Genomic DNA, 113,029 nt, shown 5'->3' on the forward strand with positions numbered 1-113,029 from the left:
CTCGGTGCCACCTTCCCCTGCCCACCCTGAGCTCGCAGCAACAAGTGCCTGCTCCCGGCCTCCCGCGGCGATGCTGCCTATTCCCAAGCGCCACCTGACGGCACCAGCTCCAAAAGTGGGTCGTTAGACAATATTTATATCGGCACGGCCACAGGAACCAGCCCTGCTCCAGCACCGGGAGGCAGGGATGAGAAACGGGGCCATGAGCTGCAGCCCCTGCCCCGGGGTGGGCAGCCCCAGGCTGTGAGTTTGGTGAATGCACACGCTGCCTCCTCGCTTCTCCAAACCACAGAATTTGTCCCAGGAGCCAGGCAGATCCTGCGAGTCCTGGTTGGGGCACCCCCATGACTCCCAATCCCTTTAAATTCAGTTTGAGAGAGCAGCCCTGCGTTTCTACACGTGAGACCGAATTACGTGGAAATCCTGGGGGCTGCGAGCCACGTGGTGCTGGGGAAGAAGTCACTTTCTTCTACCACCAAACGAGGGATGTTGGAGGGACGTGGCCACATCGGTGCCGTCTCCACCACCCTCTGCATCTGGGCATCACTCAGGGCCCACCAGCCTGGTGCCAGCAGATCCTGCACCCTCCCAGCCAAAAAAGGGCCAGCACCCAGCACAACCAACGCCGGCACATCCCAGAGGCATCCTGCAGCCAGGCCTCTCCTCATCCCCACTCCCCAAACCCACCTAGGACACGAGCACCAGCTGAGAAGGATGCAGCATCGTCTCGGGATGCTTTGAGAGCAAAGTCTGAGGATAGGGACAGCCAAACTCAGCAGACACCCCCACTTCACTGCCTGCCCTCCCTCCACCCCAGGAGCGCCGGGCATCAGACACTTTTCGGGGGGCAGCACCCATTCGGGTGAGCCCCTCTCTGCACCCCAAGCACCCCCACACTGAGCAGGGCAGCACCCAGCTCCCCAAGGACGGTCCTTACCAGCCGGGATCCCCGCTCAGCGCCTGGCACAGGCTCCCAGCACCCCGGCTCCAGCACCCACCAGCCCCGCGGGTGCCACCCGCGCTCGGCACAGGCCGGGACACCCGGCACGAAGGCAGCGGGCAGGAGGGATGGCAGCAGGGGGCTGTGCGCTGCGAGGGGTGGGGAGAGGACGCCGGGGGGGTGGCGGCGGTGGGAAGGGGGATGAATCATGTCGACGGAGCCAGATTTCCATCATTCCCCCTGCTGGAAAATTCAAGTCGGCTCCGAGTTTGCATCCCAAATGCGATTGCGTTCGGCGCCCTGCCTCGGAAGGCACGTACCTGTCTCAGCAGCCGGCCCTGCCGGGCTCAGCGTCCTCGCTGTGTACCTGCCAGCACCAGGCTCGTCCTTCTGTTCACGCTGAGCATCGTGCTTGCTTTGAACGCCGAGGGAGTTCAAAGCTGCGACTTAAGGACTCGGGGAGGGGGGGGTGGAGGTGGACGGACTCACGGCGAGGAGCAGCCATTGGCTCTGCCTGCACGGCTGCTCTGCCAGTGGGCCTGGCTGAATTCGTGTCATCCTTCCCTTCATTTCCCCGGCCCCATCCTTCCCTGCTCAGCACCGGGGAGACCGGGGAGCACCGAGATATTGCTGGGTTATGTACCCCCAGCCACGGGTGCGCTCGGGCAGCTGCAGACGCTGCTGCAGACCCCCCGCTCCCTCCCGTGCCGCGCAGCATATGGCCCGGGGATTTAATTTCCTGGGGCCGGTGCTGCATATGGTGACTGGCAGGCTGTCATCTTTTTGCAGTCCTGCCTACCTGCGCCTTGCCATCCCCGTGCAGGATCGAGCTCGCCAAGCTGAGCTTTGAGTCAGAGGCAATGCGAGAGTCCAGTGGCCGTGCAGGGCTCCCCAGCTCTCCAAACACACATGGAGTGGCTGAGATCCGCTCAGGTCCTGCTGGGAAAGTTTCCTCTGCAACCCTAGCCACTTTTTCTGCAGAACGTGAAACCCCCAATAAATGAGAGATCAGCCCCTCTTTGACAAACCCCTGTGTGATGAGGAGGAGCTGTGCTGTGCCTCTGGGTAGCAGGCACCATCTCCATCTCCACATCCACACTGTGTGCTTGCAGATCGTCCGCAGGTTTGCTCACTCTCCTGTGCTAATTACCGACCTCTCGCAGGAATAGCTTCCACTCCGCAGGCTGTTCAAGCCGAGACTGGATCAGGGATTGTGTGTTTGAGCACAAATGGGCAGCCAGCAGCCTGGCTGCCTCTTCTGCTGGTGGTGACAGCAGGAGCATCGCTGCTTCCACTCTGTCTCGTCTCAGCACGGCCTTACCACATCTGCACGCAGCAGATCACCACGGGGAGCAGCAGCATGGTGCCTGCGGTGGCCAAATGCTGGTGGAGAAGCAGCTCTGCCCTGGTGAGGATGGGTGTGCTTCACCCCTTGAGTCCAGCTCAGCCGTTCCCCTGCAGCATCGCCGTGGCACTGGGGTCTTCTCTCTGGCATTGGGAGGAACAATCCCGATGCGTTTTGCACATAAGGAGCATGGCAAATGGATTTGCCATCTTCATGGATTTTGTTTTTTTTTTTTTTAACAAAAGCGAAGACTACTAAAAATGTAATCACGTTACCCTGCTGCTGTTACAAACAAAGCTGAGTCTCGCTCATGCCTAGCAAATATTGTGAATCATTCACCTTTGTGCAGGGAAAGAGGGGGCCCTTGGGATTGCACAGCCCATCAGGAAATCCTTCTGTTTGGTTCTTCCCTAGAGCTGAGGTTGCAAGGGCATCCTATCAGCTGGGCACTAAGGGCTTTGCTGGGTGTTTGATGCGTGGGGTGAAGATCCTGGCAGCACCTCTGAGCCCGGGACACTGCTTCCAGGACAAAAACTGCTGTGCAAAACCTCACAGAACAGCAAAGCTGCTGACAAAGACATTTTGGACACCACTAAGAGGGGCTGATTGTGTTAACACAGCACTCGGATGAACAGTGTGGTGCATTCCTGCAAAATCACAGCGTAGTGCAGGACATTTCGTACTCCCAGAAGTGATCAGTAGTGTGGTCAGGCTGGGTTTGCTGCTGGACAGGCACTGCCAAGCAACGCATCCCTCGCTGCAGAAGTTTTACAGCCAGGAGAGTTGCAGCTCAGCTGCAGGGAATGTGGAGAAAGCTGTTTCTAAGAGTGATTACATCCTCTAAAATGCACAGATTGAGCCGGATTTCTGTAGCACTTGCTGAGCTCCACCAGGGGCAGAGATGAGGGATGGCTGTCCGCTGTGGAATATTTCAGGGAGATGCAGCTGTCCTGAAACAGAGTTCTTGCGAAAGCCACCTGGTTCCTGTAACAGCATGTGGGGGAAGCACCACCGGGTTTTAAAGTGGTTTTCCCAAGCCTATCCGCTAGCAGGCAGCAGGACAAGAGGCTTTTTATGGGGGAAATGAGACGACACCTGAGAATTGCAAGAGAGGGATCATTTGTCTTAAAGATATTTAACGTGAAGTGCAGCAGTTGTGGCCCAGAGCAAACCTGCAGATGTGTCATCCCCATCCTGTGCAAAATAAATAAATAAATAAATAAATAAACCCAAACCAGCCAAAACTTATGTGTGAAGTTTTCCCACTTTCCCAGCATTTCAGAAGGCATACCTGGCAGGAGCAGGATGGGGATCACAAGGTGCTGGTGCTCACCACCCTGCACTCTGGGCTTTTCCACTCCTTCCTCCCCCCAGCTGCAGATTTTGGGGGAGAAGCAGGGGTGGCGATGCCATCCCCCAGCAGCATGGGGCCGGCAGCAGCGGGCTGAGCTCTGGCACACGCTCGTGTGTCTGCGTGCGCCCACGGGTGGGCTGCGAGCATGGGGGCTGCTCCAATCCCTCCCCAGCTCAGCCTGGGGGGAGCTGGTGGAAGGAGCAACGGGGTGGCAAAGCCTTGGCACTGCAGGTACCAGCTGGGCTCGTGTGGGGGCATCCTGGCATCTCCCAGGCAGTCATTTCTCCAGAGGGCCACGAGGTGGAAGCATTTTCCAAAAACTCCTGCGGTGCCCTGGGAGCGCGGGGCTCCTGCCTCTGCTTTCGGCAGGGGGGGCAGGACGGCAAAGGAGCGGAGAGGGGGGATGTGGGGTGGGGAAAAGACCTGAGAAGGGCTGAGCAGGGACACAGACCACAAGGGCAAGAGCCCCATCTCCTGGGAAGGGCTCCTGCAGCTGCCCATGGTGTTCTTTGCCTGCTGCCATCTCCAAATTGATGGGGATACCCCTGGGGGTCTCACCCATCCCGGCTGCAGGGATCTCCCAAAGCTCGGGGATCTCCCAGCCCAGGGGAAAGAGCCTGGTGTTGTGCAGCTCAGGGCTGGAGGGCAGCATTATGGGGCTGTGCACCATGCCCTGGGTCCCCTGTGCTTGCTCCACGCAGACAGCCTGCCTGGTGCTCACTGTTTGTGCAGCTCCTGAGCCCGGTTAGAGCCCAGACTTCTCTGAGATTTGACCAGGCTCCTCTCTTTCCCCTTCCAAACAGGACAGAGAATGGGATTTATGGCAGCTCTGTGGAACCCCCTTCCTGCCCAGAGGGGGGCCAACAGATATCCAGACTCCAGCTGCTCAGAGCCCCCAGCTCCAACCAGCAGCCTGTGAGCCTCAATCCCTCCTTGACTCCCACCCGAGGAAGGCAGCAGGGACCCATCCCTGCTTTTTAGGGTCTGGAAGCACCCAGGTAACCCAGCCGGGAGCTGGATTTACCTCTTGGCACATGCCTGCCACTGGCTCTGGGTGCTGAGTCACGGCCGCTCAGCTGCGCCTTATCAGCTGGGCGAGCAGGCAGCTGCTCCATCCCCTCTTGGCCCTCCCAGGAGGGCAGAAATCGCTGGCACCAGCCTGCCAGGAGGCTGTCGTGGCACAGCACACACCAGAGGTCCTGTTCCAGCCAGCAGAGCTCAGCCCATCGGCCAGGGTCCAGCACAAAGCAGGCTGCAGAGCCTCGGAGGGTCTCCTTACGGCCATCAGCATGACAGCATGTCATGCTGATGGCCGTAAGGTGCAGCATGACTACTCCTCTCCTGCAGATCCTCAATGCCGAAAATATGTCCCCGCAATGTTTTGTGAGAGATATAAATGGAGAGGATAAAGGAGTCAGCAGCAGGGAAATGGCACTGAGGTCTGCCTCCATCACAGAGGCTCCTGCCCAGAGCTCGGCCACCTGATTCCCATCACCCTTGGGCAAGTCCCTTCACCTCTTCTCTGCTTCTGCCTCTGCGGCCGGGCATTTCCTTATTAGCTGCGTGTGTGGAGGGGTTAAACATAGTAAAAACCCAGCAGGAGGTGATATACACAGACATCCAGTGGGTGCTGCGCTGCTCTGATAGATGCTCCCCCAGCTGGGAGGTGCTCAGCATCCAGATGTTTGGGGGGATGCTACAAGCAGCACCAGCTCTGGGGCAGGATTGCCCACCCGTGGCTGGCTCTGCTGCTCCCCCAGGTCCAGAGCAGCGAATTTGTTCCAGCATCCCCGCCTGTGACAGAGTGAATGTGCAGAGTCCGGCTCGGTATGCAGAAATGCCTTGACATTTAGCCTTCCCTTGCGTTTGTTTAATAAGTAAATAGCTAAAAATAAGTTGGTTATACCCAAGGGGCTTTTGAGAAGCACTAAAAGCAAGAGAGTGAAGGCTGAACGCTGGGTAACAGAACTGGTATTTTCCTCTCACTCTCAGTTCTACATCAAAGTACCTTTATGGGCTTTATTTATTCCTGGCTTGAATCAGCACGAGCACAAGGAGAGTCAGGCTCAGCAGCTGCAAGCACAGACCTCTTCTGTGGTGCTAATTGGTTTAATCTGGGAGACAAGAGCACAGGTTTACCCGGCACAGTCCTGCCTAAGCCCTGTGCCTTGGAAATGACTGCACAGACTGCGTGTCCCCGCGGCTTTCCCTCTGCTGTGGATGCTCAGAGCTCAGCGAGCCGAGGGCAGGATGAGGCTGAGGGCGTGTGTGGTGCTGGGCTGCAGCCTCCCCGTCTGCAGGGCAGGCAGCGTGTGTCAGGAGGGATCAGAGCCAGAAGAAGTCAGCAGGAAAGTTCCTCTGCAGCCTGCCAGGGAAGATGATTTCAGGCTGTGCTTCCAGCAGGTGAGCAGGAGAGGGGACCCAACACGCCGGGAGAGCACTTAGTGCCTGGGGAATGGCAGGGCCAAGGAAATCACAGCTGCAGACAGCTCCGAGGAGGCTCGTGCTGCAGGTTCTCCCCACAGCCTGCCTCGCAGGGGGCTGCATGCACCAGAAAATTGGTGTTTTCCTCCCTGCCAGGTACCCTGGCACCAGTTTAGCCCAGAGCGGAGCTCCTGGGATGCGGGCTGGCCCGCGAGGCTTCGTCTCTCCCCCCCCCAGGAATGTCTCTCTGCCCATCGTGACCTTTGCACGTCTGCAAACACACAGCGCACATGTTTGCTGGGAAGGACGGGGCAAGGTCCTCACCTGCCCTAGCCAGATTTATTTTCGCCCAGAAGAGAGAAAAGCAGCTGGGCACTTTTTGGGGGTGCTGCGGCTGCAGAGCCCTGCCCTGGCAGCTCCCCTCTGATCACAGCACCCTCAGCCCCAAAGATGCTGAAGAGGGAAGGGCTTGGGAAGGAAGAGTTTGGGAAGGAAGGGCTTGGGAAGGAAAGGCTTGGGAAGGAAGAGCTTGCTCTCAGCACGTGGCAGCCGTGGATGCGATTTTCCTCCTTTCAGCTAACCGCTGCCATCTGCTCCAATTCCCCGATTACAGCAGCAGGCGCCGGGGGAGAACATCAGCTCCAGCAGCAGTGACAGACCCGCGGGGGCTGGAGCAGCTCCCAGGCACCACGAGCTCGGCTGGCACATTCGTAGAAGGGGGTTGCACCCACTGCTCCCCCTGCTAAGCCCCCCTGGCCGTGCCCCTACCACTCCTGTCCTCCCCGGGGTGCATTGCTCTGTGCCCCCTCCTGTGCCTGTGTCTGGCACTGAGGGTCAAACCCTCTCTTGGCTCTCTTTTTTGGAAGCCTTCTCGCGTTTATCATCCCTCTCACGCCTGCATCGGTGTTTTGGGAAGCCAGAGCTGGGCTACATCACTCATTTGGGCTGAAAATAGCTAACAGGCTGCGAGGCAAGCAGCAAATCCTGGCGTAGCTTCCTGAGGCTGTCAAAGACAGCAGTGAGGGAGTCCCTTTCTGGTGACACCCAAGCTGTTCTTGCTGAACAGTGCCAGCCCGCTGCTGAGGCTCCTCCTTTTCCATCCATCCCTTGCTCCAGCAGCAGGCTGGGGAGAGCCCATGTAGTTCTCCAGCCAGACCTCCTGCACTGCCTAGGCCAGAGGTTGCACCCTGCTAATGGGGGTCTCAGTGGTTTGGGCTGGAAACCCCCCTGTGATGCTCTGCTCTGAATTGCAGAGTATTTCTTGTATGCCTGGTACCAAGGACTCCCACTTTCTGCTGTCAGGGAAGCGCCGGGTGCTTTGCTGGTGTTCCTGGTGCGCACTGAAGAGGAGAAGCACTTGGTCAGCTCGGTTTGCCGGGCACATCTCCCCGCAGAACTGTGACCCTGGCCCCAAGAGGAAGCGGATTTAAGTCCCTTGGGACACTTACTCATCTCTTCCAGGCAGAGCGGGGACGGGCTGCTCAGCCTGCAGCTCACCCTGCAAACTGCCTCGAAAAGGGAAGCTTGTCAGTGAGTCACTGGGATGGAGATGGATTGTTCCCTAAAAAAAACCCCATAACTTACCTCCTCCCTGGGCTTGCTTCATACAGGGTCATGAGGGACAAGGTCTGCTCCCAGGAGCAAATTCCTCTGGGGCTGGGTTTGGCTGCTTTCAAACTGCAGCAGCTGCCCAGCGCTGGCCCCTGGGCTCCTCTCTGCACAGCTCCAATGCTTCAACCTCCATGAAGCACCCGCCGAGCCCACCTGGAGACCTTCAGGCAGAGCACTTGTGCTCGGTTCCTCCAGGTTCTGTGGCCCTGTGAAGACCGGGAGGCTCTGCAGGACCTGAGTGTGCCGGGTGGTGCCAGCCCAGCACCTTGCCTTGCTGCAGAGCAGGGGGGGCAAACACAACCCTGAGCCAAATGTCGCACCCCAAGGCCAGGCTCACCTCCGATGGCACCCCTGGCAGGGCAGTGGATGCTTTTTCTCTAGAGATCCTTGCTGGGGGAGAGGGTTTTGTATCAGTTGTACTCTCTCTTGTATGTTTTTTTTTTTTTTTTTTTTTTGGCTTTGTCCATCGTGCCGCAGCAGTTGTGCAGCGGGTGCGCTTGCAGCAGGATCCTGGAGGAGATCCTTGGAGCATCTTTTGTACTTTCTCATAATTTGGCAGCTTCTGGTTGCTAAGTGCGTGGATCCCTGTCCTGGATTGGAGGGTTTGTTGTTATGGTGATGCTCCACGGACAAAATTAAGGGGAGCTGCCGGTGGATTCACCCGTTTGCTGTTGGCCTGATGGCTGTGTGGCCAGCTGTGTTTTGGCCAGCCCGGCTTTGTGGACGGTGACTTTATGTTGTGTGCAGCATGCAGCAGGCTGACTTGTGCAGCGATTTACGCTGCCAGCAGCTGCAAGGCAAGCGGTGCTTACAGGGAGCCAGGTCCTGCGTGGGCCAACAGCAGAACAGGGCTCAGCAGGGCTCGGGGTGAGTGTTGTAGGGCACCTGCAGGGTGACCTTGAGGAGCTCCCTTGGCACCGGGAGCAGGCTCTAGGCTGCATTGCAAAGGGACGATGAGCTTGCATCCCATTCTCCTGCAGCCTGTAAAATGGGAATAGCAAAATTCGTTGTGCCTTGCCCATACACGTAGCTGGAGTCCGTGGAGTTGCAGGCACCCAGCAGAGATGGGGTTTGTTGGGGTGGCTGTTGGGGTGACCTGCAGCCCCCGCACCCCTTGCTAACCCCATGCACGGTCACAGGTGCAGACCAAGCCTCATGTTGCAGCAGCAGAAACCTTCCCAAGGACAGCAGTGCTGCAGCCGCCCCCTCGGCACTCGGTCAGAGCAGATCCAGACGCACCAGGCTGGGCACTCAAGCACGGGGCCGTTTGCCCTCTTGCTTTAGCAGCCAGCCTTTAAAGCAAAGCACTCTGCTGCTGAACTGCAGCGCTGGTCTCCGGGCAATGATTTCCACATGCCTGCGTGTGCACAAGGGATTGCTGTCCACAGGCAGGGCAGGCATTGAACACATTTTCTTTCCATGACTCGCTGCCTGCGCTACTATTGAATGTCGGGGCAGCGCGGAGGAGAATTGCCGCCTGGATGCAGCAACTGTAAAATATTCCCCGCAGACCTACGCGCGGCCACTGGCCTTGGAGCAGCACACATGCGTGCCCATGTGAGTGTAGTGGTGGGGAAAACGTGCCTGTGAGCTGCTGGGGATCTGGGGGGATCCACAGCTCAGCCACGGCTCTGCGCGGAGGGGAAGGGAGCTTGGAAGGAGGCAGAAGGAAGCAGGTGAAATCCCCTGGAGCTGGCCTCTGCTTCCTCCGTGAGTCAAGCACGTTCGTGCTGCTATCGTTTTGCCCAGGCTCCAGTCTATGCTGTCGTCTTTAATATACTTCATGCGCTTACTAGGGTTGCCAGGACGTTTCCGTGACAGCGGTGGGCTGTGACAGGGGCTCCAAATTTCTCCCCAGCAAGATAGTGATGCCCAGAGGGCAGGGCACTGTTTGGTGACCATATATATCTTCCTCAGCTGAGTCTTACTGGGTCTGGAGCTTCGTTGTTCGGTGCATTTTTCCATGTTTGTTCCGTTCAGCTCCCTGCTGAGCACATCCAAACGCCTTCCCCTTTTTACAGGACTCGGCCCCCTGGCTTGGAGACCCGGCAGGTGAGCCCCACGCTCTGCAGCCTCTTGGGGTGGGTGGGCAGGGATTGAATTAAATGGGGGCTAACAGCTTACAACAAAAAATGGCATGTCCTTACACTGTTTGCAAGGGATGCTTTGCAGCGTGGTGACAGAGGCCAGGCTGCTCCCTTCCTCTTTGGTGCATCTGGAGGTGCCGTGGCCTCCTAGGTCGAACTAGATGGTTTTGGAGTTTTTTTTTCCAAGCTAAACAATCCTGTGATTATGATTCTCAGCCCTTTGCCATCAAAACTGAACAGCCGCAGGTCTGTCAGCCCCCTGCCCATCCCACAGCTGCCCTGGGCACTCTCCCTCCCCTCTCCCGAAGCCGGGACTGGATGCGGTGTCCCCGCTGGGGCCTCACCGCGAGGGAGAAAGGAGAGGATTTAATGCTTCTGGCTGGGAGCCACGCAGGGAGCATGCCTGGGGCAGGGCGTAGCTCTGCGAGATGAGTGCTGCCTTGGCCCTAGTGCCGTGTTCAGCCCTGCGGTGCTCCCACGGCCCCATCCTCAGGCAGGTTTGCACAGGGACAAGGGGTGACAGCGGTGTCTGGCACCCTCTGCTTGGTCCTGCACGGCTGGGACGTGCTCTCCCCATTGCCCCCAGGCTGTGCCAGCCCCTCGGCTTGCTGTGGTCTCTCCAACATCCCTGCAGCAGCGTCTGCTGAGAGGGAGGGTTCTGGAGAGGAACATCCCTAGCAAACCCCTTGGGTCCGTGATTAAAATGCTGCTCAGGATGCGGCAGCCTTCCCTGCTGCTCCCGAAAAACACCCCCGCCTGCACGCTGCCTGCAAACAGAGGCAGCGGCCCCGCAGCCCAGCCCTGCACCCGCTGTGTTTTATGGGCTGCAGGGGGGGAGGCAGTGCAAATGGGGCCAGTGGCAGGCGGAGCAGAGCCACCAGCCTGGGCTACGCGCATCGCAGCAACTCGGGGTGCAGCATCCGTTTGGATGGAGGCTCCCTGCTCCCTGCTCTCCTTCACACCCCGCTTCTTTCCCCTCCCCAGCACTGTCCACAGCTGGGCCGAGGAGCTGTTTGCAGAGGTGGGAAGCACAGCCCACGTGTCTTTAAGAGGTGCAATTTGTACCCAAAGGGAGAGTGCGAGTCAGCACTCCCTTGGCTGCAGCGGGAGGGTGACACACTAGGAAATGCAAAATGAGGAGAAGGATTTGCTGAGCGAAATCTCCCCCAGCATGAGCTGAAGTGAGCACAGCCATGGACTTACACAAAGTCTTGAAGTTTCCCAGCCAGTCCCACTTTTTTTGTAAAATACCCCTAACTGCAGCGATCCCATTTTCACCCCTGATCTCTGCTGGAACCACACGAGGCTGCGTGATTTCAGCGTGACAGTACAAAAGGGGAAAACAACAACCATGGAGCCTGAAGTAATTTCAGAAAAAAAAAAAAATCAGGAGAAGCAAGCATGCCTGCCTTCTGCTCAGCCATTAAGCTGGCGTGTTTGAAAAATGCCCTGCAGGCTCTGCCTTGCACCCGCACTGCTCCCCACTGCAGAGGCATCCACCGCTGGGTGCCAAGTCCAACAGCAGCGACCTCAGCCCGTGCTGCCCTTCGCAGAGCACACATTAAGGGATGGTTTGCTTTGGGCTATTACTGGTGGACCATCCCCAGCCCCGTTATGCAGTGTAAGTCTTGTTGGTACCATGTTTCTGTGCCTGGGAGCCGAGCTGTGCTCTTATCCCACGTGCTGGCATCCATCAGCCCTTCTGCCATCAAGCCTCACGGCACACGGCTCCAGGAATGGCTCTCAGTTGCCGGCTTTGCCTCTCCGCGTCCTCCTCCCAAAGTCATCCCTGTCGGGGTTACAGCGTTCCCTTCCTCGGCACGGTGACTATTGTGATTTATGGTTATGAGGGACGTCACGCACCGGTGGCAGTCTGCGTGACACAGACGCCCAGCTCGCGCCTCCGCCACTAATTGCGTGTAACGCTCCTGCCCTTTGCACGCTGCCTGGTTCTCTTGCACAGCTGGGCTCTCTGGCCATCTCCGGCCCGGGGGCTTCCTTTCCTTAATTAGCCATTGCTTGTGCTGGGGATCTCCTCTGATTTCTGGTTTAAAATGGACTTGCAGTGCCAGGTGGTCTGATGGGGCTGGAATGGAACAGCAGTTGTTGTGCCACGGGCTGCACCATGCTGGGAACGGCGCAGAAGCGTTGGAGACATCTGCCCCGGGAGCCAGCTCCCCTCCAAAGGGAGGAGAGGGCTGAGGATGTCACCATGGGCATGCCAAGCACGGCCGGACCGCGGGGCTGCAGCAAACGCAGCAAGCGAGCCAGTTTGTGCAGGCGGTGCCCTAAAGGGAGCGTGATGGCCAACGTCACACGGAGCTGCCGCTGACTGTGCAGCCCACATGACCGGGTACACATTGACCAGGGGTGAAGGCAGGGCAGGCTTCCACGCAGAGAGCCTGCACGCTGCACCTCTGGGGCTGCATCCTCTGCTGCTGCTCCCCAGGCCCTGCAGAGGAAAGGATGCGAATCCCCCGGTACAGGTGGGGCCGCAAGGAGTAAGCTGCTCACCCCCTAGCCCAGGGGAAGGTGTCTTGTCCCTGCTGCAAGTCATCGAGCCCCAACTGTGCTTGGGGCAACGTGCCTTGAGCTTGAAGTCCGCTCCTCGGGGGCAGTTCCAGTCCAGAGCCCATTTGTTCAGCCCTGCTGGGCTGAGTCTTGGCTCACGTGCCCCCGGGATGAGCTGGTGCCGGGTATTTTGCCCCCCGCACGGAGCGTTACTAAAGGGTTTAGGTTTTAGCTGGGTGTTGCCATGGGACAGGTTTAAGTGAACAAATAAAAGGGAGTTTTGAGCAGCCTGGAAAGCATCCCGGTCCTCCATGGGGGCTCAGCTCTTACGCTTCTGCAGTGCCATCTGTGCACTTCCCCGCTCCTCCGAGTGTCTCCCAGCAAAGTTGATGGTTCTAATATAGGAAATGAGAGTCAACAAGTCCCCCCGGACTCCCACGTTCAGAAAGGAAAAGGGAAAAAGGAGTTCTGGCAACAGCAGAACTAAATGAGCCCGAATTTGTCTCTTCTGGACAGCCTTCCTTGTGGACTCGCGTTGCCTGGAAGGAGCAGATCCCACATACTTCCTGGGATAGGATTTCTCCCCAGAGACCTTGTGCCTCCTCTCTTCCTCCTCATCAGCTCTGCTCTGGCCCCTGGGTCTCTGCTCCCCGTGCAGATGGATTTTGTCCCTTCCCTGCCTTCCCCAGCCACGTTAAACCTCCTGCGCATCCCTCAGATCGAAGCATAAAACCCATTAATTACAAAAACTCTGCTGACAGACAGGTCGGTCTGCGGAGGGAGGGCGAGGATTAATATAGCTGGGGATATAAGAAATTAATTAGTTCCAGACAGACAACGTTGGCACCTCCAGTCAGCCTGATTTATTTCCACGGCCCGTCTATTTTTGGCAAACGGGGAATGTTTGGCTAAATATAAGGCAATCATAAATAGCTGGCGTGGAAGGTGAGGCTGCCACTGAAGACGGAGCCTCGCTGGAGTGACGGAGGCTGAAATTCCCGGGGCTGCCCTCGGGTGGGGACCACGCAGCCATCCCCCCCCCCCCCCCTCCCCGGATCTCCCCTGCACCGGGCACCGACTTTCGGCGGAGCACCGGCACCTCGGGGCTGCCCCCACCGCCGGGCATCTGCCCCGGGACGAGGAGGAAGAGCCCGGGGGGGTGGAGGGGGGAAATTCCCGGCCCGCAGCATCCCGAGCACGGCCCCGAGCGGGCTCTGTTCGGCCCCGGGTTGCGGCGGGGAGGAGCCAGCACCGGCACCGGCACCGCGCCGGGTCCTGCGGCAGCACCGCTCCGGCTCCGGCACCGCTTCGGCTCCGGCACCACTCCGGTTCCGGCACCGGCATCGGTACCGGCACCTCTCCGGTTCCAGCACCGCCAGCGGGCACCACTCTGGTTCCAGCACCGGCACCGGCACCGCTCCGGCACCGACCCCGCTCCGGATCCCAGCACCGGCCCCGCTCCGGTTCCAGCACCGCCACCGGCACCGCTCAGGCCCCGGCACCGCTCCGGATCCCAGCACCACTCCGGATCCCAGCACCACTCCGGATCCCAGTACCGGCCCCGCTCCGGTTCCAGCCCCACTCCGGCCCCGCTCCTGTTCCCATCCCCGGCCCCGTCTCCGCTCCCAACCCCGGCCCCTCTCCGCTCCCGGTCCCGGTCCCGGTCCCAGCCCCGGCCCCGCTCCCCGCCCGGCCCCGCAGCGCCGCCCCCGCTCGGCCCCGGCCCCGGCGAGGCGGCGGAGGAAGGAGGAAGGAGGCAGCGCTGCCGCGGCCCGGTGAGTGCCGGGGGGAGCCGGGGGCGAGGGGGGGACGACCCCGAGCCGGGCAGCCTGGACTCGGGGGCTGGGGCTCCCTCTTCTGCTTTTGGGGCTGTCGGGGAGGGGACGGCAGAAGTTGGAGATGCGGTGAGGGAGGGTTCAGCTCCGGACCAAGTGCAGCAGGGATTTCCAGCGGGCTGCTCGCTGCTGGAGGAGATCCCCGAGCGCCTTTCGGTGCTGAGCGTGGCTTCGGGAGCCCTACCCGGTGCTTTTCCTTCTCTCAGCTCCTACCAGCGGGTGCTGTTTGCTGGGGGCCCAGCACGGGTTTGGGGGGCGAGGGTGGCCTGGAGGCTGCGAGGGGCGCGGAGCTGGCTCCAGGAGTGTGCAAGTTCGTGGGGCTGCTTGCAGGAGCCACACACTCTGCCCGGTGTGCTCCTTGTGCCCGTCGGTATCAGCCGTGTCCCTCCGAGGTGCCTGTTGCTGAGCCCCCGGGGTGAAGAGCAAGGAGCTCCCCCCAGGCAGGACCACGGGGAGCTGGTGTCCCTGCCCTGCCAGCACCCGTGCCAGTCTGCCTTTAACAAACCAGCTTTTCTCTCTGTGAAAATAAACTGGGAAGAGCCTGCAGGCTGCTGGGTGCGATGGTGGCACGAACTGTGAAAGGAGAAAGCATCGGAGATGGGCCTGGGGCTGCTGGCATGGGGCTATTTGTGCCCATCAACCAAATAAACCGTGCGGGGGGCGTGCTGGGGTTGGAAGAGTTTGAGGGGGGAGCTTTGGATGAGCAGCAGGCAGAGAGCTGGTGCTCCTGGATGAGGTCTGTGAAAGGGCCAGTGCCTTCGGGCAGGGCCTGTGTCCTGCTTTGATTTCCTCCTGGGTGGTAACGGGGCAGCACGTGGCGCTGCGATGTGTGCTAACACAGAGCTGAAATGGGGTAAATGCAAGCACAGCCTTGTCTTCCAGCCTCACGTGGTTGTGGCAGGGCACCTGGGTCACCCCATCCGTGCAGAGGTCGTCAGAGGCAGCTCCTGTGCTCCTGGGAGGGTTCCCCTGATGCAAACGCCAGGCTGTGGTGGCAGTCGGTCAGTTACTGTCATGGGGACACATCAGCAGTGCCTCACTCATGGGTCTCAAAGGATGTTCATAGTCCAGAGCATCCCTTCCTCCAGGAGATATGAGCACGTTGGTGGGACACGACACATCCAAGAGCTAGAAGCAGAAAAGGAAGAGGCAGGGATAGAAGCTGGGAACCTGGCCTTGAAACCCTTTGTGTGTGAGGCATCCAGCTCTCTGTTTGCTCTGATTTTCAGACTCTCTTTGACTGTCATGCCAGAAGATTTCTGTGCCAGTTTTGGTGCCTGTACTGCAGGACCACTTCCTTCTGACGGGAGGGTTTGCAGAGCTCACAGATTTGTTCCCAGGCACCCAGACTTATGCACAGGATCTGAATGAAGATAATTAATAAATCAGCAGTGGAACAACCTCCCCAGCAATGACTGGGAGTTCCTCCTCTCTTGACTGCTTGAAAAAGAGCAGAAATGTTACGGCTGAAGAGCAGCACTCCAGCAATCTGACTGTCCCTGGCCGTGCCATGGATTCTCTCTGACCTTGGACCCGTCGCTGTACCCCCATGTCCGAGTCTCCATCTGTTAACACTTGACCTTGCTTTGTTCTCACAGGTTTGCTCCCTGAGATCTGTAGAGCCTTGGGATGCTGGCAGAGATAGGCATGGAAGCACTAAAATACTCGTTTCAACTCCTGAAGGTCCCTTTCACCAAACAAGCTCCCTTTGTGGTCCCTTGAATGGACCCTTCACGTAGACTTCGCTGGCAAGAGCGTGACAAAGCGCAGCGAGGGTGTCCCATAGCCAGGCATTACAGGTGACCGAAATGCAGCAGATCTGCCCTTTCTCCTGGCTTCCAAAGTAGCTGTTTTAAATCTTTAGCTGCTGCCTTTCGTGTGCACTTACTGCCGCCGTGGCTGTGTCTGTCACAGCTGGGCACGGCTGGGGCACAGCCCTGCAGGTTTGGCCTTCTGCTGCTGGCACTGTAACCCGACAAGATAGATGAAGGCAGCTTCACTTTGCGTATGGGAAAGTGGAGAGACAAATGGCTTGCTCCAGGTGCAGCAAGGAGCCTGTGGCAGTAGGGGAATTGGATTTTGACCTCCCAAGTCCCCAGAATCCCTCCTTTTGCTCTGTCCTATGTGGTGCCCCCCACCACTTGGTGAGACAGAAACCGGTGTATTTACTTCACGTATGTCGTGTGCATTAAGGTATTAATGCTGCAGTTCCCACTGAAACCACCCCCTTGGTCTGGCCTTCTGGAGAGAAATCAATGTTTGGTCATTCCTTGTAAACCCCGAGACATTCCTCTGGCTTCCTTACAGACCTGAGGTTTGGGCCAGGAGCTCTGAGAATCTCCAGAAAACCTGGGCTGTATGTTTGGAGTCACGTCCAAATGATTTTAGGAGTTGCCAGGAAGGTTTATACTCACTAAAGGCCTCCCAGTTTCTCATTCCACGCTCGGGAAAACCGAGGCAAAGCAGCAGCTCCATGGCACTGGCAGCAGGACAGGGACTCCGGGCTCTGGGGACAGCGACAGAGCTCAGAAATGCTCCGAGCCCAGCTTGGAGCGAGTTTCACTCTGGGCAATTAGTAAAACCCCGAGAGGTCAGCTCTGCCCCTGCTTGATGACATGCCCTTGGTTCGCATCCATACAGATAGACAAACAAGAAAAGGTCTCCATTTAAAAGGCCCTTTAACCGCTTTGAGCAAACTCTGCCCAGGCAGGGGTTTGACCTGCTGAATTTGCTTTTCTCCAAATTAACTCACTTCTGCTGTTTGTAGAGGGAAAACTGATAGCAGAAAGCAACCTGTTGATTAATGTAGATGTGAAAGGCTAGATTACAATCGGGTGAACAATTAACTTTGCAGAGTCGATCTGTAATCAGATGAAGCATCTTTTGCTCTCTCTTACCATGCCTAATCAAGGTTTCTTTTCAGGTAGCGTTTTGCCCGCAGCCAGCACTGCTCATCTGCTGCTTGTTTGCTCAGCCACTCACAATCTCAGCTCCTATCTTTGTCTAGCCAGCCTGGCTGAAAAAGAAGCCAGTGCAAAATTGTTTCCAAGCCACAGAGCAGAGCAAGCAAGCCTCCAGAGATGGCTGGGGTTGGCCTGTGCTGCTGACACCACTGCAATATCTCATCTCCTTTGATTCCTTCTTTGCCTCCCTCCTTTCACGTGGCTTGTTTGTGCTCCATCTCCGATCTGAGATCGGTATTCTCTTGCCTTCTGTGTCTCCTTGCTGGGTTTAGGGATGAGCTCCGAGCCACCACAATTAAGGCTCCACTTCTGCAGCCAGGCTTGGTGCTCTGCATTCCCACTGGGAAAAGCCCCCAGGGCTGATCCCTGCTGCACCCCTGACCCTTTTTGCACCTGAGCAGCAGCTGGGCTCCTGCTAAAATTCTCACTCCTGTGCTGAATGCTTAACGACCCACAGCTTTAAGAGCTGCAGGAACACAGGGCACAGAGCAGGAGGCTGCCCCAGGTTTTGGGGTAGTTGGATTTGGGCACTTTTTGCTTGTGATGTCTCTGTGCCACCATCTCCTATTAGGTACTGTCCATATCACACTAGGGGGCTGGGAGGATAAATAACTTGCAGAGTGCTCACCCTGTGGAGCTGAGGGCTGTTTGACCTCTGTTTTCAAAGATTCATGTTCCTTGCTTTTTTTTTGGAAGCAGGTCTCCCAGAGCAGCTCAGGTGGGGGCATTTCAGAGCATCCCTGGCTGCGCACAGACCGCTGCGATCTGTCCCTGGGCCTGTTGCTGACCTGCTGGGAGCCTGGCCCTCTATTGTGCTTCCCTTTTATCTCCCTTTGTGGATTTAAATCAGGAGCATTTGGAAGCAGGGACAGCTTCTCATCGCTGCCTTTTGCACAGCAGTCCTCGGTCTCTGGGGCCAGCGTAATGAAAATAATCCATAACTCCAGCAGCGAATTTCTGGTGCAGTGCCATCGGTGCCTGGTACCGGCCACCTCTGGCAGTGCTGTGGGAACACAGGGCATCATCGGAGCTGTTAGTGCCGGTGATGCACAGCAGAGGAAGTAAACAGGATGGAGCTGTGTGGGATTTGCTGCCCTTTTATTAGTATATGGGAAGGGAAGGTGAAGGTGCACGGCTTCTCTGTACCTGGAAGGAATGTTACTGCTAATGAGGGCACTTTGTGGCCAATTAACGGAGCATTTAATCCAATTATTGTGTTACTCTTCGTTTGCTACACCCATACAACTCACCCTCATGACACCCTTGAGCTGGCACTATCATCTTTGTTTATCAGATGGGGAAACTGAGGCCCGGAGCATATTCCTGGCCCTGGCTCCCAAACCTGAGGTCTAAGCAAGCCTCGAAGATGTGCTGCTTTGTGCTGGGCTGTAGCTGAGCGCTGGGGTCTGGGGAGGTCTCCCAGAGGGACACTGCTGTGACAAGAATTTTATTTCTCTTCTGGGCACCTGTTCAGCCTTTCCTCACAACCTGACATGCAGGGAAATGTTTTATTGCAGAAGGCTTCTGCGTGAACCCGCTCCCCCTCCCTCTCTTTCTTCTCCAACCTCTGCAATGCCTGGCTGATTCCTTTAAAACAACCCCAAATTCCCCAGCTGGGGGCTTTGGAGCAGGGCAGGGGGCTGGGTTTGGCTGGGTTCACAGAGTGCTGCTGTGGGTTTGACGACTTTTAATTGGATTGCTAAATTAGAAAGAGGAGACTGTTGAAGCCGATCAGAAGCACTGCAGCCTCGGAACAAATCAAAATGTGCCTTTTTTGGGAAGCAGAAACACTCCAAGCCTTCTGCTTGTTTCTGCCACTTCTCTATTTTGATTGAAGCAGTTTATTTCCACTCCGTCTAGTTAATTACTTGATAAGCGTTAATAGGCTGGGACCACTTGGGGGCTGTGATTTATGATCCCCACTAGATTTAGCTGCACCCTCCCTCACTGTTGCTCCTCTGTCGTGCCCGCTTCTCCCCGCGCTGCCCACTCTTGGAGCCGTCTCTATTTTTAGTTGCTGAATCTGATGAGGTTTGTGGACGGGAGCCTTAACTCTGCGAACATGCACGCGCATACAAATTCACGTATGGAGGTTTTTTTTTGTTGTTTCTTGTGCTCCAGCACGGAGCACCCCTGGGAGCCTGGTTTTACGCTGCCTAGAGTGGCTTGAATTATCTGGGGGAAAGCTTCTTAGGCTGGCAGCTTATGCAATGAGCCTGTGCTGGAGCAAGTGCTGCTGATCTGTGGGTACCAGGGACATAACTGGGGGTCTACAGTAGCACTTTGGTTCCTCTTTTTGTCTTTCAGACTCTAAATATCTAAAATTGCCCAGAGAAGCTGTGGGTGCCCCATCCCTGGAAGTGTTTAAGGCCAGGCTGGATGGGGCTGGTGGGAGGTGTCCCGAATTGGGTGATCTTTAAGGTCCCTTCCAGCCCAAAGCATTCTGTGATTCTATGAAAATCTGGTTTGAAGGGTGTTGTAGCTGCTCAGGTGACCTCTTTTTACCCAGGAAATGTCCTCCTGCTGCACCTGCCTGTGTCAGTGTGTTAAACTGCTCCATGCCACGCTTAACCAGGCACCCGAGTGCAAGTCAGCGCTGCCCTGCTGAAGTCAGGGGACCCACAGCAGCAAAGGGCGTGGTGATTTTGCCACCAGCTAAGGCTGTGAGCATCGCAAATCCTCTCCAGTTTCATTGTAGGATCTGTGCTGTGATGTGTGCTGTCACCTAGATGGCACGGAGGGCTAGAAGCTACCCGCTCGTTTCTGCAGTGCCAGCAGCGCCGGTGGCCTGGCAGGGAGCGTGCTGCCGAGGCTCAGGCAGGGTCTGCTCCCAGAATGCCAAATCAAGGCAGCCAGGCTCTATAAAGAGCAGAATGAAGAAGAAAATGGTGCTGAGGTAGTGGTCTGGAGGCCGGATCCCGTGCTAGATGTCCTGGATGCTTTTCCTGGCTCTACCCGCTATTTGGGTTTGGGTGAGTTCGGTCCCATCCCATCTCCAAGAGGGGAAAGTGGCCAAATTCACTGCTTGGCTGAGGTATTGGTGAAAGGCTTGGCTGTCCTCAAACAAAGTCATCAGAGGGGTGAGGAACTGCTCCTGTGTTACTTTAGGCATAAAAACCTTTCCAGCATCTGTTCTTCGTGCCTCAGATGGGAGCAGTGATTTAAGAGCAAGGAGAATCTGCTACGGATGTTCCCAAGGGCCGGTCAGCTTGTAATTATTAACTAACTACTGCACAGTAATTGCTGTGCCACAGCCTGCAGGAAGTACGGGCGGTCAGGAACAAGCTGTATCTCACAAATCCCAGCCTGCTCTTATCTGTCCTTTGTATTTTGCCCATCCTGGTGGTATCGGACTTGCAGCCCTGCCCGTCAGGCTCCCAGGAGGGACGTACCCAGCTGGGTACCTCTGCCTGCTCTTTGCTTTCAGTGTTTGCAGCCAGGGGACTGAAGGCCAGTGTTCATCCAGAGCAGGGAGCAGCCGCATCCCGGGCGGAGGCAGCAGGGAGAGCCTCTCCTGCAGGTCTGCCAAGGTCCTGCTTGAAGAAGACCACATCTAGGGGCGAGCTTTGCAGCCCTTGTGATCTGCCTCTACAACGGCAGCATTGATACCGTGTGTTTTGGGAGCGTGGCACTGGCCAGAGGAGGGAAACGAGCAGCCCCGGAGGCTGAAAGCCTCCGTTTGTCCCGGGAGCAGGTTCAGGGCTGCCAGCAGAGCTGCACCGGGGGGACTGCCCATGATGGCACGTGCCCCGAGCAGAGCTGAACATCCTTTGGGGTCCCAGGGGACCCTGCAGAGCCCGTGTCATCCCTCACAGCAGATGGAACAGGGGCAGGACCCATGCAGAGCCCATCAGCTGGCACAGCCCTGGTGTATTTTGCTTTTAGAGGAAGAGCAGGAGCCTGAAACGCTGCCCGGTGCGGAGGAAACCTCTGCAGGGCCAAGTCACACTGCAGGCTTGTGTGGTCGAGGCAAGAAACCCCAAAGGGATGGCTCAGACTGCCCCGATCGGAAGAGCTAAGGGGTTTGTTTTTCCGCCTGTTTGGCTTTTGATGCAAGGCAGAAAACTGCTCTGACGTGGGGTGGAGGTTGGGGAGGATGGGCTGCCGGGGCTGCCGCAGGCTGGATGAAAAGTCCTGCTCAGCACCAAGGGCTGTGGCCGAGGGGACGTGGGGACACAGGGACCAAAGCCACAGCAGCACGGTTTGAGCATTGCATTTACCAGGTGCCTCCAAATTATTTTTCAGCCCTCTGAAGGGGCTCAGAAGGGTTGGGATGGTTTGGAGCACCTGGGCAGCCTCCCAGCACCTGGGTTTTTAGGCAGCAAACTCTATTTGCAGTGTAAATCGGTGTGCGTGAGATGGGATGAAGAGGGGAACCTCACCTGCTTGGGAGCCTGGAGGAGGCAGAACCAGCAGTTCTAATGCTTTTTGGTTGTACCCAGCACCAGCAGCACAACCCTCCCAGCACCATCCATCCTCCTGCTTCAGCAGTAACCCTGAGAGCCCCAGCAGAGAGGAGCTCTCCTGGTTGCTGCCCTGTCCCTAGGGACCTGGGACTGGGGTGTGCTGTGCTGCCCAGAGCCTCCCAGCCCTAGGCTGCAGCTCCACGGGGATGGGAACGCGTTTCCTCTGCGCAGGAGGTGTGGAGAAAAAGGCCCACGTCGGTCGTTTTTAATTCCCTGAAAGCGTGGCACAGTATCTGAGGGAGAAGGTGTGTTTTTATAAATTACCATTAGCAGCGTGTGTTCTATTTAAGTACTTAATCCCTTCCAATCCCTTCCTATTAACGATTAATTGTGCAACTAATCGCACCATGATAGCGGCACTGCGGGCCAGGGGGTTGCGGTGGGCGCAGGCAGCACAGGAGAGGAGAATTGGGTGGGAGGGGGCGGCACGGCTCAGCTGACGGCCTGCCGTGTGAACACCGGCCAAATCTCCTGTCTCTTTGGGTCTCAGGATTATAATCCTTCCTTATCTCGAGCGGTTTCTGTGAGGCACACGGCTTATCGGCTTGTGAGGCAGGAGAGGAGCAGGGCTGAATACAAGTGAGCGAGCTTGGAGCGCTCCTGCCTGATGTAGTCCCTTCTCATCTCCCTTTCTGAGCCTGGAGCCCCCTGGACTCTACCAGCCTGTTGCTGAGCACCACGTGGAGGTGTGGGCATGCTCTGATTTTGGGGGGATACGTCTGAAATCATTTCAGGCCTGCTGGTGTCCTACAAGAGGCCAGGAGGATGCAGGCCACAGTGTCCACTAGCTCCTACCCTTCCCTAGCAGTGCCAAGGACTGGTGAGCCCAGCCGTGTGCTTTCCTGCAGAGATCTCCCTCCCTCCCTCTCTTCCCCTCTGTTTATCTCGTTCTGCACTCTGTTATCTCCCCCAGCTTCCAAGACTCGTGCAGAAATGCCTTGAGTTTGTCAAGGACGACGAAGCTGGGGGAGCCCGAGCCAGCCTGCAATGAGAACTGCAGGGGGGCCGAAAGAGGAGCAGGGAGGGGGCTTGGGAGGGAAGAGATGACATGGGAGGGGAAAACAAGGTTCAGAAAATAGAGATTCTGTTAAAAACCACCAACTGCACTTGCTTTGTCTGCCATTCTCGTGACTGACTCCGCAGCTTTCAGGACGCCAAGCTGGGGCCTGGCTTGGCAGAGCAGACGTTATTTACAGTTTAATACGGAACAAGGTTTATCTAAACAGTGAGCGCTCGCCGAGTTCCCAGATATGCATGAAATGTTGCCCTCCACGGGGAAGTGAGCAGAGGTTCGCAGGCACCGAGGCGTGTTTAATCTGTTTATACATCTGGGAGATCTCCCTCTGGTACCCAGGCAGGTCGGCGTGGGGTTTAGCATGAAAATCTGTGGTGGTGGGGGTTAGCTGCAGCTGGATGGGTTCCTCTGAAGGACAGTGGGGTTCCCTGGAAGGCAGCACCTGGGATGTAGCAGGACAGTCCAGGCTGCTGGCACGTCTCGTCCTGGGCTGCCAGGAGACGTCAGGACATCTGGGGACATGAGGATGAGGAGCAAAGCACGGGGAGCTCGCTGCATCTCGCACCAGCCTCCTGCCTTTCTGCTCTCCTGGCTCTTCCACTGGAAGCTGGTGGAGGGGACGAGGGCGTTACTGAGAAGGGTTGAGGCTGTTACTAAGAAGGGTTTTGGGGTCTGGGCACAACCTGGTTGGCAACCCCCAGACCTCAGGCACGTGGAGCTGCCCATCTCCTGGCGACTGCTGTGCTCAGATCCCATCTGGAGCTGCACCATCTGAGGACCAGGTTCATTTGCTTGCGCCGGTTGTTCCCTGAGACATTTGCTACTGTGAAAATCTGTTTGTTTCTGCGTTATTCCTTCCCTGCGTGTGGCCCAGACAATGTCTGGTTTTCGCTGCGCTGCCCAGCCCCTGGCTCTTTGCAAAGTGGTTCATGCGCAGAAAGAAGGCGCCCGGCGTTCTTGCAGCTGTATCAGCACTGAGATCTGGGAAGCCACGGGAGGAGAGGAGGAGAGGAAGGGACACTCGGCTCCCCTCAGAGCCCAGAGAGAAGCTGCCAGCTTCAGGTTGGGCTGGGGGCACGGGGGAGCCCAGCACCCAGGCAGAGCTCTTGCAGAGTCCGGTGCCTCGTAACCCATCTCACTGGGATCCCCAGCAGCCACCTGCAGGTTTGGGGGGCTGCTTAACACCCCCCTTGCTGCTTCAGAGGGCTGCTCAACTCCCCCCCCCCCAGCCCTACAGTGCTGCCCCCGGCTGGGGCTCAGCACCGCTGCGGGAGCCCTGGTAAGAAGGGGCTGAAAGGGCTCACAGCATCGCTGCTCCCATCCTGGAGGAGATGGGGATGCCAGGAGTAATTACAGCCCGTGCTGTGCTTTGAAATCCTCCGATTCCTCAAGCGTTGGCTCCTTGTGCTCCTACCTGTGTGGCTGCGTCTCCGAGCAAGAAACGCACAGGCACACGTGCGCAGAGCCCTCCGAGGATGGGTGCACAACTGGTTTAAGATTAAATACCAGATTAGCGCAATCCTTGGCAGGGAAGCAGACTTGCAGTGTTTGCTCGCTACCTTGCTATCATGTGACTGTTCCGGAGCTTTAAATAAAACAGATTTGAAGCCCTGCTGCAAGGAGTTTTATGTGCCTAATGCAAGGCGGTGAGACCGCAGCTGCGGGGCGCAGGGCTGGGGAGAACCCCCCAGCAGCTGGTGCCGGGTCGGGGAGCAGTAGGCCAGGAACACCGGCTCCTTTCATTCATTTCTTTTCCTGTTGCTGCAGAAAGATCCGTCCACGTGTGCCGTGGGGCTGCTTTATTAGCGGGGTTGGCTCCAAGGAGCTCGTGGGTCTGAGCTCACAGTGGGAGGAAGGCGCCTTAATCCCCCACGGAGCCGTTTGCGGAGTCTCTGCAGCTCCTCCCCGTGCCAGGCTGGGTGCACGAGGTGGTGTTTTACCTCCCGGGGGGCTGAGTGGCACAGACCCAGGTATCTGCAGTGGGTGGGGAACACGAGGGGCAGAGGGAGGGTTTGGAAGTGAGGTTCGTGGCAGCAGAGCAGGGCAAGCTGGACTCCGTGCGCTTTTATCTCCTCTCCTCGAAAACGCATGGAGAAGAGCGGAGCTACTCATTGCTCTGAGTGCTTGTGGTGGTGCTCCTTACAAACGTTGGGCTTCTGGCTTTGATAAAACTATTTTCTCTGGAAAATGAGGTCATGCCAAGACCCTTTGATGCCACACTGCCCCTGGTAAAGCTTTTTGTGGGAGTCTGGCCCTTGTTTCTCCTCTCCACCTTTTTGGTGCGTGCTGTTTGCTGTCCCCCTCCGTTTCCTCCGACGTAGTTGCGTGGAATTTGAGAAATGCGGCATCGGGTGTACAGGATGTAATTTGTTTCCTTAAATACCCTCCCAGGAATGCCTTCAGCAGAGGACTGGGCAGGGCTGTGCGATCCCCCAGTGTGGCTTTTGGAGCAGGGACAGCGTGGCACCAGCCGTGGTGGTCATGGCCATGGGCAGCAGGTCCAAGCCCCTGCCTCTGGCTTCCCTCAGCCTTTGCTGGTGGCCTTCCTTGCAGCCCTGTGCCAGGAAGAGAGGGCTTGGTAGATGAAAGTAGGGGTAAAGTTGGAGTATTTTCTGGTAGGGAGATGGCTGCTCCTGTTACCGCAGCAGGAAAGCAACTCCTGGCTTTCCGTGAGCTCACCTGCGTGGCAGTTGCAGAGCAGCGTACGAGCTCGCAGCCTGGGGAGCTCTGTGTGGGCTGGGGAGGGAATGAAAGCTCCAATTACAAAAAGACAAGGAAAGAAAACAGCAATTAAGAAGCCGGCAGACTCTGCGTACCCCGTGCTGGGTGTGGGTGGCAGCGTGGTGCGGCTTCCTCCAGCGGCACAGAGCCGCAGGTGTGCTGGGGGGAGGCTCGGAGGGGCTTGGTGCTCCTGCACCAGGGATCCCCTCCTGCATGGATCCTCCTCCCACCTGTCAATAAAGGCAGGGCAGGTGCTGACAGCCTGAGCCGCAGGTTAAACCACTGCTGGAGAGAAAAGAAGGGGCTTTGTGCTGCTGACAGCGAATTTCGTTGGCAGCTGGAAGCTGGCACCCCCCTGCGCTGGCTCTCTGAGCTGCCTGGGACCTCTGACTGCCATGGGGGGGACAGCGTTTGGTTGGTGCTTTGGGAGCATTCAGTGGGCTTGGTGGACACTTTCTTGTCTGCGCTTGTATATTTGGAAGCCTTCCAGCATTTTGGGACGTGATGCTGGGAGAGGGCAGCACAGAACCCCGGATCTCAAGGGGCTCTTGAGGTGCCGGCGGGCGTCCCAGCGAGTTCCTGGTGGCACAGCAGGAAGAGCCAACCTGCCTGGGGTGCAGTCTGGGTGCTGTTAGTTGACTGTCAGCCAGTAACCAGCTGAGTGTCATAAAAGGCAAGAACCAAGCTGGCTTTTGCTGCGAGTGTTCCTCTCCGGTAATTACTTGTGCTGCTCTCCCAGCAGCTGCTCGCCACGGCGTGATGCTTGGCAGGGACGCGCCTGCTGGGCAGGAAAAGGGTGAGAGGAGAACGTGGTTCATGGAAAAGGGGTGACAGTAGCTAAATGTCTTGCAGCAGATCAGCAGCACCTCCAGGAACACACCCGAGCTGTAAAGCGCTGCTGCCCTGGCTTTTTGCCTCCAGACAGCTCATTACAGCCCAGGTCTCCTGGCCGTGGTGTGGCACCGTGGGGCAGTGCTGCCATCGTGGTGAGTGCTGCCAGTGGGACGTGTGCCCTGCATGCCCAGCTGACAGCAAATTCAACCTCAGTAACTTCAGTAGCTCCTGCTGCAAGATGAGCATCAGAGGGAGCATCCCCTGGAGCCCAACGCAGCCCTGGCTGGCTCTGAGACAGAGAAAGTCGTGCGGTTGTGCCGAGACTCGTGCATCTACTGCTAGTCCTGAGGGTCTGCTCTGCAGCTGGAGCCAAGCAGCAGCAGCACTTCATCTGCTGGAGCACGGGATGGGCTGACGGACACCGGGCTGCTCATCCCCTGGAGACAGTGATGGTACCAGAGGGATGCTGGCACGGGCACCTTCGGGTGGCTCTGTGTGGCTCCCAGGCAGCAACAAGGCAGGCATTGAGGTCCTGCTGCAGTGGGCGAGCTGCTTGCTATCAGCCTATTGTTGATGCAGCCGAACACTGGACACTTCTCTCAGGTTGTCCTCTGCCAAGGAATAAGCACCCAGTGTTCGTGGCTGCCGGAATAATGAGGGTCATTTTAGTGCCCTCCTGGGCGCTGCCCTGATCTCATCACGGGCCGGGGAGGGAAGAGCCAAGGGAGAGCTGCCGGCTGCACCACGCAGGGCTGCGGGCACGGCAGGAGGCAGAACAACCCTCCTTTGTGCGCTCGTGTTACTGGGCTCATTGTCAGCACTGAGACAACCGGGAGCGGAGCCGCGTCAAGCAGAGCGGCGGCGATTTCTGCTCCCAGCCGTGCATCAGGCACCGGTTATAGGTTATAGGTTCTAGAAAGGCTGGGGCTGCGGGAAGCTGTCTGTAGCGTTCACCTTCCCAGGATGGCTTTGTGTTTTGGGGCTCAGGGCTGTATGTGCTCCATGTGGCTGGAGTTTCACCTGGGCTGTTGTTTCCTCTCCAACAATGTCCTTTGGCACCAAGGGAAGCTGCTGCGGAGAGGAGGGTGGAAGCCCTCCGTGCGCCCCACAAACCAGGCTGTGAGCGTCCTGTGACCAAGGAGGAGGCAAAGAAATGAGAAGGGAGGCAGGATGCATCGTCATTCCCCACTTACAGCTGGGGAAGGCGAGGCATGCGGAGACAGCTGGGGTGGGAGCCAGCCTCGAGCGCTTGCTGCGGGGTCATTTTTCCTCCCAAGGCTTCCCTTGATCAGTAGATGTGAGGAGAGAGGGCAGCGAACTCCTGGCTGCTGTAATCACCTTCCTGGCGCACTGCATTTGTTGTAATCATGGGAGCCAGTACAGGAGAGAGAAAAATTGTGACACGAGGGTGGATGGACTCCCTGGAGGCCCAAGGTTTCCTTTCCAATCATGCCCAGCGCAGTCTCTGCCTTGGGATGATGGGCTTGCCGTTTGCTACAGGGCTCCCGTAGATTAATAGGAATTGATTGCACTCCCTCCCCTGCAGGACCACGACCTCCTGGCGGGGGCTTTGTTTCCTGCGTGGCAGGGAAATGTCAGGGCCCCCGCGTAGCAGAGCTCAGCAACAGGAGGCAAATGTGCAGGAGGAGAGCTGGCCTCGCTCTCTCCCCTCACCTCTCCCCTTTTTGGTTGTCATCGCTGCAAAGAGCCACACGGGAAAAGGTCCAGGTGGTGGCTGTGGGGTGGGCTGCCTGTCCCAGGGGCTCCCAGGATGCGGCCCCCTCTCTGCAGGGCTGCGCTGGTTCTCAGAGCAGCTCTGGCCACCCAAACCGATGTTCCTTGGTGCTTGGGCTGTGCTCTGCTCCGTGGCATCCCTCCCAGGGAGGGAGCGGCTGGGAGCTCGTTACCCCAGGGAGGAATTTGTGCCGACAGCTGAGCAGCCGGGGAGACCTTGCTGTGGTGGTCAGGGGCTGGTATCCTTCCCTGCCCCTCTGCCCTCGCCCCGCTGGGATTCCCAGCTGCTGCAGCAAATTCGGCATCGCCCCGATGTCTGCTGGAGTTGTCCCCGAGGCCAGCTGCGGTTTCTGCCTGACTCCCAGCCTTGAATCTCTCCCTGTTCCCTTCAGCACTCCTCCAAGGACCTGGCTTTGGCCCTGTAAGGCCATGAGAGCAGAGGAGGAGGAGGAGGTGTCCCACGGAGGAGCCGCTCTTGCACCGCTTCTCCCTGCCCTCCCTCTGCTCTGGGGCTCGTGCCAGGAGCAAAGTGGGTTCGGCTCCTGCTGCTCCACAGAGAGGGCTCAAGGGCTGCTCCACTGAGCTCTTGGTCGCTCCGACTTCGTGCTCCAGGCCTTGGATGTGAGCAGGGGCACGTATTCAGCTGGTGCCACGGCGCGGTGTTTGCTCGGCCCTCTCGCCACACGCAGCGCTGCACGATAGCCGTGTTTGCAGAGCAAATAGGGCTCCACCAGCAGAATTCCCCATCTCCCCGATACTCCCGGGAGCAGCGAATCCACGCTACCCAATAGCTAGGGGCAGGGGCTGGAACTGCTGAATGGGGCTGTTCATTTTGCCTTGTAAACACAACCGGTAATCTCGGGGGTTTGAAAAAAGCAGACGATTCCCTCCAAGCCTTCCACCTTTTCAGCTGGGAAACGAGGGCAGGAGTTTGTTAAAAACGGCAACAATAAAAAAAAAAAAAAAAAAAAAAAAAAAAAAAAAAAAGAAAGAAAAAAGAGAGAGAGAGACTTATTTGTGAGTAGCAGTAAAGTGGTTGTGGCTTGAAAGCCCTGCTTCCGAGCCTCTGCAATGCGCTGCAGGAGGAAGGGGAGAGCTCCACATGCTGAAGATGGTTTGTCTGTGCTGAAAATACCTGCCCCTTGGCTTCCCAGCGGAGAGCCAGGGGGGTTTGCTGTGCAAATGCAGGAGATTCGTGGGGAGAGTCGCAGCCCGAGTGCCTGTGGGAATAGCTCACCAAAAACCAGCAAGCAGTCGGTGCTAGAGCAGTGAAGGTGGCTCTGAACGCGGCGTTTAAGGAGTTGTTAACATCTCATCTCGAGCATGTGATTAGCTTCCCTGGCGGGACTCGGCTTTGGGCTCTTTGAAGTGTTTTAGCCAAGTATTTACTATCTGACTGTCTTACAGTAAATGCAGATCATTCACGCGGCTGGCTTTAATCCCCGGTTCTTGGCCAAAGTCCAGGCTGAGTGATTTCATTTCTGCCTGTCGGTGCCTAAATTCCTCGTTGCCATTTTAGATCGCTTCTCCCCTGCGTGCCCCGCTGCGCCACGTCGTGTTTCGGCATGTCGGCTGCCTTCCTCCATCCCCAAGGTGCCTCTGGCCAGGGGCCGTCCTCATTCCCGGGGAGCCTGGAGAGCCTCGGGGCTGTAAAACGAGTGATCTCATCGCCCTGCTTACCAAGTGTCACTTTCGCAGCAAGCCACTAAGTGCCCCTGCTTCCTTTAGTGCCCTGCTGCTAAAATTCAGGGCACAAAGGCAACCGCGAGCAACAATTCCTTGCAAATCCGTGCCGTGGGAGCAGGCTGCACGGCTCCCTTTAGCTGTGAAGGGGATGCCCTCTCCCAAAACCTTCTCCTAAAGCAACGCAGCCGCAGGTTACCCCCTCCCCAGGGGGGGACAGAGCCCCTTGCACCCCATGGGGTGCTCCTGCCCGTGCGGTGTGCGTGCACCCAGGCAGGACGTGGGATGCCACCGCTGCTGGAGGGGGGCCGAATCCCAGCCGTGGGGCACCTGCATCCGAGCGGCCCTGTGGTGACAGAGCAAACTCCTCTCCGGCAGGCGTGGAAGGCTAAGAATAGAATGAACCCATAAAATCCACCTGACAAATGCCTCGACGTGAACCCCATCGGCAGATGCCAAGCAGGTCCAGGGCTGCCTGGAAAGAACAGCCCCAATTAGACGGAGCCGTAAAGATAACGAGCGCGGGGCAGGCTCGCGCAGAGCAGCAGAGGTAGCTGCCGCTCCCGGTGCTATTTTTGCCCCCACCCCACTTCCTCTCCAAGGAGGTTTATATTTAGCAGCCTGGAGCTAAACGATGGCAGGGAGGGGAAGGATTCAGAGCAATCTGGAGCACAAATTTGTCAGTGCTAAGGTGCTTGCCTTCTAGCTATTCGCGCTGCTAAGAGGGAGGAGATGGAAAGACCCCTTGCGCTCTTTCCCCTGTTTTATTCCATGCATCTTCCCCAGTCCTGGTCTCTAGGGCCCTTCTGGAGGTTGTGGGGTTCCCTAGAGGGCGAAGCTCATGCCCAGCACCTTTCCTGACCTTCTGGTCCCCCCTTGCAGCTTGTTCTGACCATCCTGTGCCCCTCCTGCCAGGGCAGCGCTTTGTCCCCATCACAGTGGGGTGACCGCTGCCATCGGGCACGGCGGGCGTGCTAGGGGGGTGCAGCAGCCCCTAGTCCCAGGAGGGTGCCCCTGCTGAAGGAAGGGGCTGCAGAACCCAAAGCTGCCCTGGTGGCTGTGTGTGAGGTGTAGGGGAGGTGGCAGCGGGGTGAGCAGCGCCCTTGCATGCGCCTGTGCAAGGGTGGCTCAGGGTGCTGCCAGCCTGCAGTTCGTGAGCTCAGCCTTCAGCAGAGGTGTGAGGAAACTTGTGGATGCTCTCATTTGGAAAGAATAATCATTGGGACCAGCTGGAGGTTAATGTGGGGAGTTTGTTTTGTTTGTTTGTTTGAGCCTGTGGTGTAGCTGCTGGGAGCAGCACGGATTCCCCCTGCTCCCTGCCTGGTAACTGGGGGCTGTAACAGCACAGGAGCATCTGCACCTTGTCCAGTTCCTTTGTCACCAGTGGCATTTCCACTCACCGGCAGTGCTCAAGGGTAAAACTTGCCCAGTTTGCAAGGTGAGGAGCTGGATCAGAGCCCTGGGCTCAGCAAGCGGTCTCCAAAGGTTTGCCTTCCCTTCAGGAGGAGCAAGGCTGCTCGGAGGCTTTATTGTTGGCCATGAGAAAAGCACCAGCGCGGAGACTTTGCTAATGCAGCATTCATTAGCGTCAGCATCTTGCTGTCAAAGCCTGCTCCTGTAGAGCTGAGAAAAACATTTAAATGTCTGAGGCCCGGAGTGGATGCGTCTGGCATCCTCCTTGCTCACTTTGCAACTCAAAGCAGCCTCAGGCCTCTCTTCCCACCCCCAGCCAAATACCCCCGCATATGCAAGCACTGAGGGCCTTCAGCTTTAGGGTTTTGCATCCTTGAGGCTGGGAGGTGAGCGGGGTGCTCGAGGGGAGCGGGTCCCCAGCGTTCAGGTGCATCCCACGGATAATCCCAAGGATTTTCGGGGGATTGCGCCCGCCGCAGGAGGCCGTGCCTCGCAGCCGAGCGTGGCAGCCACGCCAGCCGTGTTTATGTTGCTGACGGTAATCTTTTAAGCCTTCAGATGCAGGCATGTCAGCCCAAGTGTTCCCGTCGCCCTGGCGACACGATGCATTGGCTGGGGATGCTGCGGCTGAGCGCATCCGTCTGGAATGCGACCGCGGCTTCGGGCTCCTGGCCCGGAGGGGGCTGGGGGCTGCTGGGCTCACAGGGGGTGGGGTGCGGGAAGGAGCCCCCCTTCGGGTAGCTCTGGGTGCCCGTTGGGCCCCCAGGGGTGATTTCTCAATTAAAATTCCCCCTCGGGCTGCTGGGTGAGGAGAGCAGCGTTAAAAGAGTGCGGTGCAGTCAAATGGAAACACCCTGGGAAATGGGTTGGGGTCTGCGAGGGCTGGTTGGGGGCGAGACCGATGTCAGCACCTCTGGGGAGCAATGGCCATTTGCCAGGTCTGTGCTTGGCAGGAGGAACAAGTCCTGAACGTGCTGGTGCCACGGAGGGCAAGGTGGAGATGCCCAGAGCCCCCTCAGCCCGCTCGTGGGGCTGCTCAGGCACAGCACGCTTCGCCATGTGTCCCTTGAGGGTTTCCTTTGTTTAAGGGGTTTATTGCTCTAATCAGATCTCCAGCTAAGGAGATTCCAGCGCCTGTACCGGATCTGAGTCAAGGAAGAGCTTGTGAGCAAGCCGAGCTCGGAGCACCTCCCCGGGCAGGGACCCCCCTGCTGGTCCTGGCTGCCCCCAGCACCCTGCTGCTGGCTCGGGGGGGGGTTGTGCAAGGACAGAGCAGGGAGATGAGACCTGGGAAGGTGCCTTTTCTCTCGCTGCTTATTCTTTTTTCCTGCTTTCCTTCTGCTTTTGCCGCGTTTTTCCCCGTTCCAGGCATTCCTGGAGTTTCCAAGCACGCTCTTAAGGCATGCCCCGCGCTGACAGCCGTGACTCAGTGTCCACAGCTCTGCCCTGGGCTCATCTCTGAAAATTAGCTCAGAAAAAGCCCCGTGCACCTCCTGACCGCAGGCAGCTCCTGGTGACACGAGGTTCCTGATTCCCCTGGTGGCTCCGGCGCAGAGGATGCCCGGGGATCCCAGTGGGGGCACGCAGCTCTGGGTGCTGCCGTCCCCAATGCCTGGGGGGGCTGCGGGTCTGTCCCCCCCCCCAGCACCCCGCAGCCAGCTCCGTCCCCTTCCCCGCAGGGCTCTGCCGTCCCTCAGGGCACGAGGTAAAATGAACAAGATGAAAAACTTCAAGCGGAGGTTCTCGCTCTCGGTCCCTCGGACGGAGACCATCGAGGAGTCGCTGACGGAGTTCACGGAGCAGTTCAACCAGCTCAACAACCAGAGGAACGAAGGTAGGGAGCCCCCGGCCCCCGCCGCGTGGAAAGCCGCTGCCCCTTTGTCTGCACTCCTCTCCCCATCCAGGATTAGCAGCACCTGGTTATTAAACCTGATCTGTGGAGAGATTTCTGCCTGCACAGGGCGAGCCTCGAGGAGGGACAGGTATTTGCACAGCGCCCAGAGGAATGACACCCCTGTGGTTAAGGTGGAAGAGCGTGAAAGCGTTGGGATCTCCTCCTGCCCACCCCAAAGTGACCCCACTGCTGCCGGCACCCGCTGCCACCAAATCCTGAGACCTCGCTGCCTGTCCACAGGGCTCCTGGGGTGCACCTGGGGCTCGCTGAGCTTCCTCCTAGCCCCACAGCCTTCTCCTTTGGGGTGCAGGAGATGCTGAGGGCTGGGAGCCCGGCGGTGCTCGGCCCTTCCCCGAGCGGTGCTGGGGCAGGCTGGGCTGGCTCCTGCGGGCACAGCATGGGAGAGGCTGCTGCCTCCCAGCAAAAAACAGCTCTGTCTGGGCCAGCCCATTCATGTGCTGCTGCCCTGGGCTCCGCTCGGGTCACGTCCACATTTTATTTTATTTTTTTTATTTTTTTTTCCCCTCGCCCTGCAGCCACAATTGCTAGCAACTTGTGCTGCAAGCAGGGGCCGAGGCCGTGATGTAATTGCCTGGCACTCGCGGCTGGCCCAGCAGGGAGGGCTCGTCTCTGCCAGCGAGCCTGCTTCAGAAGGCAAGATGCAGAAACCTGATGCAGAGCTGCCTTTCCTCATCCCTGCCCCTCCTGGCACCCCTCGTGCCCCTCCAGATACCCCAGGCACCCTCAGCATCACCCCTCCGCAGCCTCCTTCCCTGCTCCTCATGCACGCACGCCGCCCCTCACACCCTAGCAAGCAGCCGGGGCTATAATTAGACTTGAGCCCTTAATTAGATGCGCAGAAGCCGTGAGGATAAAAACGGTGCGGGGCTAAGAAAGCGCCGGGCGCTGACAGCTGCTGCTGCTGCTGCCTCCCTCGGGGCACCTCGGCTCTGGGATGGCTGAGCCCGGGCTCGTTATCTCCACCGTGCCAGCTGAGGCTGTCGGGGAGGCGATTTCCCCATCCTGCTGCTGTAACCCCTGAGTTTCCCGGGGGTGTAAACAGCCCCCAGGGGTCACCCCCACGGCACCCTCAGTCCCACTGCTGTGGGTGTTTTTGGAGAGCCCCGGTAACCACGTCTGTCTGAGGCATCTCCTGGCTGTTTTGTGCCCCCCTCCTCGTGGCCGGGGGGGGGCTGGTGGGGATGCTTTGGTTGTGTAGGGGAGCAGGATCACTTCGGGGGTGCTGGAGGGGATGAGAACGGGGTTTATGTGCAAGCTGCTCCTCTGGGGGGTTTGCTTGGGGGGCTTGGAGCTCGTGGGAGCTGCCTGGGCTGGAGGGGGGCACATGAAGGGCGCTGCTCACAGCAGGCATCAGCCCCTTGGGGAGTCCTTTGCAGGTTTTATTTCCCCCCCCAGCATCAGAAGTCACAGGTTATCAGCACTCAGGGGTCACAGAGTCACGGAGGACAAGGCGAGGACACCACCAGGGTCTGCGGTGGGGTCCCCAACCCTGTTCTCCCCAGCCTCCAGTTCCCACGACCTCACTGCCGGTTAGGAAGCCGATAAAAGGGGGTCCGAGAGAAGCAGAGCCAGCAAATGGAAAAGCAAACAAACAGCTTTCCGGCACGGGCACATCCCGTCGTGGGCAATGTCACCTTGGCAGAGTGCAGAGGGAAGGGGTGCTGGGCTCAGAGCTCTGGTATCCCACTGGGACCTCCTGCGTGCCCCAACCCCATTGTGCCTCTGCTCTGGGCCCCACCACAGCCTCTGCTTGGGTGGAGGAAAGGTTTTGGGTTATGGAGAGCCCAGGCTGGGCCCTGGGCAGTGTCTGAACCTCAACAAGAGCCGGCACCATCTCTGCATCAACCTCACCGTGGCTGCTCCAGCTCCCCTGGAGGCTGAAGGCAGGGGGATTTGGCTTCCCTCCTGCCCTTCCCCAGGCACTCTCTGTGCTCCGGATCTGCAGAGGCGTTGGGCCTGGCTTTGATAAGGGCTGGTGGTGCTCAGCAGCAGCTCGTGCCCGTGCCCAGAGCTGTTTTGCCCCAGAACAGCCACGGCCTGGTCTGTGCTCTGAGGCCAAAAAAGGGCTGCGGAGCCGGCATGACTCCCAGCTCAAATGGCATAAATCAGAGCCAAAATTTGGCCTCTGGAGCGCACGGCCACAAAGAAGTGAGGATGAGGGGGAGGAAGGAGGATGAATAAGCCCAGATCTGCCTCAAGAGCGCAACAGAGCTTTGAAAAGGGTTCACACTTAGCAAAGTAATTAAAAGTTATAAGTCAGGGAAGGAGTGAAGGGGTTCTGGCCCCTTTCCTTGGGAGATCAAAGCTTGTTTTGGCAGAGACAGTGTTTAAATATATTTATTAAAAAAAAAAAAAGGCAGGAGGCTCGTCAAAGGCAGCCGCCGTGTCTGCGGTCTCGCTTTAATTTGCTTTGATATCCCATGCAGCCTCATTATTCGCAGGGTGCCAGGGCTCACTGCAAGCCACGTGAAACACCGAGCAGAACCAGACAGGCCCTCGGTTTGCTGGCCCACGGCCCCGCATCCCCTCCCGTGAGCACCCGGAGAGGTCCTGGGCACCCAGGGCAACCTGTGGGACCCGGGGTCAGGGAAACTTTTAGGGCTGGGCTGGCACATCCAGCCTGCCCCTGGCCCCAGGGCACCATTCTCCTCATCTCCACGAGTCCTGGGTGTAGTTTTAGGTGTTGTTTTCATCTTCTGGTAGTTTTCAGGTTTTTTTTTTTTGTGTGTCCTGTTGCCCTGCACATGCACTGGGAGGCCGGTTTGTTATTCTGCCTTTGGGTTTTGCCTCGGATGCTTTTGTGGATGAAGAGCTGGTGGGCTGCTGGTTCGGACAGACCTTGCACCTTTTGGGGACAGGCTGCATCTTTTAGCAGGACTTTGGGCCTGAGGAACCAGCACAAATTCTCCCAAACTATCTTTTAAAGTGGGATTAGTTGAACTCTGTTTGGTCAGACGTTAAGTGGCCTTTGGTTTTCTTTCAGATAATTTGCTTAGGAGGCGAACAAGTTCAAAAGCTTTGATCCAGTTTAATTGATCCACGCTAATTCTGTACCCGTGCTTAATTCAGGGTAGGTTTCCTAGCTGCTCCTGCGCAGGCAGATGGCCAGAAAGGGACAGGGACTGGAGCCCCGCAGCAGTGTCTCTGTGCCTCCTTGCCCACCGCTACAAAACCTCCTGGCACGGTTTCAGGTGCTGGGGGGTCCCCTGGCATGGGCTGCACCCCACCCATGGGTGCGGGCTGTTTGTAGAGGGCACCCCGCATCCCTCAGCTCGCAGGTCCCCTTCTTCCCCGTGCCCGTGGCAGGAAACCACATCTTTTCCCGGGTCACTTGCCTGCCACCTCTCATCCGTCAGATGAGCAGCATGCGGCCAGGTCCCGGCCCTCCCTCGCCCGTCCTCAGCAGTGAGATCATCGCTGGCTGCCCGAGCACGCCGCAATCGGCCGCCCAAATCTGTGCTAGGCATAGCGGGAGGGATGCTCTGTGCAGCCTACAGAAAGCTGCCTTCTCCATCCCAGTATGCCCAGTTAGAGCTGCCTTTTCCATCCCAGAGCTCCCAGTTCTGCCTTCTCCATCCCAGTACACCCAGTTGGTGTTGCCTCCCCATGAATCAGGGAACTCGCTTCCTACCAGCTGGCCGTTAATTACTGAGTGAGGAGCTTTGAGTGCAAGCCTCAAACCGGAGGCCAGAGGGAGCTCAGTGGCTTATTTTGTTCCGATTTCTTGCTCCTTTCAGGGTTTCTTGGGCTTGATGAGGCTTCACACCCGGAGTCCCTAGAGGAGAGTGATTTTTCTGAGTTGGTTTGGTTTTCAAGAGGGCTTTTGTGTTTCTCAGGGTGATGGCACATCTCGCTAAGTGTTTTGTTTTGCAATAAACAACCGCCAGATCCAGAGCCGTGGTCAGGCACCTAGATGTCCCTATAGCACGTTGTGTTTTGTCTAAGGTGACGTTAGTGAGGATAAGGCTGGGAAGCTGAGATGAATGCTGGCCCATGCACCAGGAGCCTGTAGCAAGCAGCAGGTATTGCCTCTGGGTGTGGAGACAGCAAAGGATTTTCCTGCGGCCCTGGAGCATCTCTGGATCTCCCTGCCCTGCTCCCTTTTCTTCAAGACAAGGGCTGTTGTGGTACTTCTGCCACTCCAGCAGCTCTCTGTCCTTTCTCTTTGTCCTCAGACCTGGCTCAAGGGCACCTGCAGCTGGAGCACCTGGGCAGGGACTTCCGAGCCGACACGGCCCCCATCTCCCCCTCCGAGGTGGAAGGCCAGTCCCCGATGGCCGTGCGCTACCGCAACAACAACCAGCGCCGCTTCTCCATGGAGGCAAGTGCTGCTGGGGGGCAGGAGGGATGGGGGCAGCTCTGGCTGTCACCTGCCTGCTGGCTGGAAGGGCCAGTGCTCGATTTGTGGGGATCTGGTGGGCTCAGAGCCCTGATGCCCTTGCTCAGCATGTCCATGGTACTGGACAAAGCCCCAAGCGCATCCCCATGCACACACCTTCCCTCTTCCCCTGACCAAGGGTCCCACAGGTGTCCCTATTTCTTTGCCATTGATATCAGCTCTGGATAGAGGGTGCTGCCCCTTGGAAGTCTCTTTTGTCAGGTGCTTTCATCACCTACTCTCTTGCCCCTCTCTGCAGGATGTCAGCAAGCGCCTCTCCCTGCCCATGGACATCCGCCTGCCCCCCGAGTTCTTGCAGAAGCTGCAGATGGAGAGCCCGGAGTTCCCCAAACCCCTCAGCAGGATGTCCCGGCGGGCTTCCCTCGTAAGTCTCCGTGTGCAGAGCAAGCAGTGCTGGCACAGCACCTTGCTTTGTGCATGCAGCACCCACCCTGTGCACATCCCCCTGTGCAAGCTCCCTTGCACCGACACACACACACACCGCAAATCCCTCTCTGCGCACTCCCAGCAATACGTTCCCACGTAACCCATGCACATTTGCCCCTGTGCATATGCACGCACTCATCCTTTCCTCGTGCCACCCCTACACGTGCAAATCCAGGCGCTGCTGTGCAGATCCCCAGGCCCGTGCATTCCTTCACCCAGCTCTGCGCACACCTGGCGCCCTTCCAGGGGGAGGAGGTGGAAACCTCCTGCAGTGCCACGAACGCTGGAGCCTCTGCTGGTTGAAATGCAAATGCTGATAAATAATGAATTAGCCTTTGCATTCATGCTGGCATTTCAGTTTCTTTTTCTGCAGAGCATCAGCATACGTAGGCACAAAAACCTGGTGTCCTGTTGGCAAACGTGCAAGCACGCGTCCAGTGGCGAGGTGTTGGCAGGTGTCTTCTGATCCGGTGTGCCTGTCGTGGGGAGGGAGGAGAGAATGGCAGGGGTTGTTATTTAAGCTTCAGGAGCTAGGATCTGCCCTGGGCTTTGGGCCTGTAGTGCTGGGAGCCATCCCCTGCCTTGGCACGTGAACGACCCGGACTAACCGAGGGGTCTGTGTGCCCGCAGAGAAGTGCAGAGTGAGGGGTCTGCTGGGAGCGAAACCTGAAGCCCTTGCCTTGCGGTGGTTGCCCTTTCTTTCACTGGGTACAGGAGAGCAGGTCCCAGCAATACATTAACGAGTCGCTGTTCCAAACGGGGAAATGTCCCTTTCACACTCGATTTGAGGAGCAGAGAAGTGAGAGGAGTTGCAGTACAGGGCAGCACGTAGGAAAGCACTCAAGAAAAGGTCTGGGTGCTGGCGGCAGGATCCCACCGGGCTTCTCCAACAGAAAGGGCATCGTCAGCTCCTTACGATCTGTGGAGGTGTTCTGATGGATCTCATGCTCGCCTGCACCACTTCTGCAGGACACAAATCCACATCGTGAAGGCACCTGCCTTGATCAATCTGCCCCCAAATCAATCATGACCCCACGGCCTTGGAGACTCATCCTTCCCTGGATGAGATCCCTCCCAGGGATGTTTTCCTTTCTCTCTTACAGTCGGATATCGGCTTCGGGAAGCTGGAGACCTATGTTAAACTGGACAAACTGGGAGAGGTAAGGAGATGCTGAACCCTCCCCAAGGTTTTAAGTTAGGTTAAAAGGACTGCAGAAGGGCAGAATGGAGCCAAATATCTTTAATACCTAGCACTGTTTAGACCAAGTCTTGCTGTGGACTTGAGCCCTTTAGCTTCAAATTACCCTTCCTACAAATGGTACAGGCTATATCACCATCGTGCCACCCCAATAAATGGCCCGTGTGCCCTCCATTTCCTCCCTCTCCCCCAGGGCACTTACGCCACCGTCTTCAAGGGGCGCAGCAAGCTGACAGAAAACCTCGTTGCGCTGAAGGAGATCCGCCTGGAGCACGAGGAAGGGGCGCCTTGCACGGCCATCCGGGAAGGTGAGGGCGTGGGGGGCTCTCCCTCGTCACAGCCCTGGTGAACAGTGCTGGGTCCCGGGCTGGCTCCGTGCGGGCGGACTCGGGGACGTCCCACCGGCATGGTGCTCTGGTCCTGCTGCCCCAAACCCACCTCTTCTTCCCCCAGTGTCGCTGCTGAAGAACCTCAAGCACGCCAACATCGTCACCCTGCACGACATCATCCACACGGAGCGCTCCCTCACCCTCGTCTTCGAGTACCTGGTGGGTCCCGGCGGGCGCTGCGCTCCTGCGGGCGGGTAGCGGGGCGCAGGGGATGGAGAGGCCGATGGGTGCTTCTCGTTGCAGGACAACGACCTCAAACAGTACCTCGATAACTGCGGGAACCTGATGAATGTGCACAACGTGAAGGTGAGCCAGGCCTGGATGTCTCCTCAAGGTGTCTCCAGCTTCCAGGGGTCTTCCCCGGCCACAAGGCTGGGAGTCGCTCGGCCTCTCGGTGCCTGTGCCCCCAGGGCTGAGCGCCAACCCCTTCTGCCCCCGCAGATCTTCATGTTCCAGCTGCTGCGGGGCCTGGCCTACTGCCACGGGAGGAAGATCCTGCACCGAGACCTCAAGCCCCAGAACCTGCTCATCAACGAGAGGGGAGAGCTCAAGCTGGCTGACTTCGGTCGGTGGGCAGGGGAGAGGCAGAGGCCGGGTGGTCTCCAGCAGCAGCTTGGAGCAGGGAGGGATGGGGGGGACCCTCATGAGCAGCTCAGGGCCCCCACGCGATGCTGCGTGTGCTCCTGAAGCTGGCTCTGCCTGGCTGCTGCTTTCTACCTGGCAGAGTTCGAGGCGTCTCTGGGGAAAACGTGGCCCCGCAGGAAGGTGCCGCTCCCTCAATGCCCACCCCTCTTGTCCTCAGGGCTGGCCAGAGCCAAGTCGGTGCCCACCAAAACCTACTCCAACGAGGTGGTCACACTGTGGTACCGGCCCCCTGACGTCCTGCTGGGCTCCACGGAGTACTCCACGCCCATCGACATGTGGTGAGCCACGGCTGCCAGCCAAGGGTCCCCAGGGGCTCCGAGCCCCCAGCCGGGTGTTCCCATCCCGCTGGTGGTGCGGTGCCGCACGTGCCCACGGCGTTGGGTGTCCCAAAGGGTGGTGGGCTCTCCTTGAGTGTTCTGCATCCCCTGGGGCTCCTCGCTGTCCCTGTCAGAGCTGATTTCCCCCCCCCAGCAGCCCCAGCCCTCGTTATGGGGCATCCTTGGGGCTTCTCTCTCCCTAACGCCACCGCTCCTGCTGCGCTTTAGGGGTGTTGGCTGCATCCACTACGAGATGGTCACCGGCCGGCCGATGTTCCCCGGCTCCACGGTGAAGGAAGAGCTGCACTTGATCTTCAGGCTGCTGGGTGAGTCTGCTGCTCTCTCCCAAACGCCCACTTGAGGGCAGCGGCTGACTGCGCCAGCGGGGCCGGGGCGCAGCCTCGGCCGCCCGGGGGAGCTGGCACGGCGCTGCCGGCCGGGGGCTGCCACAGTTCTTGACCCCACAGCCGGTGAGCACGACAGGTTCCCCTCTTTCCCCCTCCCAGGAACCCCAACGGAAGACACGTGGCCGGGAATAACATCCAACGAGGAGTTTAAGGCTTACAACTTCACGCAGTACCGAGCCCAGCCGCTCATAAATCACGCCCCAAGGTACCTCCCGCAGCACCCGCGCGGAGGGCACGGTGGGGTTGCATGGGATGTAAACGGGAGCTGGGGATGCTGCTGTCAGCTCCTCGATGTGCTGCTGGCAGCAGCCGAATGCAGCCACGTGCTGGAGGTGCCAGCTGCCCCGTGTCCCCTGCAGGGACTCTGACAACGTGTCCTGGGCGCAGTAATGCTCCACTTTTTTTTTCTTCCTTTCCTCAGGCTGGAATCAGAAGGCATTGACTTGCTGATGAACCTCCTTCTGGTAAGTGTTAGAGAGGCCCAGGTGGCTGGCGAGGGGTTCTGGTGGAGCAAAGTGCTCCAGCTGCCCTCGTGCTGATTTCGGAGCCAGGCAGGAGAGGGGCTGCGAGTGCAGAACGAGCCCTGCCCGTACAGCAGCAGCCTGGTGGATGCTGTCCCAAACCACTTCCCATCAGGGTGCTGAGCCAGCCTTCGCCCGCTGTCCTCTGGCACACAAACCAGATAGGTGTGATGTGGGCAGTGCACTCCCATGGTCACACCGTGTGTGGTGTCCCTTGTGCCCGTGCCAGTGGCACTGGTGACCCTCTGCGTGCCCCAGTGGTGTGCACAGCGCTTGGACGCACCGGCACCCAGGCAGCACATCAACCTGCTTAGGTGCACACCTCGCACGGGTGTGTGCACAGCGTATGGTGCACACCCTACCAAATGCCATTTTGCACGCCTGGTGTGAATGTAACCCCCTGTTCTCTGGGGCTTTCTGCAGTACGAAGCCAAGAGCCGGATTTCAGCGGAGGCAGCCCTGAGGCACCCTTACTTCAAGAGCCTGGGCGAGAGGGTGCACCTCCTGCCCGACAGTAAGTGCGCACTGCCCTCGGCCCCGGGGGACGTGGAGCAAGGTGGCTGCGGCGCCTGAGCTGGTGGTTTGCAGCCCGAGGTGGTTGTTTGCAGCCTGGGGGCTGTGGTTGGCAGCCTGGGGACTGCGGTTTGCAGCCTGAGGGTGGTGGTTTGCAGCCAGGGCTTTTCGGTTGCCACTCGCCTTTTCTTGCGCAGAGGAGCCGAGCGCTGCTGCAGCAGGGTGGGGTGGGAGCCTGGGGGCTGCGAGAACAAGAAATGTTTTGGGGCAGGGTGACTTAGAGCAGGGGTGAGCCCAAGAGGAAGGCTCTGTGGAGGCGCGGCGCTGCGCTGCCATCCCTCCTGCTCCCCCCATCCCATCAGCTGGCCGGACTTACCCCTCTCTCTCTGCCCCCTCTGCCCAGATGTCTCCATCTTCTCCCTGAAGGAGATCCAGCTTCAGAAGGACCCTGGCTACCGAGGCTCAGCCTTTCAGCAGTCAGGTAGGTCTGGGAAAATGGCACTGACTCCACTCCTGGATGGCACCACAGGCCGTGCTGGCACCGGGGTTACTCCCAGTGGGTACCCACGTAAGAGAAAACCAAACCTGCTCCCTGCTTTAGTCTACAAGTTACCTCTGAGGCATCCTCACTCATCACCTGTTGGTACCAAAGTCACCCCTGGGTGCTCCTGGGGCGCAGCTCCCTCCTCTTCACAGCCTTAGGCTCAGAACCCACGGAGCACCGCAGGGCTCGGTGCCCCCCGAGCACCGCTCACGTCTGACCTGTCTGACCCTCGTCTCTCTGTCTTCCTCAGCCCGAGGGAAGAACAGGCGGCAGAGCATATTTTAAACCCGGACCTCGTGTTCCCCTTGTCACCATGGAGATCAGAGCACTGAGAAAGGAGACAGCAACACGCTCCCACCCGCCCCACCGCAGCACTGCCGACCCCAGCAGGACGATGCTGATGAAGCGCCCTTGGCCGCAGGCTCTCCCCGCCTGCCCCCACAGCCCACAGCAGCCGCTGTTGGTGGACTCGGGGCCTTTTCCCCCCCTTGTTCTCACGTTGCCCCTGTCGGATGCGAGCTGCCACCCTCCCTGCGGGTGCTGCAGTGAGCAGCTGCCCTGGCATTGCCCAGGATCGTGCCCTGCCCCAGGGGAGCCGCTCACTGCCTGCGGGGCTGAGCTGGGCACAGGGAGGTTTGGTGAGCAGAGGGTGGTGTCTGCAAAGCTGCATCGTGTTCGGCCCAGGCAGGCATTTGTGAAGATGTACCTTTGCTCAGACAACCTGCTCTGCATCCCCGGGCACCAGAGAGACTGCAGCTGAAGCCCGAGCCTCGGAGCCCCCTCCTCCTGCGCCCTTGCCTCTGCCTGCGCAACCCCTTCCTCGCTGCCCATCTTCGGTACCTGGATCCTGGCAAGGGGGGAGCAGCTGGAGCAGAGGGGCTTCCACCGGCATCCCCCTGTCCTTGCCACCACCGCATTCCCCAGTTTGGCCACCAGGACGGGACCCCATCCCCAGTGCCGTCTCAGGAGCGCGTCTGCCCCCGTGCCAGCGCAGAGCCCCGCGGCGGAGCCGAGCCATGCAGCCTCGCCGCACCCAAGCGTTGCGCACACCCACCGCAGTGCTTTTCTACCCGGAGGAAGGGGGAGAGGTGCCAAACCTCCCACAGCTCAGCTGTGGGGACCAGAAATAGACCCGGGGAGAAGCAAATCATCCCTCGAACCTTCTTGCCTGGCCTCGCCGTGCGTAGCCAGCACCACCTCGCAGCAGCCCTGGCTCAGGCGGCCGCCGCGGGACCGAGGTGCGTGTGGAGATGTGAGCGCGCTCGGCTGGCCGAGGGCTGCTCCTGGTGCCAAACGGAGCACAGCAGGAGCCTGCCAAACCCAGCCCGAGCGAGGGAGCCCTGCTGCACCTCTCCCTGCAGCCTGCCACCAGCCTGAAATGTCTTCAGGTGTGCGAGCACTGCAGGAAGTCTCCTCTGTTTAATATCCACGTCCCCTTTGTGGCTCTCCCGGATGACCGTTCCTCCCACCCATGGGTCCTGCAGCCCTTGGACACGGCTGGGACTCTCTGGTGGGTGCTGTGACTGGTGCTGGGCCCGGCAGGACGTGCCCATGTCCAAACCTGCCACCCTGCCAGGGAGGGCAGTGCTCTGGGGACGCTGACTGCCGCACGCCGCTGCTTCCCCACCGAGCTCTCGGAGCTCTCTTTCCTTTCCACTCTGCCATGCGTGCGGGATTTCTTCTGTGATCCTCTGCGAATGCAAAGCGTGAGGATAAAGGAGGAGACCCCGGGGCTTCCGGAGGCGCCTCCTCCCCGTGCCAGTGCTCGCTGCGACACCCCCTGCGCTCCCCCCATCAGACCAAAGCTGTTAAGTCGGGTTTGTCCTAGACAAGCATCCAGACGTCTGCATTGTTTGAGGTTTGCCCATCCCTGCTCGGTTCCCTTCTCGGTATGTCCAGCATACAGCAGGCTGAATAGTTCATTAATTGTTTCCATTTGATAGGGAAGAGCATGAATAGCCATCAGCCACCAGTGACGCATTTCGCCCTGATGTGAGGGCAGGGCTTTGCCTGGTTTCCTACACCCTGCTCCTGCTGCAAGGGGCTCGTCGGTAGCGAGGCTCGCAGAGGGAAATGTTGGCTGGAAGAGGTCCCAACTCTCACGCTGTCACCTTTTCTTTCATGAAGGCATTTATGTGGAAGTTTCCTCTGCATGGAAGGGATCCGTGGTGCAGAATTGCCAGCTCCTGCCCCAAAATTGGCCGCTCAGCTGGCGGCCAGCTCACGGACACCACGTCCCCAGTGCCCCTGCCTGCGGGTGCTGGTGCGCCCAGGTCCCTGAGCACAATCAGAGCTAGGGAGAAGCAGCCCTCTCCTCCTGCTCTCGGGAACCCCATTCAAGATGTGCTTGACCTGTCTTCAGGCAGTTTTCTTGCCTGCAAGCTGAGCCCCTGGGAAATGGGTCCCAGCAGCGCGCTCCCCATAGGACAGGCATCTCGCCGAGTGGCAAGGTCACCCAGGGCAGCAGCTGGAGGGAAAGGTTGGGAAAAGCCCAGCACTGACCGTAGACAGGGCTGCCTTATCTGGGATCAGATAACGAAGACAAAGGGCCTTCTAGCTGCTGTTTATCCTTTCACAGCCTTTGCCTTTCCTCCTACAAATCCTCCCCAGAGGAGCTCTTTGTGTGGAGGCGCTGTTATTTATTAGCCCCGCGCGCGCTGCTAGCAGCCCAAATTTCAGATAACCCCTTTTGTCCCGCTGCCTTCAGAGGGTATTTCGTTCCCATTCAGGAGGACGATAGCGTGCGTAAATATTTGGTGCCCCGCCGAGCAAGGTTTGAGTTATGAGCGCCCGCCGCTGCCCTGCCCGCACGTGGCGGCCGCTGCGTGATGCCCACGCTCCTGCCATGTGCTACCCACTGCCAGGCAGCCAAATCCCCTCCAGGAGAGGGGTCGCAGTCCCCCCAAGGGCAGAGGGGGTCCGGCTGGGTTTATGAGGCCGGAGAGCCCCTAGGGTCCCAGGGGGGGACCTGCAGTGCTCGCCCCCTCCTGCCGCAGCTCCCCGCGGGCAGCCCTTCCCTGCGCTGGGAGCGCCAGGCGGCTCCGGAGATGGATGTTTAAAGTAGCGCTGATGAAAATGCTGGGAATGTCTGTGGCTCGCTGGAATTTTTGTCATTTTGTGGGTTCTCCCGGCCGCCGCTTTGCAGAGTAGCTGGCACCCGTCGCCGATTGGGAGTTTTGACAAAAGGAAGCTGTTGTTTTGTCTTCCAGACATTTTTTTCCTTGCTTTTTTTTTTTTTTTTTTTTTTTACCAGTTATTGTGGAAAATGGAGTTTTGGCTGCGCTCTCGGGAAAGAGCCTGTTATTGCATCTCTCCAGCTGATAGCTGGTTAAAGGAACATAAGTAATGTGCAAAGCAAGGTCCATGTTACAGGGCAGCAATAAAGCTCCCGGCGGCGCGGCTGCATGTCACTCTCCACACACACGCTCACGCCTTTCCTGGCCCTGCCCTTTGCAGATCTATAGCAAGATTTTAAATAACAAACCTGCATTGTATCGTGGAGGCTAAGAACAAAATAAGGGAATTTTTTCCTCTCCCTTACACACGATGAAAAAAAAAATAAAAATAACAAGGCCATTTTCCCAAGCTTCTCACGTTTTTTTTTCTTTGATTTTTTTTTTTTTTTCCCATGGCTTATCTTCGGTCGGGAGCTGGGCTGGCGTAAAGCAGGAGCCCAGAGCTCCCAGGGGCTGGAAGGGCACAGGCAGGTGGGAGAATGGCACTGGGCACGAAAGCTGTGACGCCTGCTTTTTGCTCTCCTCATCGCCTGCCTTCGTCCTCTGCACCGCGCTTGTCCTCCCGCAGGAGAAGTCGACCCAAGTGGCCAGGATCCGCGTACTGTGAATGTTCTCTGGTGTGATTCATCTGCAGAATACCGATAATATATTTAACTCGTGTTGTACAAACAAAAGATGCGTTTTAAAAGAAGTGATTTTAAAGATTTATTCCAAAAGAAGCAATGATTTTTTTTTTTATATATATAGAAAGTTTTTTCTGGAATAAATGGAGAGGTGAAAAAAGAAAAAAAAAGAATAAAGGACTGTATCCATCTATCAATCTTGTGTCTGAACATTTTCTACAAAGACCTCGATTTTTGTATTTCAGACGTGACATAGACTATTTTGTGATGTGCTCATTTTCTTGCTAAGGCTTCTATTACGGTTGTATTGTGAATGCTCCAAAGCCAAGCTTGAAAAATAAACTTTATTGAGTACAGGGGAGTTTTGTACGGGATATAATTTTTCTCTTTCTCTCTCTCTCTCTTTTTTTTTTTTAGGGGAAGGGTCTGCTTTGGTTTTGGGATTCAGCTGGGTGACCCCAATGCCTGGGGCACACATGGGTGGCAGGGGAGCTGCAGCCAAACGGCCCGGGCTGGTGCTGAGTTAACCCCAAAGGAGTTTCCCTCTATGTGACCTTTGCAGGAAGCTGAAATGCGGCACCATAGGAACTTGTGCGCAATAAGAAATGTTTCTGTTGTCCCTTATGTGGATCCTAATGCCCTAGACAAATATTGCCTAGACAAATAAGTTAATCAAATAAACCACGGGGCAGCTGTGCCCAGCCCATGGCTGCAAAGTGACTCAAGGGCAGAACCAAGGAAGGGACAAGGGAGACCTGTTTCCCACTGTTCTGGCAGCTAAAAATCCCCAAGATCAGGGCTACCCAGCACGAAAATCCCTGTGGGTATCTGCAGTAAGGAAGCTCCAGCCACCGAGGTCAGAGAGATGGGAGAGCCAGGGATGGAGCACGGGGGGGACCTGTGGGATTTTTGGGGCCAGGCCCATGGTGTGAGCCCACAGACGATGTGCAGTGGGACTGGGGAAGGGACAATGCCCCCTTTTCCCCTGAGCTGCACCTCGGGTCAGTGCCCAGCCCTCCTGACTCACACTCAGGCTGCAGCGTGGGCAGGTCCCGGTGGCAAGCTGTTTGCCAAACCAGCTCCTCCCTCGGCTCGTTCCCGAGTCCCGTGGTGCCAGCTCGGGGGGAATGCGGCCGAGCAGCCACAACCACATCCTCGGCACGGCGGGGCCGGATGCGCCCAGCTGCCCCAACAGCCGGCACCGCTCCTGCCCACAGCTCCTCATCCCTTAGGGCATCCTTGTGCCTCATCAGGGCGCATGCTCCGCGGCGCTCGCTGGCAGCTCCCCAGGTCTCGTGGCATGCCTGACCACGGGAACGTGACCCTGGTGCTCGCAGGGAGGTTGGCTGCATGTCCTTAGGGTGCAGGTGCGTTCCAGGAGGCCTGCGTGTCACCAGGTCGCAGCCTGCCCGCCCTCCTCTGCAGCAGTTTAGGCGCAGTGATGGAGGAAGCGCGTCGATCGCAGCCGAATTGGGGTGGGCGTGTGGGATTGGTACAGGCAGGTGAGCGCTTCCTCCCTGCTGCCACTTGTAGTACCTGATCGGTAACAGCTGGGCCGAGATCTCAGGATAATGCTTGACCTAAAAGTGGAGCCAGGCTGCCAGGCTCTCCAGCTCCCCCAGCGTGTGGTGAAACTCCTGACCCTGACACACACGAGGTGAGCACCTCCGGGTGTGCTGCCCTTCCAGCCGGATTGCTGAGCATCTGACACCGCAGCCAAGGACAACTCAGCCCATCCTACGGACAGTCTGTGCTGCAGTGCAAGAAGCATCCCGTCTCTCCCCAGTAGCGTTCAGTGACTCAAGGTGTTCCCCAGAACGTCCCAAGAGAAGTGGTGCTGGCACCACAACAGCAAATCTGGACAAAATCGGGCTTCTGGGTTGCTGCTCAGGCAGAGCAAAGCAGGACCGATGGTGGTAAAGAAGCAGTTGCTCCATCGGCGGAAAAATCTGTGCCGTGCCTCTTGCTGCCCCAGGAAGAGCGTGTGAGCGCACAGGAAGCAGAAGGAAGGTGTTTCTCCAACGCCGCTGGGATCCGTGGAGCAGTGCCTGGCAGTGACGCTGCTGTCCGTAGGCATGCGGCTCCGCTATTTGCTCATTCATGATTTCACTTTGCAGTTTGCAGCAAGCAGAGAAATGTGGGTGTTTAACTCACTGCAAGTACAACATTGACTTCAGTTTGGAAAACAGCCTAAAGAGCCTCCTCACGAAGCTAATTCTGGTGTTGCATACACTCAGAGTCCTGTGGCTCGCATTTTTATGAGCTACCACCGAGGAGCTGGGTTTCAGTATGTGGAGCCAGAAAGATCTGTGTGTTCTTCTGCTGAGTAACCCACCTACGCTTCGGTTTTTATTTGCAAGCATATCTTGCATGATTTGTGTTATCCCTGATGAAACGGCCTGATATTCCTGGAAGCCAGCGCACCGGCGTTTACGCCACTGCTTAGCAAAGCGGGGTCAGGTGCCGTCGCTGGGACAGGGGCCGTGCTAGCATTTGTAGCCTCTGGCACTCAGATGTTGCCTTTTCATCAAGCTGGGGGTGCCGGGAATTTGCCAAGGCGGGGAGAGCGTTGCTCAGCCATTTCATAGCTGGGGAAGGCGAGGCCCAGCGAGCTGATGCTATCAAGTGATGGTGAGATAGCCGTGAAAACTGGGAGGACAGCGCATGTTGCCTGCCTGCCTGGCTGCTGCTGCTGCTGTAAGGCTGCTCCGTGCTGAAGATGTAGTGCGTCTGGCCAGCCATAATAGATTGGCCTCCTTGCCTGCCATCTGGCATCGCTAAAATAAAGTTTTACCAAGTTCAGAGTGGCCCAGATCAGGTCACCGTCAGCAGGAGAGATGTGGTCACGTCAGGTTTTGTAAAACCTGCGTGTTCCCAAGCTCTCCCAGGGGACTTGCAGGGTATGTGTAAAACGTGTGATGATTTATAGTACTGTGGGCTTCAAAGAAAGGCTGGAGCTTGGCCCCCTCTGCCCAGACACACCTGGAGCTGACCAGAACAGAGCCAAGGGGCGATGAGGAGCTGCAGGGAGCAGCTGCAGCCCTTTTTGGGGGCTTGGTACCTGGTGTGAGGAAGAGAAGGATCTGCTGCATCGTGCAAGGAACCCCAGCTCCATGTACTGGAGCCCTTACCAACACTACCCTGCCTCCCCCGGGGGCTTTTATCCCCACAGATGGATGGAGAAAGAGAAACCAAAGAGGTTCACAGTGAGTGGCTTTTGCTTGGGGCCCTGTGCACCAAGCACCATCCTGCTGTGGGTACTGCTAAGGAGATGGTTATCACCTAATGACAAAACCCTCTTTCCGGCCCTGCCATTGACTCACTCGGTGTCTGTCAGCAAATGCCTTCGTTCCTTTCTGGCCCCGTTTCCCTGTGAGTGAAGCAGGATAACAACACTGCCCCATGCCTCCAGGCAGCTGAGCTTGATTGCTCCCTGGTTTCAGGTGCTGGAGCCACACGTCTCCCTTCAGGGCACCCACCTGCCCCCTGCCACTGCCCACAGTTTGTTCATTTGTTTGCTGTGCTGGTGGGAGAGGGCCTGATCCTGCCCTCCTTACGCCAGGAAGGCTCCTGCGGATGCCATGGATGGGGAAGAATTAGGACTCGGATGCAATTTGGATTAGCTAAACATTAAGCTATGTCCAGGTGGAAGGCAGCACCCAGGGCCCTGGAGCAGCATTCCTGAGGTCAGGGGATGGGGGAGCAACGAGGGGGGTCCCCAGCTCGGGGTGGCACCGAAGGGGCTCAGGGCTGCAGCCAGCCCTCTGCCCTGGCTCGGCTCCAGCGATTCCGGTTTGCCTGGAAAGAGCATTCTAAAAATGGCCAGTCTTCCCCTAAAAGTAGGTGAAATATTTATAAACCCAGCCTCTAGAGGAGACCTTTTGCGTAAGCATCAGCCGCTCCGGCTTCCAAACGCACGCGCTCCCCAAAAGCCAGCTCGCTTGGAGAAGGGGCCGGGGCGACTCGGATCGCGCTGGCCGCGGTGACAAGAGGGTGGCCGAGGGACAGAGGGTGGCAGGGGGACAGCGGGTGGCAGCTCCGGGGGCCGGGACCTGGGCTGAGCGCCGAGGGATGCTCTGAGACGCGGCCACCGGGGGGCTCCGGGGGGACCCCGCTGCGCGCTGCTCGCCCGCGGGAGGCTCCGCCCGGCCCCGGGAGGAGGAGGAGGAGGACGAGGAGGAGGAAGGAGGAGGAGGAGGAGGAGGAGAGGGAGGAGAGGGAGGAGGCGGCGCCCGGCGGGGCTCGGCGGGCTCCGGAGGCACAGCCGCGAAGGAGGAGCGGGGCCGGGCGGCGCTGGAGCCGCATCGCCGCGGGCCGCCCCGCGCCGCCGCCCCCCAGGATGTGGTGGGACGAGCGGGTGTCGGCGAGGTTCCGCAGGAACCTGCAGCCCACCCTCACCTACTGGAGCGTCTTCTTCAGCTTCGGCCTCTGCATCGCCTTCCTGGGGCCCACGCTGCTGGACCTGCGCTGCCAGACGCAGAGCTCGCTCTCGCAGATCACCTGGGTCTTCTTCTCGCAGCAGTTCTGCCTCCTGCTCGGCAGCTGCCTCGGAGGGGTCTTCAAGAGGACGTAAGGAGCCGGGAGCCCCCCCCCTCCCCTCCGCAGCAGCCCCGGGCTGGGGGCGGCCAGCGCCGGGCCCCCCGCGCCCGTCCCCAGGGCTTGCACGGCTCAGCCGGAGCGCGGAGCCTGGTGGCCCCCCTGGAAAATGGTGCTGGGTGCCGGGTGCTGGGTGCCGAGGGGCAGCTGGGGGCATGGGAGGGAGGGAGGGGACCAAGGGAGGGCCGGGGGTGTGGGCTGGGGGCTGCTCGGGGTCCTGCTTGCCCACCCGTTCCCTGCCACCCGCTGCCCGTGCCCCCGAGCTCGGGACAGGGGCAGCCGCGGCGTGAAGTTACAGTGAGAACTTCCTGGAGGATGTTTCCCTTACCCGAATCGCTTATCACAAAGATAACATCGAGGGCCTGTTTTAATAACCCCGGGTCGGGAGCTGAGGCACTGCCAGCCCCCTGGCTGCGGGGGCACAGCGCGATGCCAGGGGACGAGGGCAGCAGCGGGCAGCAGCGAGGTGCAGCCAAGCAGGGACTCACGCCGAGCTTCTGCCCAGGATGTGTTTAACATAAGTAATGTGCAAGGCTCAACCCTGAAGGGTGCCAAACTGGCACTAGGTCGGAGGCTTGATGACAGCTCCGCGCTCCGGAGGCTTGGCTGGTTATTTACCTTGCCGCTCATTCTCCGGGCAGTGGTGTAACGTTTCACCTCCACGTGTGTCTCCAGACACACGTCACCTGGATAAATTTAACACGTATAGAAAAGAATCTCACACGAGCCCTTCGCTTCTGTCAAAAGCCCGTTTAAGAATGGCTGAGTTAGGTGGCATCAGAGCACCTGTGAAGTCACCATCGTGGTGCGGGAGCTGTCCCAGCCGCCGTGCCCAGGCAGAGCCCAGAGGCTTTGTGGAGCAGCCTGGGCTGTGCTCCTGTGGGCTGTGCTAGGAGAGGAGCACGATGTGGGGGAACGGGGACGGTGTGTGGGGACCTCGCCCTGGGTCTGACACAGACCTGAGGCTGCCGGGTCGGCAGGCAGCGCTCCGTCAGCCCCGCTCTGCTTCGAGAGTGTTTGAAGCAGCGGCGGAGGAAAAGGCGGAATTGTTTCCTGTCATCAGCTTCCTACCCAAAACCTCCTGCCCCTGGCCAGCACCTCGTAAAAACCCGCTTGAGGTTTCGTGGTTGGAGGCTCCTGAACTTTTAACTCTGCAGCAGCGAGTTGGGGAGGACAGCACGCGCGCTGCTCGCTGGGGCTGCGCACCAGGACGCGCTCGGGGCTCCTTGAGCAAGGGGCTTTGCCATGCCCACGAGCCCTGGCGAGCAGCAGTAGTGCTGCCGGGCAGGAGGGCGTTTTGGGTGCTTGTGGCTTGTGAACGTACCGGGTTACTCCGAGCAGTGCAGTGGTTTGATGCGTGGGTTTGGACAAGCATGTTACGTGTGCAGGCTCTGAGCTCCGCTCTCCTTCCCGTGCTGCCCTGCCGCACGCTCCTGCTCCACGGGCTGGAGGACTGAGCGATCCCGGGGCAGGCAGGAGCACTGGGGTGGGCTTTGCTGGCTGGGAGAGGGTCCCAGAGCCTCACCTGGCAGCAGTGCAGCTGAGCCATGGTCTGGCTACAATTAATTTCCTCATGTTGAGGGACAGAGGCTTGCTTTTGGTTAAAATCCTGTTGGTCTGAGCCCTCTGCTCTGAACGACGAACGTGTGCGAGAAAGCAGCGTTGTGGCTGGGTTTAGTGGCAGAAGGGGGCAGGTGGCACCTGAATGAGGCTCTGGTTCCTCTCCACAGAGAAGCTGCTGAACACAGGGTCGTGGTCTCTGCTCTCCTGGCCCTGCTGGAGTCCTGGAGCGCTGCGAGGACAGAGCGTAACGATGGCACCGTTCCCTCCGCAACTCGCTGCGAGCTGGGATTGCCAGGACCAGCTCCAAAACTCCCTCTCCTGCTAGATTTCAAAGAAGAAAGTTTGTCATCATGAGCAGTGTACAGACGTAGCTGTTGCTTCCAGTGCTTGCAGTGGGGCCTTGGCTGTGCCCTGCGGCCCCTTGGCTGGCCGGGGAGCATGGAGCAGCCTCCCGCCTCGCTGCCGTGCACGTCGGGCAGCTCGGGCTCACAGCATGGGCTCTGCTCTCTGCTAGGTTGTGCCTGGGGAATCGCTGGGCTCTAACTGCAGCTCTGGCTCAGAAGAATTCAACTTTTTTTGTGAGGTACAGTGAAATTGTTCTCTCACATAGGTGGGAATAAGGTTTGGGGGTCCTGGTAGAGGTGCCGTGACCAACACAGCCTTGGGAGCAGCTGATGCTCTTCATGAGGAGCTCTGTGCACCCACGGGTGAAGAACACCGAAGGCTTTTCTCTCCTGGCCTTCACCTTTTCCTTTTCAATCTGTTTTTACTGGGTTTCATGCTTGCGTTGTAAAGCTAAAGCTGTGCTTGCTCTGTGCTGCTGTGCCGCACGTGCTTGGGACAGAAGCAGCAGGTAACAGAGCACCTGTACCCCAGCTGGCTTTTTGTCATGCTGAAACTGCCTTTGTGAAAACTGAGCGTTTTTTGCTCTTGCTCCCAGTGTCAGGTCAGCCTGAGCTGACCCCGCTGGCACGAGCAGAGGAGAGGAGGGGGCTGGCGTGCCTGTTGCTGCGTTGGGGCCTTGTGCAGGCTCTGCCTGAAGTCGTGATCCCCACCAGGACCAGGAGGGTTGTGAGATGGGACCCTCTGACCCTTCTTTCTCTCCCCTGAACCCCGGGTGCCCGCTCACACCGCAGAGCGTCCTCTGGGAGCAGTGGCCCCGTCCCCTCCCTGCCCTTCAGACGCCCGTCCTCTGGAGGTTTCTGCTCAGACACGTGGATGGTGCGTGCAGGACGGTTCTCATGGGGGAGGAGAGCAAAGCCTTTTGTTGCTGGGAGAGCACGGAGCATGGTGGCAAGCACGGGCTCCTCGGGGGAGGCTCCTCCACCCCGGCCAGTGCTTCCTGATGGAGACCAGGGTACCTGAAGGCAGGAGTGGGATAATCCATGCCCTCTTCTTCCTCCGTGTCCTCACCTTGTCCTCTTAGGGCTTTGGGGTTTTAATGATCGGTTTTGCCAAATGGAATTAACCTGACTATCGTTTTTCTTCGTGATGTGAGGGACTTAGAAAATGCTTCCTGAGGTAGGGAGAAACATCCTGCAAGTTGGAGAGCGCCCACTGCGATAGGAGATGTGAGCTGGGGCTCGTGTATGCTGCAAGGGGGAAAGAGGGCGAGCTTTGCTGGCAGTGGTGGAGCGTGGTGCTACATCCCCTGCAGCAGGTCAGCCCGAACCTGCTGGTGCCAGGCTGCAGATCTTCCCCCAAGGGTTGTGATGGAGCCGGGATGTGCGCTGGGTGCTCCAGGAACCCAAGAGGTCAGAAGGAACATGAAGCCCCACTTTCGCAGCCTGTATTTGGACTGAAAATCAAGATTAAGCGAGCTTTTGCCCATGGCACCCGAGGACACGGGGACTGGTTCGTGATGGGCAGGGCAGCCATGGCACTGCATTAACGTCAGGGTGTCTCATGAAGCCCTCTGGAAGGGCACGTTGGCTTCACATCAGCAAGGCACGGGGTTCAGACTTGCTCTGAAAAGTTGCTCCCGAAGAGGTTTGTCTCTGACGGCATCCCCAGCTGGCTGCATGGTGCCTCCACAGGTGCTGGGCAGTGTCCCTCGAGTACCCCTGGGCGATGTGGCATGAGAAGAGGGCAATTCCTTGGTCTCAGCACTGATGCCAGAGCAGGAGAGGGGGGCTGTGTGCTGCCCTGGGCTGTGAGCTGCTGCTGTCTGGGGACAGGCACGATGCTGTGATTAACGTCGTACGGCTGCAGGCAGGAATTTCTGCTCTTTGGGGACCCGCGAGGTTGTCTGTGCAGTGCTTTTTAAGAATGGATTATTTGCAATTAATGTTTAACTCCAGTAATGAACGTGCTCCCTTAGCCAGGCAAACGCAGTGCTGAGGCTGCCTTGCTGGGGCTGCAGAAGAGAGGAGGCGTTTGGGGAGGTCTCGGTGCGCGTTCCTCCATCACTCCCAGCCTCAGATTCACCAGCTGCTGGTACCTCTGCTGCTCGTCCTCCTGCTGTACCCTGTGGAGTGCTGCCTCCTCTCTCCAGGCTCGAAGCTGCTTCTCACTCACGTGCTCGCTGTTTTTTTCCTGCCTTGGCTGTGCACACCTCGCTTTGCTCCCTCCCTCCCCCAGAAATCCCCTGCTGGATCCCCGTGTTGCTGCCCGAGGAAGATGGGGAGTCACAGCTTTACAAAACGTTGGCTTGCCCAGCGTGGTCTCACTGACGGGTGGATGAGGTTGGGCTGGGTGAGGTGGGCTCACCGAGCCTCCGGCACCACCCAGCTTGTGCCACCAGGCCTGAGGATAAGGGACAACTGCTCTTGGACTGTTTTCCTCCTGACACTGCTGAAGTGCAGGACGTAGGAAGGCAGATTACTGAGAGTTTGCAGGTGAATGAGGGCCACGCAGAAGAACGGGTGTGATGTGTCTGAGGCTGAGCCGTCCTGGATGAGCAGCCAGGGCAGAAGGACGGGCATCGTGGTGCCCAGCTGGCTCTCGTGGCAGCTCTGCCTTGTGCCTCCCCCATGCCTTCTCCTGCCTCTTTGGGCAGAGTGTGAAGTGGCTGCAGCAAGCAGATGGCCTGGGGGAGCGAGCTGGGGGCGTTTCACCTGCTGCAGACCCCAGCTGCTCGTTAGCAGCTCCTGGCAGGGAGCTGCCGGGCACTGCACGGGGCTTGGGGCAGGGCGTGGGAGCCCGAGCTGGGAGGGACGAGCTATTTACTCGCTGCTGTGACTCTGGAGTCCCATCTTTCTGCTAGCCTCAGTCGTTCCAGTGCTTCGCTGTCTGGTCCCCGTTTCCTTCCTTCCTTCCTGCCTTTGGACTTGGCAGCTCCGGAGCAGCGCGGTGCCAGCCTGGGCGCCGTTCTCTGGCTGGCGCTGGGCTCGCGGTGCAATGCACCAGCTTCCCACACCGTGCCCGTCCCCGGGGCTTCTCCCGTGGCACGAGCGGGACAGAAAGCAGCTGCCTGCAGAGGGAACGGCCGCGGTCCTGAGCTCGGCTGTGGTCCTGAGCTCTGCCCTGCTGTGCTGGGGGACGGGCGATGCTGCCAGAGCAGAGCGCAGGGCGCAGCAGGCGAATGGTGGATCCATGCCGTTAACAAGGGAAGGTTCTTGGGTCGTCTGCCTTGAAATGTGCAGAAAAGGTTTGAAGGGAAGGTTGCTCCGCTTGAAAGCTGCCCAGAGGATCTGCCTCTGGGGGGCATCGCGCTCCAGGCAGGAGATGCCGTGCCCTGGGCTGGTTACGGCTGGATGTGGGGGCACAGAGGAGCCGGGCATCCCCCTGCCAGCCTGTGGGGACATCACCTGAGAATGGCTTTGCCACCAACTGATTGGGGCTGAAAACCCAAGGCGGTGCTGTGTTGTGGATGCTCCTCAAGGCACTAATTCTGTCCTGTCCCCGTTCCCTCCCTCAGGTTGGCTCAGTCGCTGTTTGCGCTCTTTGCCTCGTCCCTCGCCATCTCCCTGGTCTTCGCCATCATCCCCCTGTGCCACAATGTGGTGGTCCTGGCTGTGGTCATGGCCGTGGCGGGCCTGGCCATGGGCTGCATCGACACCATCTCCAACATGCAGCTGGTGAAGATCTATCAGAAGGACTCGGCCATCTTCCTGCAGGTGAGCATGGAGCCTGCGTCCCCCCCTGGCTGTGCTTCCTCCCCCGAGGAAGAGGAGAGAGGAGCTCGGCCAGGCTCTGCACAGAGGGCCGTAGCCACCAGCTCTACTTGCGTGCCTCACCTCTTGCAGGCCCTTCATTTCTTCGTGGGTTTTGGAGCGCTGCTGAGCCCGCTGATCGCTGACCCCTTCCTCTCGGACACCAACTGCATCCTCTCGAACGCCACGGCCAACGCCTCCAGCAACCTCCCTCACATCCGCAAGTCGCTGGTCCCGCACCACCCGGGCAACCTGTCCCACTACGACCTGCCGATGAAAGGCATGGTGGTCACCCGCGTGTCCTACGCCTTCTGGATCATGGCCCTCATCAACGTGAGTGCTGCGGGGGCTGTTGGTGTGCCGGTGGTTGGGGGTTCCCGTTGGGTGGTGCCAGCGATGGAGGAGGCGAGCGGGTGGTTGTGCTGGTCAGCGGGTGCCTTGTCTGCTCTCGTTGGAAGCTGCTTGTACCTCCAGCATCCGCGTATCCAGGAGTTAAAGCAGCTCGCGATGCTCAGAGCCACAAAATCTTCCCATTGTCAGCCTGGGGTCGGGGCTGGTGGTGTGAGGAAGGCACGGCAGGAGGGCGATTCGCAGCCTCTGTATTTGTAGGAAAATGCCCACCAAAGGACGGGGTTACTGGGGCAGTGGCTCCCCTGGTGGCAGCAGCAGCCCTGTGAGCGTGCGTTCAATTGCCCGTGTCGATCTGGAGAGATAAGGGCAGCGGGTGCTGGTGCAGCCCCGAGTGCTGCTGGTGGTGCCTGGATTGATGCTGAGGGTGTAGAAATCCAGAGCGCCCAGCTGGGTTTCTGTGTACACGGTGCCATGTTTAGTGCAATTCCTTCATGTTTCTTTTTTTTTCCCCAAACAACTACAAGGACAGTTTTTAGAGGAAGGCACAGTGGCTGCTCGCTGCCCCCAGCTGTGCAGGTTTGCATTTTGGCAGAAGGGTGATGGCTAAAGATGTGCTCTCCCCACTCCAGGCTGGCGAGCAGCCCTGGATCCTCCACTGCTTCATCAGTGCTAGGCAAAGGGCACAGGTTCTGTCTGCTCGTGGTCTGCCCGTTAGGTGACAAACTAAAACCCCAGTGCACCTATTCCAGCGGTGCTCATCGCTGACGTGAGCAGAGCAGTCAGCCCAAATACCTGGGCAGGTGCTGAAATGAGTTCCTCTGCAGAAGTACCGAGGACGATGTTCTCTGCCTAGGAGAAGGCTGTTGTAATTACCTCTGACTCTGTGTCTGCCATGGGAAATGTGCTTTTAATTACACCAGAGCATTATCTATTTTGCCAGTCTATCTTGGGCAAGCTAATTTAGTTTCAAAGGCAGCGCTTAATATCTGCCTTGAATGCAGCTCACATCCGACACCCGGAGCACTGACAGGAGGGCGGTCATCAGAGCCTGTTCCCACCACTGGCCCCTGGACATTTTGCTGCTGTTGCTGCCCGTGGGAGCAGGATAAGACCCCAGGCTGAGTCCCTCTGCACCCAGCAGCTGGTGTGGGCAGGCCACGAGCTGGGTTTGAGCATCACTGCAAGCTCAAGTGCTGTCGGTGCGGGTTGTGTGCGCACGCAGCGAGCAGGACCCCTGGGGAGGCAGCGGGAGGCAACAGGATGCTGCTGGGCTCCTGAGGATTAGGTAATGAAGACAAGGGGAGCTGGGGAGTCAGACACGCGTTGTGCACACAGCTCCGGTGTGTCTCCTTACCAAGCAGAGCCGTTATTGTCTTCTCCAAAGCCTCGCAGAGGGAGCTGCCTCGATTCCTTATTTAAACGGGGTAACCCAGCCCGCTGGCTGGAGGTAGTGTAGGCAGCTGCGCTCCAGAACCGACCCTTTAAGGTGTAAATGTCAGAGAAAGGAGACGGAACTGAAAACCCCGGGGAAGGGGATGAAATGAGTAAGCTGTAGAAATGGAAACCAGAACCAGCGACTTTTTTTTTTTTTTTTAATGGTCAAAACCCCAATTCCGTGCCAGTTCTGAGGGCTGCGTGTATTCTGACAGGACAGCTGAAATGATTCATTTTGATTTCTTGCTTTGTTTAAAGTTGAAATGTCTCAATTTGGCTTTGGCATGAACACAAAGTGTAAAGCCGATGGAATAGTTGGTTCAGTGTTCTTGAAGCAAAATGTTTTTGCTTTGGTAGAATTAAATGGTTCAGCATTATCAAAATGAAGTGCTTGGATGACTCACAGCCAAAATTTTTCATTCTAAGAGAAAATTTTGGCTTTTTATCTAGATTTGGAACAAAAACACATTTTAAAATTCAGTTTCCCACAGAACGGAAATTTCATCATCCTGCCCGTTCCAAGGGGCTGGAAATCAGGAAAATGTTCCTCCGAGAGGGACGTGTTTGTCCGGAAGGTGGTTTCCCAGGGGAAGTGCAGGGCGCTCCATTGTGCTTAGGTTGCTTAAAAGTAGCTTGGACACGACGGCAGGGAACAACCCCATGCTCCTGGTGGGGGGGGGAAGACTGAAATAGAAACTGGAGGGCAGGAGCCTGGAGTTATACTCACACTTAACGAGTTGTTGCATCACGCAGTTGTGTTTATAATGACAGTTAAAAACTGCACGGGGCCGGGGGTGACGTCCCCAGCAGGTCAGAGCTGGGGCTGGAGAGGTGGCTACGGGCAGTGGGGCTCTCCCTGGGCATTTTGCCTTCCACCCCGTGCAGGCTCCCAGCTCGATTTTCCCTCTGTGAACTGGGTTCATCCTCGCTGCTCCACCTCCAGCTGGTGCACATGGAGCTGCAGGAGCTGGTGGTGTGGAAGGGACGGTCCTCGAGCTGTCCTGGGGCACGGGGTAGGCTGCACCTGCGGTGTGGCTCTGTTCCTTTGCCGGTTGAAGTGTGCCCTGGCAGGGCTCCGCTGTTTGCCTCTGTTTGCTCCTCTCCACCTGCCTGTGGAACAAGCAAAGTGCTTTTGCGGACGCCCCGTCCCCTGCGCGCACCCTGGATTGATGGCTGGGCTCTCCTGCGGGGCTGCTGGTCACGGGTGACCGTCCCCAGCTGCCCTGCCAGCAGGCTGACGTGTGGGACACAGCCCTGGCTCGGGATGGGGCCCTGGAAACCTGCTTGCTCCCGAGCTTTGCTTTCCTTTCCTTTCTTCCCTGAGCTCGCTTTGGTGTGGTGGTGGGCGAGGGCTGCGCTTGATGGCAAGTGAGAGTCCAGGTTTGGGGCATTTCCTACCAGGAACAGCCAGCGCTGGTGAGCCATCAGCAACCAGTTCGTGTCTTGATGGAGCTGGGACTTGTGCACCCAAGGCACTGCCAGCTTTGAGGTGGTACTGCCTGGATAAAGACGAAGGGGACCTGCTTATTTTGGGGTTGCAGGAGCAGGGCCGTGTCCGTGGTCCCACTGGGAACCACCATGGCCCTTTACATAGGCACTGAGCGCTCCTTAAGTGCCCGGAGCTGTTATCTATCTGGCCAGTCCCTCTGTGTGGTGTGTTTTGTTTTGTTTTGTTTTGTTTTTTGCAAAATCTGCAGTTTAGAAGAATAAAAATCTGGTCCTGACCTCCGGAAGGATTAGAACTATCAAGCAAATGCGTTTTTCTTCCATGGGACCGAACTAACTGTTCCTATTCCCATTGTTCCCAGAACAATGAAGTCCTCATAAATGAATTCATGCAAGAGAGGCGGGTGTGGGGGGGAATTCTCCATACATTTAAATAGTGCCACGAGCCAACAAAAGGCAGGAAATTTGGAGCTAGAGCTCACACTTGCTCACAGACATGTAGAAAACAAGAGCTCAATGGCTGGAGAGTGAGCTGTCACTTAGGATTTCCTGGCTTTCTCCCCCAGTGTGTTGCAGAATAAACACTGCTTGGTTGCAGCAGGAGGAGGAGAAGGGAGGGCTGGCCAGGGGCAGACCCAGCTTCATTTACTTCCCTCTATTTTCTCTCCCCCTCCTCCTAAAAATAAAAAAAGATCCAAGTCCCTCTGGGCTTGCAGGCACCATCAAGTCGTGGGTGTGTGCAGGATGCAGGCTCGTCCCTGGGCACGAGGCAGTGAGGGAGCGTGGTGCTGCGGGGTCCTGATGCTGCTGTGCGATGGATCCAGGGGGCAGGTGCAAGCCTGAGGTCCCCCTCTTTTGTCCCCACGTGTGCAGCACTGGGCAGAAAGCCCTGACTGCAGGGAAAGGTGCTGGTGGGGCCCAGCACCCGTGCAGCGGGGACCCTGGTGTGTGGGTGACTCTCAGGCAGCTGTGGCCAAGAGGGCAGGGGATGGAGGAGCAGCGTGGTTGCTCTTGGTCCCAGGTCACTCAGCAGAGGCTGTGCTGAGGGGTTTGTTTGGGGCTGCTTGGCTGCAGCAGGGCCGTGCCTGTTGGCCTGCGAATCACGAGCTCGTCTCTTACGAGATGCTGAGCAACCCCTGCTAATGGCTGGACAAAGCAGGTCGTGGAGCAGCTTGTGCATTCCTCACAAAGCGTTTCAGCCAAAGGCCTCCCGTTCAAACTGCTCTGCTCTCCACAAGGAAAAAAAAAAAAAAAAAAGCTACTTTATTATTATTCTTTTTGCAGAAGTAGACGCATGCTTGGAAACCAGAACGTTTTGGTTTCAAAGGGTTGGTACAGGCTTCAGGAGGTGTGTATCGGGTGCCTTCTGGTCCAGTGCTCCTGTCCCCCAACCCAGGTGAATGGTCCCAGCCCTACCAGGGCCCACGCACCCAGATTGTCTGGATTGAGAATCTCCTCAGATTGGTGCCTTTCTTTTTTTTTTTTTAGTGTGTTTCACTAACAAGCCTCAGTCCTTCCTGCAGTGGCTCCTTACCCCTTTGCCAGCTTCTGCCCTTGCCCTGAGGTCAGGGCAGCATGAGGTTGCTCTCAGAGGGAGATTAACTCACCAATATCCATTGTAGGTGCTGAATCCAGCTTCCTAAAAGTCCCTTGTGAGTAGGAAACTGGCCTGTGCTCTGTGTGGGATGTGTGCAGTGCTTACCTGCCCCTCTCTGCTCCTCCTCCACAGCTGCCAGTCCCCATCGCGGTGTTCTTCTTGCTCTACAAAGAGCGGATGGTGCCGTGCTTCAACAGCAGCAGCCATCCGCTGCTGTCAGCAGACGAGCTGGCGATGGAAACACGACCTACAGTGAAGGACGATCTCGCTACCTCTGTGCAGAGACCCCACGCAGCAGGAGGTGAGCTGGAGGCACCTCTCTTTAACGGGTCTGGGGGATGGGTGGTGAGCTGGGGGGAAAAAAAAAGAAAAAAGATGAATTTCAGAATGTCTCCATTGAGTTTAACAAGTGAGCTTAATTGCTATTGTCTAAGGAGAAAACTTTCCAAAACATACAAGTGAGTGTAATCCAAAAGTACCCAAACAATCCTGTTTGGTGCCCAATTGCCCTCAGATTTGTTGGGACCGTAACCCCTGACCAGAGGTTAGTATGCTGTCACTGGGATGCCAGGCTGCTTTCCTGCAAGCTCCCCGAAATTAATCCTGGGCTCTCAAGGTTTTTTTAAGCACACGTGAAAGTCGTGCCCCTTTGTTTCCTTCTGGTTTGCAGTCAGGTTTTGAGCTGGCTCCTCTGACGGTTCAGAATAAAAGTGGCGATCGTTCTGCAGAAAGCTGATTTTTTTTTTTTAATAGATCTGAAAGGAATAAGGATAGTGCCCTTTTTTGAGGCGAAAAGTTAAATTCCAGCAATAGTTTGAACTTGTGACTACACCCCGTTTTGTGGACAATAGTAGCATTGTTCTTTGCTACCCAAGAGAAACATATCAAAGTCAATTCTCCAGCTAGTGAATCTCGGAAGTAATCACGTTTTAGGGCTATGAGAGGAGCGTTGTTACAGAAGAGATGGCTTTACCTTAACAATTAAATTTTAGGGAAAACTTGAAGGCAGATGCAGTTAGAGATGTGGTGAGGTGCTGCAGAGAATGATTCGTAACTGTGCCTAGCGGTGTGGGTTCTCTGGTGTCTAGTAAGGCTGTGTTCATCTAATAGCATTTCCCTTAGCTGAAACACTGAGGGCTTCTTTCCTCAGCCCAGCTGCCCGTTTTCATACAACCCACTGGAGCCTCATGGTCATCAAATCTCCATCCTTCTCTTAAACGCCTTTGGGATGAATCCTTAGAGAAGCTGGGAGGCTATTTGGCTGACTACTGTGATCTTTGGCAGGCACGTCTGTGCTGGCAAAATCCCTCCTTCCCCATAGAAGCAGTGAGAATTTCATCTTTGCCTGTGCAGGAACAATCATCTCACCTGCTCCGGGCTCCGAGCGCAGTTAGGTTAAGGCTGGTGCTTTGCACTCCCTGCAGTGTGATGAGGTGGTGTGGCAGGGGCCAGTCGGCCGTGCCTGGGGTCCCGGTCCCCAGCAGGCTCGAGCACATTCTTGTTCTGCTGTCGACTCAGAGGAAGCGACACCAGCTTGTGTGTTTATCACCCTCTTTCCCAGAGCTGGCTTGTTTGGTTGAATATTGTTTAGCTGAAGAATGTGAGCTGTCCTGGGCAGGGCTCGTCCGTGTGGCTGTGAGGGACGCTGAACACGAGTGCTGGGGCTGAATGGGCTTGTTTCTTTTGACTGTACGAGTGGGGCCAGCAAAGTGGAGCTCAGGAATGGGAAGAAGAGCCTAAGCAGCTCCTGAGAGATAAGCAGCAAGTATCTTGGAGAGCTAGGATCCCGGTCTGTGGATAGCAGCCTCAAAGCATGTCTTCCTTCTGAAGTTTTCTAGGTAGGTACAGAAAGCCGTGCTGGCAGAGGTCAGCAGTGTTCCACGTTGTTCACAGTCCTCTCCGCGTCTCTGTCCTGCAGCCGAGCGCAAAACAAATCCCCATTGCGGGCTGGCAACCACCCAGCCCCAGGGGGACGTTCCAGCTAAGTTTGCTTTGCATTGTTTTTCACCAGGTCATGATGACTTATTTAGCTGCTGCCAAAGCAAAAACTTCAGAGGGGCTTCTTACACCTACTTCGCAGTCCACATCACTGGGGCTCTTGTTCTCTTCATGACTGATGGGATTGTGGTGAGTTCAGCTGATAGAGGGCTCTTGTCTGACCAAAGCTACATGGCTTTCTTCCTTCCAAATCACTTAAAACAGCCCAAACCCAGAGACAACCACATGTCCCTCGTGTGCAGCAGGCCGGACCTGAGGGTCTGCCTGTGCAGCAGTCTGGCTCCCAGGGTAGCTCATTAAAAGCTAATCAGTCTGGCTGATACCTGCCCTGCTTCTTGGGAGGGTTGTGTGATTTCTCTAAGGCTCTACGGTGCTGCAGCTGGATTGCTACTGCTGCTAACCTAGCCAGTTTAGAGCTGGAGGTGTGGCGTTGTCTGCTTGTGAGCAGTGGAGGTCTCTTCTCATTTCAGCCAGGGCGCAAGCACAGCTTTGTTTTATGTCACAAGAAACGGTGGTTCTTTGTTTGACGGGTCTCCTGAGCCCACAAAATCCAAGAGGAGAGCATGCATGGGGTCCCTGTAGCGGCCTGACGGCATGTCCCTCACCAGCACAGGCACAGCGGGTTTGCTGTACGTAGCACTTCTGTCCAGAGGAGGAAGACTCACTCTTGGCTGGCTGTTCCTTTTCTTTCAACAGTTTTGTCTCAGTCCACTCAGGGTAAAAACGCTGCTGGGTCTCACTAAGGTGTGAAACAGGAGTGGGGTTACACGAAGCAGCTGTCAGACGCTGGAACTTTCTAGGGCCTCCATCTTCAAGGCTGACTGAGTCTGGGTTCTTATGAGGAGAGGTATTAGGAACGTGCAGGTCCAAGACAGCCTTTAGGGAAGAAAGCATCTGTATAGATAAGAGCTTAGTAAGTATTTTACCTAGCTGTTAAGTCTTGCCCTTTTAGGAGCGCTTAAGCCCTGTGTTCTCCTCCTGGTGGAAGCTTGTCTCCAGCTGCCAGCTCTTAGGAACGAGGTTCATTGAGGTTCGATAGCAAATCCATAGGTGGGCTCCTGCACGGTCACAAGCGTGAATACTTGAGGGACAGGATGAAGCTGCAAAGCCTGTAAATCACCACGTCGATGTGACATGCTGTTTTGTTTTTCCCACAGGGAGAGTACTCGGGCTTCATTTACAGCTATGCGGTGGAAGAGCCTCTCTCTGTGGTCCATAAAGTGGCTGGCTACTTGCCCAGCCTCTTCTGGGGATTCATCACACTGGGCAGACTCATTTCTATTCCCGTGTCCTACCGAATGAAGCCAGCGACTATGGTCTTCATCAATGTGGTAAGGCTATTTTTACCATGCCTCTGCTCTGCTTGCCTCCAAGGTGCTCCTTTTGGTTTTGGTGTGCAGAGCTGCAGCGATTCTCAGGGCATACCTCGGCCAGATTTGCACCGGGCAGTCTGCCTAGCACACATGAGCTGCGTTAATCTTCCTCTGCAACACTCTCTGTGTTTGCAGCTGATAGATATAGGAGGTAGCTAGGACTTATAACTTGATTGTACTGCTTTTTCATGAGCTTGCTCCTCAGTTAATCTAATGCCAGATTTCTGAGAGCACCTAGTAAAGTGTCTGCCAACTTTATTTACTTTGCACATTATCTTCTCTGGCATCTACACGGAAATTAATGCTTGTGTTAGCCATGGGAAAGGGAAGGAAGTAAATCTACTAGTTCAGTAAATTCTCTGCTTAGACTGTAGCAGCTATGAAATAAATCAAGTTAATGTTAGTTTGCTTAAATTAAAATATATTCGTTTGAAAAAAGGGGAAGGAAGCCTGTAAAGAATATATAACAAAGATGTATAGAAGGATATGATAGACGACAGCGCAGGAGCTGGTTCCATTTCCCCATCATGTTATTGATTTTTTTTGTTTGTTTTTTAAAAAAAGATGGCAATTAATTTACAATTTATTTAAACCAGAATTTATTTTCATAGCAAGTCTTACATTAATATTGTGAGGTGGTGAGAGAAGAGGGGTGACAGTACACGTGGGGATGTTTTGAAGGCTAAGGTCTGTTGCAGACAGGCCACAGGTGAGGAAGCTTGCTTGGCACCTTGTTGCTGGTCACTTTAAAACCGAATTTTAGATACCAATGTCTGCAGCCAAATGAATTGCAATTATTTTAAAAATGAGTATAATTCCTTCCTATTTCAGAACACAGTCACTAGTTGCATGGGAGCAGGGAAAGCTCAGCCCCAGCAGCTCTAGATCAGATAGCTGGTGTGAGCAGTCCTATGTATCTGCTTAATTACTTCTCTTAATTGCATGACTGCACTATTAAACCCAAGGACAGGATTTAGTTTTTTAGCAGCTGCTCATATTTGCAGAGAGAAGAGCATCCAACCCTTAACAGAAGCCTTCTCACTTCCCTTTAAAGGCAGCAGTAGTAGTATCATCCAAGGACAAAAATTGGCTTGACTAACACTTGATGCTGTGCTTGCTGGTAAGTGCTGCTCTGTGTAGTACGACAGAGCAGCTCTTGGCAGTCGTTCCAGCATTATAGCAAACTGCAGTTGGAATTCATTTTCTTTACAATCCAAATTGCTCTTGTGTATATGTGCACACACCGCTAATTAGGGCCTGAACGATTAAGAAACATAACTTGAGTTGGTATTGCAGAGCTCCCTCTGCTGACTCTTTGCCATGGCTAACTGCATCTTGGATGTTTTTGCCATTACTTGTACACTAAAGCAAGCCAGAAGCGAGGGCAAGTTTGTTTAAATTTATTTGGCTTTTTGGCTCTGCTTGTGAGGGGTAGGGTTGTGAACAGTTATTGAGAGCAAGCAAATGCTTTAGCCTGCTGAGTAAGACTTATTAATGATTGAAACATATTTATATAATGGAGGTAGCAGTGCTGTTGTATTTAAAGCCAAAGTATTTTTCAAAACATGATCTCAACTCTCTACCTAATGAAGTCAAGACAGATAAATTACATATATTCATTTTAAGTCCCATTAGAAAAAGAACCAAATTCTGCACTGTAAAGATAGATGGATTTTAATTTGACTTGTTTCTTCAGTTTTTTTAGACTGTGAAAATGTAGTTGATGTTGTATTTTGCTGGGGAAAAAAAGAGAAAAGCTAGAGTTACTGTAACTCAGCATTTACCTTCCTGCTGACTCTCTGCGTTTGTTGTCCACAGGTTGGAGTCCTGATAACCTTCCTCCTGCTCCTGATTTTCTCCTACAGTGTTGTCTTCTTGTTTGTGGGAACAGCATCTCTGGGTCTGTTTCTCAGCAGCACTTTCCCCAGCATGCTTGCCTACACTGAGGACATCCTGCAGTACAAAGGTAAGCAGGGATTTGGGCACGCCTGACAGACTCTGAAAGTAGGCAGGTGTTCAAGGCTAGAGCTCAGACACCATCACACCTAGCAAATCCCCTTCCTTCTTCAGGGATGCTTAGGAGGACTGGAAGAAAGATCTGCTACTAAATACAATTTTCATTCAAGCTTGTAATCGGAAAACCTGACTGCACAAATCCCAGATTCACTGTACTAATAACTTCTACAGGCAGGGATCCAGACTGGTGCTTAGTTTCCTGCAGCTTTAGAGCTCTCAGGGACTGACAAGGGTTTCTGTTCTGACAGCATCATCCAGGTTATCAGTGAACTGAAAATCCTGGTTTGGCCAGCTTTTATAGGAGGTCTCTGCCAACCTTAGTCTCTGGGACAGCGATACAGAAAAATGAGTTCTTTTTCAGCAAGAAGCAGCAGCACCTCTGCTGACAGAGACAAGTTACAGAACAGGAGATGGTTTTTGCCTTAAACTTTTACCTTTCTGTACTACCCACATTTTAGAAGAGTGATTCTCAACATTAGATGGAAACATCCATCGAGTGTTTGTAAATCTTGCACAGAGAGGTCCGTGAAGGAGCAGTTTAAAGAAGTTACCAGCCTGGTCCTGGTGGCTGAATCATCTGTTCTCTGGCAGTATCTCTCGCACTGTTTCTTTGCAGGCTGTGCCACGACTGTGCTAGTGACTGGAGCTGGAATTGGAGAGATGGTACTGCAGTTACTGGTGGGATCGGTAAGTGTTGGCAAAGGAAAAAGACAGGGCATGCCAAAAACTGAGTGGAACTTTTAAATAGAAACCTTCGTCTCAGTTTTGGACAGTAGCTGTGGGGAAAAGCACTGGTTTACATTTGAGGTATCGAAAAGTAAAGCTCTCACTAATTGCTAATTAGGTATTTGAGTGCTACGATGACACGTCTGTTCCTTTTTCTTTTTTCCCCTCCAATTGCAGATTATACATGACCAGGGCAGCTACAGTTTCCTGGTCTGTGGAATGATCTTTGGAGGCTTGGCCTTTACCTTCTACGCTTTCCTCTTGTTTTTCCACAGGATGTACCCCAAGCCCCCGTCAGGTAAGAAAGCGCCAGCGCTAAGCCCTGCTTTATAATGAGAGGAAGAGTGGCATATGCATCAATACATAACCAGGGTGCAGCACTTCAGCAAAATGCAAGGAAATGTTTATTTTACTGCTGCTTCCTGCCCCTTCTTCCTGCTTTGACTTGCCCACAAAGCCTTGGCAGCCACAGCTCAGAATTTGCTTTCTTTTCTGTTGGAGAAGCAAGGGAAAAAACTAGGAATGGTCTGTGGATATCACAGAGGAAGCTTAAACCAAATCGGCTGCCAGCTGTACTAGCACTGCATACTGTGGCTGAGCTAGCAGGAGTAAGCCCTGCTAGCACAGGCTGCACAGGCTTCCCAAGGCTGTTTCTTGGCTAAAACCCAGGGAACGATTGGGTCTGCCCTCCAAAACAGCTGTCAGGCTCTTGAGAAAAGCCTCACCGATGAAAGATTTTTCTTACCTGTTGTGCCAGTCTATGCACACTCTCTTCCTTTTCAAGCACCTTTTACAGAAGGGGCACTGTGTGACAGGCGAGTAACTTGTTCAGGTTACTGGAGATTGAGGCCTTTCTTCTGTGACCAGCAAAGCAAAAAGCTAGTGGGGTGGGTGATAGAAGAGCAACATCCAGGCAGAGAACTCATGCACGTTCACTTAAATGTCTGTCTAATGTCAATTTTGCAGATATGGATGCTGCCTCACCTGACAAACCAGCAGTAATGGATGACACTGGACAGTATCAGCGCTAAAGAAGTGGCCGTGCCCTAGACAAGCAATAAAACAGCACACAATTAAGCAGTACTATTAAGGATGATTTCACACTTAATGACTAAATCACGCAAGTTTTCTGCAATCAAAAGCACATTAGTTTGGGTAAGTCAGAATCAAGGAAACGTCCTAAAACACCATGGGAAGCTAAGCACAAGTTGCCCGTACCACATGTACCAAAAAGACTGTAAACATCAGACTTACCCTGTACCTGAAAGGCTACAGCAGTAGGGGAGGGATGATGGAGAACAATTAGTCCTGCAAATGAGCTTTCCTTACCGATTCAGGATGAAAGGTGGAGGCGAACAATTTGTTCCGTATGTAAGACTTTGAAATTCTTCTGGCTTAAGTCATTGACCTCGACAGGTTTTTTTCTTTTTTTTTCGGTCTGTAAAGTACAGGAACCCTTACAATTTACAGCACAATACTGGTTTTGAACTATTTTTTGGTGCAACACAGGAGTGTATGTGATCTCCGTGAATACTTCCAAATGGGAAAAATTATGCTATTGGTAGAACCCACCAAGTGCACAGTGGTAGCAGGCTCTATCTATATTTGCACAGTTGATTCTTGTATATTACACAGTGTCAGATGTTCACGAAGACAGTGTCTTATTCAGCATGCTAGGGCCTCTTGATTATTAAAATCATTAGCTTTCTTTTTTAGAGACAAGAATGAGTTGTGATGTTTTGTTTTGCTTTAAGTCATTATGTTAGCTGCTACAGTTGCAGTGTCTTTTAGGGCAGTTTTATTTTTAGCTTCCAGTTGAAGCTTAAACAGAGGTATTTTGGAGCCAGCCTCCAGCTGCTTAATCTGTGCAATACTTATTATAACAGGACAGGTGCCTTCTGTAAGGTACTCTTATAACCCACGCATGGCCTATTACAAGCTACGAAGAAAGGACTGGCTTTAGAATGTAAAGCTACGTGCATCTATTTCTTCAGTGAGTGATTGGACATGTACTTTTTGCTTTAACTGCTGTATGTGGATGTACATATGTACGTGTGTATATAAAGCAGTGTTTAATTAAAGGTGATTGATTGCTAGATTCTCAGCACGACTGGACTCAGGTAACTTAAGCCCTTTGTGGCCAAGACTATCAGCTACTCTATTCAACAGTTCCGACTCTCAAATTCAGATTGAATCTAACAGCTGGTAAATAGAATTTCTGTTTTCCCAAGCAGTAGCCCTTACCTTCCCTAAAATCTCTTCACATGTGGCTTCTGTAGAAATCCTCTCAGAGTGTAGTCTTGTTGAGCTGCTGCTGTATACATAAACCTGAATGTGCTCTAAGTCAAAGCACGAAGAAGGATAAACACAGTTGAAGTTGGGGCTTAACTCATCCCTACCCTCCAGGAGCCCTCCTGCCTCACATCCAGTGCAGCGCATGCTGTAATTCTTCTCTAGAGCCACAGGATGCCACTGTTACGCTCCTGGAGACAGCTGGGATGAAATGTAAGTGGTGTACTGCAAAACCCAATCACAGCAAAAATAAATAAATAAATCTGGTATTAATAGAGACCCTCCCACTATGACAGCATTCTCTCCATGTCTGTACAGAGGAAATGAGCATGAAACAATAAACTGAGGGAGTTTATTTAGAAAGACATCTATGCTGATTACATTTATATCATAACAGGTGCTGTCAGCTATTTAAAAAAAAAAACAAAACACGTTTTATGATGTCCTTGTAGACAGACAATACCTAGCAAAATGCAATTTCCAGAACAGTATTTCTTTTGATAGAAGTGTACTTGATAATTCAGATTTCCACTTTGCTGGAAATGGAGAGGATATGGAAAGGAGCTACTCACTGAGGGGAATGGTACCTGCTCTGGCACAAAAACTGCATGGCACCACAAAGCCAGCAGCAGCGCCGTCTCTGTCTCCATTCGAGCAAGATGGGAGGAAGCCTGTGCTTCTGTCAACAAGACAGGTTAGCTCGAGGTCTGATGAACTCCCTCACTATCACAGAGCAAGCTGCCCTGCAGCTGCCACTTTCAATTTCCTCCACTGAAAGAAACAGTCAAAAGATCAGGAACTTTGTTAAAAATATTTATTTAAAAAAATACAATTGTTTTGCATGTCTGGTTGCACATAACTATTAACATATGATTGACTTGAATAATTTGCTACAATGCTTTTTTAAAGCCAGCTTGCATTATACAAAGCAAATCCCTCTGTCAGTTCTTACATAAAATAGTTTTCTTTAACTATTCCCACCCCATTTTTAAAAAAAGATTGCAATACATTGATTTATTTATTTTTTTGCACAAAAATTGAAGCAATAGAAAAGTCACCTGATTTCTCAGGAAAGACCTTCATTATGTTTGAATAAAAACTGCCAATATGCCACTCTCAAAAAGTAGTATTAGTTACTTTGAAGTGTCAATACAGTGCACGTCCTCCAAAGTAAGTTTTGCATCACAGAACTTTGCCCTCCAAATTCTATAGTCAAACCTGAAATGTGTTCAAATAACTGCATATCTGCGATAATCAAGTTGATCGGAGTTTTTTTTCAATATGATATCAACATGCTGAAGGTCTTCCTAATATGTTATCTTGGAAGGTTAAATAAAAGCAAATTTAGTAACACTGAACAATTACTGAAAACTTTGGCTATTTATGTACTTGCATTACATACCAGCATTTTTTTTAAAACACAATGGCATTAAGATACTCTTATAAGTTTTTTTTTTCTTTTTTTTTTTTTCTTTTCAAAGAAAAGTTCAACTGAGAAGCTACTCTCTCACAGGCAAGTTTACCCAACTGTAAGAAGAGCACCAAAGCGGTGTAAGATTACAGTTGGCTCTAAAAGTCCATGTCTAGAGTAAGTCTCCACTGTAGGAAGCCAGCAGATGTTTGCTATAACACAACTTGCTTTGTCTCTCGACTCGGTACTATATATGCATATTAAATGCAATTCTGTTCTGGAAAGAGTAACTGAAAATGTTATTTGCTGACTTCAATACCATTTTTACTTAAAGTAAAATCAAATCAATTTCAGAGTTAACGAGTTAACTTACATGATTGTCTCCATAGCCTGCCCCAAGCAGAAAAGTCAGAGCTGCTGTAGTATCGAGAATACTGCAGACGTCATCTTGCTGATTTACAGAGAATCCAGATTAACCTAAAAACTCACTTGAGGAGTAACACTAAAGGCATCAGAAAATCACTTTCCAAAACAGATGTGCACTTTAAACAGAACGACAACTGTCACATATCACCACAGCTGATTGGGTTGCTGAAATTCGCAAAAATTTAGCTCAACCTTCCCTCCCTGGCTCTCTCTGAGCCACGGACAAAAAGCTGCAAGGACCAGATTCTCAGCTGGTGTACGTTAGAGCAGTTCTGATGAAGCCAAGGCATCTTTCCCAATTTACAAGCTGCTGGCATACGACTCAAATCTGCCATCAGCTCACCCAGCGGTTCTCACATTCTCAAGACAAAGTCTTGTGCTGGTGAACTGCCCCTGCTCAGAGCCACTTCAGTCTCAGATTAATTCCAGCTGTCCTAACATACATTAGAGGAGACGACCACTATCTTTACCATACATGTCATTTAAATTTTCCCGTTTATGCATCTCTATTATTAAGAATATACTTCTCAGCTATAAAAACAGAGGGGTTTGGGAGAGATAAGCATTAAATGTGCTACTGTACTTATCACAAAACACTGTGACGTACATAAGGCCATCTGGTAACACTGCAACAGAATACAAACAAGATTTTCAAAGGGAGTTTTAGAATACATTTTTTCTTTTTAAACTACAATGAATAATCTCAACCCTGTTCACAGAGAATTAACGTTAAAACTAGTACATCATATATATAAAACTCTGTGCAACTGAACAACAGCAGAACAAAAAGTCAACACAATTCTATAAAGCAATTTCAAAGCCTGAAGATTTAAGACATGCTAGCCAAAAAAAACCACAATGCATCTCAAGGAGCCTAGAGCAAACCCAGGTATTGTAAACCCCCCCCCCCAGCACACAGCACACACTAGGAACCATGCAGAAGCCATCCTCGAAGCCTTCCTGTGTTAAAAAAAAATAGAGAAAGAAGGAAAACAAAACAAAACAGCTTCCAGTTATTAGTACAGCAGTGTTGCATGTACTGCCCAAGGACCGAAACGGGCTCCAAACACAGCTTTCCAACCTCTTGGACTGCACTGCTTACAGTTCTTTCGGTGTCTCCACTAAAAGACCCCCGTTTTCCAAAGGTTGCTAATTATACTGTAATCCTCTCACCCTGCCAAAATCCCTACTTTGAGATGAAAACCTTCTGCAATGCATGGTCTCAACAGAGAAGTGTTTTAGGGGAAAAAAAAGCCCGAATTGTCATTCCATGAATATAAAATTATTCAAAGATACAGTTAAGACACTTTTATAGAAGACGTGGCATACAGCAATGTCAAAGATGCATTTAAAAATAACCTTTGGCAAATACTTAGCCCACACCATGGTAAAATTGATTTGAGTTCTTAAGAAAAAAAAAAAAAAAAAAAAAAAAGGAAAAGAAAGAAAAAGCCCTCAAAAGCCTCAACAGCATGTGCAAAACATTTAAAAGTGGCAACTGCATAGTGCAGTATTTGCTCTGAGTGTACACTGTAAGCATCGTTGTCACTAATCTGAAAGCCAGATCACACAACCAACACACATCCTCTGGGGCAGTGACTGTGTGCACATGTACATTCAGAAGATGAGAGCTATTCCAGTCTCAGTTAACGCACGCAGAAAGCAAGTCTTCAGCTGTAGAAGTATGCTTTTTAATCAGATGCCTGGAATAGCTCCACAAAGTCTTCACCAACATTCTTTGGAAGGGGAGGGTAAACAGAAATCAATTCTAGTCAGTTCTACAGTTTTCTATAGAATAATTTATACGAAGCTGACATCTCGCTATCTGAAAAGGGAAATACATTAGCTTACACATCCAAGCAGAAATATTGGGCCCTGCCCAGTTCTCTTACCTTACAGGTCACTTGATTTTTATTTTTTTTAAAAAAGTATGCTTATGGTCAGAAAAGCTGCATCCTCCAAAAAGAATCAACTTCCTGCAGTGAACATATCCTCCCTTAATTTTGTTTGCTCTTTGTACAAAAGCAAGGATAACATTCCCCAGTCCAAACTCTGCCAGACACCCAAAACCAACGCTCAGCCTTTCTGCTTTAGGCGGTACCAAGACAGGCAGAAGGTCTGATGATGATACTCAACACAAAGTAGAAATATGGCAGCACTGCCATTCCTGTGGCTTTGTAGTTCCTGTATTACATCCTTATGACTAAAAGCGGGCTACAGAGAAAAGATTTGGTTCTATTTTCAGTAATATTTCTGTCCAGAACCAGCTCTATAAAGGGGTCCTACAGAGTCAATGCGATTCGCTCCGACTACATGGAATGCCATGTTCACAGATGTCAATCCTAGAAAGTCTATTGCAGTAATAGCCCTGAAGAATTGTGTAAAAACAACTGTCGCTGCATTTCATCTTTTCATCTTCACCTGACAGCCTCTGATTTCAGGAGATCAACTCCAGGATGTCACGTATTAACCACCACTTCTAGATGGCAATAGCCAAAGGCTTCCACATTACGCAGATTTCCTAACGCTGTTCAGACTAAACAGCAGCCATTGCCAATTACTGTTTAATTAAATTCAAATCAAACCATAAAAATTCCTGTTTAGGCAAGACATACTATACCTCATTAAAGCACCCCAAATAGCTTCTAAGCAACACGATTACAATTTTCATGTACTTTCAACTTAGCTGCTGAGCGTGAGATCCCGTGGTGCTCGGGCTGTCTGCCTGCAATACCATGCTCTGTCATTTTTAAGACAAAATAAACTCTCCAGACCTAGGACCCGAGAGGCCAGAAGGTAGGTAATATTTCTTACACAGGAGAACTAAGGAACAAAACAGAACAAAATCGTTATGGACACCCAAAACTCAAACATCAAGTTTTAAAATACCTGTCAAATTTGACAATGTTCCTTAACTACTGATGTAGTTTATTTCATAGCTGACAATACCAAGATAGCCTCTTGATACAACACTGAGATGTGTCTTGTAAACAAATATGCATTAAAAATGGAAGAGGTTAAATTGTATAGTAAAAGTTGAGTACATACAAAAAACGCTATAAAACAGTAGCAAAAAGTAACTAAAAGATAAATGAATAAACCATGGGTAGCCAACAGATCGTCAGCACTGTAGGTTCCAAACTCAGCACTAGAATAATGCTACTGAAGTGGACCAGAACTCTGCTTGTGCTCACCTGAGAAACTGCATCGATGCGCTAGGCTAGCTCTTTTATCCGGTCTCGACCTGCAGAAGCTCTCGCATGGAAGTTGAAGTCATGAGGGAATCTGACATGAAACAGGTCTGCACGTTGAAAAGCTTGTGAAGGAAGATATGCACATAAGCAGCCTTCACTGCGGTTAAAATGAACACCATGAAAACCAAGAAGAATTTATTTGCTGGATATCTGAGGTTTGAAAACATATTAGAGGGAGAAACTACCCCAAACAAACTACTGAATAGCCGAAGCCTTTCGTATTTTAATTCCCACTCCATTACACCAAAGATGCATGGGATACCGAAGTCTTAGGACACTCTACATAAATACAACAAATTCTCCAATTTGAGGAATTTCATCACTTCCTGACCTATTGCAAAACGCAATGTGAATGTGCCAAAGACAGTGCATAGGAATTACATTCAGCTGTCACTGCTGAAGACCAATCAATTTCTGAAACAAGGTTCTAGACTTAAGCTGCTAAGAAAAAAACCTTTCTTCCATCGCCCTCATTGCTAGGATCACATTCTCTGAAAATGGGTAAGACAGAACAGGGACGGTTCTCTAACTGTAGGCTGGTATTAAGACGTTTCTGCTTTCCACGGATTGTCTCTGCTAGCAGCACACGTTGCTAGTGGCATCCCGACGGTTCAGGATCTCAACAAAAGACAGACGTAGCACAGACAGCACCAGCAGTGCAAGCTTTGCAACTCTGCAGTACTATTATACAGCAGCAACGACATTTAAAAGAGATTTCCAGAAGTGAGACAGATGTTCAGCTTCCATGCTCATCCAGTCTAATTCTACCACCACCTATGAATTAACCACTGCAAATACTACCAAGCATTCAACGATACCACAGGTACTTCAGCAACATGAATTGTAACGTAATAAAATGTTTCTGTAATGCTGCACTATTTTAAAAACCAACACGGCACTATACCCATACTACAGACTGCTAACATGGTAATTAAAAAGAGAGCCTATATTAACCCCCACCTTCCCTCCACTAAAACCAAGTGGCAAACTGCCCCCGCAGTGAGCCAGCAGAGTACCAGCAGTTTACACAACCAAGCTCCGAGGACACTGTGCTGTCAGGAATGTGATCCAAAAAAGCTGGCAGTTATACACTTATTAGTCAATGTCCGTTTAATGAGGCAGCATATATACAAGACACTATTATCTTAAATGACCTGAAAGTTTTAACGGGGAAAACACGAGCAAACTCCTCTCCCACCTCACCTAGTCTTGCTTTTCCGACTGCCTCCTGAGGTTATAATCCTACGTGGGACCTTTATTTTCCAAGGCAGGTGCCCAAGCAAAAGCAGTCACCTTCTCATGTCACCCGTCAGGAAGTTGGACTTCACCGGCTCGAAGCCAACACGTTCAGCCTGTGTTTCACACTCTCTGAAGAAGGCATTCCTGAAGGTGAACGCGTATTTCAGCGACCAGCTGTGGCAGTGCAAGCTTGTGCAGCTACTTGGAGAAGAGCACGAAACCAGGCCAAGCAAAACTGACAAGCTACATTAGCATTTGGTTCTCCTGCATACCTATGCTGAAAGTGATACAGTTTACAGGAAAATAAGTGCACGTGTGCACATACACAACTTTTAAACAAAAACTTGGCTTTTCTCCATAGGGGACAAGGAAAGGGAAGCAATTAAATTGCAAGTCTTTAGTGCTCATTAGTTATTTTTAAACTCTAATCCTAGTCGGCAATGTTGCTCTCAAATCCACACACACAGTGGGCATAAAATTGGCCAACCTAAAACAACCATTAAAAGTGCTGCTATTTATATATAGCTATATATATATTCTAGAGCAAACTCATAAGCGATCATGCAAACCAGAAAATTCCACATGCCTGCTCTTAACTATGATTTGCAGGTTTCTTTCTGCATTTAAAAAACAAAACAAAACAAAAAAAAGTCAATATTGCACATTGTCATTTTAAGAGCCACTGGCACAGGAACTTGATCCTGCATCTGCTGCTGTGTAAAACGCGAAGCAGTGTCGTGCCTCTGACGTGACGGCCGGGAAGACAGTTCGCTACGTGAGCTCGCGCCCCGCTATCTGCACCCCAAGATAGGCACACTCCTTTCTCCCACCTCCCACCAGGCAGAGGACTTTCTGGAGGAACAATGCCCAAAAAGCAACTCCATTACACCCACCCATGGCTAGGGTGCCCTACCGGGAACATACGAAGTGGTTTACATCATTTCAATGCTAGAATATACAGAGAGAAAAATCACTGCAGTAAATTAAGTCTCGGGTATTGTCATACGTATGCTTTAAAGTGAATTCAGAGTCCACAAAAGTGGCAAAAGGAAAACTCTGGGAAGGCAGAGCTCAGCATTCACCCAGCAGACAGGTGCACTAGAGCAGGAAGCACGCTGCCAGCTCCTCTTGCTGTACAGGTAACTCTTTCTCTGCTCATCAAAACCTCAGAGACGGGCAGTGAGGATACCGAAGGAAAGAGACGGTCTCCATCTGTTTTCTAGTGGGTATTTTATCCTTACGTCACCAACTCACCACGCGTATGCGAGTAGCAAACCGAAGTTGCTGCCTGACAGCAGAGACCCGAAGTGGAAGGGCCCAGAGCTCGGTGCCAGCAGACCAAGACATCCAACCTCTGAGGGGCCGTGCGAGGGGAGTCCCGCTTCTGTCATTCCTCAGTTCTCTTAAAAGGCCTCCTGAGGTTTAAAAATCTAATTACAAATTTCATTTCGTCAGTGTTTCGAATGGCTCTGGAAACTGATCCTGTATTCATCCACACACACGGCCACCAAGGAAAGAAAAGCAAGCACAAATTTACAGTAAGGTTGATACGCCACGGTACCTCCCTCAACCAGCTGTACGCACTAAGCCTAACGTTTTGGGGGGTCTGAGTGCTTCCTCGTATAAAAAAAAAAAAAGCAATAGATGTAAAGCAAAACTCGAGATAAGAGCTGGGAGAAGGGGAACTTCTCCACTTCACCTGTGGGAAAAGAGCAGTAACGGTAACGCTCAGACGTTAGTGTTCCCACCCACGGCTTGGGTCTGAAAATCCCGCATCAGGCAGCAACCTCACGGAACAGATACACCCTCAAACCTCACGGGAATCCATCACGCTGCTAAGCTAGCAGCGAGATTACAGGCTTCAGAACAGGTCTCTGGCACAAGAAATGTTTGGACTTCAGCATTCAAACTTTCTGAGAACTGAAAGGAACGAATCCCACCATTTGTCTGTCCCCAGGCCTTGCCTCCTCACCGAAGGGAGGGCCAGGAAGCATCCGGAAGGCAGCCAGACCACTTCTCCGAGAGGCTGGGCTGTCTGTGTACAATGCCATTCACAAATTGTTCATATCTGAGTAACACAATCATCGAGTATTCCTTGAAAATTTCTCCCTGCAAAGAGACAAGACGTTTGTACAGCAGATAAGACGCGGGCTGTTTTGTTGCTGCAGAAGTTATCAGGCCCCAAGGCAAAGCCGAGTGCGCACACACCCCTTTCCCGAGCATTTCCTGGAATGCCAGCTTCGATCGCAGTTAGATTTCTTCTTGCCAAGCACAGGAAGCAGAAGAACAGAGGTTTTCCAAGAGTCACAGAGAAAAGACTTCTCTGATACCGTTTACTGCCATCACTGCAGACTCAGTTACTGCATCACCAACTGAAACTCCCTTTAACCATGGTGAAGTCTTCCAAACCAAGGAGGGAAGAGAAGAGACCGGAGCTTCAGCTCCTATTAAGGCGTTTGCATATACATTCCCAATCTGGGTCTTCAAAAAACAGGAATTTTGCAAAAAAGGCATTTTATCTGGGAATGGCAAAAACTATGACTTGATAATCTCTGTGGAATTATAAATTGCTCGTTTAAAAAACATGGTTAAATATAAGTGTCATATCTTTCCCTTGCTTGCCAATACGTCCTTTCCATGAGTTCATGTGCTATGTCTTCTGCAGATCAGGGGAAAATGGGCCAGGGGTAGAGGGTCCATCCAGTCCAGACAGAGTAAATGGGCCATGACTGTTCAGCACTGATGGAAACTGAGAGACAAAACAAAAATGAGTAAGGAAGAGGCTATTTTAACCTACTGTTCCTCTCCTATCTCTGCATATAGAAGCTCCCCCAGGAACAAACTAACAAAACCTCGCAAATAATCTTCTTTCTTCCCCAAGTAATTGACTTTTAACATGCTCCTGCAGCACAGATCGCTGGATTTGTGCAACTGCAACCAGCGTCAGCAGACAGCCCCAGTCTGCAGCCTCTGCGCTGAGCACTGCCTATCTCCTAAACTAATAAGGTCACAAGACAGGGACTTCGTAGAGGTTGTTGAGAAACCACGTCCTACATTGTTCCTCAATTAATTACCAGCTATTTATAGAGGAAAAGGTCCAACGCATTTTCAGACCTAGCTGTTTATTGCCTATTCTAACAGTACACATAAGGTACTTCCTTCATCTCCATGGAGATGACAGATATAAACCCAAAAGACAAGCACTTAAATTTCACCCCCTGCCTAAGCAGACTCAGGCAACAGATAGAGGTGCTCCAATTCCTAAGTGGAACGTGGAGGAAAATCAAAGGTAATTACAGCTAAAGATTTCATTTTCTTAATTTAGAGGGCATTTTTTAAAATTTATTATATAAAAAAAAAATATTTACCAAAAACAATGAAGCTGAGAATTTCCAAACAATAAAAGATAGCAGAATAATACAGAGCGTACAGAAAATGTGCTACATACTGCCAGAGATCACACACAGAGCCTCCCTTCTTACCAGTGCTGAGATTTAATTAATGTCCTTCAAAGGAAGAGGCTGTTAACAAACTATTAAAAGAGCCACGAGAGAATAGCAAAATTCCATTTCCAGGAAACTCTTAACCCGTGAAATTATGAGGAGGCAAGTTTTACAGGAAAGGCAGACTTAAAAAGCATAATTTAACTACAGCAGACTGCTATTAATTTAGACCATTTCTGAAACAACAACATTTACAATATACTTAAACAAAACAGGGTAAACATCCACTAAGATTAAACTTGCTCTCAAAAGCTAACATGGGAATAGAAACCAAAGATGTCCATTTTGTTTCCACTGGCTACAAAATCATTCCTTGAATTCAAGGAAACTGTCAAGCGACTTTTTAGTACTTAAAACTTGGAATAACTAAGCAGCCAAAGTATGAACTACTCCCTGAAATGCTCACTTGCCTTATTAAGCAGCAAGTATCACTGCCCAAACTTGCCATCGGATTTTTGGGGTAACAGATCCCCGCAGGTCTGCTGAAGAAGGTGGCTTTGGTTAAGCGTAGGTCAAGCAGAGAGACTGAACTTACCTGAAAGAGTGTGTTAGCACCTTGCAACCTTGCAGGACTGAGAGGAGCAACCGGGCTTAGGGTACTCCAGAAATGGATACTGGAGAGCAAGGGACTTGGGGTCAGCAAGATGGGAGTCTGCAAAACACATGGAGACAAGTTGGTTGTTTGAAACCTGCACTGAGTAATAGATAGCAGATGGAAAGCTCGCCACAATAATGAGCTCCTACAGCTGCGGAGGGCTGGATCCAAATTTCAGAAACTCCCCTTCTCTCCTTCCGCTTCCTCCCACCTTCTCCTCCTCCTCCCTTCAAACCCCACAACAGCAGCAGTCATCGGCTCTCCCTCCCCTTTCTTAGCAATTGGCCCTCTTCTCCCAGCAGCTGCCAAATCCTGCGCGCAGCAAATTGGCCTCTCCTGCAATTCAGTACACAGCACCTGCAAGGACTTGGGAAAACTCAGCCCATGAATTTAATGTGAGCAGGCTGCGAGCGTACACATGGTCTGGGTGACACCGGTGATGTAAGCCACAACAAAAGAAATTCACATCCAGCTTCTGAATGCTCTGGATGTTGCAGGTTCACCAGCCAAGCACTTCGAGGGGCGCCAGAAGAGCAGCTACGCTTGATTTCCCCCCCCCTGCCTTCAGCCAGTTCAGTTTTCTATCAGCGGTTTCCCTGCAGTTTCACTCAATTTATTACAGGAAGGAGATTAAATATATACAGAACAATATAACAGCAGAGTTGGATTCGGTTCTCTTCCAAATTTTCCAGGAGGAATGAAAGCTTTCCTTTCCCACTCAGTGGTAACAGCCAAATTCTGCAGCCATTCTTGTCACCGTTAACTCCTATCACTCTGGTCTGAACTTAAAGGCTGCTGAATCAAGTGAAAGCACTCGGCTAAACAAACACCTCAGTGGTTAGCTTTTTTTAAGCATTTTCAAAATCAGCCTGAAGGGCAGGGTTTAGGGTTTTTGAAATGATTCAGTGTCACTTTGGGAAGATTTACAAAGGATCTTACAGGTGCTGGGCTTTGCCTTCCCCATGCTAACGCTGTACAGATGTGTTTAGCTGGCTTGCTACTTGGACACACTTTGGAGTGGAAGATAATGGAGATTATGAATAAAATTTCTGTTTTATAAGAAAATGGAAGTAATGTCATGGGTTTCAGAGCTCCCAAACACCATCTACAGGCTTTTAACATTTCATTTGCCCTCCTTTATTGTTTAAAAATATAACCACTACTCTTTAAACAAAAACCAAAAAAAAAAAAGGAAAAAAAAAGAGGTGGTGGGGGTAATTAAGTTACCTGAGAGAAAAGTGCTGGAGTAAGAGAAGCAGTGGGGAGAGAAGGGCTCAGTATTCCCAACGGACTTGGATCACTGCCTGTAATGACGAGAGTAGGAGCCAACTCCAGCCCTTTGGGTTTTTTAGATCTGGAGAGATGATTGGCAAATTCCTTCTCCAGCACAGATGAATCCTGCTCTTTGGGCTCTGGGGATTGATGCTGAAGGCTCTGAGCCTGCTCCAGCTGCTGCGAAGCCACCGACTCTATGTCCGTGTCAATGTCCAGGTCAGGATTAGAGCTCAGGGGGGGCGACGGGGGCGTGGAAGGAACTTGCAGAGTGGGAGACACCGAGGATACGGGCGGAGTTGGGGTGAAGCTGGTGGTTAAGTTTGGCAAAGGTGCTGGAGCTTCAGGGACAGTTAACTTGGGTAGGACGAGAGTCTCCAAGGTCTGGAGAGTTTCTTCTGATCCCATGGAGAGGGAAGATGCAGCCGAAGGGGCAGAAGCGGTGGAAGTGGCAGAGACCGTTGAAGTGGTAGCGACCAGGGGGACAGAGGACGGCTTTTTGGAGGGCATGGTTACAAACTTGATGACAGACGGTGTCGGATCCTGAGCGGGTTTCTTCTCTGTCAGTTTCTCGGCTGGATTCTCAATCTTGATGGACCTGAAGAGTTTTACACTGGAAGAGTTCAGGGAGTTCAGCGTGAAAGAGGAGTACAAGCCTGAGTGGATATAGTCATTGCGGCTGGAGGACTTAGCACATGACTGAGACTTCTCCTTCCCACAGTTTTCCACATCCTTTGGAGCACTGCTAACTTCCGCAAAACCAGTCATTTCAGGGTCTCCTTCTATACGGCCCACGACAAGTGGATCCATATTTAAAATCTCCGGATAAGAAACAAACTTGTATACAAACTTCTTACCGTTCACTTTTTTAATGATATTCTGTGGGTAAGAAGATACAGATTTTTAGCCCTTCAGATTAATTTTCTTGCTACAAACATTGCCTAAAATAGACCAAGGAATTAAATAGTTGGTAGTCTTTCATTGAAGATTGTTTCTATTTATTTTAAAATACAGGCTGCATTCTTGCAATTTGGTTATCCCACCAAAGCATCACTTCCCGAGCTCACGGACAGAACGCTAGAGCAGGTGAACTTAACCCGACTTTAAATGTACTAACAGCAGCCTTAAAACTGCAGAGCAATTCAGTTTACGATATTTTCAAAGATCAGCTAGGACACAAAAGATAGCCAATACCCCCATCAAAGTTAAGATCATTGGTATGTGTACAGTAAGTGTCATCTATCAAACCACAACACCCTTATTCTTAATAAGATGATAATAAAAGAAAGAAGTTGGACTGGTCAGCAGAACGTAGGCTTATCAGCTTTTTCAATAGCCAAAGTGTCATTCATCAACCATGGTTTGTTCCCAACTGCAATGCCACACACAATTAGGGCCAAAGATTATTCTTATTTATTGAACAATTGTTATTACTGAAATCTCTTGGCATAAAGTCAGATTAAGGAAACCGTGTTACCCAATCATAAGGGACAAGCAACAAACCATATCCTACAAACTGACAGGTTCCTCAGGAACTGTTTTGGTGTTTCAATCCCGGACACCCACACAGTAGCAGTTGTGGGATAAATGGCTTATCGAAAGGTTACTGAAATGAAGATCACAATCCCACACCGCGGTTCTACTTCAGCTTTTTGACACTACACGTGCACTAATGAAAGGCTACTGCAAGTTCTTAGAAGACATTAGCTAAATAAGAGAAGCACCTTCCTCTCCTGGAATAAACTCAATATCCTCCTTAGGGGTGCCATTTCTGAACATAAGGAGGAAAAGAAAAAGACTCTGGGCTGCCACACAGGAAATCCTTATTTTGATAGCTCCTTCATAGAGACAATTACAGAAAAGGTCTCAAGGTAGTGCAATATTCACCATCTAGACCATCATTATTCCGTTGCTTAAATTGGAGTGTTGAGGATTTTAACACGTGCAAGGACACGTATTTTTGGAGAGGGGTTGGAAAGGAGAACATGATTCAAAGAAAGATTCATATTAGCAAAGGCATAAATCAAAGACGGTAACATTTTGCACAAATGGATCTAGAACCTTGTAACATAACCACGGGGAGGAACCAGGTATGAGGATAAACAAAAGGCAAAAAAAGCACGTCTAAACACAAACTAGTGCACCTCACTTAAGTCTGGGAGACAGAAGTGACACCTATCCCCTTGAAGAGAATGAAAAAGGAAACAAAGCTCATTAGGCGGGTAAGATGGATAAGGATTTCAGGTGGATTTATGGACTTTGTTACCTTCACATAGTAGTATCTGAGAGCACGGCTGAGTTTATCATAGTTCATACTGGGCTTGTTCTTGCGGATTCCCCAGAGTCTGGCCACCTCCTCTGCCTGCAGCAGTTTGAACTCCCCGTCGTTGGAGGTCCAAGAGATGATATTCTTGTTCTGAGGCTCTTGCAGGAGTTGGAGGAGGAACTGCCACAGGGTGATAGCACTGTCCATAGCAGTAAGCTGAAATTCAGAAAGGCAGATAAGAGGCAAGAGATTAGGACCGGTGCGTTTTCTGCATCTCCCTAGAAGGGGGTAAGGGTGCAGAGATGTTATTTCCAAAGGCAGCAAGAGTAAAAATTATTAGTCACCAGTCGTGAAAGATGTTCCCTGCAGAACAGAGAGGCTGAGAGCCAACTGCTATCGTCTCCTCCCACATGTCAGTCCTTTTCACATGGGTTATATTTAGCCTCATTTAACTAAATCAGGTCACTTTGGGTAAGTTGCAATGAGTCATTATCCAAAAAAAAGAAAAAAAACACGCCAAAAAACCCACAGTTTCTAAGTTGTTCCATGTTCACCCATTCTGACTTGTACTGCTTTATATATATATTAAAAAAAAAAAGCTCAGGTGCTCTCAGGTAAAATCAAACACCCACACTCACCTCCTCCGTTTCTTGCCTGCACCCACCTCCAGCCTCCAGGTCCTTAACAAGGCAGAGGGTGGATCAACTGCTTAAGCTAGCAGAGGATGCCACTGTGCAGCACAACTCTATTTTCCCTCATTTGTATTGCCGCTGCCCCTCCCAATCGACCCCCGGTCTCCTCTCAAACCTCCTTTCTTTCCCAAATTTCATCCCCGTGTTTTACAAGGAAGTAAGCTAAAAAAAAAAGTAAATGAAACGGTTTCAGACGCTGCCTTGGCTTTTCTCTTGATTCCTCTCGTGTCTTACCTACGTCAGTCTTCTAGGCTGAGACTTTCTAGCACTAGCCAGTTGCTTCACCCACTGCCAGCACGGTTTTCCCACACTGAGCAGTGGCTGGATAAAGCCATCGGGGGCAGACGAGGCGGCAGAGATGCCATCCTTCCCTGACCATATCTGACCGCGTGGAGCAGCACTTCCACAGACGTTCTGGAGCAGAACACAAATAACCCCTCCTGCACAGAGGAAGCATTAGGATAAGCTCCGCTGCGAATTAACAGATCAAATTATATTCGTGCGGTGTCCCACACGGATTCCCTTTAGTCCAGAACCGATTCGAGAACGGATTCCTTCTGGCAGAATGGCAGAGCGGTGGAGGTTGGAGGGAGCTCTGCGGATCAGCTGCCCCAAGCTCCCCGCTCGGGCAGGGTCTCCAAAGCCCCGTACCCAGGATTGTGTCTGGGTGGCTCGTGAATATCCCCAGGGGACACTCCCCAGGCTCTCCGGGCAGCCCGTGCCAGCCCTCGCCACGCTCCCAGCGAGGCAGGTGTTCCTCACACAGATGGCTTCACCTTCTTCCACTGCAACAACAAGAAACCCAGCCACCGTGCACCGAGAGCCTTCACGGTGAATTGTAGGGATGGTGTTTTGCTGTGTGTAACTGCTCCGTTCCCCCCGACAAATCTCAGTAAAAAAAACCCTATAGAGCAGAGGGTTTCTCCAGGGGGAGCCTGCAGCGCCCAGACCCCAGGCTCAGCACCAGCATCGTGCCCAGCCCTGCAAGCAGCACCCACGCATCCGTGGGGCTGGGTTTAAGATCCAGGCGGGACTGGCAGCCAGTTCATCTGTTACCAAGGGTTTTTATTCCAGCCTCCTCACTGCCCAGCACTCACCCAGCCCTATATAAGGAAGAGAACCGGCTTCGTGTCAGAGCCTCCCGACTCACTCAGCCCTGTAAAAGGATTCCTGCTGACAGCTCACACAGGACTCTGCATTCTTATTTAAATAAGGTGCCCTAGGGCAGGTGGTTTTTTGGGCAGAGCCCATCTCAGTGAGCCTATTTTTAAGACTACCTGCCTCGTGGCACGCTTGCACGACTCCAGAGGGATGTTACATTGATCAAGCCAGCTAAATTGCTGCAATTACACGCACAATCTCAAAATGAAGGACACCCACACCACCTTGTTATGCTGGCCTAAGGTGCTTTCCTCGTTAATTACCGCACGCGTACAACTCCACGCTTGCCCAAATTAATTGCTGAGTGCTCTAAGAAAACATCAGCTGCTGAGCCCGGTGCTTTGAGACTTCCCGCAGCGCGCTGGGGAGCCGAAAGGTCCGGCCCTCTGGGGCAGGGAACCCAATTCAATCCTCTCCAGGGCTTCGACTTACGTTCACCAGGAACCTTGAATCTCGTTTAATATCTGCCTGCTGGCACAGCACCACGAGCAGAGCCTCGTTACCCTGTCAGGATGATGCACACGCCCGGCTGTTGTGCAGGCACAAGGACTTGGTTCCACCGTTCTGCAGAGCTGTCAATGCCCGCGCTAAGTGCTAACAGCGAAGGAGCAGGCAAATGAAGTTGAGTGATTATTCCCACGCTACATTTATCCGCAGCAGCTCCAAAGCCCGTACCAGCACTGCACCAGCTAGCGTTGCCTGATGCAACGGGAGGTAATCACACAGAAATTAGATTAGCAGCAGAATTTCAGAGCAGCAGAGGCTTTTCTTCGCCTAAAAACCTGCGTGGATTTCATCCCCCAATTTAAATGCCGTAATCCCACCAGTGTGCTTCCCTTCAGGAAGAAGTACTTCGCTGCTGTCATCTCAAAGCTCACCAAGTGCTGTCAAATGATTGCTAGGCGAAGGCTGGTTTGGGATAAGGATACATGGTCCTGAGCAAATTGTATGTGCACAGCACCGAGTTCAGCACCACGGCCTGTGCCTGGAGTGACTGAAATGATAGAAGATAAAGGATTTAAATAAATCACTTTTCACGGTGACATGTTACATTGTTCTACGGAGCACTGACCAAAATAACAATGTGCATGCTCTCTGCAGAGCTTACGGTCCCAACCACCGCCCCTTTCTGGCTGGCAGAATCCTTTCCCAGGCAGGGCCACAGTATTTGCATGGTCATCAGCTAAGTTTCTAGCGACGTTTCTGGCATCTACAGGCTTTAGTATTGTCTTGATTCCTCCTCTTGCTTATAGGATATGCTGCATGTGGCCATCGCCCTCTACTTCATCCAGTCTCCATCATAATGGGGCAGTTTTTCTGACTCCCCAGCTGCCAGGGAACACACACACAGAGCAGCGTGGTGCTGGCAACAGGCAGGTTGTATTGCAGCCGAGAAGCATGAACATCCCTCTTATTAAATATTTATTGTGCACGTGTACAGGAACCAACAGAGGTACCTCGACGTCACTGGGAGCTTTTCCTGACAAGTAAATCCAGCAGAGACGGCCAGCAAATAGCCCTCCCTGCTGGTTAAATCAATGGGCTCGCTGGTAGGACTTGCCCCTTCCGTGTCCAGGAGTAAGCTGCAACTGGCAGAGAGTGGCACATGTACAGGAGACAACGCTGCGCGACGAATAAAGGCTCCTCTCATTTGGCTTTATTGCACTTACTTTGATACCGCCTAAGATCACATCAAAGAACTGTTGCTTCTTTAAGAAAAAACAGGATTAGGGAAAAAAAATAATCACACAAAATGTAAAAATAAAACCAGTAGAGCAGAGCTGAGCACAGTCGCTTTGTCTGATTTATGAAAACCCAGGTACTGTGTTAAGAAGTTCTTCCTTCTCCAGCAGCGGGGGCAGACGGCGGCCATCCTGTCCCTTCCATGAACCCTGACCCCACAGCCCTGAGGCCTCCTGAGCGGTGCCAGCGCCCCGTCTGACCCCAGCTCTGCACATCTCCAGCTGCCAAGCCCAGCTTCTGTCCATACCCCGGCCCTTTTTAGGGCCACGTGCTCAAAACTGTCCCCCTCCTTCTGCCCCAAGAGGGGCAGGAATTTGGTGGAACCTCTCATCCTTTTTATTCAGCAAACCCCACACCCCAGAAACATTACGGGCCCGTTGATTTTGGGAACTAAAAGGCACAGGGATGAGGACAGGAACCCATCAGCCCACCCGTATCCACGCTAACAATGGCAAGACGTTGCTTCGTGCGTGATTTGTACGTCACGTTTCAGCCCCTTCCACATCTACGGCTCCTCTCATCAAAAGGCATCCATCTCCCAGCACAGCTCCCTGTCAGCGCAACAAGCCTCCTCGTTTGATTGCTTCTTCTTCGAGATGAATACACCAATAATTACAAGCACACCACGGCACGCTGCCTCTCTGCTGAAGGTTATTTTCCTTGTGAGAGTCCACGGAGAAAGAAAAAGGTCTCGTTTGAGAAGACAATGAGGGAATTAGGCAGCGAGGCAACGGCGCTGTTTATGACAACAGCCTTCCCACTCCTGCACCAGTTGAGTACGAGGAAAAAATAGTTGCTAGAGGCAGAGGGCAGTTAGACTTTGTAACGAGCATGCTAAAATAGAGCACTATTATTGTCTTGAGATCTTCTCTGCCGCCTACGGCTGACCCTTGCAGCACACCGAGTAGCTGACGGGGTTTGGCTGCAGTTTGCTGAGTGCAGGCTGCAGACCTGAGTGTGCTCGGGTGGCTGCAGCCTCTCGGAGGTTGCTGCAGCTCCGTCTGAGCCCTGCCTTCACAACAGCTTCACGTTTACAGGAGCCAGGCCACGAGATAGGCATCTTCTCGAGCGCTTTCTCACCCATCTCCGCCACAAGCCGCCCCGCGCGCTCCCTGTGATCACAGAGCCTCCAGGCTCTGCCTCGCCGGGGGGAAGGAGGGCGTGCGAGCGCGGCGTGGCACAGCTTAGGAAGCGGCACACGATTTTACCACGGCCAGCAGCTGTACTCAGCGCTGCAAAACAAACCAAAGGGTTCAGTGCCCCCAGCTTTTGGGGGGGAGAAGGGCACTCGATGAGCCCCAGTAGGCAGCAGCCAGCCGGGACGGGGAAGGTTGAAGGGGCAGCGGCGGAGGGGCTGTGCCCCAGCCCCCCCCCCCCTTTCAACGCCTGCTGGCAGATTTCCTGTGCTTTGACTCAACACCGAGAGCAGCTCAGTAATCCCGCGCCTCGGTTTGTTCCCTTATCAGCATCTGCAGGCTGATGACTTTTCCAGATGGGCTGATTACAGCAGGCAGCTCCACAGCCCTGCCAGAATCCCCCTTCTTTCCCCCCGAAGCCGAGGCTGGTGCAAAGGAGAGGGGAAGAAAAAGTGTCACGGGGAAGAAAAAGTGTCCTTACGAGGACAAAAATCCCTCCCAGGCATGTCAGGGGCACACTCCTAGCTGTCCAGGCACTGACACAGAAGGGACACCTCACAAGCTGACTGCGAGCAGCACAAAGCAGAAGACACGGCGTGACGGTGCCACAGAGGATGCTGAAGACAGCCCGAACCCAATCAGCACCACCAACGTGCACAGCACCAAAACCCACCAGGAGAGAACAAAACCTCTCCCCAAACGCTTCTGTTTAATAAATAAAGTCAAACAGCAATGATAATTTCAGGATGGTCTCAGGGTCCTCGTGTTTAGTGGTGCAAATCAGCCGTGCAGCGGGCCAGCAGGTGAGCAAACGAAATCCTTACACAATCCCAGGGAGCCGGGCTCGCTGTGCACACACCACACGGGCACCCTGCTCCTGGACACCAAACCCGAGCCGTTAGCCAGGCTTTGCTGGACAAAACCCTCCCCATGGTGTTTTGTTTTTTTTTTTTTTTAATAGCTGAAGATGGCCATGGTGCGTGAACAGAAGGAATCTGTAGACAACGAGCCCTGTTGTGTTGTGCAATATTCCTGCGGAGACGAGGCTTGAGACGGTTGTTCCAGGAAATTAAAAAAAAAAAAAAAAAAAAAAAAAAGGCAACAGTTTAGATTAAAGGAGGTTTTTGGAGGTCACAGGCCCAAGGCCTGGTTCACAACAGGGTTAACATCAAAGGACCATCAGGCTGTTGTTCAGCGTCTCTGGCCAGCCAACAAAGCAAGCCTAAAGCTGCCCTATTCCCTCTGTTCCTTTTATTTTACTAACGGGACGAGGAGTGGGAACAGCACTAATGAACTCCGCAATTAAGTGGTCATCAGCACACAATCAAGCAACAATTTCATTAGCCCAGCACTCCAAACGTCCCTGCACCAACACACCTCTCATAAAATACTCTCAAGCCCCTGGGAAGGTGAATCACCTGAGCTATTCGTGTCAGGGTTTTACCGATTTTGACTCCTTTTAGGATCCTGCTGCCCAACATGGGTGAAACCTACCGGCCAAAAATCTGCCTCTTTGGAGTGCTAGGAGCGGGACACAGCCTGCTCCTGGGACACACGGAGCAGTGTAAGGACACCCGAACTACTGCTGCTTGCTTGCTTCCTTCCTGAAGACAGGTGAACTACCTGTTAAGGGACTGCTGTGCGTGTAAATCCAAGTTCCCATTTGCAAGGAATTAAATCAGAGAGGCAGATTTTCCCATCTGCAGCACCATCATTAAGGTTTCCAAACCCTGGTAGCTTTCCAAGAGGCACTCAAACTGTACCTTCTCCAGTAAATAACAAAATCAGGTAAATAAGATAAAAAAAAATCCCAGCCCTCAGTAAATTCTAGCCTTCCCCTTGGCCCTGGCATTCACGGCGCTGTTGTTTCCCAGGCAGTCAGGAAAATCAGCTCGTTCTGAAGGAGAAGCCGTGGTTATCAGGGCAGGAAGCTCCTTGGAAGGAAACGCTGGAGGATGTCCTTATGATAAGAGCTGCTCCACAGTTTTCATTGCCTAATCCCTCTCCAAGTCTGACAGGCATATTTACTTTAAACAAACGCTGCAATAAATTCTCCGCTCTTGGCTCGAAAATCAAGCTGCGAGTTTATACGAAATTGAGGTATTAGCAAATATTTTGGGGTTTAGGAGCAGTTTGTTTCATCTTTTTAACTCCTGTCTGAGAAAGAAGCACTTTGTGTCCCGAGTTAGCATTTTCCAGCCTTCCCCACCTTTCGGTAGCATGGGAACGGTCGGGGAAAAAAAAAAAAGAATGGCAAACTTCAAAGACACTCCATTTTTTATCCGGCACTTGGTTTGTTTCTAACGCTGATGTGACTGCCTCTAATAAGCCATGAAGTAATTGTATGAGAGCTCCTCTTTCGGTGGATTACACTTTGCTTTTCCTCCTCCTCTGCCATCGCAGAGGCTGCAGGGAGCGTTTACCAGCAGCAGATGGAACCGGCTGAGGGTAAAAGCATCCACAGCGAGGAACAAGAGGCCGTGTCCCTGCACTGCCAGCCCCGAGCAACAGGCTCGGCGTTTCACATCGATCCTAACCTCGTTACGGAAAGGAAGCCTCGTTCGAGCTGGAAAAGGTTCCCTCGAATAATGTTTATGAGACACGCAGCCGGGTTGCCATGACGATGGAACAACTCCTCTCCGCAAACAGGCGCTAAAGCCCCTAAAAATAAACAGGCCGGGCGAAAGCACGGAGGCGCAGCTCCGCCGGGAAGGCTGCGCCTGGCGCAGGGAGCGCGCTCGCCCTGCGGACGAGGAGGAGAAAGCGAAGAGAAAGCAACGCCAGGGACTGCACCCCGCGGGCACCCGGCACGGCTCGCCCACGGGGTTCCTGCTGCCTCGTCCCGGAGCCACTGCTGAAAAATAAAAACCACCAGGGTCTGAACAACGCCGGGTTCCCCCTCTGCGAGGGGAAGCAGGGGGATTGCTGGCAGCAGGCCCGGCCGGCAGGTGAGGTTGTGTAACAGGCAGGTAGGAGCTGAGCCGAGCCCAGCTGCCTGCGTGCGTGCAGCCGGCGCCCATTTGCATGCCTTCCCCACGGGTTCCCCCCTCTTGATGTGGGGAAGGCGCCCACCCACCCCGCAAAGAAGCGCACGAGAGGCGCTCCAGAAAATCAGGGACGAAATCACAGAAGGCAGGGAGAAGAAGAAAGAAAACAAAACAAAACAAAACAAAACAAAACAACAAAAAAAAAAACAACAAAACCCAACCGAGGGCGCGATCGCTGCCTCCTGCTCCCCACTCAGCCAAGAAACGGGGACAGGGGGAAAAGAGGGGGCTGGGGGGGCACCTGAGGGACCCCCCCCATGCCCCACGGAGCAAACCGGGGCCGTTTCCCCGTTCCCCGGTTAACGGTGAGCGGAGGGGGGCCAGGACAGCCCCCAGGGCCTCCTTCACCCCCCAAAACCAAGCCCCCACCCGTGGGTGCCCCCCAGGACCCCCTTTTACCCCCAGCCCCCCCTCACGACCCCCCCAACCCCCTCAGAGCCCCCCTCACGACCCCCTCCCGGCACTGACCGAGCCCCCCCGGTGCCCCCCATCCCCCCCTCATCCCCCCCTCATCCCCCCCTCATTCCCCCCTCATTCCCCCCAACCCCCTCAGGGCCTCCCCCGGCTCCTCTCAGCGCCCCCCCCCCCTCGCTCCCCGCTCACCGAGGAGGAGCCCCGCCGGTCCCCGGGCGTCGCGGTGCTCCCCTGGCGGCGGGCAGAAGGTGGGAACGGGTCCCCCCGCCGCCCTTCATGGCCGGGCCGGGCTCCAGGCCCCCATGGCGGGCGGCCGGGGGTGAAGGGAAAGGGGGGGGGGGGCTCGGGGCGGCGGCGCTGAGGCGGCGCTGAGGCGGGGAGCGGCGGGCGCGTTACATGGCGGCCCCCAGCCTCCGCGGCCGCCGTACGCCACGCTTCCGCCCACGGCCCCCCAAGGGACGCGTGGGGCGGCCAATCGGCGAGCAGAGCGGGGGAGAGGATAGCCAATGGGAGGGAAGGTGCACGCCCACCCGGCCGCAAAGGATGCTGGGGGGTGTAGTCCGCGGGGTGCAGCCATGTGCCCGAGGCCCGGCTCTCGGCCCGGCCCACGCTGTTGGGGGCTGTGGGACGCGGGGGGGGGGCATAGGGGGGGAGGAGGTGGGGGGGAGAGGATCCTGAGGGGAAAAGCCAAGAGGGACAGGAAAAGGGGAGTGAGAAGTGAAAGTGAAGTGAAACAAGAAGGGGAAAATGAAGCGAAGTGAAGTGAAGCGAAGCGAAGCAGAGCAAGGAGGGAAAGCGAAGTGGAGCGAGGAGGGAAAGTGGAGCGGGATCCCCTGAGGGGGGGTTCCCAGCATTTCGGGTGCTCCTTTCGGAGCCGGGTTGGGGCAGCCCGGCCACCCCTCACCCTCAGCACCACGCCAGGTTTTTGGGGGATTTGTATCTCAATGAAGCCGGTAGAGAAAGAATAAAAAAGTCAGTGGTTTCCAAGGGATAACACAGAACTGCATTTGCCTCAACAAAAAGCATCCGGGCGTCGCTTGAGCAGGGGACGAGCCAACCTTTGTACCCTTCAGACGGCAGCGCAGACATCCCTCCCTCCAAATCCCTGCAGAGAGCTCCCTGCTTCTGCCTCTGCTTGTGGACAAACCCGCACCCAGATGGTTCTTCTTGGGGGAAAGGCACAGCCCTGTGCTGGGGCAGGGCAATGGGGGCACCAGGCCATGGTCAAGAAGCCCTCCCTCCTCACAGAAGGCTCCCAGCTTGGGCCGATGCTTCTCTATCCCTGCATCTTTTCCACATCTCAAGGGGCACTGCCTCAGCCTGCAGCAGCACGCAAACAGGCAATCTGGGTCCTGAGATATGTACTAAAACCAGGCTCCACGCCAGTTTGAGAGCAGTTATTTTGCAGTTATTCTCCAGTTGTTTTCCCATCGGATCAGGCGTGAGGAGCAGCAGGTGAAGGGCCAAGCAGGCAGCGTGCTCCCCGCTTTGCTCTGATGCACAGCCACCCGTCTTTGCCTCGCCCTAAGATTCCCATCCACTGGCAGGGAAAAATAAAAAACACAAAGAACTAAGCAGCGCTTCACTGTCGAACACCGCACATGCCAAAACATGCAGCCTTGGGTTTTCTAGACACATGCCGGTGAGAGGTTAGATGTGTTAGCACAAAGTCTCCTGTGCACGTTTCAACTAGTTGCCTTCCTACAAACTTGACTCCCGCTCGAGACGTGGGTACAGGCCAAAGCACTGCTCAGCCAGGTACGTTTTTGTTTGGGAAGTACCACCATTCCCAAGCACATGAGAAAGTGTAACTGAGATCACTGCTAAGCCCGAACAGCTCCAGCTACAATTAATGCTGATTCTATGAAGACAAATTCTGTATTTTTACCAGCTCATCTCCTTGAGCTGGTCCCATTTCACATAGGCAAATGACTTCCACCAAGTGACTGGAGATTTATACTCAAGAGCAAGATGGGAAACACAAACACAACCTTGACTTTTGACACAACACAAACTTGACTTTTTGATGGGAGAAGGGGGCTCTGTATGTGTTTTCTGGGGTCCTCTTAAAATTTGGCTCAGTGTTCCACTTAGGGTATCGTTTAGGGCTGTTTAGAAAGAGCGAAGACAAAAGTTTCCAGTTGCATGTGCAGTTACATAAATGCTCACCAGGGGGGTTCACATGTACTCAAAGGCTTCCGTTGAGAGCATGTTTTGATGGGAGAGTGTCGCCGTATGCATTTTTTAGGGTTCCACCTGGGGTTCATCTCAGTGTTCCGGTTAGGGTTACGTTTAGGGTTGTTTGGAAAGAGCAAAGACACAGTATGGGAGCTCAGTTTGGAAGCCTGTGGAATCTGCTAGACACAGAAATAGCTAGTAGAAAAATGCAAGATAAGGTAGAAGACAAGTAGCACAAGGTTGAAGAAGAAGTAACAATCGAGGAGTTGAGAAAACAACCAGCACGAGCAGTCTGCATGACAACAAATCAATGAGCAGAATAAGAGCGTGATAGTCGTGTGAACACTACTAGTATGAGCACCAATGAGTGAGCTCTCCTGGTAGCATAACTGGCCCGTGCAGAGATGCTAAGGGTATAAATACAAGAATGTATACTCAATAAATGCTTCAGTTGCACACCAACCTGGAGTCGTGTGATAAATTCCCTTCAAATGGTGATCCTGACGTGATGGGTGATTCGGGACGAGCAATGCAGGCATAGCGTCCGCAGGGAACCCCGCTGAATGAATTGAGCTGACAGCAGGACTGCAGGCAGCTTCCACCCCAGGACCACACCTAACCCCAGGTGGGCAACGGGCAGAAGTATGGGGGCGAAGCTATCGGCTGAGGAGAAGGCGATAGTGAAACTGTTGAGCAAACTCTTAGAGAAAAGAGGGATAAAGTATGATCCATATAAACTGAAACTACTGCTAAAGTTTTTTGCAAAAAAAAAACGGCGCCCCGTCGACTGTATCAGTGGTATTTGATGTAGGCAGAAACAAGCCCTAGCCCGTTTCCTCCACCTTTGTCACCATCGGTGCCCCTGATAGGGGATGTTTCTATGCCCCCCATCTCTCCCCAAAGCGATACCTCTCGATCAAGTAAAGATTTTGACTCTTGCAACTGTTGGGATGATATATGCCGAGAGGCATTGAGAGATGGGGACCCGATAGGCACAGCCTTTCCAGTAACAGTACGGAATAATGGGCCAAATGAGCATAATGCTTTTAAGTGGAACTTGATAAAGGAACTGAGAAAAACAGTCACGACCTACGTGTTGCATGCACCTTTCACCCAATCATTATGAGAAAATGTGACGACAGGTCAGTTGCTGGTTCCGTATGATTGTCGCCAAATAGCCACTCTGATCCTCACCCCGACTCAAAAACTGTTATGGGAACAGAAATGGAGAGAGCTGTGTGAGACAGCGGCACTGCAGAATTTAGGAAGAACATGAGGCGACCCTCATGGGTGCAGGGCTTCCTCAGCTTATGGGGACGGAGCTGTTAACAGACCCACGATGACAAGCTCGGCTCAACGATGCCATCTTGCGCCAGTCAGCCCAACCAGCATTACAAACCCTGCTGAAACTGCCAGAAGCAAAAAGGAGCCAGCCTTCTTTCACCAGCATACGACAAGGAGTCAATGAACCCTATATGCAATTTATAGACAGACGGAGGGATTCGCTGGACAAGCAAATAGATAATCATGAAGCTAAAGAAGCTCTCATGTTGAAACTGGCGATTGAAAATGCTAACACAGATTGTAAAAAGATTCTGCAATCCATGCCTGATGGGACATCCTTGGTACAAATGATAGAGGCTTGCAATCGCCTGGGGTCTGTTGAACACCATACGAGTATGAGCGAGCTTGCCTGGTAGCATAACTGGCACGTGCAGAGATGCTAAGGGTATAAACGCAAGAATACTCAATAAATGCTTCAGTTGCACACCAGCCTGGCGTTGTGTGATAAATTCCCTTCAACACAGAGTCTGGTTGCATTTGGAGTTGTGTAAAGGCTCCCCTGGGGAGATCAGGTGTACTCAAAGGCTTCCATTGGGAGCATTTTTGGGGTTACGGTTAGGGTTAGCGTTAGGATTAGGGGTTAGCATTAGGGTTAGTGTTAGGGTTAGCGCTAGGATTAGGTTTAGGGTTAGGTTTAGGGTTAGGTTTAGGGTTAGGTTCAGGGTTAGGGTTAGCCTGGGCTGCCCCAGGGGCTCTCGTGCCACCAGCATCAGCCTTGATTTCTCATCCAGGGCTGAAATACCCGCGGCTCCATCCTCTGCTACCTGTCCGTCCCATGTCTCCTGCAGCTGGGGACCCACCTTTGTCCTGACAATATAAGAAAAGAACCTAAAAACCTTGCATTTCTTTTTGTTTGTTTGTTTTTTCCCTCCAGATCCAAGCATTGGTGGCTTCCAGCCACAGCGAGCTGGATCCCCTGGCACCACCAGCTGTGCTCCGGGTGCTCCCATGGCCACGTGGGTGCAGCGAGTCCGAGGGGACTGGGGGTGCCTGCAGGGCACCCTGACATCCTGAGGCCATAAAACAGCTCACAGGGCAGCTTTTGGGAGCAGGCAGGCCCACGGACTGCACCTTCTCTGCATTGCTGCCCTCTGCCTGCACCAGCACACCCTCTGCGAGCCGGGAGAGCAAAGCTGCTGCTGCCAGCACGGGGCTCGGCTCCTGCAGGGACTCGGGGACCTCTTTTGGGAGCAGGTCGCTGCGTTTCAGGGCACCACCAGCCCGGCTCGGGTGCTGGCACCCCGGTGCCAAAGTGCCGGATCGAGGACTGGAATTTAGGGAGTTGGTTTTTCTTGCATGTGCTCCTTTATCTCGCTTGGTCTGGGCTGTCTGGATGCAGGTCCTGCCTGTAGGATGTGCCCTACAAGACGGGAGTGTCTCGGTGGGATTTGGGGCACGGAGGGGAGCCTCCTGGGCTCCAGATTGTGCCCAGAACCTCTGGGCCTGGCCCTGGGCACTGCTGCCAAGAGCCTGGCTCCGTCCCCTCGTCCCCTCCCTGCAGGAACGTGCAGGCCTTGGGGAGCTGCCCCTGAGCCTCCTCTTCTCCAGGCTGAGCAGCTCCAGCTCTCTGAGTCATTTTTTTGAGCAAAGATGCTCCTCCAGCACCTTCGTGGCCTTTCAGTGGGCTCCCTCCTGTGCCCATGTCCCTGCTGTACTGGGGAGCCCAGAACTGGACCCAGCACCCCAGGTGCAGCCTCACCAGTGCTGACCTCCCCACACCCTAAAAGAGAACAAGAAAACAGCATGGAAAGGTGCGGAAAACACGGCTTTTTAGTTAAAAATAAATAAATAAATCCAACAAACCCTGGCTTTAAGGTTCGACCGAGAAAAGAGGAAGAGGCCACTGGGGTGAGCTGTGCAAACATCTGCGTGGAGGAGAGGTGCCTCCTGGCCAGCAGGAGCAGCTGGGAGCTGGAGGATCCCTGCTTTTGGCTCAGCTTCACCCCACGGCACCGCACTTTGGGATGAGCCCAGCTCAGGGCCAGGACAACGCGACAGAGGCGGCGTCTGCTGGACTCGCTGCGCCCATTTCTGCACCGCACGTTGGCTGCCGGGAGGATATTTTTAACTGCCCCTGGTTTACTCTCTCCTCTCGTAGCTGTTATCACAGGCTGGGAGAGGATCTGTGAGCTCTTTGTGAAAAGCTCGCTGCCGATCCCAGGCCAGATAAAGCCGTGGAAAGCCGGTGCTGCTCCCCCCCGAGCCCAGCGGCGCGTGGGCGCGGGGCCGTCTCGCAGCAAAAAATGGAAGTGACTGCTTTCTAACCGCTTCCTTTCTTTCTGGGTCTCTCTCTCCCTCCTGCCCCTCCTGACAAGTTCGTTTCCTGTTATTGATAACGGCCCCAGCACCCAGAGAGAGGTCACCACGCTCCGTGCCCTCCCCCAGCAACAGAAACCCACAGCCCAGGGCAGGAGGAGCAGCGAGGGGAGCAGCCCCCGGCAGGGCTCGTGCCGAGGTCCCCGAGGGGTGCAAGTGGCCAGATCTGAACTTTCCTGGAATTTTAGGTTGCTCTGTGCCTTCCTGCAAGGGGCACTGCTTTGTCCCATGTGCTCTGGGGATGGAGAGTCATGTTTTGTTGGTGTTTTTTTTTTTTCTTGCTTTGGGAGTTTTCTTCCTTCCCACGCACCTCGCGGTGTTTTGCAGGCTGCTGCTGTGGGCCAGAGCCTCCCGAGGAGATGTGTGGGCACCGCGGCCTCGGGCAAGCTGCTGTTGGTTGCCTCTGGGCCAAGTCTCAATGGGGGAAACTGAGGCACGGGAAGGCTGCCAGGCCACCTCTCCAAAATCACTGGGAGGCAACGGGAGGAGCGCAGCCCGAGCTCGTGCACCAGGCACAAGCCCAAGGACACGGGGATGAGCACGGTGCTGCTGCAAGCGCTGGGGCTGGGCCCCCCCTGAGTCCCCCCCACCTTGTGGCTCTGTGTTTTGGGTGACCGAGCAGCCCCGTGGCTCTTGCTGTGCCCCTCTGGGTGTTGCTGTGTAAGGAGCTGACGTCTCAGCACCTCGGGGACCTGGCCCCCCAGGCTGGCTGGGATCCCCTCTGCCCTCACCACAACCCCCTGTGCATAAAGCTAAAAAGAGCGGTGAGAGCTCGGGGAGGGGAATAAAGCACGCTGCTGTGAGGCTCCTTCACACCAGGAGGGCACCTTCCTGGGGGCTGCTCCTGTGCCCACGCAGCCCCCAGTGGCACCGGCTCTGGGTCTGCTGGGGCTCGCGGTCCGCCAGCTTTGCCTCTGCCTGCATGAGCTGGAGCCAAGCTCAGCTCGTTCGTGAGAGATGTAGGACAGCAGCTAACTCCACAAACAGAAAGTGGCTCTGCTCAGCAGTCATTCAGAGAAAAAACCCGGCTAGGCAATCAATCCAGGTGACAAACCATCTTCCTTCTCCTTGAGGAGACGCAGCAGGCAGGGGCTGGCAAGTCCAGCAGCAGATGCCTTGAAAAAAAACAAAAAACAAAAAACAACAACAACAAAAAAAAACGGAGCAGCAACGGCTGAAGTGCTTCCAGCAGGAGCCGGGCAGCGGCAGGAGCAAACTCTGCACCGGCTGGCAGCGGAGCAAGGTCGTGTCCGCGCTTCCAGTCCTCCATCCCCGGGAGCAGCTCCCTGGCGGGGGGATGCTGAGGGTCCCGGGCAGGGTTTGAGGCAGCTCCGTGCCCCCCAGCCCCACCGGCAGCGAGAGGTTGGCACGCCGCGGTGCTGGGTGCCCGGGGCTGTCCTTGGGAATGCGCTCAGGCAGAGGGAGCTGGAGCAGAGGGATTTTTTTTTTTTTTTTTTTTTTTTTTCTCCAGGAAAAGCGAGCTGCAGAGGTGCTTTGGTCGGCTGCCGGGTGCTGGCCGTCCCCGGGGCAGGGGGTACGTGATGCTGAGCCCCCCGATGCTGGGCTCCGAGCGGGCTGTTTGCAGCTCCCGTGCTGGCGCTGCGGGGTGCTGGGGCTGATCGCGCAGCCCTTCTCCTCGCCCCCGCTGGGAGCTGATCAGCCGCTGCTCTCGGAGTCTGCTCCCAGGAGGCCGCTTCACCTTCAAGCCCTGTTTAGCCCTGTTTAGGCGGCGAAGGAGGTGGGCAAATTTCCAGAGCCCTGCAGGACATCCTGAGCTCCCCGCAGCGTCAGCAGGAGCAGGACCAGCCCTGCCCGGGCTCTGTACCCGAAGATGCTGGAGGCGCGGTGAGATGAGCCCCCGGTGCGGTAGGGCAGCGCTGGGGGGGGGCACCAGATGAATTTTGGTGCTGGTGCTGTGCCTGCTCAGGTGGTTTTGGGGTCACGCTGCTGCTTGGGGTGTGGGAGGAGAGGTGCTGGGGTGTGCGGGTCGGGGTGGGGAGGCTGGGGGAGGTTTGTGCTGGGGTTTGGAGGGCAGGAAGGGGAGCGAGGACTGGCTGGGCTCTTTGGGGGAGAACGACCCCCAGCCCGAAGCTGGGAGCTGCTCTTTTTATGGTGGATGAGGATGGGGCCAGAGGATGCTCAGGGTGCAAAATGACCCCATGGGAGCGGAGTTTGAACATGCAAGTGAAGTCAGCAAGTGCCACTCAGGGATAAATCTGGGCATCCCTTCCCGAAGCGCCAGCTCTGGAGATCTCCCATTTCCTGCTGGGCGTGCTGAAAATAAAACCACTGCCATACAGCCCCTTGGAGGTCTGCCACGGACCTCTCCCTTCCCTAACCCCCAGCTCATGACCGAAATCCTTTGGCACGGGTGTGCACAGACAGGGGACACGCAGGGTCCCATGCCTGGCACGCTGAGCACCCCGGACCCCTTGGGTCTGCACCTCCATCACCGGTCCCCATCACTGGTCCCCATCTCCTGTCCTCCATCAGCAGTCCCAGGGAAGAAGCAGGATGGGCTCCCCATCACCAGATGGGAAGCAGCAGGGCTGTGACCCTGTGTTGCCCCCCCCCAGACCCATTTCCTTCGGCACCGCTCCCTCTCGGCCCCTTGCCAGCTTTGCCCTCTGGGGACATCGCTTCCTGCAGTGGAGGAGGCTGTGCTGCCTCCCCGTCCTACCCTGAGCAAACAGACCCTGGGCCGGGGTCTTCCTCCATCCCAGAGTCCCTCGTCCCTCGACACCAGCCCCCAGAAACCCCCTTTTGAGGGTCCCGGTGGCCGTCCCATGCTCCATACCCGCATGCCCTGTGCGTAGCTGGGGGTGCAAGGTGGGGCGAGCACAGCTAAAAGGAACGTGCGGCCCTTCACTTGCACTTCCAGCACTGCTCCTGCCTCATTTTCCACCAGCATCTTTTATTTTCTGCTCTGGGTCTCCACGGGGCCACGGACACCCGTGCTCTGTGTCCCCCCACTTGTCCTGTCTCAGCCTGCCGGTGCTCCAGCAGAGGGGAGAACGTGGCTGGACACCCCCTGGGTTGTGGGGTCCCTTCGTGCACCACCAGCTGCTCCGTGCAAGGGGCTGGGAGGTGCACATTTTTCTGCCCCTGGGTTTCTGGGACTTGGCACATCCCTGCACCACCTGGAGGCACAGGACGTGCCTTGGGATCTCCATTTCGAAATCCTTTAAAATTACGACCTTTTATCACACGGGGCCACAGATCCTCCTGCCCATCATTGGCAGCAGTCAGGGAGCCAAATCTTCGTGGCTGTATTCCCATACAGCGTGTGGGGTCAAGCGCTGCCCGAACCCAGGTGCTGGGAACCTCAAAACTAGATTTCCTGGGGCAAGGAGGGATCGCTAAAACTGACAGCACACGGGGAGTTCTTGGCCTCCACAGCAGATTCTTTCCACACCACTTGTTTTTGGATAAGGATGCATTTTGGTGAAAGGCTCCTGTCCCCTTTTGGGAAGAAGGTTTAAAATCCGGGGGGGATTTGGGGGCCAGGGAAAGGCAGGAGGGGCAGCCCCAGGGGTTTGCCTTTTGGCTGCCTCCCCAGGGACCCCTTGAGCTCAAAGGCACCTTGATGGCAGGGGTGTTAGCCACACTCAGGGGGCAGATACAGTCCTGACAGCCTTCCTAGGAAGGAATCCTCTGCCTGATAGGTCAGGGAAGAACTCTGTTTCCTCTGGTCCCTACTGAAGGCGTGCTTGTGCAGCCTCCTGTTCATACTGAGCTGTGGGTCGTCTTAGGAAAGCTTCTTAGTCGAAAGACAGAGGGTAGGAGGGAAAGGCAGTGCTGGAGCTTGTCTGGTGATGGTGGGGCCATCTCTGAACCCCTCCAGCCAGGTTCCTGCATCCCACACGGGGCAGGGAGCGACTCCTCGGGCCTGACACAGGGTCCAGCCCCGGCCTGCTGGGCTCCTGGGTCCTGCTCACAAGACCCTTGGTGGCCCTGTCTGCAGGGCAGGCTGTGCTGCTGGCCAGGCAAGCGGCGAAGGCATTTGGGCCACCGTGCCCGGAGCAATTGGTTGGGAGCAGCGGGGGCCGCTGCAGCGGGGTGGGGGCAGAAGAGGAAGGAAACGGGCCGAGCAGCGCCTGTGCGCGAGGCCTGGGCCACGACAAACAGGAAGAGTGGCAGGGCTGCGGCGGGAGGCAGCGAGCGCCTGAGGGCATCGCAGGAAGGATGTGCAGCGGCCCGAGGGCAGGCAGAGCTGTCCTACCTGAGCCCGACCCTCCCGGGACCTGCCTGCCCCCCTTCCCTGCACCCTGCTGGGGTGGTCCCAGCTGTAGGGGGGTGAGGGTGGCACCCCCGGGTGGGTCCTGGCCACGTCACCCCACGGCTGGGCACGGCGGGTGCGAGGTGCTGCGCCCTGGCTGGGAAGGGCAGCGGGTGAGGGGATGCAGGCAGTGTGGCACGGGTGGGGGACCCGTCCTCGGTCTCCACGGGGTGGCACGTGGCAGTGCCACCATGCCACGGGAAGCCACGCTCAAAACACTGCCAGCATCCCCGTCCCCATGGCCAGGCTCCCACCCGTCTCTCCGTGTCCCCGCAGCCGGCCCAGGCCGTGGCCGGGCGCAGAGGGCACCACGCACCCCACGGGCCCTGGCGGAGACACCCCTGGGTGCACCCCAGGATCTTTTTTGGGGGGGAAAGACTGCACCCACGGGCACACGACGGGGGTTCGCCGGTGGGGAGCGGGGCTGGGGCTGCAGGCAGCCCGGCGGAGCCGAGCTGCGGCGATGTGGCCGGTATGTGTGTGGGCGGCAGGCAGGGTGGGGGAGAAGGAGGGAGAGGAAGCGGCAGAGGCAGCAGCTCCTTTGATAAGCAGCTTCCTGAACACTTTCAAACCCTGGTGTTAGACCGACACACGCGGCACCCGCGGCCCTGTGCCGGCCCGGACGGAGCCCATGCCTCGGGGCAGCAGGTAGGCAGCCCCCGGCCCGCGGGCACAGTGCCGATGGTCCCGTGCCACCCTTCGGAGAGGGGACCCCCACGGGCAGCTCCAGGCCCTGGTGACTACGTGCCCTGGGCATGTGCTCGCCCGCAGGCAGAGCAGGTGCCCGGGGCAGGGTTGGGATGCTGGTGGGGAGGTGGGGATGCTCTCCGTGCAGGTGCAGGGAGCCGAGGCTCTTCCCAAGGTCCTGCTGCGTGCCAGGGGCTTGCTGAGGCATCTCCCTGGTGTTTTGTGGCTGGTGTGCAAGGGGCGGTGTTGGGGTCGCAGCCTGCTGCTCCCGGCACCGGGGGAAAATGCAGAATCTGCTGGGATCAGCCCGTGGTGCCTCGGTTCCCGGGGAGCTCCTGCCCTGCCCAAACGGGGAGCACCCCCACAGCACGGGGCATGGGGACGGTGCATGTGGCGGTGGTGGCACTGCCACCATGTGAACGCTCATCCCTCCAGGCCAGGAATGCTGCTGGGCAGCGGGGAGTCCCGGGGAACAGCTCCTGCCCCGGCCACATTCCCAAAATTCACGGCCGTGGCCACGCTGTGGTCCTCCCTGACTTTGTACACCCGCTGGGACCCCGGGGTCTGGCTCTGCGCAATGACCCTTGTGAGCTGCTGGGGTATTTGGGACCCAGCTCTGTGCCCACTGCTCTGACCCTGCAGCATCCCCCGTCCCGTTGGGGACATCTCCCCTCACAGGGGAAGCCGGGGATGGCACGAGGACCTCTGCCCGCTGCTGCCCGGCCGTGACCCAACATCACCCAAATCTCCCTGCCCGGGGCTGGTGCTGGTGGAGCCCCGGCGCCCTCCTCCAGCCAGGCCACCCCAAAGCCTCTTGCTCAACCACCCGGATAAAACAGTTTCCTCTTGACAGCAGCTGAGCCCTGCGGGATGGAGGAGGCTGTCCCGGGGCCATTCCCTCCCTCAGCAGAGCAGCGAGGCTGCGCAGGGAGCCTGGCCCTGCACCCTGCGTCTCCGAGCACCCTCACCCTGCCTCCTGCTGCTCGACATCCCCTGGGGGCTTCTACCCCTCGAGGGCAGCCCGGGATCCCCCAGCCCTTCCCCATCTCACTGTGGTCCCCAGCTCTCCTGCCTCCTCGCTGTGTCCCCAGGGCAAAACAGATGTTCTGGGGAGGTGCAAGCTCCTTGGGGATGTGGACGGTGACCTGGGCTCCCCCAGAACCAGCCCATGCTGTGCAGCACAGAGCGTGGGCGTCCTCCTCTCGGTGCAAGCAGACATCAGCTTGTGCCATGCCCGGGCTCATCAGTGGGCACCTGCAGAGCCCGCAGTGACCGTGCCAGGAGCTGTCCCCACGCCACCCGCCTGTCCCCAGGGGTGCTGGCAGCGGGACCCACGGTTCCAGGGCAGCTGAGCACCCAAACCCCATCCCTTGCTCGGGCACAGCCCCATTCTGGACACCCCACCGAGGGGTTTGGCAGCCTCGCTGCATCCCTCTCACCCGCCTTGTGTTCTCCAGCCACTTCTCCTCTGATGGCTCCTTGACCCTTCGGCAGCTGAGGGCCGCCCGCCGCCACCCGCCGTGCTTCGGGCCGAGGGCTCTGTGGCTGCCGCAGCATGGTACAGACCTGCTCGGTGTGCTCCGGAGCTCATAAGGGCAGCCTGACCCCACGGGCAGCCAGGGGGGACATGGAGAGGACGGAGAAACCCAGCCCGTCCGCTAAGAAGCACGTGAGGCTCCAGGAGAGGTGAGCACGGCCGGGCGGGATGTGCCAAAAATGCCCCAAACCCCAACCCCGCACTGGGGCTCCCCAAAACCCCCATTGCCTGTGCCGGGGGGGGTCAGCCGGGGACCCTTTGCCTCTCAGGAGGGGCTCCAACGTGTCGCTGATGCTGGACATGAGCTCGCTGGGCAGCGTGGAGCCCATCCAGCCCGTCTGCACGCCGCGGGACATCACGCTGCAGTTCCTGCGGACGTCCAGCCGTGTGCTGAGCAAGGAGGAGCTGCAGCAGCGTGCCCAGAGCCTGGCCCAGCTCCAGGAGGAGTTTTCGGTGAGATATCCCCAGCCCCTCAACCTCCTCGCACGGGGATGCTCGCGCTTTGGGGACTGGTGGGGTTTGGGAGCTTTCCCATGGGAGATGAAGGCTCCGAGCCCGGCAGCACCAGGGGCAGGGGATGTGGGAGGACAGGGTGGGGGGGACACGGTGCCAAGCTCTTCTCCCTGTCTGTGAGGTGTCCCACCACAGCTGGGGTGAGGACGGGGCTCATCCCAGCAGCTGGGGTCTCTGGTGGTGCCAACAGGTCCCTGGTCAGCGTCCCGTTGCCTGTGGGGCCAGCCCCGCCACGCCGAGGGGACGCAAGCAGCATCGAGAGGGTTTTCCTCAAAATTGTTCTCCCTCCCTGCAGAAAATCCCACCCAACTTCGTCAGTCCGGAGGAGCTGGAGATCCCTGGACATGCCTCCAAGGACAGATACAAAACCATCCTCCCCAGTACGTGCTCCCCCGTGCCCCACATCCACCCAGGTGCCCTGAGCAGGGGGCTCGTGGCTGCGCTCCCGGGTGGCCCCGGTGGCCCTGCTGTGCTTGTGCCCACCTCGGCTGTGCTGCAGGGGTCTGTGCCGTGCTGGGGGACGGTTTTTGGGGATGCTTTGGGGTGTGCAGCACAAGACAGCCCAGCCTGGGCTGCTCCCTGATGCCGTGGGGCCTCACACATCCCGAGGGCGCATCGCCGGGGGTGTAAGGGCTGAGGTGGTGTCAGCGGGAGGGAGCTCACCGTCTGGGGGGAATTCCTGCCTTGTCTTCCAGATCCCGAGAGCCGGGTCTGCCTCAGGAGGGCAGGGAACCAGGAGGAAGACAGCTACATAAATGCCAACTACATCACGGTGAGTGCCCTCCCTGCCTGGTCTCCCATGCCCAGCTGGGGACCGGGGTGCGACCTCCCCAGCACCTCACTCTCACCCCAAAACTGGCTCATTTCGGGCAGGTGCCGGCTTTGCCTGGCTCCTCGGCTTCCTTCTGAGCAGTTCTCACATCAGCATCCTTCTCCCTGTGGCCAGCCGGGGTGCTGGGAGGCAGAGGAGGGTGTGTGGGTGGTGAGAATGGCACGGGAAGGGGGGGACTCGGGAAGGCAGCCCACAAACCTGCCCTCTGGCAGGACCGGCAGACCCTCTGGAGGTGGTTTGGGGGCACACGATGGACCTGGAGAGCCTCCAGGACTCAAAACACCTCCGAGCTTTTCTATTTTCTTTGGCTATTTCACACTGTTGGGGGTGCCTGGAGCAGGGGCAGGGCAGGAGCCTTTGCCAGCCTCCCCTCGAGGTGCCCCCAGAGCCTTGGGGGGAGGCAGCTCCAGTGGGGCCCATCTGGGAGCACCCCATCCCAGGCAAAACACCTTCACATGCATCTCACTGAGCGAGCTCTGCCTCGCCAAGCGTCCGTCACACTGGGTGCTGTCACCCCAAAACCTGGGGACGCTTGGAAGGAGCGCGGGGGCACGAGGCTTGCTGCCAGGCTTGGAGGATGGAGAGGATGCCCGGCAGCTCCCATTCGGGTCCATAAAAGGATTTCAAGGGCAGGTTTAGGAGGAAATACCCAGCGTAGCTCAGCCTCTGGCCTGTAGAGGAATTCCAGCACCACTGGCAGGGTTGGGACCCCCTCGCACCCTAGGGCCCCCCGTCCCTGACGGCCCCCGTGCTCGGCAGGGCTACGCAGGGCGCCCCCGGGAGTACATCGCCACCCAGGGACCCATGCCAAACACCGTGACCGACTTCTGGGAGATGGTGTGGCAGGAGGAGGCGCCCCTCATCGTCATGATAACCAAGCTCGAGGAGCGCAAAGAGGTACCGCCGCCCCTCCCCTGGCCTTGGCACAGCACCCCAGCCTGGGGCACAGGGTGGGGTGGGGGGATAAAAACAGCCACAGGGCGATGGGAGACCAAAGGAGGCTCTGAGCACCCGCCTGATTCCCTGCTTTGCTCCCAGAGGCTACCTCCTTGGAGGAGGAGATCCCCTGGGATGCCACCTTGGCCCCATGCAGCAAAGCCTCTCCCGCTCTGCTGGCCTCTCTTTCTCTGAGCACGCTTTGCCAGCTGGATAATAGGATGGAGAGAATCAGGGCAACCCCTGGGAGCTCTCAGATGGGGCTCCAGGTGGGGATGGCATCCTTTATGGTGGCAGGACGTGCGTGGATGGGGATTGCCATGGTCTGAAAGCCATAGGGAATGGCACAAGGAAGGGAGCAGGGGGAGAGGGATCTGTCCTATCCGTCCACCTCCACCTTCCCTGTGCCCCCACACCTCCCCAGGTGATGCCCCTTCCCAAAAGCACCGAGCAAAGGGCAGCTTAGACACCCAGTGGGTGCCCCGAGCACCTCTGCAGCCCCCAACCCTGCTGTATCCCTGCAGAAATGCTTCCACTACTGGCCTGAGAAGGAGGGCACCTACGGCCCCTTCACCATCCGTGTGCAGGGGGTGAGCGAGTGCGCGGAGTACCTGGTCCGGGACCTCTCCATCCAGGTGGGTCCGAGCCCTGTCCTGGGGCCAGCGGGGGACCCCGGCAATGTCCCCACACCCCCAGGCTCTCAAGCTTCTCTATCAGCCCCGTTGCTCTTTGCACCGTGCCTTAAAGCCCATCGATGCTCCGTGGCCACCCTGGGCTGGCTTCACGGGGGCTGTGGGGACGGCACGGGGACGTGCTGCTGCTGCTCCCTGCTGGGGCCATGCCACATTTGGGATGGAGGAGGGGTCCTGGGGCACGGCTGGCTCTCCCCAGCAGGGCATCTGGACACCCTAAAGTGTCCCTGGCCCCAGGGTTGCTCCCAGAGGCTGAGGAGAGGTGAGGTGGGCACAGGCTGCCCAGCCCTGCTTGAGCACAGCTCCGCACCTCCCTCTGGCCCTGCACGGTGAGTCTGTGCTCCCACATCCTTATTTCTCTTCCTTCTGTGCTGGAAAAGCTGCAAGGTGAACGCCGCCAGGTCAAACACATCCTCTTCCCTTCTTGGCCGGACCAGCAGACGCCCGAGTCAGCCAAGCCCCTGCTGCACTTGGTGTCCAAGGTGGAGGAGACGCTGCAGGCTGCGGCCAGCCCGGGGCCCATCGTTGTGCACTGCAGGTAACGCGTCCCCCTCGCCCCCGTGTGTCCCTGCCTTGGGGTCACCCTCACCCACGAGCCGGTCCCGTTGGGGTGCAGAAATCCCTGGCATTGCCCCAGGAGATGCGTTCAAACTTCCTCCTGCCCTGGCACTGGGATGGCAGCACTGGCACGGTGCCATGAAGAGACCCGGTTTGTTCCCAGCTCTGTGGACACCGCGCAGGGAGCAGGGGAGCTCTGCAGGGCCAGGACCTAGCCACAAAACCCACAGCAGCCCGCCTGGAGGAGGTGGCCTCTGAGCATTTTCCACAGTCTCTGCACCATGCAGGGACCGAGGCACAGGCTGGGCACCACGACGAGACCCCCTTGCAACGGTGCCAGCCTGAATCTGGCGCTGCCTGGCTAAGAAAGCTGGTCCTACAGCTGGAACAGGGACCCCAAATCCCTCTAGGAGTAAATCAGGGCAGCACACCAGCCAGGGGTTACATCCAGCTTGGGCAGAGCAGTGCTGTGGGTGCTCAGCACAGCCGTGTCCATCCTGCAGCGCAGGCATCGGCCGGACGGGGTGCTTCATCGCCACCAGGATCGGGTGCCAGCAGCTGAAGGACACGGGAGAGGTGGACATCCTGGGCATCGTGTGCCACCTCCGCATCGACAGGTCGGTGCTCGGGGCACGCTGCCCCTCGCGGGGTGCTGCTGGGTGCCGAGCCTGGGAGGGGGGATAGGGGGGAGCGTGGGGACGGGGAAAACAAAGAGGTGTGGAGGATGAATTTTGATGGAAACTGGATTTCTGAAAGATGGAGATGTGGCAGCAGCAGAGTTCCCATGGGCTGGTTCTGCTGTCAGGGTTACAGTGGCTCTGGGGACCTGAGGACATGAGGGGGAGCAGCCCCAAACCTGGCAGCTGGCATGCCCCTTCCAGCTCAACCATTGAGCTCAGAACCGCGCTGATCTGCTGCCTTTAAAGAGAAGCAGCAGTAGGATTACCACCCAAACCGCTGCTGATCTGCATTTTGAACAGCCCAGCAGCTGTTCAGGCACCCTTTGGGGAGCCCCGGGGCTGTTTCGGGTGCACCCAGGCAGGGTGGGTGATGCAGGAACATCCCTGTGCCAGGAGTTTTGTTGATGTCAGCGGCTCCTGCCCTTCCCTTGCAGGGGTGGGATGATCCAGACGAGCGAGCAGTACCAGTTCCTCCATCACACGCTAGCTCTGTACGCTTCCCAGCTGCCGGAGGAGGGAGGCCACTAGCGCCGGGCTCCGCCACTGCCCAGCCTCGCTCCGACCTCCCCGGCACCAGCCTCGGGGCTGCCTCCACTGAGCCCTCTCCTCCTCTGCCCAGCCACGCAGCACGGCGTGGGGACGCCTCCCCGGAGAAGCACAGCTGAGAAAACCCACCGGGATCACGGCATCGCGACCCCGGGGACAATAAAAACTTCGGGAGGGGGTTGCCCAGGGGCTGCAGGGGGTGCTCAGGGTGCCTGCTGCTGGCACAAGGCGGATCCCACCCGTGGAAAGAAGCTTTGCCTTTTTAAATTGCTTTCTCCTCAACCAGAAGAGCAAGTTGTGCGGAGGATCTGAAGGCTCTGGTTTGCCTTGTAGCCACCCAAAAAGCTGCGTCCTGCTCTACTTGGGGCTGGCACCGCTACAGGGAAAGAACCGGAGCCTCTCCGGGCTGTGCCCACGGGCAGAAACTGCCCCGTGCGGGGCCGGGCTTGCTCCAAACACCCCGCGATGCTTTTCTGGCTAAAGATCCACCCTGACAAATCAGACACACCTCGGTACGGAAAAGCTGTCCTCCTAAAGACCCACCTCGACTATTCAGTGCCAAAGGAGCTCTGGCAGTTGCTGCTTGCTTCCTCTCTGCCTTCAGCCATCGCCTTCCCTCCAGCCTTAACGCAGAGGAGACCCCCGAGTGTGCTGCAGTCCTGCCAGCGACCCATTCCCCATGGCCACCCAGCCTTTTGTTGAATGAGGGTTGGGGCTTTGTGTTCTCATTTTTTTTGTTATTGTTTTGCTGGAATCAGAGCAAAATAATACAGGGGGTTTGGTTTTGTTCTTTTGTTGTTGTTGCTGGAATCAGAGCAAAATAATACACAGGTTTTGTTTTTATTTTATTTTTATTTTTTCACTGATGAATTCAGTGAAACCTTTTAGCACAAAGCATGGGAATGGAAATATTCCATAAAATATTTTAAACCTATTCCATACTGGTTTTCAGCTGGTGAGCTTCACGCACCCTTCTGAGGACAGCCGAGGAGCTGGGATCGCCCCATGCTGGCTGCCAGCTCAGCCCTTCGTGTCTCTCCATGTGGGTGAACCTGCCTGGATGGTTGCTGCGGGGGTACCCCGCTCTCTGCAGGGCTTCCACCCTCCGCCAGGCTCTTGGAGAGCCCGCAAAGCCCCCAGGAGTCTCAGGGAGAGCAAAGCTCAAAATCCCGGCTCAGGATTTTGCCTTCTCAGTTAATTGGGGAACCCTTTAGCATCACGCTGCTGCCCCCATGGAGCTGCAGTGGAAGTTTTGAGCTCGGCTGATCCAGGCTTTACCCGAGTGGCCCACAGCATCCTCCTTTCAAGTCTTTCATCCCCATGCTGTGTCCGGCAGGGGAGCTCGAGCAGCCTGCGAGCTGCTCCATGGCAGGGGCTCTCCCTGCGCTCCCACACAGCACCTTTCCTCTGCACCTTCCCTCTGTACTTTTTCTCTGCACCTTTCCTCATGCTTGCAGAAGGATTTCAGGAGGAGAGCCACCAGGGCAGGCGTGCAGCAGGGGCTGGGAGGTGGGGGGATGCTGCCAGCCCCCCTCGCATCTCCTATCGGTGCTGGGAGTTTTGCCAGCTGAGCTCTCTGATGCAGATTAGAATCAGTCACGCAGTTTTCCTGCCTTCCAATCTCAATTCTACCAGATCTATCTGTTCAAGGCACTTATCAGGCTGTTACCACGTGCTATCTGGGTATCTCCCCATCCTCCCTGTATTTATTCCCCGAGTCTCATTGTTCCTGGGGGCCACGCGGGCTATTGCCTGCGTTATTGCCAAACCCTGTCCCAGGGCTCCTGCACCAGCAGGGGCAAAGCCAGGGGCTCTCTCTGGCCTGGCTGTTATTCCTCTCCCTTAAATCATAGACACAGACCCAGCTGCCTTTATCCTTCACACGTGTGCCTTGCTTTGCTGTGTGACCAGGCAGGGAGCTGCGGTGCTGGGGGCTCTGAGCTGCAGACTCCCACAGACCACATCCCCAAAAGGCCAGGTGCCCAGCAGGGCTCAGGAAAGGTCCTTTCACCACGTCTGTCCTTTGAACCTGGGATTTCCCAGGCTGGTAAAGCCGTTTCCTACCCTTGTGGAAGCAAACCCAGCTGGAGGCTGCCTAGGAGGGGAGAAAAAAATGTGGTGGCAACATCATGCACACCACCAGGGTGGCACACGCAGGCGGTGCTGGTGGCACGGAGATCCTGGGAACTCCAAATTCACTGCAGCTGATGGAGGGTGCCAGTGGAGCCCCTGTCTTGGAAGGAGAGGACATTGGTGTAGGATGAGCCAAAATCAAGTGTTTTGCGTGCTCAGTAACAAGTCTCCTGCCAGATGAGCAATGGAACTGCGGAGAAGTCTCCCATTGGCATCCCTGTGGGCTCCAAGTGGTCAGTGACCAAATCCCTGGCCAGGAAGGAGAAATGTTGAGGCAAGCTTTGACACCCCAGGCTTTGACACCCCGAGGGCAGCTCTGGGGCTCCAGGAGCTCACAGAGGCCCCGGGATCTCAGACAGGGCCAGCAGCGGTGGCACCAAAGGGGACAAGGCCCAGCAGCAGCATTTCCCGTGTTTCTCCCGGTGTGGAGACGGACTCGCCCAGGTCCTGTCTGTGCTGTGAGCTCTGTTTTAAACAAAACATGGGTTTTACAGAGTTTCTCTGGCAGGGAGTGAAGCGCAAGGCCTGCTATCGGGAGGCAATCTGCTAACAGCCGAGTGCTGCAGGTGTTTTGGGTGGGAAGCCCCAAACCGGCAGAGGGACATTCCCCGGGCTGAAATCTGTTAAAAAACATCTTCAGGCAGAAATGACACACCAAAACTGGGGGACGTTGAATTTTTCACCGGCATGAGGAGCTGCACTGGAGTAACTACAGAAAGCAGAGCTACTGCGGGGCACGGGGATCTTCAGCAGGCTGCAGCATCCCCGGAAGCAAAATGGTTTCTGTCTGAAAACCTAAAAAAAAAAAAAAAAAAAAAAAAACTGAAAAAAAGCAGCTGCCCAGTGACTTACAGCATAATGGAAACTGCTCCCCACCCTCGGTAGTCACGGGCTCTGGGATGCCCGCTGTGAGGCAGGTCCCACCACAGCTCGATTTTGCATTTTATGGCCAAGGAGCCACACGTGGGGGTCCCACGGGGTCCATGTCAGGGTGGGCTCGGTCTGGAGCTCTCCTTGGCCACACAACCCCCTTAGTAAAATGTTTGTGGTGCCGATTGATTCACCTTATCCCTGAAATTCGCCTGGGAGGGGCTGCTCATTGCTTCTGAGCCTGCTGACAACACCTCGGTAAGGCCTTTCCCTCTGCAGTGGGGGAAAAATGCCTTTTGGGGTTCAGGCTAAATGTGGGAAGGGGGTGAAGGCCTCGTCCTTCGGGTCTGGTTCAAGCCCAGCCTGGGTGAAACGGAGCCTCACCGGCAGCGTGCTGCCCCAGCCCTTGGCAAAAGGGCAAAGCCAAGCAGAGCCTCATCATCCCGGGTACCTGGGGCACGGGAGCAGCCAAATATCCCCTTGCAGCCCCCCAGAGCATAGCTGGGTGAAAACCAGGGGTCTCCGGGCTACAGGGCCCAGCCTGACCTCTGGCATCGCAGCAGGCTGCGTAGATGGCTTTCAAAAAGATCCCTCGAGCCTGGTGGCAGTGGGATATCTCATGTCTCCTGCTCCGCCTCTGCCCCTTGGCCAGGCTCGATTTGTCCTGCTGTGGCCGTATCCGGAGGGGGCATCTGGAGGTGCAGGATAGGTGCCGGCAGTGTGGGCGGTGAGGGGGGCACTGGGGTGCTGGGGGGTGCTGAGCGAAGGGGTGTTGGGGTTCTGAGTGCTAGGTGGTGGTGGTGGAGGGTGCTGGGGTCCTGGTGGTGCTGGGTGTTGGTGGTGCAGGGTGCTGGGTGCTGATGTTGGTGTTGCTGGGTGCTGGGATGTTGGTGGTGCGGGGTGCTGGTGGTGCTGGGTGCAGGGTGCGGAGGGTGGTGTGTAGGGTGCTGGGTGCTGGTGGTGCTGGGCTGTTGGTGGTGTTGGGCTGGTGGTTCTGGAGTGTCGGGGGTGCTGTGGGCTTGTGGTGCAGGGTGTTGCTGCTGGTGGTACTGGGTGCTGTGGTGCTGGGTGCTGGTGGTGCTGAGTGCTGGGATGTTGGTGATACTGGGTGCTGGGTGCTGGGGTGTTGGTGGTGCAGGGTGCTGGGTGCTGGCGGTGCTGGGTGCTGGGATGTTGGTGGTGCAGAGTGAAGGGTTCTGGGGTATTGCTGGTGC

At 55.2% G+C, this 113,029-nt stretch overlaps 4 protein-coding genes across 4 annotated transcripts; 3 read left to right on the plus strand and 1 right to left on the minus strand.

Moving 5' to 3' along the window:
• Window positions 1-14,010: 14,010 nt before the first annotated feature.
• On the plus strand, window positions 14,011-42,708 carry CDK18 (cyclin dependent kinase 18). The gene is made up of 16 exons (XM_032203439.1): window positions 14,011-14,047; window positions 32,616-32,770; window positions 37,027-37,172; window positions 37,489-37,614; window positions 38,780-38,836; window positions 39,068-39,182; window positions 39,328-39,422; window positions 39,507-39,569; window positions 39,705-39,828; window positions 40,066-40,186; window positions 40,454-40,551; window positions 40,732-40,837; window positions 41,054-41,096; window positions 41,577-41,667; window positions 42,070-42,147; window positions 42,461-42,708. Exons 2-16 carry the CDS (start codon window positions 32,647-32,649, stop codon window positions 42,493-42,495), a joined length of 1,422 nt encoding a protein of 473 aa, XP_032059330.1. The 5' UTR covers window positions 14,011-14,047; window positions 32,616-32,646; the 3' UTR covers window positions 42,496-42,708.
• Window positions 42,709-50,408: 7,700 nt separating this feature from the next.
• On the plus strand, window positions 50,409-69,565 carry MFSD4A (major facilitator superfamily domain containing 4A). The gene is made up of 10 exons (XM_032203096.1): window positions 50,409-50,638; window positions 56,088-56,286; window positions 56,416-56,655; window positions 61,283-61,451; window positions 63,162-63,277; window positions 64,306-64,479; window positions 66,340-66,487; window positions 67,154-67,224; window positions 67,441-67,561; window positions 68,230-69,565. The coding sequence occupies exons 1-10, from the start codon at window positions 50,409-50,411 to the stop codon at window positions 68,292-68,294; spliced, it is 1,533 nt and encodes a 510-aa protein (XP_032058987.1). The 3' UTR covers window positions 68,295-69,565.
• A 1,448-nt stretch (window positions 69,566-71,013) lies between these two features.
• ELK4 (ETS transcription factor ELK4) lies at window positions 71,014-92,046 on the minus strand. The gene is made up of 5 exons (XM_032203097.1): window positions 91,904-92,046; window positions 83,522-83,737; window positions 81,211-82,134; window positions 79,924-80,040; window positions 71,014-78,634 (listed from the first exon to the last, which is right to left on the minus strand). Exons 2-5 carry the CDS (start codon window positions 83,726-83,728, stop codon window positions 78,536-78,538), a joined length of 1,347 nt encoding a protein of 448 aa, XP_032058988.1. The 5' UTR covers window positions 83,729-83,737; window positions 91,904-92,046; the 3' UTR covers window positions 71,014-78,535.
• Window positions 92,047-104,073: 12,027 nt separating this feature from the next.
• PTPN7 (protein tyrosine phosphatase non-receptor type 7) lies at window positions 104,074-108,794 on the plus strand. Its single transcript, XM_032203290.1, has 9 exons — window positions 104,074-104,204; window positions 104,325-104,508; window positions 104,864-104,948; window positions 105,264-105,340; window positions 106,160-106,297; window positions 106,861-106,971; window positions 107,409-107,566; window positions 108,090-108,203; window positions 108,701-108,794. The coding sequence occupies exons 1-9, from the start codon at window positions 104,074-104,076 to the stop codon at window positions 108,792-108,794; spliced, it is 1,092 nt and encodes a 363-aa protein (XP_032059181.1).
• The last annotated feature ends 4,235 nt before the right edge of the window (window positions 108,795-113,029 follow it).

Source organism: Aythya fuligula, chromosome 25 (genome assembly GCF_009819795.1).
Source record: "Aythya fuligula isolate bAytFul2 chromosome 25, bAytFul2.pri, whole genome shotgun sequence".
NCBI classification, from domain to species: Eukaryota; Metazoa; Chordata; class Aves; order Anseriformes; family Anatidae; genus Aythya; species Aythya fuligula.

Bases quoted from the DNA above. Each gene is read 5' to 3' on its own strand.
- MFSD4A (XM_032203096.1), top strand. From the start codon at position 50,409: ATGTGGTGGGACGAGCGGGTGTCGGCGAGGTTCCGCAGGAACCTGCAG. The intron at 56,287-56,415 runs GTGAGCATGGAG...CACCTCTTGCAG, and splicing joins ACTCGGCCATCTTCCTGCAG to GCCCTTCATTTCTTCGTGGG. The intron at 63,278-64,305 runs GTGAGTTCAGCT...TTTTTCCCACAG, and splicing joins TCATGACTGATGGGATTGTG to GGAGAGTACTCGGGCTTCAT.
- ELK4 (XM_032203097.1), bottom strand. From the start codon at position 83,728: ATGGACAGTGCTATCACCCTGTGGCAGTTCCTCCTCCAACTCCTGCAA. The intron at 82,135-83,521 runs GTAACAAAGTCC...TCTTACCCACAG, and splicing joins TCAGATACTACTATGTGAAG to AATATCATTAAAAAAGTGAA. The intron at 80,041-81,210 runs GTAACTTAATTA...TGTGTTTTGCAG, and splicing joins CTCCAGCACTTTTCTCTCAG to ACTCCCATCTTGCTGACCCC.
- PTPN7 (XM_032203290.1), top strand. From the start codon at position 104,074: ATGGTACAGACCTGCTCGGTGTGCTCCGGAGCTCATAAGGGCAGCCTG. The intron at 104,205-104,324 runs GTGAGCACGGCC...TTTGCCTCTCAG, and splicing joins CACGTGAGGCTCCAGGAGAG to GAGGGGCTCCAACGTGTCGC. The intron at 106,298-106,860 runs GTACCGCCGCCC...GTATCCCTGCAG, and splicing joins AGCTCGAGGAGCGCAAAGAG to AAATGCTTCCACTACTGGCC.
- CDK18 (XM_032203439.1), top strand. From the start codon at position 32,647: ATGAACAAGATGAAAAACTTCAAGCGGAGGTTCTCGCTCTCGGTCCCT. The intron at 40,838-41,053 runs GTACCTCCCGCA...TCCTTTCCTCAG, and splicing joins CTCATAAATCACGCCCCAAG to GCTGGAATCAGAAGGCATTG. The intron at 41,097-41,576 runs GTAAGTGTTAGA...GGCTTTCTGCAG, and splicing joins TGCTGATGAACCTCCTTCTG to TACGAAGCCAAGAGCCGGAT.